Raw genomic sequence first — 121,896 nt, forward strand, 5'->3', positions numbered from 1 at the left:
ATTGGCTCATTGAGTCAGGTAGTTAAGGGAAATTATATAACCTGTTTGAATTGAAACTAAAAATAGTGTGGAACGCCTTGAAAGCCAAATGGTTGCAGCACATGTGACACGTACCCATAGACGGATTATCATGACCACGGGCCCTGGACACAAACTCGCCACGGGCCCCTGCCTACACACGCAAACAGTGTGCGCGCAAAGGCACTCTTCCCATTACGCACATAACAATACCGGGCAACACACAACCACACAAAATAACTGTCATTTTAGGTCTGTTTTGTTTGGCACCTGCCACGTACAGGACGATATACACATCGACGGATTATCATGACCACGAGCCCCTGTCTACACACGCATTATGTGCGCGTGCAACGGCGCTCATTATGCACGTAACAACGCCGGCACACACAACCACACAACATTACTGTCAGTTTAGGTCTGTTTTGTTTGGCACCTGCCATGTACAGGATGATATATATATTATTGGAGAGACAGAAAGCTCAAATAGCCAGCCCTTGCAGTATTAATTAAAATATAGGTAACCACCTATTTTTAAAAATGAAACTATCAACCTTCGCACCCAGAGTGTCCCATTAGTACTCTCTCTCCCTCGCGCTGGCCGGTGCACACAGACGCACTTACACACACAAATACAGGTACATGCCATGAAGGAGTCATGTTGTAATGGTAATAACCAAATGCACTAAATAGCGCTAATGTGTTCAGACCGACCGTCCGACCGAACACGGCACTCAGATGCCGAGTACTCAGATACCGGCTACATTCCTAGAAACCACTTACCTAAACCACCGGCCTTTCCCTGGCCTTCGAGGAAAAGTCCTTGATAAAGTAATCACAGTCCAACTCTCTGACCAGTTTGGCCTCTACGGCCAGTTAGTTAGTACGTAGTGTGGTTTCAGCCGTTTCACCTTTTTCTTTCCACTGTTTTCGTTTAGCTGATCCACTGAGCGCCCACGTCTCCATTTTAAAAACGCATTTTTTTCAACTCTGACCCTAGCGACCAGCGTATTGTGTCATCACACATTACTGATTTAATATTATAATTTCTAAAGCATTTAATTGATTTTATTATCATACTACATTTTCAAAGCCACATTCATTCCAATATATTTTTAAATTGTACCAAAAAAAAATTATTTTAAAAATCTGAAGGCCAAGGGCCCCTATTGGCTCTAGGGACCTGGGCACACGCCCACTTTGCCCATCCGGAAATCCGTCTATGCACGTACGCAATTTTTCCAGTTTGGTTGTGGCTGGAGATCTTTGTCCCCACTCCAGTGAGCCTCTTTACTGTCCAACACAAGTGAAAATGCCCCAAAATAATGTTTAAAGGCAATTCAAATCGTGTAGAGATGGTCATCTGCATACCTTGTTGTAACAAGTGGTTATTTGAGTGACTGTTGCAACCAGTCTGGCCATTCTCCTCTGACCTCTGACATCAACAAGGCATTTTGGCCCAGAGAACTGCCGCTCACTGGATATTTTCTCTTTTTCAGAGCATTCTCTGTAAACCCTGGAGATGGTTGTTGCATGCTGCCAGTAGATCATCAGTTTGTGAAATACTCAGACCAGCCCGTCAACAACCATGCTATGTTCAAAGTCACTTAAATCACCTTTCTTCCTCATTCTGATGCTCGCTTTGAACTTCAGCAGGTCGTCTTCACCATGCAAAGGAGCATCCACTGTGTTGCAACCACGCAGAAAGTGGCACATGTCCAAAATCGCACCGCTTCTCTTGTGGTTATGTGGACGCTTCGGTAACCTATAATCAGCTGCCAGTTTACAGGAAAAGGTTCTCATGCTGTCCCGTAATAAATCACTCCAAAGGTTTTGATTTATTAATCAGCTGTTTCGTAACAGAAGATTTGATCTCTTTAAGATTTTATCCAACGATCACACCCAATGAGAAATTATATAAGTATATAACCTGTTTGAATTTAAACTAAAAATAGCAACACAGGTGAAAATGCCCCAAAATAATGTTTAAAGTCAATTCAAGTCATTCAGAGATGGTCATCTGCATACCTTGTTGTAACAAGTGGTTATTTGAGTGACTGTTGCAACCAGTCTGGCCATTCTCCTCTGACCTCTGACATCAACAAGGCATTTTGGCCCAGAGAACTGCAGCTCACTGGATATTTTCTCTTTTTCAGAGCATTCTCTGTAAACCCTGGAGATGGTTGCTGCATGCTGCCAGTAGATCATCAGTTTGTGAAATACTCAGACCAGCCCGTCAACAACCATGCTATGTTCAAAGTCACTTAAATCACCTTTCTTCCTCATTCTGATGCTCGCTGTGAACTTCAGCAGCTGGTCTTCACCATGTCTACATGCCTAAATGCATTGGGTTGCTGCCATGTGATTGGCTATTAAGATATATGCATTATCGAGCAGTTGAACGGGTGTACCTAATAAAGTGGCGGGTGCATATATATTTTCTGATAAGTTACACATTGAAATGGTGAAAGGCTACTGTCCTAAAAATATTATGCAAACCAGCATGCTTTTCTGGCTATTTTTACCCACAATCCTCTTCTTAGCATATATATGAGCCAGAGGGTCAAAGTTCAAGGTGCAACTTTAAGATGAAGTACAACCCCAATCCCAAAAAAGTTGTCAATGCCATAATTTGCTAATCCTTTGTGACATAACTGTAACGTATATTACATAATTATATTATAATTTATACATTAATATGCACATTACTTTACTGTTACAGCTGGTGCAGGTTGGGCTTTTTAAAGCTATATATAAGGCATGAATAAAGTCTTATCTTTATCTATAATTATACACCAAAATATATTTGTTGGTTTTATTTTGTATTAATAATGATATTCTGCAATTTAGTAACTAAAGCTGTCAAATAAATCTAGTGAAGTAGAATTATTAAGCAGCAGAAAATGGAAAAACTCAAGTGACATAAAGTACTTGTACTGCAGATAGTAATTTGCAGCTTTTGACAGACAGTGCGGTTACTGTCCATCAGCCAACTGTGTCACTGTGTTATATAACGCTGTTATATTCTCTTCATAGCTGTCTATTGTTGGTGACTGTCCTGAGGAGGAAGTGGCTGTGTCTGTGCCAAAAGTGACATTATGGAATAAAGTTGGTTTAGCAGTAGGCAGGATTGTGGTTGTGCCGGATCCAAAGACATTTTTCAAGATTGCATCAGAGGAAGAAAAGGAGCATCCACTGTGCTGCAACCACGCAGAAAGTGGCACATGTCCAAAATCTCACCGCTTCGCTTGTGGTTATGTGGACGCTTCGGTAACCTATAATCAGGTGCCAGTTTACAGGAAAAGGTTCTCATGCTGTCCCGTAATAAATCACTCCAAAGGTTTTGATTTATTAATCAGCTGTTTCGTAACAAAATATTTGATCTCTTTAAGATTTCATCAGACGATCACACCCAATGAGAAAGTATATAAGTATATAACCTGTTTGAATTTAAACTAAAATAGCAACACAGGTGAAAATGCCCCAAAATAATGTTTAAAGTCAATTCAAGTCATTCAGAGATGGTCATCTGCATACCTTGTTGTAACAAGTGGTTATTTGAGTGACTGTTGCAACCAGTCTGGCCATTCTCCTCTGACCTCTGACATCAACAAGGCATTTTGGCCCAGAGAACTGCAGCTCACTGGATATTTTCTCTTTTTCAGAGCATTCTCTGTAAACCCTGGAGATGGTTGTTGCATGCTGCCAGTAGATCATCAGTTTGTGAAATACTCAGACCAGCCCGTCAACAACCATGCTATGTTCAAAGTCACTTAAATCACCTTTCTTCTTCATTCTGATGCTCGCTGTGAACTTCAGCAGCTGGTCTTCACCATGTCTACATGCCTAAATGCATTGGGTTGCTGCCATGTGATTGGCTATTAAGATATATGCATTATTGAGCAGTTGAACGGGTGTACCTAATAAAGTGGCAGGTGCAGAGTATATATATTTTCTGATAAGTTACACATTGAAATGGTGAAAGGCTACTGTCCTTAAAATATTATGCAAACCAGCATGCTTTTCTGGCTATTTTTACCCACAATCCTCTTCTTAGCATATATATGAGCCAGAGGGTCAAAGTTCATGGTGCAACTTTAAGATGAAGTACAACCCCAATCCCAAAAAAGTTGTCAATGCCATAATTCCCTACTCATCACTAATCCCTTGTGACATAACTGTAACGTATATTACATAATTATATTATAATTTATACATTAATATGCACATTACTTTACTGTTACAGCTGGTGCAGGTTGGGCTTTTTAAAGCTATATATAAGGGATGAATAAAGTCTTATCTTTATCTATAATTATACACCAAAATATATTTGTTGGTTTTATTTTGTATTAATAATGATATTCTGCAATTTAGTAACTAAAGCTGTCAAATAAATCTAGTGAAGTAGAATTATTAAGCAGCAGAAAATGGAAAAACTCAAGTGACATAAAGTACTTGTACTGCAGATAGTAATTTGCAGCTTTTGACAGACAGTGCGGTTACTGTCCATCAGCCAACTGTGTCACTGTGTTATATAACGCTGTTATATTCTCTTCATAGCTGTCTATTGTTGGTGACTGTCCTGAGGAGGAAGTGGCTGTGTCTGTGCCAAAAGTGACATTATGGAATAAAGTTGGTTTAGCAGTAGGCAGGATTGTGGTTGTGCCGGATCCAAAGACATTTTTCAAGATTGCATCAGAGGAAGAAAAGGAGCATCCACTGTGCTGCAACCACGCAGAAAGTGGCACATGTCCAAAATCTCACCGCTTCGCTTGTGGTTATGTGGACGCTTCGGTAACCTATAATCAGGTGTCAGTTTACAGGAAAAGGTTCTCATGCTGTCCCGTAATAAATCACTCCAAAGGTTTTGATTTATTAATCAGCTGTTTCGTAACAAAATATTTGATCTCTTTAAGATTTCATCAGACGATCACACCCAATGAGAAAGTATATAAGTATATAACCTGTTTGAATTTAAACTAAAATAGCAACACAGGTGAAAATGCCCCAAAATAATGTTTAAAGTCAATTCAAGTCATTCAGAGATGGTCATCTGCATACCTTGTTGTAACAAGTGGTTATTTGAGTGACTGTTGCAACCAGTCTGGCCATTCTCCTCTGACCTCTGACATCAACAAGGCATTTTGGCCCAGAGAACTGCAGCTCACTGGATATTTTCTCTTTTTCAGAGCATTCTCTGTAAACCCTGGAGATGGTTGTTGCATGCTGCCAGTAGATCATCAGTTTGTGAAATACTCAGACCAGCCCGTCAACAACCATGCTATGTTCAAAGTCACTTAAATCACCTTTCTTCTTCATTCTGATGCTCGCTGTGAACTTCAGCAGCTGGTCTTCACCATGTCTACATGCCTAAATGCATTGGGTTGCTGCCATGTGATTGACTATTAAGATATATGCATTATTGAGCAGTTGAACGGGTGTACCTAATAAAGTGGCGGGTGCATATATATTTTCTGATAAGTTAGACATTGAAATGGTGAAAGGCTACTGTCCTAAAAATATTATGCAAACCAGCATGCTTTTCTGGCTATTTTTACCCACAATCCTCTTCTTAGCATATATATGAGCCAGAGGGTCAAAGTTCAAGGTGCAACTTTAAGATGAAGTACAACCCCAATCCCAAAAAAGTTGTCAATGCCATAATTTGCTAATCCTTTGTGACATAACTGTAACGTATATTACATAATTATATTATAATTTATACATTAATATGCACATTACTTTACTGTTACAGCTGGTGCAGGTTGGGCTTTTTAAAGCTATATATAAGGCATGAATAAAGTCTTATCTTTATCTATAATTATACACCAAATATATATTTCTTGGTTTTATTTTGTATTAATAATGATATTCTGCAATTTAGTAACTAAAGCTGTCAAATAAATCTAGTGAAGTAGAATTATTAAGCAGCAGAAAATGGAAAAACTCAAGTGACATAAAGTACTTGTACTGCAGATAGTAATTTGCAGCTTTTGACAGACAGTGCGGTTACTGTCCATCAGCCAACTGTGTCACTGTGTTATATAACGCTGTTATATTCTCTTCATAGCTGTCTATTGTTGGTGACTGTCCTGAGGAGGAAGTGGCTGTGTCTGTGCCAAAAGTGACATTATGGAATAAAGTTGGTGTATCAGTAGGCAGGATTGTGGTTGTGCCGGATTCAAAGACATTTTTCAAGATTGCATCAGAGGAAGAAAAGGAGCATCCACTGTGCTGCAACCACGCAGAAAGTGGCACATGTCCAAAATCTCACCGCTTCGCTTGTGGTTATGTGGACGCTTCGGTAACCTATAATCAGCTGCCAGTTTACAGGAAAAGGTTCTCATGCTGTCCCGTAATAAATCACTCCAAAGGTTTTGATTTATTAATCAGCTGTTTCGTAACAAAATATTTGATCTCTTTAAGATTTCATCCGACGATCACACCCAATGAGAAAGTATATAAGTATATAACCTGTTTGAATTTAAACTAAAATAGCAACACAGGTGAAAATGCCCCAAAATAATGTTTAAAGTCAATTCAAGTCATTCAGAGATGGTCATCTGCATACCTTGTTGTAACAAGTGGTTATTTGAGTGACTGTTGCAACCAGTCTGGCCATTCTCCTCTGACCTCTGACATCAACAAGGCATTTTGGCCCAGAGAACTGCAGCTCACTGGATATTTTCTCTTTTTCAGAGCATTCTCTGTAAACCCTGGAGATGGTTGTTGCATGCTGCCAGTAGATCATCAGTTTGTGAAATACTCAGACCAGCCCGTCAACAACCATGCTATGTTCAAAGTCACTTAAATCACCTTTCTTCTTCATTCTGATGCTCGCTGTGAACTTCAGCAGCTGGTCTTCACCATGTCTACATGCCTAAATGCATTGGGTTGCTGCCATGTGATTGGCTATTAAGATATATGCATTATCGAGCAGTTGAACGGGTGTACCTAATAAAGTGGCAGGTGCAGAGTATATATATTTTCTGATAAGTTACACATTGAAATGGTGAAAGGCTACTGTCCTTAAAATATTATGCAAACCAGCATGCTTTTCTGGCTATTTTTACCCACAATCCTCTTCTTAGCATATATATGAGCCAGAGGGTCAAAGTTCATGGTGCAACTTTAAGATGAAGTACAACCCCAATCCCAAAAAAGTTGTCAATGCCATAATTCCCTACTAATCACTAATCCCTTGTGACATAACTGTAACGTATATTACATAATTATATTATAATTTATACATTAATATGCACATTACTTTACTGTTACAGCTGGTGCAGGTTGGGCTTTTTAAAGCTATATATAAGGCATGAATAAAGTCTTATCTTTATCTATAATTATACACCAAAATATATTTGTTGGTTTTATTTTGTATTAATAATGATATTCTGCAATTTAGTAACTAAAGCTGTCAAATAAATCTAGTGAAGTAGAATTATTAAGCAGCAGAAGATGGAAAAACTCAAGTGACATAAAGTACTTGTACTGCAGATAGTAATCTGCAGCTTTTGACAGACAGTGCGGTTACTGTCCATCAGCCAACTGTGTCACTGTGTTATATAACGCTGTTATATTCTCTTCATAGCTGTCTATTGTTGGTGACTGTCCTGAGGAGGAAGTGGCTGTGTCTGTGCCAAAAGTGACGTTATGGAATAAAGTTGGTTTAGCAGTAGGCAGGATTGTGGTTGTGCCGGATCCAAAGACATTTTTCAAGATTGCATCAGAGGAAGAAAAGGAGCATCCACTGTGCTGCAACCACGCAGAAAGTGGCACTTGTCCAAAATCGCAACACTTCTCTTGTGGTTATGTGGACGGTTCGGTAACATAATCAGGTGTCAGTTTACAGGAAAAGGTTCTCATGCTGTTCCGTAATAATTCACTTGACAGGTTTTGATTTATGCACTCACACCCAATGAGTATATTCAAGGTTATTTTGAAAAAGCAAATAATGGGAGCACAAGCCAAAGCCACAACAATTGTTTTTTGTTTTAATACTGATTGCAAACACTGATACCGTACCAAAATGTTTGTATTGTATTTTCGGCTGCAGCCAGGCCAGCGTGTATCTGCAACCCCAGGTGCAGTCCAGTCTGACTGAGCCTTTAACAGTCAAGCCAAGTCACTGGAAACTCCACATTCCCAAGTAGACCATCAACAGTTGATGATGACAGTAAGTTACTTAATTGTAACTGATCCACATTCATGGGCGGATTATGAGACAATGGGCCTCCAGCATGCCGGTGGGGACTTTTGCCCACCATGTTTCCCACATTAGAGCAAGACAGAAAGACTTAATAGTTGTTTAGCGTCACTTTTTAATTGTTTTAATCTTTCTGTACTTATTTTTATTTTGTCTGTTTTTTTGCCCTCTCATATAGTTGTTTTGTGGTCACTTTGTGTCTCTTAGAAGTAATTTTGCATTTTCTTTGTGGTTGTTTTGTTTCTCCTTGTAGTCATTTTGAGTCTCTTTGTAGTTGTTGTGTGTCTCTTTGAAGTGATTGTGAGTTTCTTTGTGGTTGTTTTGTGTCTCTTTGAAGTCATTTTGAGTCGGTTTGTGGTTGTTGTGTGTCTCTTTGAAGTGATTGTGAGTTTCTTTGTGGTTGTTTTGTGTCTCTTTGAAGTCATTTTGAGTCTCTTTGTAGTTGTTTTGTGTCTCTTTGAAGTGATTGTGAGTCTCTTTGTGGTTGTTTTGTGTCTCTTTGAAGTGATTGTGAGTCTCTTTGTGGTTGTTTTGTGTCTCCTTGTAGTCAGTTTGAGTCTCTTTGCAGCTGTTGTGGTCTCTTTGTAGTCTATCTCTATATCTGTGTAGTTGTTTTATGCTTCTTTGTGGTCATTTTCAGTCTCTTCCTGATTGGTATGTGTCTCATGTGAAATTGTGTAGGTAGATAAGGCAATTACCTTCAACCAGTAGCCTACTGTTTTCCTGTTGTTGTTTTTCCCCCTTCCTTTACATATATCTTTATTCCTGCACATCACTTTGGTAAAACAGACATGTAGTAATGTGCAACTCCTTTCCGTGGCACTGTCTAAAGCTTTACTTGTTTTACATGTGCAGATGCCACTAACATTGAGAGTTACAATCTCTGCTGCATGGAGACTATTCTGGTGTCTAGCATTTTAATTTAAGCCATGTTTTTAGCCATGGCTCAATGGGTAGAAATCCCTCAGGTCCAGACTAAAATAAATCTTCTATCATTATATGGATTGCCATTATATTTAGTTCATGTATCCAGGGTGGCTTTGGTGATCCCTTGACTTTTCCTCTTATCTTCTGGCGCCACCATGTGGTTGGCATTTGTAGTTTTGAGTGAAATATCTCAACATTTGATGGATTGCTATGAAATCTATTACACCGTACATTCATGCACTCCTCATGTAAAACACTAACTTAACCCCAGACTTTTCATGTAGCTCAATCATCAGGTCAAAATTTCAAATTGTCCAATACTTAGGTTTTGGACGAAATGGCTAGAAGCCCAGGGCTATAAAATTCATACTATGCACTTAGTTTAAAGTCTATTGAAATGTGACTTATGTTAAAATTCTAGAAAATCAGTTTTCACTTAAGCCCTATTTCACACGGGAAGTTTTAAGCATTGTGTTGAGTTGATTTTCAAGCAATAACCCCACAAAGTTGGTTACTCTATTTGGAATTGGCCAAGATGTGTCAATGTAAAAGCTTTCTAAGCTACACAGCAAAAAAAGAAAAGTTGGGTGAACTCAAAATTTCAAGGCAACAAACTTAAATAAAATGTTAAGTTGGATCAATTAAACTAAATATTTTAAGTTTTGTTTTTGAGTTTGCTCAACTCTGAATTTCTCTGGCACGATTGTAACGCCGATATGAAATGTCAGCTAATGTTGTAACCACAAATTTGAGTTCGCATTGATACGCTAATGGCTACTCTTGTAGCCGCAACAAGCAGCACCGCTAGCATCAGTTAGCCGCTAGCTTTTGCTAATGACCGAATTTCACAACAAAGAAATAAGAACTATTGTCCCTTGTTGTGAACCCCAACTTAAAGATATAAGTAACAACAATTCACAAACTTGTTTTTGAGCAGACAACTGGCTTCCTTTGTTGTGCTAACTTACATTATTGCCCTAAATTTCAGTAATTTATATTTCCAAGTTTTACCAACTTAAATCACTGTTTTAGGCCAAAAAATACAAGTTGGCTTTTTTGCAGTGTAACAGCTCAGTGTGAAAAGCCCTGATAGCCCTGCACAATGAATGTCTTCCCCATCAGCCTCTGCTGTACTTTATGCTTAGAGGGCTTATTATCAAAAGTTAGCATGTTAGCACGGAGATGGTGAACATGATAACCATTACACCTGTTTAACATGATAGATGTTAGCATTGTCTGTGTCCTATTCTTATTTTGTTGATTCTCCATGCTATGACACCAGAGGGCAGTGCAGACTCAAAAGTGACCATTTTTTCCCTTAAAAATGTTCAATCATCAAACCATCAGGTTTATTATTTGAGGAATTCATTTCTGACATATTTAAACTTGGATTTAACTGTATGTGTTGCACTGTTTGTTTAAGTAATTGGATAGATAATGTGAGGTGTGGTATGAATACATTACTCAAAAACACAATATTGGTCAAACAAGCAGGACACAGCAGTGAAAGGTGTTTTGATATGATTTTTTAAAATCCATAATCCATTCTTTACAGTCACACAGTCAATCAAATCCAGGCTTATTCTCAAACAAACACTCTGTTATAATACAACTCTGATAAGCTTTAGAAAGATGGCACCATCACATAGGAAGGGAACATGATAAGGGAGTGTTTCCATAGGCAATTTAACAAAAATATTTCCTTTAATGAAGATAGATTCTTTTTTTTATCATATACTATGAGGATAGAATAAAATTTTGTCTCTGAAAACTGAAGGTTTTATGTTTGGAGAGTGCGTTGTTGAAAGTGTTGCATAGTCGAGGGGACAGAAATTAAGGGGTAGTGGGGGGTCTTAATTTAAAATGACACATGAGGGAGTAAAAAGCTCTTTGTTTGATGCAGAGTGCAGGGTAAAAATACTCTTTTTCAATACTTTTATGTGATTGTTTTGGCTCTGAACTCCCCCACACACAATCACACCCTTAAAAACAAGTCAAAAAGCTTGACCTTGTGTATTGGGCATGTGAGTGTAAAATCCTGACTGCAAGCATTAGTAACATATAGTCCATCTTTGTGCAAATGTAACTCAACAGAACAAGATCCACAGCAATCACATGTGATAATAATCTCCCAAGCGGTTGTATGAACACGGGGGGAAAGCTCGTTTTGTGTGTCGCTCACTTTGCAGCCTTTAAAAGTGCCACTCTGCGTCCATCATTTAGAGTAAAATAACAAAATATCTTCTTGGCAGGCAAACAAAGAACCAACTTAGCTTAAAAAATAAGAAAAAAATACTGTCGTTCTAGCTTATGGGCTGATTAAAGCTCCAATCAATCATAAACCCAAACTTTTCTTCCACACAGACTTCTTCAGAGATGGTGTTTATGAGAGCAGACTCCTCAGAGGAATCCTTGTCCGACGGTAGTCCAATGTGTTTATGTCGCGCACTCCGCATCGGCTGGATGAAAGCTGGTTTGTAGTGGCGAAACAAGAAAGGGGGAATTCCCAACTCAGCTATAAACTGTCTTGAGATAACTGCGCCAAGCGTTTTTAAAAACCAGACGTTAAAACGAATAAAGAAGGGGTACACTATTTGAGCCACACCCAGTCTCTGCTGCTGGTTCTAACTTTATAAGCTCCAGCCAGGGAGCAGAACTGCCCTTTCTTCCTTCCCTCCTTTCCTTCTCAACTCGTTCGTACATTCATTTGTCCGATATCCCAGTCCACTTGTCAATCAACAGTCCACAGTCCACCTATTGGGAGCATGTAAGAGTTTGCACTTCTCCAAAAGCCCAAATTCTTGTCCTCCTTTTCATCCTCAGTAGCATCCGCAGACCTCCGCTTTGCCTTAAAGTCTCTGTCCATCAGAAATAAAGATCCACGATGCCGGCCGGGGTCACCGGAACTCATAGATGGCTGCACTGTGCTCGGGAACATGGGTGAGGTTTAGAGACTGGTACCTGCAGCGTAACAACACAGTTTAAGTTAGAATGTGTTTGTGTCAGATGGCATACACTACAGGTCAAAAGTTTTAGAACACCCCAACTTTTCCAGAATTTTATTGCAAATGATGCAGTTTAATGTCTCAGTGTACTCTGAAATTAATGCATATAACAAATAAACAATTGAAGTTAAAAAAGAAATCAGAGAATCAATTTAGAAAGGAAAATGTATTCTAAACTTTTGACTCATTGAAGTAGCACCTTAACAGATAGAACAGCTCAACACACTCAAGGGAAATCAAATATTCTTCAGAAAGTTCTTCCCAACTCTGTTGCAGAAGTTCCCTTAAATGTGGAGCAACTTGTAGGTTGTAAGTGATCAAGAAAAGTTGTGACACCTGTAGGAATTGGTAGCAACTTAGCAACTTTCAAGGCTTGATCAACCTCCGTTGCTGCAGAACTGCTTTAAGTTTTTAACCCATTTCTTGTTCCCTGAAAAAGGCCTTTTTGTATATTCTGAAATGTACATTATATTTCAGTTTTGGTTAACCCTACCTTTTTTATTTACCTCTGGCAGTTCACCACTTACCTTCGTACCCTTTCAAGCTGTTCATTGGACTTGAAATTGTGGTGTTCTAAAACTTTTGACTGGTAGTGTATGTTTGAAACAAAAACCGAGGGTTTACAGGGCATCTTCATCACACGCTCCCTATTGAATTAAATATCAATGTGATATTAAAAGCATGTACATGATGTAAAGTAGAGCCAGACCAATATATGGGATTTTTAAGACCATTGCTGATACTGACTCTAGAGGGGGAAAAGGAATCAATAACTGGATATTTATTCATTTTTTTGAGCTGGAATGAAAATATTAAATTGTGCACCGATTTTACTCCACTCTGGGAAAGTATCTCTCTGGGTACATTTGCAAACAAAAAACTTTTGAAAATAATATTTAACATTCTTATACATTATTATGCAAACACTGTACTACATTGTCAGACAAGTCTATAAATGGTAACTGAGAATGAAAATGAAATGAAAATGAGAAATGAAATGAGAATGAAAAAATAAATAGGAATAAATCGCTAAATAAACGTCATTACTGTGCCATTTTATGGCACAAATCAGACAGCATATAAACCTTTGATAGGCCAATATCGGCCGATAGTATCTGTCAACAGATATATCTGTCCGGCTCCAATGTTTGCTTATTCATCAGGGCTTTTGTATTCTCTTAACATTCGTGTACCTTTTCATTTATAATGAAGATAGTAGGGCTGGGCAATATGGCCCTAAAAGAATATCACGATATTGCAGGCTATTTTTGCGATAACGATATTCTTGACGATATTAGGAAATTCTTAAAAAGATGAAAATATGATTTTCTTTTTAGTCTGTATAAATAATTAAAAATCTAACATGTAGTTTGAACAGTTGCCAAATACAAAAAAATGTAGTCTTGACTCTTGAGTATGAGAAAATAATAAAAAATAACCATTTAGGGGTTCCGGGGGCATATTTTAATGAAATTTTGTAAAGGAGAATAAAGGTTCTTGTATGTTTTATTTAAGGCATCTTATTTTGACAGTCTTCTTGGAAATTCTGTGGTGGACTCTCTTAACACACTTTGCTCTTATTTTGAAAGCTGCATGTGTTTAGCGACAGGGAGTAAGCCACTACATCAAGAAGTAAGAACGTTGCCAATATCACGATATGCATTTTTTTGAACCATAAAAAAAATATACCGATATTATTGTGAACGATACGATATGGCACACCCCTAGAAGATAGGATTTTCTAATTCAAAATATTGCTTCAAAGTAATGAAATACACAAGCCATTAGTGAAAAACTGCACAACTCCTACAGCAGCTCTGGACCACTCATAAACTGTGTTTTTGTCAGAGAGAAAATTCAAAATACGTATTTGTGAATGTGGCACGTTCTCTTATCTCTTATAATCGCTAATTTCAAGCCTTTTAAGAACAAATCTGTTTGTATGAGTTGCTCCTACATGAGGACCGATGCTTTTGTAACGGGGTTAACAATGACTGCGATTGTTCATCAATTTTTTTTTCATTTTCAGCATTTTATTTTTTCCAGAATAACGAAAAGAGGACAAGAGGGAGGGGAACAGCTGTGAGATAAAGAGCTGCACACCTCCAGCTCCTCAATAAGCTAACAAACTGAGCCCAGCTGTTGTGTGGAAAACAATTTACTGTGCAGCATGAGATCAGATCACTGCATCACAGCATGATGGAAAAAGGCAGATTATTGACTGACATATTTAATAAAACTATGAAAGTACCAGTTGCACTTTGGTTGTATTTGTGTGTCTGGAGGAGCGTTTGCTGCCGAATTAAACTGCAAATGCTGTTAGAACTCTATCAAAATCAACCAGTGCTGATATCTTAAGAAGTACTACTTACAGTATTTATTTTTTTTAATCAATACAAAAGGAACATTTTAGAAACTGATTAACAAAAATGTAATATACATGTTTTTCATTAATAGAGGAAGAGTGTATTTATTACTAAAAGGTTGAAATATTTACTCCCAAATATAAATATAATAATGACTATATCAGACAGAACATGTGTTGCTTTAAAATGTGAAAACACAACTGCAGTCCATCTGGACAAAAACAACCCCCAAAAAGGCTTTACTAGACTAAAAAGTTGGATGTTGACATCTAAAGCCAATAGATAATTATGCTTGAGGAACAAAATGAATTGAGGGCAAACCACAGTCTGGTCTGATGCTCATATTCAGCTTTTTCTTCATGTGTGGTTTGCAGAGTTCACACCAGATGCAGTAAAAGAGTCAATCCTATAAACAAGCTATTTTTAAATCCACTAAAAACATCCACATTGTAGTTAATACTGTTTTCAGTCCTCACAGTTACACTAAACGTCACACCGCTGGCTGTTAATCATTTTCCACTTTTGAAAAACAACATCAAATAGAAGTATTCTGTGATCGGAGTGGGAAACTTAACTGCTTCCAAGTTTTTGGTTAAAAAGGGGAATAAAAAAACCTGAATGGAATGAAATCAGAGGGGTTTTGTAACAATAGCCAAACCATTACGTGCAGAGGGAGTTGAAAGAAAAGCCAAAGAATGTCAAATGAAAACGAAAAGAGTAAAGAGAGAGTACAAGCAGGCCTCAGTTTGCTAAGAACCAGGCAGTACGACCAGATAAATCAAATGCAACAAACTAAGGGTTAGATTGTTCTGCCTCGTCCATATAAGGTTACACACAATCTTACTTGGCTGTTCGAAAAGCCACATTTATCATTTACTAATCATCTGAGCAAGGGGAAATTTAGAATCGAGGGCACCTTCACAGAAGCTGCAGAAAGCTGAAAATTTTGTCTGCAAAGGACTTTCCCCGTCCAGATTTTTTCCATCTGGACCACAGTTTGATCCAGCTTTCTTTCTGCTAATTTGTCAAAGTATTCCACTCCACCTCACGGTAACGAGTGTTAAGTTGCGTTTACCATTCAGAGCTCCTGTGGTAGTAGTAGCCCTCGATCGTTGCTGTGGATTTCTGGAAGCATATGTAGTAAAATCCAGCAAAGGAAGCCCCGCTGATGTCTTTTATCGTGTGGTCAGGGACCAGAAACTGCTCCTGCGGGGACGGACAGAGGAAGAAATGTCAACAGCTGCAGGTCGGAGTTGATAACATACGATCAGGGTCAATATAGGCAGTGTCATACCTTCCACCTCATGAAAATGTAGTCAGAGTTCTTTAGATCCTCGTAGTCAAAATCATCAGAGTTGAATGTCTTTGCGTACTGGTAGAAAGCCTGGAACTTGCCCTTGACATAAAAAATAAAAGGATTATGTCACCAGCCTGCTGTAGGGCACTTGTGTAGATTATGGCTGAACTAATCTCTACTAACAGATATTTCCATATGAATGCAAATATCTGCAAGGGGAAAGGATTTTGGTATCACTTAAAGCCAGACTGATTTATCCTTTAGCCAACATTAATAGCTGATATTAGCGTATCAAAGGCATATCAGCATCTGTAGTTATCGGTGTATATATTGTCCGATATGCGACAATATTAAATTTACTTTTTTTTTTTACAGAGCAAAAAATGCATTGGCTATATTTCTTTTTTTTAATTCTTTAATTTCTTTATTGATATGGTCAATTGACTGATACAGAAAATATCTATTAAGCTATTTCTTTTCTTTTCTTCTTAATTTCTCAGGTTTAATTTCTAGAATTGGTTGTCATTGTAATACATTGTGTGCGTGTATTGTATAATACCATATGCTGTTAAATATTCTTCAATATAGTTTTTATTTAGAAAGCAGACTTTTCAGCACCTGCATGGTCATTTTTTTTATATAGTCCACATAGAAAAAATTTCTATTTTCATTTCATCTCAAAAATTGACTATATCAGCTGACATATGGGTAATCAGAATTTTTCCAGAATTTTCAAAAACACCATATTGGTCAGGCTCTATATTTCGTTTGTAGTCCAACCAGTATTGACTGATCATGTTTGAACAAGCTTTGGTTGCAACCAGGTAAACGATCTGTGTGGAGAGCAAATAAAGGCAGAACACATTAGCCGTAAAGCAATCACAGTAGGTCTTTTGTATGATGTTTGACAAATAAGAAATTGAATAAATAACAAAAAAAACGTATGAGCACATCTCTGTAAACACAATATTTTAAGCTGTGCTTTTGCATGATTCTTTGTGTAGAAACTCTTATGGCTGTCAGTCGAGTAAAGCGCTAAATGTCGGAACCCATCTGCTAATGTTTGACGGCGATTTAGATTTTATTAGCTGTTTTTAATGAATTTATCTAAATTTAAATGCAGACAAGTGTTGACGGACCTTAAACAGTTGTCAGCAAACATAAAAAAAGTCTTCTTGGCCAATGGGAACCCAAGAAATATTGGCCGTTTAACCCGGTGGCTGAACCGTTGTCACATTTATTGACGATAGATTCAGAGATATTGACTGAATAATCTTTCACCTTACCCAGTGCTTACGATCTACATCCTCATCTGCATCCCATTTCCGGGTGAGAAACGGCCGCTTCCTGCTGATGATCTCTCCAGCGAAGAACGTGGTCAGAGTTGGGTATTCCTGTGAAAGGAACACAACAGAACAGGAGTGATGTGTCTGCTCAGATGCAGCCAATCTGATTTATGCTGTCTTGTTTCTTCTCTTTGTCAGTGAAATAGGGTCACAACCCTTTATATGATACTGTAAATTATGTTATACAGTTTTGTATAGTAAGACCGTTGAATCTGTAGTACCCTAACATTACACAATCAATGACATATACATAAAGGAGCTGGACTTCACTGTCTCTTGAAAAGGACATAAACACAATGAGCTGTGGCGGACTTAGCTTAAACTATTCATGTTTTTGGCTTAATAAAGAGAATTACTCCTCTCACCTCAGTTAGTCCTTTAATTTTCAGGTAGCCACACAAGTAGGAATCCTCCATGGTGACATGCTTAAAAAGAAAACACAATAAATGTCAGAAAATGTGGACGTTTACTTCATATCTGTGCATTATGTAGGCTAGTTATTCTGCATTCAAATGACAAAAAGTGTCAATAACAACAACACACCCATAAGCGTGTAGGTTTGACAGAGACTTCATACAAATGCAGAAGTAAATATGACACAACCTCTATTGAACAGTATTTTTGATAATATTTTAAATAAAATGCCTCCCTGTTGTTGAAAATGCTGCTAGCACTGCTACATCCACAGCTAGCTGGGGGAGTCACTCAACGACAGGCCAGGCTCATTGATTCTCCAGCTGTCAATCATCACACCGCCCGTTTGACAGATCACCCAAAGCCCCTGACAGCTGGCCTGGATAGTAAAACACCCGCTTCACAGCCTCACCTGCAAAACAACCTCCACGTCGTACGAGTTCCCTTTGCTCTTCTGGTGGCCCCTGAACTTGGAGCCGCTGTACAGCAGCGATGTGACAACACCGGGCTGCTGGGTGTTTATCGGCGGCGGCGGGATAAGCGAGGCCGAGGATGCGAAGGCCGCGGCGGAGGAGTCGCTGAGGTATCCAGCGGGGACAGGCATGGCTCCCGCTTCGCTGGCTGGGCACCGACCGCGGTCAACTGCCGTCTGGGCGATGGACTCTGTCGGTGTCTACGGAGAGGTGGGAGAGGGCTGAGGCGGTCCACCAACATTCAAATCCTCCAGTTTAGTTTACTAGGCGTCAAGCTTCCAGAAAGTAAGTGGACTTCGACGCGGCGCCGTAGGCAGCAGAATCCGCCCTTCCCATTGGCTGACTGAGTTCACCGTGCTAATATCCTCAACGCTCATTGGCTCGTCTTCCGGAAGGCTTTGTGGGGATATTTGGGTGTAGTTTGTTCCTGTCGTGTGACTGTACGTAGAAGCACTTCTAAAACTACATTTCCCAACTGTAAAAAGTATTTGCGACGCTATCTTTTTAAGCACAGAAGGTCACACGCGTGCTTTTGAATGAAGAAGCTAAGTGAAGGCTGAGGAAGAGATGTGCGGCAGTAAACAGTGACTTTATACAGTTAGCTAGTCCAGCGTAAACAAGAATTGATGCTAATACGGAAATCATTTACTCGCATACAAATGTGGCATTTAAATTAGTGACGAACTGCGGACAGAAACAGGTAGCCTAGCCTGTCAGCTAGCTTTTCTTAAAAACATTAAATCTTCGCATACCTTCACTATGTTGAGGAGCCTTGTTAGACTCCAGAGTCAGTTTGGACATATCCTTTCTCCTACTAAAGTGTGCCCAAGAGGTCTGCACTTTGGGTTTGCTTCAAAGTACTCCACAGCCACAGCAGGTAAGATACATCATGTGGATAAGACAACTCTTATGCTACAGTGTATACTTTGCATTACTTGAACTTGTTGTGCTAGTTTTGACTGATGTGATGTTTTCTGCTGTTTCTAGAAAGAAAAAGATTTTATCAAGATGTCAGTATATCCCAAGGTGAAGGTAAGTGTCATTTGTAGTCAATGGCAGTTCTGTGATGAGGCACAGTGGAGGAGAGCATTTTTTTTATTTATTTTTTTTATTTAACCTTTATTTAACCAGGAAAGTCTTATTGAGATTAACAATCTCTTTTACAAAAGAGTCCTGGCCAAGACAGGCAGCAGCACAGTTTAGTTACAGACAATCATTTAAAAAACAACAGAGAACATAAAAATAGAGTCACAGTCAGAACATCATCAAACAAAGCATGTACAGACAGAAGAGCCAGCTTCAACATCATGAAGTAAGGACTTAAACATGTTTAGAGAAACCATATCTAAAGCATATCTAATGGTTTTTGATATGAAGAAAATTTTAAGTGGTTGTATGATCTCTATGTGTATCATTATCTTGCTTAATTAATATTTACATTTTTTAAATTTGACGTAGGTGGTGTTTATGAAATAAACCTGGATAGACGGAAACTGAAAACTCCTGGAGGGAAGTTGTTTACGGTGCCAAATGAAGCCCTGGCCATCGCCGTGGCCACTGAGTGGGATGCTCAAAGGGACACACTCAAGTTCTACACTATGCATGTGGTACGACCTTTGATTTGGCATTAGAGGGGCAGGAGTTAACTTTTAAAAAGTGGCATCAGGTTTTGGTTGCTGAAACTGAATATATGGTTTACATTTTTAGTCACGTTATATTTTGAGTAATTAAGATTTTAAGCAATTAGATGTCAGCTTAGTATTGAAAATGTGACATAAAAAGCTTCATGCCAATAAGTATTTCTAAGCATTACCGTGTGGTACAATGAACTAGTGAACTTGATCTGTCACTTATTGAAGTTTACGTGGTTTGCAGTATAATTTTGGACACTTAGCCCTCCAATAACTTCAAAATTGTACTTGTTTTCTGTCCGTTTCATCAGGTTCTTTGTCCTTTTTTTAAAATTACAATTCAGCATCTTCTCTTAAAAGCAAGTCTTTGTGTACGCCAGTAAATGCACCAATGCATGTGCAGTGTTGTCTGCTTCTAGTTCTGACTCTAAGGGCAATATTTAAACTTTTTCACTAATGCAACAAGTATAGAACAAATAATTTAGTGTTGAAATGCTTTTGCTATTTGCTGTTCCTATCTTGCTGTTTCTCTGTGGGGCTGTCACTGTTACAACTAGAAGCCGAGAAATGGTCACTGTCACTGTCAAGCCCTGTCTTACGGCTATATCGATATGTTTTATTGTGTTTTCAATTACATACACAATACATTTTTAGCTCTCTCTGTGCCATCCAAAAATGTGTCATATGCTGATTGACATGTCATGACAACCTGACAGTTCTGCATGTGGTAAAGTGGTGAGAGTTTAGGACTGGGAAACTAGGTCATGGTTTCCAAGAAGTAAGTCCTTATTTGTTGTATTCTATGAGCTGCTGTTACCCAGAGCAACACAGACACAAAGACTTACTCCAGAACTAACTGTGAACTGATTCTCTGAAAGAATATGTGTAACTAAAAATATAACTGACAGAAACATTGCTACACTCTTCCTACAGACGACGCTGTGCAACACAGCCCTGGACAATCCCACCCAACGAGACAAGCACCAAATGATCACCGCTGCCCTGAAATTCCTGGAGACTGACACTGTCTGGTATATGACTTGGTTTTTTTTTATTATTGACTTAACATTTTAATAATTTATAAAAACAGAGCTTTATTGTTGCTTTGGATAAGAACACTATCTTATTCATGTTCTGTATATCCTTATATAGCCAGAGCTAATTTCTAACAACACTGCCCTTATTAGAGAAAGGTCCATACAACTATTGTTTACAATCCATTTAATGACAGCAAAAGACACAGACAACAACAATAGGAAGAAATTAACTCATAATCATTTCATTATAATTTTGTATATAATGAATATATAATTTAAGATACTGTCCAGCTTTTGGGGGAGCTTGTTAATTAGAATGTACATGTTATTGGTTATTTGCAGATATGTAAAGGTTGTTTTTGTTTTTTACATGGTTAAAAGTGATTGCAGTTGTAGCTTTAAATGGTGTTTATGTTTTGTGCAGTTTCAGAGTAGATGATCCCCCCGCTTTGGTTGAGCTACAGAAGAATGAGTGGGACCCTGTGCTGCACTGGATTGAAAACAGGTAACAGCAGTGTTGGCTTTTCTGTAGTCAAGGCACATGTGTAAATATAGCTACTAAATAAACTAAAATCATTCTAAATGTCTTTATCTCCCACAACTCAATTGCAGATATGATGTCACTATTGGCTCTTCGTCCAGTATTTTGGGTCCTGAGATCCCACACGCAACCAAAGACACATTCCGGCAACACCTGAATTCTTACAACTTCTGGTCGCTAACAGGTAAAACATCTCCAAAGTGATCCAAGGAAAGCATTTTCAATAACAGTGTGCTCTTTTTAAACAGGCCACAATTTAGATGAATTGCCTGTCGTGCTTTATTTGTACCATACATATTCTAATGACAAGATTATAAATGTAGAATTGTTTTTGTTTAGGTTGTGGGTTCATTTTAAATAATTTAAATAGTTAATCACTTTGCTTGGGCAAACAGTATTGTAATACGTTTTAATAGTCTCATTGTAAAAACTGATGTTTCCATGTTTGTTTATGATAAAGCAGATCTTGGTGCTACATAAATATTTACATATGAAAGTATCAAAAAGCTAAACCCATGGAGAAATCATGGGAGACGGCCCATATTCAGAATCAGAATCTGAAAGATCTTTATTGTCATTACACTCAAGTACAATGAAATTGTGAAAGTCTTCCCTCCATGCATTTAGAAAAATATATAAATTCACAACTATACTATATATAGGTAGGAAGTGCTATATAGATGTTACATTCGTTCCCCGGCTGCAATGAGCCAAAGGGCAGACGTGGAAGACCAGCAACACTGCCCAATCAGAGCAGACTGGGCTTTATCCGAAGGGGGGCTTAAAGAGACAGGCTCTAAAACGGAGTGTTTCCGACAGAGGGTGAATAAAGGTATATTCAAACAGGCAGTGTGAGAAAAATAACGTGTTTGTTTGTTTTTTACTTTAAACCATATAAAGATGTTTTAGAAGAAACCTCAAATATTACAAACCTGAAAATGAGCATAATATGTCTCCTTTTAAAATAAATGGTAAAGAGCTTTACAGTAATATGGTTTCTCCTGTGCAGGGCTTGAGTATGTGATCACCCAGCTGAAGTCCGTTGTACTGTCGATGGGGTTGATCGACAGACATCTGAGTGTGGAGCAGGCTGTGCTGCTCTCCAGACTGGAGGAGGAATACCAGGTATGGGAAGAGCAAAAACTTTTTTCCATCTGTTCTGTTTAGTTGAGACTTCTGTGACCTCTATCTTGTGACACACTGTACTTCTCTTACAAAGAGACTCTTTGCTTTTTCATTCAATGTTTTAATTGGCTTTTTTGAAGAGCAAGAACAAGTTGGATGTGTTGTTTTTGGCCGTCGCATCCTCTGTGTAATTGGAAGAAAGGTTTGCTTAATTTACTCTGGAAAACAGCGCCCTCCTCTGTTTTCATCAAATTTCCCATTAAACCTAGACGCTGATGTTGCTGTTTTGAGTCTTGGTTGAACTGGTTTACAGAAGTTCTATAATTGTCTTTGCTTTTCTATCTTGCACTGCTGCATATTTGCCTTCAGTGTTATATTTAAGGAACACAATGGTCGAGCTGTGCTCTTTCTCATTATTTTCCAACATTCCTATTTTTGCTCTTGCACAGATTCAGCGCTGGGGAAACGTGGAGTGGGCCCATGACTACGACATGTACGAGCTGAGGGCACGGACTGCTGCTGGAGCTCTTTTTGTTCACCTCTCATCTGAGAGTTCAACTGTCAAACGCAAACTAATGCAGGACTGAGAAGAATATGCCCAAACATAAAAACTTTCAGTGAGCACACATCAAATATGCCCTCCAACTGAAAGCACCTCACGTTATCCATGCTTCTATATCCATGCAGACAACACATCCTGTTTGTTCTATTGAGCAGTGACAGCTGCTTTGTCTGCAGTCTGTTGTCGAGTCATCTCACTCCAGACAAAAACATTGGCTGTCTTTTTTGCAGTGTTTATATGTGGCAGCTGCCAAGTGTGCTACCCCTCCGAGTTTCCAAGCGGTTCTCAGTCATCTGTAACATTTTGGACACTGTGCAAGGTTGTGACTAATGTTGTTGTTTGATTGGTGTTGGAATGTGAACTCCATGTCTGCTTTTTCTGTGGGCCACATTTGAATACTGCAAAGTGTGTATACATAATATGCTAAGCTAACAGCACACTACCCATACCAAATGTGATGTGTGTAGTGCTTTGTAATGCTACACTGTATGTAAAATAAACTGCATTCAGATTATTTTCTGTAATTAAGATCATTATCCATGTATGTATTTTGGCCTTTTTAGTGTGGTAATGAGTTGAAATTTAAATGCTGTACACCGAAAGCCTGCTCAGTAGTACCTTCTACTTCTCTTTCTACAAAAAGTTTAACTTGAGTCAAAAAGTAAACTGCTTCCTCATACTGTAGACATTTTCATGTCCAGAGCTGAAGGTAAATAAAAGGATGACTCATGTTTTTCCTGCCCTTACTGTCTATTTTAAGCAAAATGTGAGTACTGTAAATTAAAACCCAAATAAGACAAAAAAAACGTTTACACATGTCTGTCGTAATTATTAACCATATATGCATATTCTAAATCTGCATAATCTCCTCACAATCAATGCTACAGTCATAAAAAAGCCATCTCAGTGTTATTGATGCAACCTTTGGTGCCTTTTATTTACAATCGCCCAACTCTCATTATGGATGTTCTAGCTGTCCAATCACCGTAAAGGTCGGGTTTTCTTGACCAATTACGTTACTGTGGGGGCGGGACTTAATGGACGTTTCCTCATGTATCATCATCATCCCATGGACTGACTTGTTTGTTGTCGAGCAAGATGGAGTTCCTTTTGGGAAATCCTTACAGTACCCCAGTGGGACACTGCATTGGTATGTACGAAGACATTTTTAAAGCGACACAGCTTGGCGATAAATGTTTATGTTCTAGAAATGTGTCTAAGCTGTGTGAAAGTCATTAACGGGCTCGCTAGCTTTAGCATGCTAACGTCTCTGAATGAGTTCTCTACAGCTGGACCGTTAGCCGCCTAGCTAACTAATGTTAGTTGTTACGGTAACATCTGTTGTCAATACCGTTATTAGACTAAATGTCTCTTTTTTTGTTGTTGTCAGTCCTTAGATTGGTGCTAAAAACGTAAATTAATACAAGTACCTATATCTTGAAGAATGACTAACAGCTAAGTTAGCTAACAGATAGCTAGCCACACCAGTCATCGTCTTAAAATGAGTCTGCTGTGTTTTACTGAGACGTCTTTATAATCTTAACGAGCTACTTGTGTCTTTCCAGAGAGAGCCACTGATGGCTCTCTGCAAAGCGAAGACTGGACCCTCAATATGGAAATATGTGACATCATCAATGAAACAGAGGATGGGTGAGTGGCAAGTTAAAATCAATAAATATCCATATCTGTTATTGATTAACCCTCATGCAAGCACTTGCTTAATAATGTGTTCCTTGTTCCTGTGCTGTTTACATTATGCATTGCTACACTACCATATACAAAAAGAGTCAGCCATTTATCTGTGTCATACTAAGGGAGGAAGCCTAGCTCTGGCTGTATTTTATGTAAGGCCTCATTGCTTATCTCATTTACCCATTAACCTTGTACTGTATGTTCAAGCTGCTGTGTTGCATTCAGGTTTGTTTGAATAGTGGGTTGTAAACTGCCTTCAGTGGATCTAGCCTAGTGCAGTGCACTGCATAATATCAGCAGTTTTAAAAAAAGGTTGATTCTACTTTTTTCTTGTCTTTGGGGAATGCAGTGGGCGTGAAACTGCTCTAAGGCTGATTTGATCCGATAGTAGTGGTCAAAGAATTCAAAAGTTAATTATTACTGCCTTGAAGTTGAACAACCACATTGTCAATGAACACATTGTGCAAATTCAAAGAATCATTGACATGTGACAGCTTTTTGCAGTTGTGTCAGGGCTTTTCAAAATGGCCCTCAGTCATTAGGTTCTTGTGTTTGTAAATTTGTTATAAAGATGCAGGCATAATGTGCTATGCTATACTTGCATGTTTTAATGTGTTCTTATGTTTGTGTGTGCAGGCCAAAGGATGCCATTAGAGCAGTAAAGAAGAGGCTGAATGGCAACAAGAACTATAGGGAAGTGATGTTGACTTTAACGGTGAGTGGACTAGAGGGGGATAGCTACACTGTATTTACATTTTACCGTAATAAAAACATTAATTATGTAGTGTAGTTCCCCTAATGGGATGACATGCAGTAGTAACTGTTTTTTCCTCACATATAATGGTAGCATTATGTAGAATCTGCATTTGAATAGAATTTGCAATCCAAATATGATGTCAATTCAGTGTCTGGGCTGCAAAACTTAAAACATCTATAACAGTTTTGATTCAAAGTATATTCTGACAACAGTTTCTTCTCTGCATCCATCAGGTCCTGGAGACCGGTGTGAAGAACTGCGGACATCGGTTTCATGCTTTGGTCACTAGCAGGGACTTTGTTGATGGTGTGCTAGTTAAAATTATCTCCCCTAAAAACAACCCGCCTACAATCGTTCAAGATAAAGTACTCGCCCTGATTCAGGTAAGATAACAGTGTAGTCTGTGCATGTCATAAAGTTTCATAGGCTATTCCCATGACATATATTGAGTCTTTAAATTTCATTTTTTTTAATGCTGTACATCAATGTGTGAGGTGTTTCTGATTGACTCGGTTAGGAAGAGGTGAAGCAGGGTTTGCAGCGTAGGTGTTTAGTAAAGTATGTGTGGGCGTGTAACCGTTCGAAAGGTGTCCTGTCATACCCAGGCAGAGCCTCAGGTAGAGTACAGTGTCTCCAGGGGTTTCAGCCAGGAGCAGCTCTAGTTACCTGTCACAGCTCGGATAACGCCGCTAGGCTCATGTGAGCTGCTCTTATTTCCACCAGGGAAACCATGTGACCTCAGCTAACAGCATGGACCTGCTCTGTTTGTCCTGTCTTTAGGAGGGTCAGCTGGGAAAAAAAATGGTGTGGGAAAATGCTTTGAATGGCACTCCCTTTACACAACAGCAAGAGTATTGTTGACATTTCTTTTAGTGAGTTAAATAGCCAGTTGATAAGCAGACTGTGGTTTAATTGTGCAGTTCCCTAACCACCTGTGTTATTGTGCGTGCCTTGGAATTGATCAAAGTGAGCATGTGTGCGCACACTGTTAATAGCCCTTACATAATTTAAGTTTAAAGTAATTCTAAGTTGATATATTTGAGACTTACCAGCCTCGCTCAGAATATTGTTTTTTCAACCAGCTTCATGTTGTGTCCAGGCACACTTCAACCAAAGTAAGATGGCTGTTGTGGAAATTAGAATTTTGGATCAAACTGACTCGCAGTTTGAATTTACTTTATAGAAGATTTTTTGATAAATAGCATCTTCAAAGTCATTTCGCTCAGGTTTTTTAAAAGCGTGTCATGTGTTTACGCTTTGTAATAGCCCAGTTTAGCTTCAACCTGCCCACTGGTGACAGAGAAAAGCCAAGAGCTTTGTGGTTTGCGGACTGAATGTATTCAAGGCAGACAAACAGAAATGATCACAGAACAGGCCTCTTTCACCATTCTAGCATCCCTTGCTTTGTTCGCTGTGTCAGCCCTCCCTCTACTCTTGTTTTTTTTTCTCTCTCTCTCTCTTTCTGTTTAACTCTTTTCTTCCTCTGCCTCCTCCAGGCATGGGCTGATGCGTTCAGAAGCAGTCCAGACCTCACAGGCGTGGTCCAAATATATGAGGAGCTAAAGAGGAAAGGCATTGAGTTCCCCATGTCAGAACTGGAGACCCTGTCTCCTATACACACACCTCAGCGGGTAGGAGGCATCACACTGACCATTAAATGTGTGCAGAAGTTTCTGTACCATGACCATGCATGCTGTTATTTTCTCCCCTGCTAATAAACTTTTCTGTAAATTCTCTATTTCTCTGTTGCCTTTAGTTGGCATCTGCTCCGGAGGGTGACTCCACCCTACATAAGTTCAGCAGCACTCCTCAGCCCACACCACCGGCTGTCCCACCAGCCTACACCGCCCCTCAGGTCCCCAACATTCATGCTTCTGGATCCATAAATCCTACACCTGAACAGGTACAATGTTACTCCCATAAACACACTGAAACTAGACTGTTCAAATAGGTACTCGCCCTGTAGCAACCTGCTGTTCCTATACAAGAGGACAAACTGTCACATGGATTGACAATACCCAAAGCCAGGGGTTCTCAAACCTTTCTTACTTTTGTTTATTTTTAATATTTTGGGGTTATAGACACTCATTTGAGAGGCTTTCAATTTTAGTTAAGTCAAAGTTATGTGTTGAGCTCTTCATGTACCCCATAGGGTACAAGCACTCCTGGTTGGGATTCATTGTCCTAAGCAATACTATTTACAATTACAAATGCGATAGTCAGTTTGCCACAGAATAGACTAACTGTAACTAACTAACTGATAAATTTAATTCTATGACCCCCAGATTTGCCGGCTGCGCAGTGAGTTGGACATTGTTCGTGGAAACACTAAGGTGATGTCTGAGATGTTGACCGAGATGGTCCCTGGACAGGAGGATGCTTCAGACTATGAGTTACTTCAGGCAAGTAACCACTTATATACATATATATGTGTGTGTGTGTGTGTGTGTGTGTGTGTGTGTGCGTGTGTGTGTGTTTTGGCTGTGCACTTTCTGAAGTATGTATGAACATGTAAAATGTATTTTGTAGTTAAAAAACATGTAGAAAGCATTAAAAAAACAGTCACCTGTGACGTGTGTGTGTGTACATATGTTCTGTTTGTGTGTTTAGGAGCTGAACAGGACTTGTAGAGCCATGCAGCAGAGGATAATGGAGCTCATCTCCTGTGTTTCCAATGAGTCAGTGACCGAGGAGCTGCTGCATGTCAACGATGACCTCAATAACATTTTCCTACGCTATGAAAGGTTAGAACAAACATACAAATGCGGGTGCATACTCATCCTTTGGAGTAAAAACAGTATGCACATCGAAATGTGTCTTTTCAGCGACAGCATTGTATGTTTGTTCAAATGTGGTTAAGTAAACTAGATTTTACGCTGTTGTTTCTTTGCCTCAGGTATGAGAGGTTTAGGTCTGGGAGGTCCACAGCTCAGAGTGTCAACAATGGGGTAAGTCAGCAGTTTAGGTGCTTAAACACCCAATATTTACAGCACATTTGAATGTCCGGGATTACCTGTTTTCTTTTCTCTTTTCTTCTGAAACTAGTTCTTCCATGTCATGGTGCTTATTTTCTGCTCATGTTTTCTCACCCTCTGGTGTCGCCACCTTTTAGTGTCAGTTATGTGCACTTGCATGTTCCATTACTAGCCAATCTTGATAATGTCTTTCAAGTGCTGTTATATGTCAATTTATTATCGGTGTACATGCCTGATTAAATGGAAACCCAACAAAGACATAAGTGCCAGAGATGGATATGAGTCATTGGGACTTGACAGAAAATAACTTTCGACTTGACTTCAAAGTTAAAGACTGATGATTTGACTTAAATAACTTGTTAATTTAATTTAATTGTCAATGTTGGCATTACAATTGTTAAGACATTGGGGTGTATTTGAAGCATTTTTTTATAATTCAAAGTTTTTATTATCTTTTCATTTTTACAACATACAAACGAACATCAAACAAACCAGACATGATAGAGGTCATGAAAAAAATAAAATAAAAATAATAATAATAATAAAAATAATAATAAATAAAAATAGAAAAAATGCAGTAATAATAATAGTAAATAAATAAAATACAAAATCTGAAAATAAATTAACTAAAAACAAGACAGGCAAGTGAGCAGGCAGGGCAGGCAAAGTGTATTTGAAACTTGGACCAAATGACTTGAGTCACACATCTTCACATTGCAGTTCTTTATTTAAAAAAAAAAAAGCAAAGCAAATATATGATATTTACACATATTTTAATGTTGAATATTCAGTGATCCATTGTTTCCCATAACACAGTCAGAGCACATGTTTAAGACCTGTCCAGTAGGGGGAAACATTGATTGTGACAATACAATGAATGCTGTACAAAAAGTCGTTGCATTTTGGGAAGTACTGAAATGAGCTGATTGCATTTAGAGATTCACTTATGTTGTCCATGCCAGAATGAAATACAATCAGCAGTCCAGTCACAGCTTTGGGCAGTGGATTACACCAAAAGGCTGCTTCAGGATTCAACACTATTGTTAAAAGCCTAGTTTCAGCAACACATTGAAGGAATTGTTTTATGTTACTTCTTTATGACTGTTTTTACATTTATCTAACACGTGAGCCTCACTGTTTCCTGATCAGCTTCGATTTGTTTGTTTAAAGCTGACTGAAATACACTCCTGTCTTGAAATGTTTGTCAGTATAACACCTTAAAAATATCCAAATGCTTCATAAAATGTGAAGCATCTAGCTTCACATTTTATGGAAGCAACACATTAGAGTAGAATAGCCTTTTTTATTTTAGTTTCCTATTGTTTCCATCTCATCTCTGTATGCTATTTTCTTAGTCATAAACCAAAGTAGACTGAAAACATTGCCAGGAATGTGATGAATATCAGGAACATACTTAGCTCTTCATTGGGTTTCCAGCATAGTCTGTAGATGGATGATGAGTGTCCATTTCCTCCCGCTGTTCAAAAATGAAGCCAAAATATTCCTGATACGAGTGCTGCCATGGGCTAGTGACATCATTCGCAAATGTAGACCGCACTGTTTTGATTGCAAAAAAAGAGTTATTTTTAAAGCATATGTTGGTGTTTTTTTGGGGGGGGGGGATTTATGACATATACTGCAGCCAGCCACCAGGGGTCAATCAAGATGTTTGGGCTTCACTTTTCGGGAGCTGTCATTTCGTCCATCTTTATGTAGTCTATGATTCCCAGTTAATCAGGCATGCTATATCTTCCACTGTTATCATGCCATTACATTGTGTCCCTGCACAGGCATGTAAATGGTATTCACTGTCTCTTCCTTTCTGTTCTTTTCTGTTCTTCTGTTTCTGTGGCTAGCTGAGACAGGCAAGTATGAAAATATTGTCAACCTCCCTAAATGAGCAGCGTCACCCCACAGCAACTGTTAAAACATGGCTAAATAATATATGGGCCCTGCCTCCACCTGTATCCGTCACCCCCATATGGCATGTTTTGACTCTGCAGCCCCCCAACAGCCAATGATATGATTAATCTGGAGGTAGACTGACACACTAGCTTTAAGACGGCACTAAACTGAATGTGTCCCTAGAATCACTATCATGTTGTATTTGATGAGTCAGGGTTTGGTAATTGGAAAATAGATTAATTCCTCCTCCAGAGCCCAAATATTCAGTCTTCCCTTCTCCTTCCTTGCTGTATTTCTACCTTCTTAAGGGGATTGTTTTGTTTTTATGGACACTTTTAAAGTCAACACTATTACCAATTGGTAAACAATACTAAAATGTACTTCTAAAGACGAGCATTATCAGTGGACCCCCTTAAGAAGTTTTTTCAGAAAGTTACTTAATTTCCTGCTATCCTCAGTTACAGACATTTTCATGCTCTCCTGAAGCTAACCACCATGTTTTTCAACCTACTCTTTTCATGCACCATGCCCTCATTTTTCATTTCTTTTCTTTCATTTTTTCCAGACAGTCAAGGAACCCTGCCTTTCTTTAGCCTTCCACAAAAGGATTTGTTTAGCTGCCAGACACCCTAAATTGAAGCGATAGTGAGTCTCGTCAATTCTTTCTCACCAGGTCCTGAGTGAGGCCACAGAGGACAACCTCATAGACCTCGGCCCAGGCTCCCCAGCTGTGGTCAGCCAAATGCCCAACGCAGCCCCAACCAGCTTGCCTCCCGCCCTCACAGCCCCAACAGCAAGGCCCTCCTCCCCGGCCACCTTAGCCTCCCGCCTGGCCGGCCTCGGTACGTACACCTCATCTCTGACATTAGCCAAGCGCTCCTTCATAACAGAATGACGCTCTTCTACAATTATAATAGTCTATAATTATATTACTGCACAGATATTGGAGTGGCATTGAACATAATTAAAGTTATACATTTGTAAAGTTAAACTATTCCTCCTGCGGCAGTTTATTGCAGAGTTCATTTAGCCCCCAGATGATTAGATTTGTATTTGTCATTGCACAGAAATACAACGAAATTCAAAAGCATAATAAATAGTAAATAACAAGATACATTCTTATCATCTCATCTCAATAAATAGTAAATAGAAAAGATACATTCTCATTCTCTCAGCACTTAGTATATTCATGTCATTCATTCACTGTACCATCAATTTAGTGCCATTGTATGCATTAAAACAATACTGTAATTATATAAATATATATATATAAACAATACTGTAATTATATAAATATATAAAGTGCAGAGCATTGGATGTCCTTGATTAGTGCTGTCGGACCAGAGAGTTTGTTTTCAGGTCTGAGTTGAGTATGGTGATAGCTGCGGGATAGAAACTGTTTCTGATTCTGCATTTGACCTCTATTTCACATAGAGAGGAGAGAGGATTTTTGACACATTTGCAAAGCCTCTGTAAAACATATGAAAGAACAAACATTATTCCATTAGCTTTGAAGTTAATGCAGAGGAGTTTAGTTTAATGCTGTTGACACTCAAGTGTATTTTTTTCCCTGCAGACATGGGCGCCGACAGTGTGAGCAGCACCTTGAGCTCTTTGCCGAACTGTAAGCCTCCTTCTGGCCAGGATGACTTTGATGTGTTTGCTCAGACCAGGACCGGAGCTCTGCCAGAACCACGCAAGATGTATGGATGCATAAGATATCTATCGATTGTTGAACTCTAGATTCATTTTTTTTAAGGCGTCAGAATTTACAGTTTGTGCTATTTCAGATACAGATTGTAAAATGAGATTGTCTCCGGCAATTTTTTTTTAAATTCAAAGCTATTTCTACCTCTTTGTCTCAGCACCACAGAAGAAGACAGGAAAGCCTCCGACAGCCTTCCTCCCACTCTGGATGTTCAACAGCCGACTGCAGGAGCGGTGAGTCTCAGTGACAAAACCTTTAATGTCCAGTGTGGGCTATCATTTTTAGTCCGTGTCTTCATAACCACTCAAAGAACACTTGGAGTGTGTGTTTGTATGCGCACCATGCAGCTGTACTGGAGATGTTCCCTCATGCTTTAACTTGTGCTGCTCGATGTGACTAATTGCTCATTTAGCTTAGCCTTTTGTTTTGGCTTTTCTTAGGATATTTGTTTCTTACTGAACCTACAGTTCTAATAACTACGCTTTTATTTTTTAATTATATCATTGTGGCTTGCAACAGTTCAACACTACATTAAATCTTTAAGCATCCTAAGTGCTACCTGCGCCCAACTGTTTTTAGTGCATTATTAACAAGACTGACGTAGATTTAGTCTTGTTAGTTGTGTCTGCAGTGTTGTCCTAAGCCTGCTTTCACACTTGACACTACTGAATATAAACAGGACAAGGCAGTCAAATGTTGTTTTATGTTCTCTGTGGGTTGTTGACTGTAAAATGGTTAAATGAAATGATAAACATGGTGGTTTTATTGGCTGAGCCGACCTGCTGGGCTGTCAGATCGCTATATACTCATCTTCACCAGCTTTACACTGCATTCCCATGTTGTGCTTGGTATTTTTTCTCCTGCATCATATCGACATCACTCCATGACATTTTATGTGTATTGTCATCGCATGTGATTTGCCGCGACATTCACAAACATTGACCTCCATTCAATATCTTCATTTTTTTCCTCACAAAATACTTTACGTTGCATTTGAGTTAACTGAAGTTCATTTAAGTCATATTTTCTGTTGGGTTTGGGGTGGGATTTTTTTTTTTTTTTCTGTTGTGGCATTGCTGCGGTCTTGACGCTGCCCCGTAGGGTGCTGGAGGCCAGTCCTCTGTCATGGATGACATAGAGGAGTGGCTGTGTACTGATGTGGTGAGCCCATCATGATTTTTATTTCTGCCTGCAGTTTTCTCTCCCTTTCTCTTTCCTTTTTCACTCTTATTTTTAAAGACTTCTTAAAGCCAAAAAAAATAACCCATTTCTCTTACATTACATTTCCTCACTTTTTGACCAATCACACATTAATATCATAGTTCACTTTAGGTTACTAACGGTGTGTTGTTGGGACAAACTGATGTGACAAAATTGTGTAAAATGAGCATGAGGTTATGAATGCAGATATGTGTTGCTGCACTATCAAGTGTCGATAATCTGGTTAGGGTGCGTCACTGAAATTTTGCAACAAACAATCTAAATTGTGAATTACCATAAACGTTAGAAAAGGAGTAGATGGTGCCTCCAGGTCTGAAAGGTGAAACCAGTGTGGAAGTTCCTTAAACTTGCATTATTTCTAATGACCAGCAGGGGGCGACTCCACTGGTTGCAAAAAGGAGGCTGATTGTTTAAAAGCCTATGAAAAAAATTACCATACTTTTCACTTGGTTTATTACCTTAGTAAACAACTAGATGTTTATTTTGTAAATTATGCTCCTATTTAGACAAAACTAAACAATAAAGGTGCATGCTTTAGGGCGGGGCTACCTTGTGACAAGTCGAGAGCCACAGCAAACTGTCAGGATAGAGTTGCAACAATCACTCTATATTTAAATAACCATGAACTTGTTTTTGGTTCAATTCACTGGGATGCTATAATTTTATAGCGCTATTATGTTATAGCGCTATGATATGTTTATCCTTTGTGACATGTGCTCATTTTACACAAACTGATGAGACTGTGTTGCATTATTTAATATGATATCTGGCTGCTTTGGTTGGGAAACAACTGGTGGAATTCTGTTGGTATTCATAGCATTTCTATGAATGGAAATAAATTATTATTATTTCCAAAATTATTTGGAAGACTTTGGGTGAGTGGTATAACGGGTAAGTGGCTCCATGTTTTATAATAAAACCAGTGTGTAAGTGTGTATAATGTGTGGTAGTTTGGGCATGTGCGAGAGGAAACAGAGTCAACTCCCAGGTGTGACATTGTTGTCTTTCTTTTTCACCAGAAAGGAGATGAGGGGGAAGAAGGCGTGACAAGTGAAGGTAGGACATCATTAAACTAAATTTCCTCCTGAGGCCCCGTTTACACGAGGACGCTCGCGGGTAAAAACGACAAAATATTTTTTCGGAAGTGCCTTTCGTTTAGACGGTGACGGCGTTTTGGGGGCTTAAAGACGCAAAAATCTGAAACCACCTTCCAAAGTGGAAAAGTTAAATACGCTCCGCCGTAGCGTGTCCGTCTACACTGCCAAGACGCAAAACTCTGCTCAGATCTGCTCACATCACGTACGTGTTTACGTCACATACATGCTCCAGTACAGGAAAATAAACAAACGTGGGATTATTTCCATGCGTCGGACCTTCAAGCTGCTCTGGCAGCTCTAATAAACTTACAGGAGTCTTTCCACCAAATGTTCAGGATATGTAGAGATAGTATTACTGAACAGAGAAGGATCTGTAATTACCTCTCTCACATTTTGGATGCACCAATTCGTTGGAGGCGAGCCAGACGGCTGTGAACGAGACCTGGGAGATCTAGTGATGGTGGAGAACTTTGTGGAAGGAGTAGCTGATGAAAATGTGTGGCGTGAAAACTTCTGCATGCCCAAAGATGCTCTTATCGCTTTAAGTGATGCCGCCTGGCTGCATACAATCGAATTTCACACACTTTTTGCGTCACCGTATGCACGCAGATTTCCTCCCGAAAATGCTCGTCTAAACGAGGAATAAAAAGTGAAGACGCGACGCCACTTTTGCGTCTTCTGTTCAGACCGTCCTCGTGTAAATGTAGCCTGAGTTTCCAGCTATATTTTAGCTACATTCCCTCTTAAATTCACCTCCTCTAACTCCTTTTTCTCCTCCTCTGATTATCCAGAGTTCGACAAGTTCCTAGAGGAGAGAGCCAAAGCTGCAGAGATGGTCCCCAGCCTACCGTCGCCCCCTAGTGGCGAGCCGGGCGCCGCGCAGGAAACCCCAGGCCGCAAAAAGCCGGACAGGCCGGAGGACGCTTTGTTCGCCATGTAGAACCTTCCACCTCCTGACCTCTGATCCCCGACCAGCTGAGCAGCATCAGACTGAGGACAGACCGACCTGACACTAAAACACATCCACCTCCATTCTGATTCAACACTATTCAGTAACACTACAGAGATTCTCTCCTTCTAAAAAAGGGAATTATTCATGTTCTACATTAATTTCTCACAAGAAAGGGAAAAACCAAATGATATTTTGATATGCCACCCGATCAGACGATGAATCTCACCCACGTGATGGCGGGTGTCGGAGACCATGAGGCAGCCTCCCTCCGCCTGTTGTGGACTGCAGAGCTTCATGTTGCAGCTAATCCTAAAATAGTTTTATAAAAGAGCGTCTGCTGCCCTTGTCATTAGTAGCAAATACATTTCCTACCCCCAAAGCATGCATTAAAACCCCCCAAACCTGATTTTTATTTAAAGAAACCCCAACAGAAACGTTACGGTTGCAGGAATCACCTTTTACATGCAGCAGCACTGAGCATACCTACGAGGATATTGTTTTGGTGTTTGTATCAGTCCCTTTGCAAGTTGAACTGTAAATCTGTAAATGACAAATGTCAAGTTTATTAGTCGTGTGTATATTTAAGCTACAGATGTATGAAAGAGATGTTGATTTAATGTAGATTTTTTTGAAAAGGGTTTATCTTCCAGCTGCTCTGACAACAGGGATGTACCTCAAGTAAAGGGAATAATTTACACCTGATAATCTACAAAAACTAATTAAAAAGGAAGAAGAAGAAGGGAGTGTAGTTTTTGTGACTGGCATAATTGCGCACCACTTCAACAAATGACCCTCTAAATAACGTTGTAGATTTCTCTTTGACAAATCACAGTTGTTATTGAGATTATTTAGCTGAGATTTTAAGATGCTGTCTGAAATTTTCGCAGGTAGTTACTTCCATCAGCTGGAAAAATACTAATTATTCTCGTTTATGTAATCATTTTTTCTGTTTCATGAATTTACATGGGTTGAGTTCACAGGGAGTGGTTGTTATTTTGAACAGAAGCCCAGTCAGAGTTGGTCATTGGTGAGTTTTTACTCACTGACTGTAACTTCTTTTGGGTAGATTATGCTGTATGATTTCTCTGAAATTGAGTTAAGAGGACCAAAACTGTGCTTTCTTCTGGATGTTAGAGGAAAATTCTCAGATAATTGGCTTGTCTACACATAACCCGGTCCTTTTTTGACTCACAATTCACAGTTTAATATCCAGCGATGTAATGAGGAGTCAATATCACACTACAAAAGCTGTTTGCACATTATATTTGTGCATTTTCTCCTTTGTTTCTTTATGCTGACATCTTAAAAGGCCTGACCTTTCAACATGACATTTGTTTTCAGAAATGAGCCAGCTGCAGACACAGTGCTACAAATGAGATATTTGACTCTTTTGACAATAATAAATGCGACATGTTACACAATCACGACAAGCTTAAAACAAGCGTGCACTTTGACAGGCACATTACCTTTCAACCTGTACTGTAAATCAACGAACACTTAACCAGATGTAATTAATGAGAACTGTTTGGAAATATTCGAGCAGAAGTGTAGAAATAATTTATTCAGCACTATTTTTTTTGTTGACTTCAGATCAGTATTTTAAATCATTTTATTGTACGGAAGAGAAATAGGAAATGTTAAGGGACAGAATGAGAGATTGTGATTATGGTGTGTGTTTTAGTGTTTTTGTTAATGGAGTTCAGATTTTCCTTTTTATACATTTCTGCTGGCTAATGTATCTTATGTTTCATGGTTATGTGGATATTTTTGTTTATGGAAGCCCTGAGAGGAAAATGAAGAAAAAAATTGACCTAAAAGGTGATTTTTTCTTTTCTTTTTTTTGGTATTGTTGTAAGGTTTTTTCTGTTTGTGTGGGGTTTTTTGCCCCGATATTTTTTTAAGGTAACTTCTGAAAAAGCTTTTGCTTGGTGATTTCTTTTTTTCCATTCATGAAAACTGTTGAAAAAAGTTTTGTCTGGATCATTTTTTTTTTCTCATCTTTGAAAAGAGGTTTCTGTTTTTTATATTTTGGCTTGGCATCTTTCTTTCTTTTTTTCCTCTTTTGCACAGATAATCGTTGAAAACCATTTTAAAAATTACGTTTTTGTCATTTTGTTAATTTTTCAAAAACAAAATTCCTCCGAAAACAGGTGCAAAAAAGTTTGCACTTGTGAAAAATAAGAACATATTTGTCAGGATCACAGACGAGGAAAAAATGCTGTCGATCACTTTCAATAATTGAAAATTTGAATATTCCATTTTTTTTTCTCACTTGCCTCTCAGGGCTTCCGTACATGTTGCTTGTAAGTGTCCATAGAGTTAACATATTGATATATAATAAGGGCAATCCATTCATAGCTGTAAGAGAATCACATTAATATCATGAAGGACACATATTTTAATCGCTTCACTCTCACTGACTAGCACATGACAAAACCGACATGATAATCTTACTTTGGACACTTCTGACAAAGCATCAACATTGTACATCTTCTGTTTCGTTGTTTTAGTGTTCAGCGTGTGTTCTATAACGCAGAATTGTTTTATCTCAGTTGATTGAAAAAAAAAAAAAAGAACAAGCCTCTAAATGTGTGTTTTAAACAATACATGTTGTTACTATCCTGTTTGATACCGCCCAGGATCAACCTGGTTTATATCAGTGTGAGCTCTGTCAGTGATTTGTAACTGAATCTCAGCATACCCAAGACTTTGCCATGTCAGACCTGTTCTGCAGAGGAACAATATGTTTCTTTGTATGTCGCTGGATAATATGAAGAGATGCTGATAAAGGAGGCTGTGCTGTGTGACTGCTACTTTCCTGAGTTGCCTCATCTCTCATTTCTCTTTGTGTTGTTTGACTTATGCATGAACTCTAATAAAACATTAGCAGTGTGTCTGCATCCTTCGTCGTCGTCTTTATTTTTCTCATCTTATATTTCCTGCAGTATTACTTGCTGCAGCCCTCTCCTTGGCATTGCCCTCCTCCGCCTGACTCTCCCTCTTCAGATGGTAATAGCTGAAGCTGACCTGCAGTAAACCCTCTCTGGAGGCCCATGGGCCCCACACCAGGGGCTTCCCCCATTGGTCGTCTGGAATCGCCTCATCCCACAACATGGCCCCTCACATTGAGCCTCGGTCACTGGAGCGTTTTCCCGGTCAAAAAGAAAAAGAGGGGTGTGTCTGTCGGACAGTAGTCTGGAACACACAAGTGCACAGGATCCCTGTTAGATTCAACATGTGCTGCTTTTAAATGAGACCTCGTCATCTTTTCTGCAAGAGGTAATATGATGCTTTTATTCTTTTAAGTTGAAGGAAAATCATTGCTATTTATACAGTAAATCTGTTTTTTAGGATGTATTTCAGGTTCTTAGACGAACAAAATATTCAAATATGGTGATAATTAAGAAACCATGTTGTACCAGTAGCTAAGGCTCCATGTGCTGCTTTCTGGTTTAAGATTGTTTAATGTTACTGTGTTTGGAGTGTGCTCTTCTGTACTTCTGTTGTAGTAATCTGGACAAAGTTAAACTTGAATTTAGACACATTTGTTATATTTTGTGAAGCATCATATTAACCATGACATCATAATATCTGTTGCAGAGGCCTGAGCAAGTGTGTGGAGCTGTTCGACTTTCATAGAGCAGGAATACAGTGGATCCACTTAAAGGCTTTATTTGCAACAAAAAAAAAAAAAATCTCTTTTTTCCTTTTTTCCCATGCAATCCAGAGACAATCAAGCAGCCGTAGGGTTGTTTTGATAAGATATCTCCTACATCGTGTAATTTTATTGTGCGCTCATGGAATGCCTTTAATCTGTTTTCACAAATGCACTCTTCACTGTTTCTCAGGCTCTGCCCTCGAAATTGATACCCCACCCTGGCGTTTGTAATTCTCCTCCCCACAAGCAGTCAGTTAGCACACTCTGGTGGTTAAACCAAGCAGCCTGTTCACACGTGTGTCAAAGGTCAAAAGGATCATCAAACAACTCCAACCATCACTCAAACTGACAGTAGACGTCAGGATCAGTCAAAGCCTGGAGCTGCTGGCCAGAGCTGTGGTGCATTGTAGTTGCATTGCATGTTAATACTAACATGGTGCAATGAATCTGCTTTGCAACACAGAACTTGGCCATTCAACATCTCAACCATGAGCATCAACAAGTAAGCATAATGCAGATCTGTGGTGCATTCAGGTGCACCTCATAAACTCTGAGAAACTCAAGCTGTCATTTTTAAGTAAAATTCTTGTTGTTTGTATGTTTTTTTTCCCAACTGACTGCTGAAATAAGTTATTCCTGTTACATTTTAAGTCTATTTTAATATGGTGGTTACATCACACTGGATCTTTTTTAAAGAAGAATTAAAAAATGTAAATGTCATTTGTCAGGGCCTCAAACCAACGAGCTCTCGAAAACTAAATCAAATCAGGACCTTAAAATTGATTGGATTCGGAGAATTGGGACATTATAATTATAATATTATTATACTTGTTTTCAGCGCTGGCATGTGTGTGTGCATGAATGTGCATGTACTAAGTATACAGGATTCAAACCTGGGATATACTTTTGACCAGACTACCTTGATGCTGATCTTGCAGAACTTTCATCTCTTCTTCACATGACTCCCAATAACGTGGGAAATATTTAGAAACTATAACATCATTTACAGTATATGTAATGTTTTGACAAAGTGTACCACAAAATCTCAAAAATAAGGCTTGTTAAAACATCACTCATTTCTCTCATATGATCACATTAAATGTCTAAAGTACACATATTGTTTTGTATATTTACTGCCTGTAAATATGTGATGTGTCAATATAAAGGATCTTATTTCATGCATAGCTTTACGATGGCTCCTAATATATCGTTTATACAAGTTACCTTGTTTATAGCCATTCCAACTCAAGTTACAACATTTCTTTTTTCAATTTATATAGATCTCAGATATATAGACATTCAAATCTATGTGTCTAATCTATCGCAACTATTAATTACATAATTTGTAAAAAAGTTATAAACATTTGTGAAATATAAATCCTATAAACAAATCTCAGCTTTTATAATTGGATCTAAGGTCAAATAAGAAATGAAACTAAATGTGATATCATAGACCAGCACAGGTCGACTTAAACATCCACCATGATTTCTGTGACATCTTTCCCACCAATGACTTGTGTGTTGATCAGCTGACGTATGATGTCTTCCCTGGTAGTAATTGGCATTTTAGGGAATGATCCTGGTAAATTATCCCATCACTCTGATTAAATCTCATGCTGATACAGAATTACTCCTGGTTACAATCATTAGCAATAATCTTTACACCACTTATCACTTTGGATAAGTGTTCTAAAATTGCCAAAGAGGTTGTTAAAGCTCTGAATTAATTTATGAACACATAGCGCTGCACGAATAAAATGTAAATATGCATTGGAGGAGCTGTTGGGAAGCTGAGGAAAGTGACTGATGTGTTCGTCCAAAATGCAGACCGTTGACCTCTGGATCAGCTGTGGACAGGAACAGGATACATGTTTAAAAATAAACTAGATAATTACAAACAAAAGGCATGGCTCAACAAGGCCATGGCCTGGTGGAAATGTTAGTGATGAATTGATCTGAAGCATTATTGAAGTAAAATTTTCTGTCGTCTCAATAAAACCCCCCACAAAATATTGTAAAAAAAGACCACAAGTACTGTGATGGATATGAATGGGAGGAAAACTATTCATCAGGAAAAATTCCTTTAAAAAACATTAAAGTACAGTATCACATCATATTATCTTAAAAAAAAACCTTCAGTATAGTTTATATAGTTATAACATGGGTCAATTATAGTCTGTTGATACATATTAGAGCATAATATGGCAAGAAATGACAGAAAAACACCATATTATGGGATGTCTAAAAATTTCGCCTTCACAAAAAGGGTCATCAAAATTTTACTTAAAAAAAGTTCATGGTATAGTATGTCGATTTTTGTCAGTAATGGTCAGATTTTCAAATGCTAGAATTGGCCCAATTATACTCTGTTAATACATGTGGTAGTATAGTTTGTCCAAAAATAACGAAATAACACCATATTATGGGATGTCCAAAAACGATCCCCTCACATAAAAGTCATACTATAGTATGTTTATTTTTGCCAAAAATCATATAATTTTAAAATGCCTAAAAATGCTTAACATGGGTCAATTATAGTCTGTTGATAAATATTAGAGCATTATATGGCCAAAAATGACAGAAAAACACCATATTATGGGATGTCCAAAAATGACCCCATCACAAAAAAGTCATACTATAGTATGTCAATTTTTGTAAAAAAGTGGTCAAATTTTAAAATGGCTAAAAATGCTAGAAATGGCCCAATTATACCCTGTTAGTACATATAGTAGTATAGTTTGTCCAAAAATAGCGAAAGAAGACCATATAATGTCCAAAAATGACCCCTCACAAAAAAGTCAGGATGTCGATTTTTTGTCAAAAAAGTCAGATTTTAAAATGCCTAAAAAAGCGTATAATGGGTCAATTACAGTCTGTTGATACATATTAGATCATTATATGGCCAGAAATGACAGAAAAACAACATATTTTGGGATGTCCAAAAGTAAACCCTTCACAAAAATGTCGATTTTTGTCAAAAATGGTCAAATTTTAAAAAGGCTAAAAGCTAGAAATTGCCCAATTATACTGTTAATACATATGGTAGTATATTTTGTCCAAAAGAGAAATAAAGAACACCATATTATGGGATATCCAAAAATGAAAAAGTCATAAGACATAGGAATGAAGGACATTTTTTTTTTTTTTCAAACCTGACGTCACAACAAGACCTCTTCTGTTTCCTTTTTGTTTTCATAGATCATCATTAATAGTAGTTATCTTGATGTTCAACCAGTCAAACTTTGGCCATTTAATGCTATTTTGGGTCCTTTACCAACATGACAGTGAATATGATTCAGGGAATCTCATTATAATAGTCATTTGTTTATAAACCAATAAAATAATCAGGAAAAACATCTAGACATCTAGACTATATTATGGTGTCACTTCCGAACACCAGTTAGGCTCCACCCACAAAATATGTCACCCTTGTTGGTAGTAACAGTAAATTGGTCTATACTATGTCATCAAAATTTCATTAAAAAAAGGTCATAATATAGTACGATGTCAAAATTTCATAAAAAATTCATAGTATAGCATTCTTACGGCATGTTTGATGGCAAAGTACATGTACCTCAAAACTGTACTTAAGTACAGTACTTAGGATGTACTTAGTTACATTCCACCACTGTGCAAAGTATGCATTATGCACAGTAAGCACTGGTGGCAAAAGGCATCATTCTCAATATAGCTCCTTACAATCAATCATGATCAATATGTTCCTTACACTCCGGGGATATACACAAGATAGGTTGAGACTACAGACTGTGACCGCAGACAGAGAGAGAGACAGCTGCATCAGAACCAAAGCAGCACACTTTTTAATTGATTTTTTTTACATGCAATTGGAACAGACACATGTAATTGCGAGTGAAACACTGGACTCATACAAAGCCTATGGTTGAGCAGGTGGTTGCAGTAGGTTATGCAACCTCAAAGTAGTTGTTGCAAACTGCCATAAAACAGAAAGAAGAATGGACCATTTATGACTATGAGGACCCCCCACTTCATATGTGTCCCTCAAAATATTGGACAAAACTTATGCACCTGCTACAACCTCGTTAATAAAAAATATACAGTTTAATTTGTCTAAATTAGAAATTTCAGCAGATGTGTTGTATTAGATTGCATTAAATTGTATACCAAAAGAGGCCAGGGAGTGTGTGTTAAAGGAGGTAAGAGTGTGTTTAAAATAAAAAAAGAGGATGAAGATGAATTGGTCTCCAATGATGCTAAAAATCGCCTGTGCACTCCCATATGACCCTCCCGCTCAAGCTAACATCAGCTACAGTTAGCTACTGTTTGCTACCTGCCAGTAGTAACTGCCACTAGCATCATTTAGCGTATACCACACTGACAGTTATGTCAAATATCTTATGAGTCTAAAACCTCACAATAGTGTGAAAGCCTTGGTTAACCTACCCCAAAACAACTTTTCAGTATTTTTCTGTTTCTCTTCCGATCAATCAGACAGTAACTAGCAAGCTAATCTGTGTCTTATCATTTACAGGAGGAAACCACAATATTCTACGCAGTTACACGTATATTCTTACTACTACTCCACATATATTTCATTATTTACTGGAGTGTTGGCAGAAAATGTGTGCCAACATAATTTAGGGGGCACTTGAAGCTATTAGATAGTTGATATATGTGTAAAAAGATCCTTATTATGAGCATTTTCGAAGCAAAAGATCTGAGGACCATCACTGCCATTTTGGAGCTTGAAACCATTTACCAGGATTTTGTAAGGCCAGTTTATTAAGTATGGCAGTGCTTGAGCCGGTTGTATTAGATCACATTATATGTATTGAAAGCTGTTATTTGTTTAGTATTTGGTTGATATCAAACAGTGGGTCAAAAGGTCAAATTGTGACCCTCTAGTGTAAGAACCTTTCTGCAACATACCACAGGTGAAGTGACAAATTTAAACAGATATCTGGCAGATTTCTGAGTTGTTTTTTCATTTGAATGTCAAGCCCTTTCTCTTTATTAAATTTCCTATTTTCCATTTTCATCTGGAGAAAAACCCTTTTGGTATTCCCAGCAGGGACGTCCCTCCAACAGGCCAAATGTAAACACGTCTCCCAACTGCCATTGATTGACATGCCGTGTTGATTTTCTCATTACTGACACACACACATGCACTTGAAGCCATTTAAAAATAATAGCATATTCCAGCCTTAAAGTGCATACTGGCTGTATACCTGCAGGTGTGTGTATGTCAAAGGCCTCAGGCTATTTCACTGCTCTTCATTAGCTGCTACTGTCCTTGTGTTGCGGATCATTCCTTCAACCACAGAGGAAGAAAACAACACATGAATATTTATCTTCATCCCCATAATCCTCACCACAGCCTCAGTGGAATCCTGTCGCTAAACAAGCACTCAAGATTAAATGACCTATTTGTGTTTATGATTTACTTTATATTAACGTTGCAGATCAATGATTTCCCAATTTCCTCTACCTGCAATTCTGCTGTTTCTCCCCCTGAGCTGCACATTTTACCTGGCAGCATAATGAAGTCTCAAACATTTCCACACTACTATAAATGAATATTATCATGCACATAATTATAAACAAGATGTTGGAAGCATTAAGTAGGAATGAAACCAAACAGATGAATTTAGAGGAGTTATTTAATAGAGGCCATTCATTGGGACACTGTGCCAGTAGCTACAGTCTCATATATTCACCCACAACATAATATGTGCATTGACTTTTCGGGCCTGACTGGTGCCTTGCTTTCTCTTTAGCTGCCTCAAAAGACCCCCGTAGCCTCGGAGCACTTTATGCTAAGTTAATTTACCCAAATATATCCGCGGCATCATGGCGGCGGCGGCAGCCCCCGCTATTCAACATCAACAACTTTGTTAATGGAAACTTGCTGATCCATAAACGTTTGTGCCGCAGCAGACGTTTGCTGGGGGGCAGTTCACATATGAATGTTAAAAACCCACAGATCGATGAGGGGCATTTGCAAAGGAGGCATAAGGTGTGTTTAATTATAATTGCGTCAAGGGGTTTGTGTGTGTTTGTTGGGGGGAGGTGTCGCTGTTAAGGCTCCGGCAGGGGCCTCTGTATTTAAATAGGGTCACATCTCGGCCTCACCTTGCAAGTGTTATGCTATATTAAATGCCACTCATGTTAAGTGCGTTGAAACCCTCCTCTGATGTAGTCAAGACATAATATAAAGGTTAAATTGAAAAATGTCCCTTCAACGGCACAGGAACACGCCATGATTGATCTCCCTTGTACAGGCAAGGAAATGTTAGCCAGACCTGTTTCGTTAGGCCTCTTTTAACTGTGTGAATACAGTGTGTTATAATAAGGAGTGACTGGATTAGAATTTAAGTGTCAGTCAATCAGGATTTCAAAAGGTCAATGGAAAAATTAACAAAATGTTTGGAGGAGGCGGGTCTGAAATGACTGAGCCCCATCAGAATACAGTAGGAGCTTATTTACGGCAGACTAGCACAGTTACTGGTAACATTAACCCATTGAAGCCTGGAAAGCGGATATGTCGTTTTGTAGTATTTGTATAAGCTCTCAAATACTTTTTGAATTTCATTTCTATCTGCTACAGAGGCTGAAAAATCTATTATTTAGTAGAAGCGTTGCCATTTCTGTTGAATTTCCAGAAAAACTTCAGGTTTTAGGGGCTTATTTTAAAATTGCCCAGAGGTTTTACAGGCGTTTTAGGCTTCAATGGGTTAAAGGAGAGTTTGGATTTATGAAGTGGGGTTGTATGGGGTACCTATATTTTTACCGCTTGTTGTAAGACATCCCTGTTTAAGTTAATGCCCGGTGAACTGAAGCTGTAATATCCAACTATTCTCTCATTGAAGCAACCGGACTCTCCTGACAAAAACAATGATTTTACCTCACAGCACACAGCAGTTTCTGCTCTACTGCTGCCTCAATTTCTTCAGTTTGTTTGTGTTATTTTGTGACTTTGGTTTTAGTTCAGACTCAGCAAAGTCACACAATAACACAAAGTTACTTGTGGCAAAGGATAACCAGTAAGCAGCGAATAAGATTTACATTTACATTTACATTTAGTCATTTAGCAGACGCTTTTATCCAAAGCGACTTACAGGAAGAGTAAAAGCAAACAATCAAGGTATACTGCAATAAGAGCTAATAGTGCATCAATAAGTGCTAGTGACAATTCTTTGAGGAGTAGAATTATCGATCAATATTAAGGTTTAGTTTTTCCATGTTAACTTAAACAGCAAGGTGAAGTGGGGGGAAAAATCTAAATATAGCCAATATTATTTTTTTTAGGTGAATAAATTATGCTTTGCTGCTGCCCCTGTCCAAAGCAGCACATTGCTTAGCTTCCATGCCAATACTCCTGCCTGCTTCTCCAAACTGGAGAAAAGCTCGGCCAAATTTCATATTATGTAGTGCAATCACAACTAAACAATATTTATACTAAATATGGTGGAATTTTGATTTGTTGATGTTGAGAAACACCGTTCTCCTATAATGTAATGCACAAAGTAACTCATCTGGATAAAAGTAAAATAAAGTGTTAGATGTGGTGGGATTATAGTGCTATATCTGAAATATCCTATACCTTACTTCACCTTTGCTTTCTTATTATGTCATGTCAAAATGTCTTCTGTAAAAAAAAGGGAAAAAATGATATGATTGATAACTTTTGCATGCTTCTGCTGAATGTAATCATTTACAATTTGCATTTTGAATTTGTTTAAACTGAAAAATAGAATGATGTTTTTCAAGTTAAAACAAAGCAAATATTTAGGTTTTTTTTTTTCTGTTGGCAGTGTATCCAACTTTTAGAAAATATTAAAGTCTCCCTCCACTAAGAAAAGTGATTTATTAATTCCTGCTTTACTTGGATGTTTGAGCTTTACGGAGCAAAATTACGTATGTGATGTGAAGTCTGAAACTAGAAAGTTGTTGTCACGTCAACCCTGTGTTTAAAAAATAAGGTTCAAATGAAAATGCAGTCTAGATTATGTTTTGATCAAAAAATATTTTCTCCCGTATTTTGTCTGTTTTTGATGTCCCACAACAAATATGTTTCTAATCAAAGTCTGTGTACAGAGGAAGTCAGAGTGGATGAACTAGTCCAGGAGACTCTCTACGCGTCCCATGTGAAGACAAAAGTCAACTTATTTTAAATTATGTAACGTACCTGACTTGGTTTCGATTCTCAAACTTAACCATGTGTTTAAAACTGCGATCATGACCATGTTTCCTTTTAAAACATAATTGAGGATGCGGTTTTGTTGAATGGGAACTTAATTTTTGGAAGCCAAACACGGTCCAAATCATAACTTACACACTTCTGATACACATAAAACCTCCAGCAGACACACAGCACTTACACTGGAGAATAGACTTCACAGTGAAATATGACACATATTGTTTATCTGCATATTCAGAGTTTCTGGATTTTCCAATGAAGGAGAGGGAATGGATGTAATTTTTTAGAATTTAATAATATTCCTTTTCCAACTTGTTTTGTTTGTATCAGACAAGCAGAATAGCTGTATAGCTGGGGCATCTATGAAATTAAAGATTTGTACTGCCTAACTCATAAATAAAATGACAAAAATCTGCTGTTAATCAGCAATAAGTCTGAAAAAATTACAATCAAATTTAGCTTTAACAGGCCGCATTGTCCGACCAAAAAAATGAAAGAAAATAAAATAGATAGCCCAAAGGAGTTTGTTTTGCTCAATCTGATTTTTAAAGTATTTTTTTAAAACAGCTGCACTCACAGCTGCTGTGTATATACATATAGAGAATGCTGTAAACTAGTCTATGTCAGCACTATAGACACTGCACATACAGTATAATGACAATATGAAAGCTTTACTGTATGGTTCACATTTTATCTTTTGGATGAATTCTTAGTCAGCACGATGTTTCTTTAAGTGACTTCTTTTTCCATCTAGAATCCATCACACATACTGTACCTCATTTATATTTTCAAGTCAGTAAAATTCCTCCTGTGGAGTTTCTCCTCTGTCTTTGGATGTCCTTTTACAGTACTTCCCAGTTTTGGACACAGACGGTGCCTGCTTTGCTCTCCTCTTACAGAGTCCAGAAGTGCAGGTTCAGATGTTGGGGCTCCAGGACATGTATGGGAGGCCCCGTGGGCCCTATGTGAACAGGGCCGTGGGAGGATCTAAACCCAGACAGGGGTGGATCCGGAGTGGACAGGATGTAGTCAATGCTAAACTTGATCTCTGACTCTGGTTTGCCCTGCTGGGCGGGGTTTGGGATGAGGTGGTTCTGCTGCGGGCCCTGCCTCGGCCTGTCAGGGTTCAAGGGGCAGAGGGTGGAGTCGGGTTCGGGGCGCCGAGCGGCCGGTAGGTGCTGATTGCTGTGGCTCTCCAGAGGGTGGAAAGGGGTTTCTCCTGAATCACGGAAGCCGATTTTCATGTTCCTCCTGCGGCGACGGCGGCGGAAGTTGCCGTTTTCAAACAGGTCGAGCATGGACTCACAGCCGGTGGCAAACGTCCAGTAGTTTCCCTTTCCCTTCTCATTGCCCTCTGTCCGAGGAACCTGCAGGAAACATGGAAAAAATATTGAAAATATTGCAGGAAAATGAAAATTCTAGCATGAAATATACATCAATAACTACTTAACTATCACACAACCAATAATAATAATAATAATAATAATAATAATAATAGATAGATAGATAGATAGATAGATAGATAGATAGATAGATAGATAGATAGATAGATAGATACATAGATAGATAGATAGATAGATAGATAGATAGATAGATAGATAGATAGATAGATAGATAGATAGATAGATAGATAGATAGATAGATAGATAGATAGATAGATAGATAGATAGACTTTATTTATCCCAAGCTGGGAAATTACAGTGTAGCAGCAGCATTACACACAGAGACAATGACAACACAATTAAATAAAAAGAACAACCTAGGCATACTTCAAGCAACAAAATATAAAAATACAATAGAAATACAATAAAAAATAAAGTGTCTAAAGAACATAAATACATTTAAAAAACCATAACAAAAAGACTAAAATAGTGCAAAATCCTTCCTCATGTCAATTCTCTTTAACAGGCACAAAAATACTTTAATATCTTTTTAAAGTGATATCTTTTCCCAGTGTCCCTTGCACACAACGTGGTGTGTTGGTGTGCACCTTGATGAAGCAGCTGTTGAGAGACAGGTTGTGTCTGATGGAGTTCTGCCAGGCTCTCTGGTTGGAGCGGTAATAAGGAAATCTCTTCATGATGAACTCGTAGATGCCCGACAGAGTGACGCGCTGCTCCGGACTCTGCTGGATGGCCATGGCTATCAGAGCTATGTAGCTGACACACACACACACACACACACACACACATACACACAAACACTTAAATCAGCCAACACTGTGTGTGACAAGTTGGAAAGATATAATAAAGACTCTTGACCTTTGTGTTTTCTTAACATTCATGTGTAAAAATTCCCAAATGTATCAATCATTTTCTTGAATATTTTTTCTTTACTTGTTACCTTATTAAAGCAAGATATATCGAAAAAAACAATAAAATTGATTTAATAATTTGATGTTGACATTTTTAAATGTACCATAATGCACACTGTTATTATAGAAAATAAAATACAGATGTGTTATAATGTTATATATGTTGAAGAAAAAATATTCCTAATGTTTACCATAAAATGTATAGTCTGATTTTTTTTTTTTTTACAGTATAAACAAATTGTTAGAAAACTCTTATAATGGAAATCTAAACAGGGTTTTGACAGACTATCATACATATAGAGTGTAGAGGTACTTATAATCCTGAAATTATATTATTGAAAAATGAAAAAAATAGTATATTACTGAAAATGATGCATAGTGCATCACTGAAGGAAAAAGCAACCAACAAATAAAAACAATATTTAAAAGATAATAATAGATATCTATAATATACCTACAGTCATGGAAAAAAATATTAGACCACTGTTTTCTTTAATTTCTTGTTCATTTTAATGCCTGGTACAACTAAAGATACATTTGTTTGTAGAAATATAATAACATAAAAGACAACAAAAATAGGTCATAAGAGTTTTGAGAATGTATTTGAGAGCTGATATCTAGACATTTTCCATGGTTTTCTTGATAATAACCAAAAAACCATGGAAAATGGGTTGTCTAATATTTTTTTGCCATGACTGCTTTAAAGCATGGTATTTTTCATGATTATTTAAATGTTTAAAAGCTACTTTTCTAAAATACAGAATGTGCATTTTGTCTACACGATGGAAAAATTGAAGGTTGCACTCAATAAATGATTTTGTTTTCTTTTGTCCAAACTGTCAAACTTGAGGAAAAATTACTGAAATCACACTAAAAGCATATATATATATATATATATATATATATATATATATATATATATATATATATATATATATATATATATATATATACATATATATATTCAATTAAATTCAATTCAATTCAATTGGCTTTATTGGCATGACGTAACAATGTATATATTGCCAAAGCAAGCATCAGAAAAAAAGATAACAAGATAAGGAAAGCAATATTTACAATAAATTATTATAATTCTGTTATTCATTTTAAAAGAAAAGAAAAACTAATAACAATAAAAGAAAGCAATATTTACAATCATTGAATTACAATCAACATATAGTTTATACAATCTAACTGTCCCAGCAAAAAAAAAAGAAAAAATAAGATAAAAAATAATTATATATTATATATAATTGAAAATGTGTAACTAAATGTATATGCTGGCAGACAAAGCGATGTAGAACCAGTTTGCCTAAGTTGCATTAAAGATTAAATGTTTCATACCTGTACGCGGGTCTACACATCTTCTTCTCTTCGTCCGTGCTGGAGGAAGGGTATCCGTCCCCATCGTAGTTAAAACAGTTGAAGGGGTAGTTGGAGTTATCAAACATATCTACACTTTGAGGAGTCAGACTTGTGATCCGAACTGTTTGGCTCCTCTGACTCTCCTGGCCAAAGCCCAGCAGCTGCACCCTGTCCTGCTGCTCGGCTGCGCTCTGCTCTGCCACCATGCTCTGCTCAGCCAGCTGACTCTGAGCTCTGCTGATGACGGCTGCCTCTGGCCCCCCTCTCCCCTCCTCGTCCCAGCTGCTCTCAAGGAATGGCTGCAGGTCTCGGGACTCAGGACCACCTCTCTGAGCTATTTGAACTCTTTGTTCATCTCTTGTTTTCAGATTTCAGGCCACAAATGGAGATTTTTGTGTTTGTGCCTGGTCCATACTTATTTTTCCAACAGCAACTTAAATAGACTTTCACCTAAAGTCACACTGCTTTTATATTTTGACGTAAAAGAGTACAATATAGCCTAAAAAATTATATTATAAAAAGTTAAAATCATGAATGTAGCTGTTAGATACATTTGATTGAAGATGAAGGATGTTTTCCCTCTCAAGTGTCAAATAAAAATAAAGTCCAAGTAACAGGAAATGCTTAAATAAAGAGCCAGTGGGCTTCAGAGCATCAAAATTGCCCTCGGCGATGTACATAGCTCCTGGGCTGGGCAGGCTGAGCAGGATATTTTGTTTCCTTTCATATTTGTATTTTCAGCAGCATACAATGACCCAGGGCTGTGGGCTCTGTTGAGCAATGAATAGAGGCTGTCTTTGGTCAGCTTCCAGATTTCAGTCCAAATAAGACAAACTTTAAAAAACACTTCACAGATTTAGATTTTAACTGCAGCTATCCCATGAAATGTGTCTGTTTATGTTGCATAAAGACCACAAAGGCAACAAGGGCTGCCAGGAGGGGAAGGGGATGGCATAAATCCAGGGCTTTGACCCAGGAGACCGGCAATTTTAATCCCAATCGTGTCCAGCTGAAATCTTCTTCACTTGCTGTTCTTCCGTGCTAAAACTGTTATTTTAAACTCTAACATTAGACATGATTTTGTTGCCTCAGGAGTTTTGTATCACGTTACCAACACTTTTGAAACAGGGACCAAAATTTTGAAGGATATGATATGAATGGCAAAAGTTTTTTTTTTAAATCATATAAAAACGTTCATAAGAATTTAACTTTATAGTTTACTGGCGACCTCTAGTGGCCATAGTAAACATGACAGGAGCAAAGGAGGAACTAAAGTGAGGTAGTAAAAGGAGCGACAAAGTCTGCACAGGGAAAAGGTTGAGACAGACGTAAAGAAAAACACATGACTTTGGTTTAAGATATCTTTGTGGGTGTCCCTTAATCAAACGTCGACAGGTTATAAGGTAAGGTATGTTAACGTATATAACATAACTAACTTATATCACGTGTGTATTGTATATGTTATGTTACTTATAGTCAGGCGGCTTAGCGAAAAAAAGGAGACACGCCAGACAAAAGCACCAAATTTTTTCCACATGCTCTCTATCACCATAGGTTTCAATTTTTGGTAGGAGCCACTTCATCAAGATTCCGGAACGGATATGGCACCCATATAAAGTCTATGAGAACCAGTATATCTTCCAAGCCACTTAAAAGGTCAATGTTGGTGTCAAAAAATACATTTTCTGGGTCAAGGAATCATTTAAAGCTCTTGAGAATATCCCTAGATGATTATTTGATCAAATAGATATGTTCATTTTGGCCATGTATTTATGTAATTTCCAACTCAGTTCCTAAGCAGTCGAAAATATATGAGTATAGGTCATATACAGTGCATGTATTCTGAAAAATGGATAACATTCATACATTTAACCGATGAAGCTTAGCTTTAATTATCTACCTACGTAACTTATAATAAACATACTTATTTTAACCCAAACCATCCTCCTTTCCTAAACTTAACCAAGTACTTTTGTTGCCTAAACCCAAACAACCTGTGACTGTTTTACAACATAAATTAAGTGTTAAAAAAACTGCAAATATAACTTTAAGGTACGATGACGTGCTGATTTCCTTTGTGTTGTGTTAGAAGGTAGAAACAAACAATCTATGTGGCCTTTTTGTGGCATTTTTTCCACACATGCAGTAGTCTCCCTCACCATTATAAATACACTTTAATTTGTAAAATCAGTAGAGTGCCCTTTAACTTGGACCCGACCACTCTGATCAAGGCAGTCTCACAGTAGCAGCCGGGTCATCAGCGATCTGGACCAGTGGCTCCGCTCCCCCCTCCACCAGCAGGATTCTGGGTGGTCCGCTGGGCTCGTAGACCGCCTTCATGTTTTATTTTGCCTCTTTTATAGCCTAATCTCTCTAACTGTACTTAAAACAGCTAACCCCAAACCAACAAACAAGATCCTTTGCATCTTTGTTTTCTTTTTCTCTCCGTTAACTCTTTGGGGTGTGTGTGTGTGTCCACTCTGGCAGACGTTTAGTCAACAACGGGAAGTTTTGTAGATGCTATCTATAATGCTCTGTAATGGCCATAAATTGTTTCCGTGTCTATAAAACAGGGGGATGTGTATTTTGAAGGGATCTAAACGGGGCAATTGGAGGTCTCCCGTGAGGCGACAGAGGCCGGGAAAACAGCCTGAGGTCTGCAGGGCCTCTGTGTGTGGCCCCGCTGCTGCAGGAGGAGCCTACAGGCGCTACATTGAGACATTTAAGCAATTCTCTTTATTTCTGACAGGCTAATGAAGCAGCCGAAAGGTCAATGTTGTACTCAATTTAAGGTGCAGGCCTAGAGTTTTTAAGTGGCGTCTTAAAAAACCTGCAGTGCATCTTGAAGCATGAAAAGGAATCTGGATTTGCATGCAGGGGATTTTAAATGTAGTTCCTGTTGGGAAATAAACAGGCATTATAATTGAACCATTAAAGGAGCATTCCACTGCTTTTACACATCAAGGTCAGATTACTGTTACCAGTACGACTCGGCCTGTGAAAACAGTTGTATGATGTGTTTTGTGGAACATGGTCTCACAGGAATCCATGAAATAGCCACGGATTCGCTTAACTCAAAATCCGTGGAATAGCCACGGAATCACTCAAATTTCTGGGAAACTGACACAGATTTCACTACAATGCAAGTTAATGACAGTCATATCCCGTGGCTATTGGTTTGTTCCAAGTCACGTGACTTTCAAGGTCCCGGCGGTCAGAAAAAAAAAACATGGCGGACAGTGCTCTCATTTTTAGTGAAAAAATCAATAATTTGACTTAGTTTCTGCATAAAAATGGGTTTTGATCACATTTCTAGCGAGAAATATATGTTTTATTTTCTAAATATTCACTCAGTGAATGTACATAATCACTTTGTATGTTGGAATAGCCACGGGATGTGACTGTCATTAACTTGTATTGTAGGGAAATCCGAGTCAGTTTCACAGAAATTTGAGTGATTCCGTGGCTATTCCACGGATTTTGAGTTAAGCGAATCTGTGACTATTTCACGGATTCCTGTGAGACCATGTTGTTTTGTGGCTCTGGAGGGAATTTTCAAGAGAAAAATCCTCCGAGTGATGTCATCACGATTATCAGATCTTAAACAGCAGAAAACAAACATTATAGGAAGTGTAGCAGTCTGTGTTTTTTGTTTTATGTATACAACATATGGATTTTTTTTCATAGCTAATACCAATAAATAATAATATCACTTTTCGCATTCTAAAAATTAGTTCATAAATAATATCTGCCCAAGAATGGCTAAAATATAATGTAAAAAGATTTAATTATTAATATTCAATAGCTAAAACCTAATGATATCTCTGTAAGAAAAAATATTATACAATAATAAATATCTAACTTTTCCAGTAAAGTACAGCAAATGTTCTTTGTATCATAAGATGATAATTTATCAGCTTTAATTTAATTATCATAATAATACATAATAATTAAAATTTCCCATTAGTGGGCGATAATTTAATCAGCCCAATACATATTCTGCATCCCTAGTGTTTTCGAAACCTGACCCCTCTAACACTGTAATCCAAATTATTATTTTTTCTATGTCCGGTAAAGAAATCGTCCTTTGAAAGAGACTTTCAATTAGAATTATAAATTGCTTTGCAAATTTGTTTTAGTGGCAGCATGTAATTATGTGTTTCGTCAATTTTTTTTCTTGATTTGTTTTGTTAACACATGCTTTTATAATTTTTCTGTCTTTTCTGTCAAATTATGAAGAAATTGCATTTTGCTTTTCACAGCTGCTGCAAATTTGTGTTTATTTTTGCTTGATCAGATTTTGATCAGTTTTCTTTTTGCAGGAGTTAAGCTCCAGCAGCATGAAGCAGGCTTTTAATTTGGAAAATATTTTGCAAGCTTCTCATTATTAAACAAAACAAACATGAATTAAGAAATGTTTTTAAATGATTTATATTTTCTTTATATTGCTTTTTGCTCAGCCTGTATAACTACATAAACTCCAGAACAAGCAGTGGTGGGATGTAAGTTTACTCCTGTATTTAAGCACTAATTTGAGGAACATTTACAAAGTAATACTATTTCACTGTAATATTCAATTATTTTATATGAAAAAATGTGTTAAGTTTATAAAATATGATTCGATAATATCAATTTAACTACATTACAGTATTGAAAATATTTAAAATGAGTGCTACTTGACCAAATACAACAGCAAATTCTACCTACACATTGATGGATAATTAAACATCTAATATAATGTAAAAAATAATAATAATTTTTCTGCATTGAGTGTTTATCTTTTATACTTTCAAGCACATTTATCTAATCTTACTTACATACTTTTCCTCAAGTTAAAAATAATCTATTACCTTTTCAGCTTCATGCACTTAACCATACACTGTAAAAAAAGATAAACAATAGCTACTCAATAAAATTGAGGCAAGAGATTGCACGCAATATTATTTATTAAATCGAACTATGTTACAAGATGAGTTAATAACAACTTAACAGGAAGTGCCTGTCAATTAAAAACAGACTAATCTTACTGTGTTGGATTCATTCAAAATTCTCTTGATTTAGAATTACATACACAAAAAGATTATATTTAATATGGTCAAAATAAGTAGATTCTTTCTCAAACATTTTTATATTAAAGTTACTTAAACAACTGCCTCAAAATCAAGGACGCATTTATATTTTATACATTTTATCAAATATATTAAGTAAAATGAAATGACTACAGAATAATTTATTATAGTGTAAAGAAAAACCACTGACTTCATTAAAGGAATAGCTACCAAAGAGCTAAAAAGACTGAGCTTATTTTATAGCTTTTTTTAATTTTAATTGTTTTTGTTATTGTCATTATAACTTGATGTTATACATTTGTTTTTTCTATTATCAGTTATTACTTTCTAATGAAATTTTAGAAGGAGGCTTTAAATAAGCCCATCTGGGTTTTCTGCCTCTCTCTGCACTTTGCATTATATGTTATCTTGGTCATAATATGTAATTCTAACTGTGCAAATAAAATAAAACCTAAACCTAAACCTAGCTCATGCAACATTCCGGCCATGTTTACTCCTGACAGCAAAAACACACTGATTTTAAAAAAAAAAATTATTTATTTTTTTATTGGTGAAATGACGTAACAAACAAGGTGACATGAGAGACAAATACACTACACCATGTGGACCACAAGTAGAGACAGTAGACATACAGCGCAAACAACAACAAAGAAAAACATAAATGATAAACGATTTGCACAGAGGCATCACAAGTGTATGTGTGCGTGTGTGTGTGTGTGTGTGTGTGTGTGTGTGTGTATGTGGATGAGGGGCAGATGCTACGACATATATATAAAAATATTTAACATGGCTCATTTATATGTATCACACAATGAAAATAAATAGGCAAACAAAGCAAGAAGCGCTAACGAGAGAAAACAAATAAACAAGAATAAATAAAATAACTAATTAAATGAATTTAAAAAATAATAATAATAATAATAATAACAATAATAATAATATTAAAAATAATAATAATTATATATATACCACATACATACATACATACATACATAAAAAAAACAACACACTGATTCATACAAAGCTGTGAGTAGAGCAGCAGAGAGCAGCAGTGTGGAGGAGAAGACGAGGTCACAGTATCAGGCCGGTCTGAGCCCAGATCAGATAAGCACCTCATGCCTCGCTCCCATGACGAGGCTTCCTCTGGCGTCCTGTCTGCGGCCGGCCGCGGTCATTACAGCCCTTAGTTCTCTCTGGTCCCTACTCTCTGTCCCTCTGATGGTTGTCTCAGACTTCCTCCATTCATAGCTGTCTCTGTGTGTGTGTTTGTGTGTGTGTATGCATTTATGTAAACCAACCGAGTAGCTTTTCCGGGGGCTGTTCTGTGAGGAAAGGTTATCAAAACACAACAGTGCAGTGGGAACTGTAAACATGCTTGTGCACAGAGCTGCGGCTGAAGGCCATTTTCCTCTGCACTGTACTGTGCAGCCATCCTCACTGCCACCATTCACTGTCAAATTACACCGAGCACAGATAAGAAGCACAGAACGGGCCTCTGTTCACCTGAGAGTTCAGTTAGTACAAAGCAGCTAAAGCAAACAGTTCAGCTTTATAAGCTGAGCTAATACATTCTGTCGTTTTTACAACAGAAAGACTTTTGCTAATTAAATCTGATTTCACATCATTGTTGGATGACTCAGAGTCTGATTTCCAGTTTCAATCTTTATTGACATTTCATCACCAGTTCGTCAGATAATTCCTTCAAATTAAAAGCACCACTCCAATCAAAAATGTGTCTTGCTTATTGTGACCTTGTTTAATGTTTGAGCTTCATTGTGCAGAATGACAAGAAGACTGTTTTACATTCATCTGTTAAAAGGGGGGAATTTTTTAATATAAGGGGTGTATGTACGAGATTATTTAGTGACATCACAACCGATCTGAAGCCAGTTGTGGTCCTTTTTGTGACGTAAGGGAAAATCTTGTGTATTGTACAGCAGTTAAACTTTTTAGTGGAAAAGCATATCAGACACAAATGTTTTTGTTCACGGGAAATGATTTCTACATGTTTTAAAACATGTTTAGAGGGGATATCTGTCAACATTAGCTGCTGCTTTACATTAAATGACCTCACTGCAAAGTTTTTGTCTTCCACTTATGTGGTGAGATAAATAACATTAACACTGTTGATATTCTTTAAGTCTTCTCCTGCATGTTTTGAACTGGCACTGCACTAAAATTTGACTAATAATCAAAGTCAAGTCAATTCTATTCATACAGCCCAATACCATTTGATAGTGCTGGTGTTTATGAAAGGTTCCAGTCCAGATTTGCATGCCGAGGTACGATAGTTGTAGCTTGTGTTTATTCAATCGGACATTTGAAACATTAAGTAATGTGAGTCAGCTGCTGCAATGCTTTATTTGGTTCGACGCATCACTTATGATGGTGATACATCAGGCAACATTTTAGTCAGCAGGACAGGGAATATGCTTCTCAAGAGAAATCAATGCACACTGAATGCCTTTGTTAATTTTGCTCAAATATATAACTAAAGGGACAGCTGAAACAAGCCTTACCTGGTCTGTTGCAGGTCACATGTTGACTTTTGTTGTGGCTCAAAAATGGATATCTTTGGAAAAGTTTTGTCTCTTTTTGAACCGGATTAATTCAGACTGATTCCATACCTGATACATTATGTTGCACTGTTGGCACAATATAAGATGACTTAATCACCACTTTTGTTATCTTTGAGGGACATCTGAGTGAGATTCAACTCCTCTTTATTTGGGAGGGAAAAGGATATCACACCTGGTGATCTGCACCAATGAGTGACCTGCAATCACAGGAAGCTTATTGTTAGACTGGATTCTTTCTGGACACCAGAGGTCAAAGGTTATTACTTACTGTAGTGGCCCTTTAAAGGGTGGAGGTCTCATGTCAACTCATGTCAAGGACCACTGTGAAAACATTCAAGGGAAGTTTTTATAGATGCTCACAACCACAAACTAGAGAGCTAGGATTCCAATTTCAGAGGTATGTTACCAATACGGGGGTTTCTCAGCAGTTTAGAAGTGCTCGCCATTCATATGTGGAAAATGTAATTATTTCATAAATGTAAAAAATGTCAAGTTGTTTTAACCAAATTACAGCATGGAGTTTTGCATGGTGTTCATCAAGGTCTTGATGAGGTATTTAGAGGCATTTTTGACAATTTTTTAAATCAATTTTCCAGTGGTAAAAATTTTAAAATTTAGCATCAAATCTGTGCAAGAAATGGTATCAACCCAAAATTGCTGCGACAACATGGGAAAGTATGTATGTATGTAAAAAGTATGTATCATATAGTTCTAAAGCCTTTTACCCTTTCTTAACCCTATTACAACCACCCAAAAACACACATTTTGTACATATTTAAGACTAGAAAACCTTGACACACAGATAATCTTTGGGTTCCAGCTTTCAGATGGGTCTACTGTTGACCTGCTATCTCCCCTTAAATACCCCCCAAAAAGATAATAATGGCATACATTAAAGATGTATATTAAACAAATATAAACTGATAAAAAACAGACGCACTAACATTCTGCTTATTTTGTTTTATTGCACTTTTACCATGATGCAAAGAAATGAAAAAGAAAATCCACAGAAACAATGAGTTGAATAAAAAAAGAAGCATTTTCACGTTAAGAACACGTCATCTTAAGGTTCTCCATGGATCCACCCACACGTCCATACACACCGTACTGACCTGACACAGGACTATGGAAACTGTAGAATAAAACCGTATGGAACAGATGGAGCCAGCACACACACATATATGTAGACCTCCGTAACTTACCTAGAGCTCGTACCCGGGAGGAGTTGAAACCTTTCTGCTATGAAACCAGACATTCAAGTATTTCTATCATTGCACAGGCACTAGAATTTCCTACTGTATATATTAACTTTCAGCCAGCGACTGAATCGTCGACACCAAAAGCTATCAGCTGTTGGTAATGAATGAAATATACATCCTGAAAAATAATCTCTCCACAACAGCAACATCTGGACATCAAATATATTACAAAGAAACAATAATATAAAACTATAAGTGTCACATTTGGCTTTTGGTACCATAACTCTAACCTCTGAAAGAATAAAACAGAAACAGTAGTTGTAAACGCATTAAAATGTAACCAATACTTGTGGTGGCTTCAAACCAACGTCATACTATGAATGGGTGAAACGTGGAGAGGGTTACTGAGAGGCACGGACCTGGCAGCTACTTTTTGCACATGCTCAGTTTGCCCTCTTTTGGACAAATGAGGAAGTACACCACTGTGATGGAAATTAGTGTTCATTTCAAATAATAAATATGATTTTTAATAAATACTCTCTCAAGTACAAGTAACATTTATGGGCAAAATTAAAAGGACAAATCCAGGAGTAAACCTGCACTCCAATCAAATATTTCCATCTTGAATACCAATGATAGAAGCTGAAACAGTTCAGCAGGAATCAATTAAAAAAAGACACTTTGCAATAAAACATTTTTACGGAAGCCCTGAAAGGCAAGAGAGAAAAAAAATATGCTGATCCATTTTTTTCTGAAACAGATCTAAATTGTTTTTTGTCCTATGTTAATTAATTAAGAACAGGTGGAAAAAAGTTTTTACCAGAATACATTTTCTAAGTTTTATTTTCAATCTTGAAAAAAAAACTTTGCCTGAATCAGTTTTGGGAAATCTGTGAAAACAGGTGTGAATTTATTTTCGCTAGGAACATTTTCAGTTACTATTTTCAGGTGTGACAATGGGTGAATAAAAGTTTTGGCAGATTTTTTTTTTTTTTTGTCAGGTTTTTTTTCCCAGGTTACTTCATCTGTGGAAACAGCTATAACATTTTTTTACTTGTCATTTTGCAGACACCCCTGACAAAGCAAGAATAAAAAGTTTTACATATCTATTTGTTATGTTGGCATCCTTTCGATATTGTTATTGCAATAAAAATCCAGCAAAATCTGTTTAGTTTGGGTTCATAACAGAATTTTTTGTTTTTGTTTTTCTGAACTCACCTCACTTTCACCTGTTCTTAGGTCATAAACAGAAAAAAACTATTAAGAACAGACTTAGAAAATGGATCACCAGATTTTTTTTTCTCACTTGCCTCCCAGGGCTTCCATACATTTTTCATCAAATTAATACAACATCATTTTGATCATTAAGACAACAGGAAGTCAATCTCCACTTCCTCCTCCACCATGAAAGTTCAACCGAAACACTTGCAATACCAACAATACGTATAAACACAGAATTCAGCTTGTGAAGAGAGGGGAGGGGGGCGTCAGGAGGTTCTTTACAAGTCCCTCAGAATTCACTGAATTCAAAAGAAGGGTCCTGAACAAGACAGAGAAGGCGTCTCTTGCAAGACTTTCATGGTTTGGTAGTGCTGTGGTGGGTCGGTGCGGTGTCACTATCCTACACTACAGTCAAGGTTGGATATTTTAAGGAGTCTAGGTGATGTGGGGGTGGTTCGGTTTAGTTTGTGACCCGGCTCCAGATCCATCCACAAGTCTTTGACGTCACCTGCAGTTCAAATCATCGCGCTTGTTAAAGTCCAGTCCTATCCAGCAGGCTTCCACTTCCACACAGCTTATATTCACCTCAGGCTGATGAGCTTCCCTGGAAGTTTTCAGCAAAAAAAATCGAGCCCTCTGAGAAATTCAGTACAGATGGAGCTCATCTGCGTTACAGGAGTTCAGTTTGAAGAGAAAGACTCGATCTCCTATCTCCAGAGGTCAGTCTAATCCAGCTGGCCGCGCCCCCGGACAGCTACCTCCGTCGTGGGCCAGTGTGGGCGTGGTCTGTCCCTTGGTGGCCCTGGAGGTCTTCCTCTACAACGTAACTGTAGCCCTCCTTTTCAATGCACTCTGACAGCACATTCAGCACCTAGTGACAATTAAATACCGCAAGGTAAAAAAAGGGTAAAATACAGTAATATCACCATAAATCATAAAAGGGAAAAATATGCAGGTCGAATTTCTTTTATTATTATTTTTTTTACAATAATTGGAAAAATTTTGAATAAATGTAAATCAATTAAATAAATAAATATTCCAAATGCCAACAAGTATGACCAATATTGACTTCACATGCTAAACATATTGAAATATTTACATGTTCACAACCTCTCTTGTCCTCTCCTCTCTGATCTGTGTAAACAGCCTGCAGTCCAGCCAAAGTTTCACAATTTTTTGTCATGTGTCTGTTAGTCTGAGTCAAGTCATCCATGCCTTCTTAATTGCTCTAACGAGCGCAGAATTTAAAGTTTTTTACATGATCTGCGGGATCTTTTGGCAACATGTTAAATGATACATGTAGAATAAAATTATTTGCATGAAATATCACTATTTTAAGATCAGACTTGGTTGTTTTTCCTGACAGAAGCATTCATCACACATCTGTGACTGTCAGAAATGTGATGATATTTTCTGTTTTTACAGTTTTGGTTATGATAAATAGAATAATTTTGGTGATTTTTTTTCACTCTGTATAAAATGTGTATGTAACACTGACCTGGCGTAGTCGCCGGTCCATGGCGTCCAGGTGTGGCTGGATGAGGATGGGACTGAGGCGGTCCCTCACCAGGGATTCTGCCATGAGCATGGACAGCTTGTATTCTTCCTTAGCCAGCAGCTGCAGGCGCAAGTGGGTCGACTTCCTTATCCTGCAGAAAGAGAGCAGCCCGGGGGGAAGAGTCAGTGTGGCTTCATGCACAGTTAACACATATAACCCATATGCTCCGCAGGACTGCTAATGTGTATAGAAAACTAATGACATGTGAAAATCCTGCTAATATTTTGCTCTGCAACTAGTGAAGCTAACACACCTTTCATATCAAGCTACATAAAAAACACCAGAGAGGAAGAGCTCACCTGCAGCACTGAGTCAGCGGAACCAGGATAGATATCTCATCATGGGAGTGCTTTCCAAAGCTAGGGTGGAAAAAAAAGACAGAAGCAGGAATGATTCTGAAATCTGTCTCCTGTGCTGGAAATTCTCTGTTTGTATGCAACTTTTATTTTGTCAAGTTTTTGATTAGTGTGATTTCTGTGCAGGAGCTTAACACTTCTGTTGTTCTGAATACTTTTCTTCCTCTTCTTTTTTCCCTTTGGAAACATTTTGTTTTCAGACACAATCCTGTTTATTACTATTTAAATGCATCAGTAATCACTTTAGAAGCGACTGATTAATAAAGTTATCAGAAGATATACACTTTATCTGTCAAGTATGAATCACAACGTCAAAATCATTTAATAGAAAGAGGTAATACATAAATATATATATATATATATATATATATATATATATATATTTTTTAATACAGCAACAGTTTATTTATATGTGCGTTACTGTATGTCGTTACATTGTGGTTTTATAAAAATGTGCATATTTGATGAGCTATTCCAGAAAAGCTGAATTTTAAAATTATTTCCATTTCCATTCAGTATTCTACACTGATCTCATTATGATGACATATTTAATGTTTATGAATTATAAACTGTAATGCATTAAAGCCTAATGATGATAAGACTAAAAAAACATATATATGCACATAAATAACCACAAAAAGATCCCCAAAAAAAACTACAAATCAATGCAAAACGACTACAAATAAGTGCAAAATAACCAGACAAGTGACACAAAACAAATACAAAGAAACACACAATAACCCCAAAGAGTCACAGAACCACAGAGACGCATGCCGACTACAAAGAGACACAAAACAACAACAAAAAGACCAAAAGTTCCAAAGTTCTGAACATTATGCACGTTATGTATTTGTTTTGTAATCATCTGTTGTTATTATTCATGTGGATGCACTAACACACTACAGCAGAACCAACAGGTAGAATAATAAGCAGCACAGTTCTGAATGATAAACAGTTTCTGCATTGTGAGTTACAGTGCAGTGACTCACCCTCTGCCGTTGTCCAGATGGATGATAAAAGTCTCATTTCCAAACTTCTCGAACGTCTCATAATGGTGGCGATCCATGTTTCCTGTGTAGAAAAACAACAGAGAGCGCATAAGAGTGTGTAGTACACCTAATGTGTGCTATAGAATATTTACACTACACATGTGTTACATGTGCACATACGACAATATATGACTCATTATCAGTATTTAGACGACCACAGGAGAGTAAAACTCACCCATGAGGAAGTCAAAGACAGTCATGTCCATGATGTCCAGCAGTCGTGTCCCACTGTCGTAGGGGGGAGTCTGTTTGACTTCCTCGCAGTAGTCTGGGTCCACCTCCCATCTGAACAGTTTGAAATATCTCATAAACATCTTGTTCGCATTCTTAATTTATTAGAATTCATGCATCTGTTTGCAGACACATCACCAAAATCCAATTTGTTTCGCCTTTAAACATGTTTGTTCCAATTGATTCTCCAGATGATTCTGTGAAACTAAGATTTTTTTTTTGGTATCATAAGAAGATTGCAATTAAGAATCTTCTTCCGTGGCGTAATCTGTACAGTTTGTTTTATTCTGGTTGGATGTCAGTCAGCTTCAACTTGTTTTCCTGACATCTCACACACCACAGATCTCTTTCACCCCCGGTGACTGACAGTGAGTGTAATAAAAATCCTCGATCGATCTCTTACTCTGCCTTCTTGCGTTTGTGGTACGAGCGCCTCCACGGGTTCCTCCAGGTCTTGCGTTTTGCGAGCGCCAGGTCTGGCAGGAAGGCGGCCAGGGATCCTTCTATCTGGTCCGGTTTGCCGCACAGAGCGTGCTCCGTGGAGCAGTAGTAGGAACACTCTCCGTAGAAACACACGTTGTTGGCTGATATTTGGAAAGAGAACACACACAGTTGTGTCTGATATTCCTCTCTACCACTCAGTGTTCTGTCTGCCCTTTCGAAATGCACGCCACACATATTTAAAGGCCAATTTTCACAAGATTTAAATTACCTAGAGACTCTCAGTGATTCGTATTAATTGCTCAGATTGTCAGTAATTTTAATCCTGTGAAAGTTTTCCATGTGTATAATATGTACTGTAAAAGTTGCATCGCTAATTAACAGTCGTGCTTTGGCACAAGCTAAAGTCCCCTGATAATGCTAATCCCATGCAAATTAATATCCCAGTAATTCAGGGCACAGAGCGAGCTTTGCTCTACATTATGAGGAAGGAAACTGTTCATTTTTGCTTGGCTTCAACTTTTACATGACTAAAAACACAGATGGCATTTAATTATTTTTGTTTTCTTCGGAGATCAACACATAATCCCAAATGATGGTTGTAAAACAGTAAAGTTTTGGGGTACACAAAGCATGGACTAAACAGAGAACTGAACTGAAATTTGAGCAGCATTTTTATTAATTCTGTTGATGCAGAATAATCAGTCTCTTCTCTTCTAGATGTGATTCTCAAATAATTTTTCAGTTTGTACCTGGTGAAATGAAGAACGTCCTCCAGAGCTTTTTGTCTCGTGTGACATCCCGGATCTCTTTCGTCATGTTGACAAGTCTGCCAGCCACAGGAGGGACACGACGGAAGTCCAGGATCCTACAGGACAGACACACAAACTGATGACTTAGTCTACATTCTGCATTTATGATACAGCTTTCAGACAGTGGCTGTGACACACAGCTCACGGAGGCATCTAACAAAATCTTTGTCAAAAATCACATCAGAACTCTGAACACACATATTCTTAGATGAGTGGGACTTAAATCCTCTTTGGATGCTTATATATAGATTCTTTTCAAATAATTTACCATAAATCTGCTTAGAAACCATAGAAAAAAGTGTGTCTTACAACTCCCAAACGTGCTTGAGAAATAATACATCTTTAAGCGTTCTTCTGTCAAAGTAATCCAGTGATAGAGTAAATCCATGGATACACTGCAAAGAGGAGAAGCTAAGAGATAATTCGGCAAACTTTAATGATGCTAATTGGATTTTTGTTTACATTAACCCTGAAAATGATGCTTTATCTTACATCTGAAAAATGTTGGAGGGTTTTAAAAGATCACCCAAAGAGCTATTTCAGTTCCAAAAAACTGGTCATCTCACAGACGTCGTTATCTGTAATTGTATTCGTTCAACAAACACAATTATTGTATGTATATGCAGATGCAAGGGGGTGTGGTTTGTGTTTGACACCTACTTAAAAGTATATCATCTAACTTAATATTGGTTGACATTCCCAATTTTGTGCCTCGAAAGCATGAAATTTATTTTATATAGGCTTATAATTAATTATGAAATATATTCCCACACCCAGAAACATGATGGCTGATGCAAAGACTTTTTTAACATGTTTTATTCTAACCAAATAATAAGGAGCAACTTTGGCTCAATGAAAAATCTGTTTGCATGATATTATTTGTGCTTTCTTAAACACCTGATAGATAGATAGATAGATAGATAGATAGATAGATAGATAGATAGATAGATAGATAGATAGATAGATAAAATATAAAAATACAATAAATATACAATAAAAAATAAAGTGTCTAAAGAAGGAGTATGTATTAAGGAGTAGAATAGAATTCCAGTGCAGAATAAATATGAATATACAGTATAAAAATGTTGGTGCTATGAAACAAATAAGGTGCAATAGATAGATATTAAGGTAGAAAAAATACAGCCACCCCAGATGGGACTCGAACCCACAATCCCTGGCTTAGGAGGCCAGTGCCTTATCCATTAGGCCACTGGGGCACACAGTGTAAACCTTGGATATTATATACTGCTGCAATTCCCCACCACTGCCAACAGGGGGCACTGTGACATAAGTCCTGACAGTGACACCACATGGTGGTAAACCTCCGTGTGGGTTTTATGTGGCTATCATTCTACATCAAACACATTTTTAACTTCCACACAGCTTCCTGCTTTAATATATTTGGAGATATAGGTTTTTCTCAGCGATGGCGTGACCGTCTTCCTGTGTGCGTGCCACATGCCTCTTTTATGCATGTGTGGCCCCAGTCGTCAATATACCACCCAGCCACAGCATCGGCACGGCCTCTTTAAAAATTGATACCGCTGACAACACCTAATGGCCTCAGCCCGGGGGCAGGGAGACACAGAAAGGGAGACTGAGATTAAAGATGGAGCCAGGGGAGTAAGAGGAGAGACATAGCAGAACCTGATGGAGAAGCTGTTAACCGATAGCTTGTCGTGTAAATGATGCCATCAAGTAGTGGCGGTGGGTGGAGTGAGACACGCAGTCATGTCTCTTTCCTTGGACACAGGATGAAGCACCGCGCAGCACAGTCTGGCCTGCTGGGCCCGGGCCTGCTGCCATGCTAAAGGGAACAGCTAGGACTGGCTTCAATACTGTTGATCACTCTTTTTATTCCATCCCTTCCCTTTAGATAAACCTTATTCCAATGGTGGCCTTTTTAACCCTCTGGACCCCAAGCAGCTTCACGGTTCCTTTAGTTCCTGTCTCCTTATATAAGTTCCGCACCTCTATGGAAACAACATAATTATGGCTACAAGAAGAGAGCACTCATAAATCTCTTTTGTGTAGTATAACATAATTATAATGCCATAAATCACAACAGAAATTGCTGAATTCTTTATTGTTTTTCTCTATTTATGTCACAAACATTGGGAAACAAAAAATGAAATGTATATATGCAACATTTTTCTAAGAGCCCACAAGTGTTACCAAAGTTGTCCTGTTCTCTCTGATCCGTGTAAACAGCCTGCCGTTAAACAGTTTTTTGACTGATTTTTTGTCACGTGACTGTTGGTCTCAGTCATGTCATTCATGGCTTCACAGTTTTCAAAATGTTATGTTTTCTACAGCATCTGTTTCGTGCAAATTATTCTACACGTCTCATTTAAAAATTTGCCAAAAATGAACTAAGTTTTAATTTTAAGCTTCGATTTGGTTACTTTTACTCACGAAAGCGTCAGACAGGTGAAAATCCAGCAATAATATCCATTACTACAATTTTCTATATTATATGATAAATGGTGTTATTTAAAAAAAAAAGAGGTTTGGTATTGAGAGGGTTAAACTTGTGTTATATTTAGGGTGGGTCCGTGAAGAGCTCTGTATGAACAACAGTGGAAACCATCATTTCGTATACTCGCAGCTAAAAACAGCCTACGACGCCAGTGGGTATCTGGAGCTGTATAGTTTAATATTTTAAGATCATATTAGTCCTTGTACGTCTTTATATCTGCTGACTGCTTGCTCTCGTTTTCCCACCTAATGCAGCAACACCAACTGCACTTCCCATTTAAATCCAATCACATAATTAATGATGCTTACAGCAGTGTAGCCTATATAAGAAAAGACAGTGGCTCTGTGTGTGTCTGTGTGCACACACTGATGCGAATGCTGCTTTTAAAAGTGTGTATGTGTGTGTGTGTGTGTGTGTCTGCGGGCCCCCTGGGAGGCAGTGTAGCCTAAGCCTCTGCACCACCAGCAGCAGCAGCAGCAGCAGCAGCAGCTCTGTAGCCAGGCTCTAATTTAGAACAGACAAAATAAGGAAAAAAAATAAAGCGCTGCTTTTGGCAAACCCTGCCTAGCTTATATTTAGAATGGGCACAGGGCCTTTCATGCCTTTGGTTTCCTCCTCTTCCCCTTAACCCACACATATGCAGGGAGTGTGTGAGCGTGTGTGTGTGTGTAGAAGAGGACCAGATGTGTTGCAGACTGGTGAAGAAAGCTGCTCCTAATGCAATTGCTGCTGAACTGTGTTATTGTGCCTGAAGGAAAAGCAGATTCAACATCGCCACCCGCCGTGGCCCCATTGTGTGTGTGTGTGTGAAGGGACATGTGTGTGTGACCCGGGTATCATCTTGTATCACTCTACAACACAAGCTGCTCATTATAACATACAGCCACAGTGACGTCAGCTGGACTTTAATAGGAACGCCGCCGCTAAAACTCTTTTCTCCGGCCGATCAGAGAGCCTCATGAGGTTTTCTCTTTTCATTAAAGTCTCGAGGGCAGGCAGACGTGCGGGCCATAAAGTGTTAGCCTTGTAAAGGCAGTGAAGTTAGAGAGCGTGGTGGTTAGCTAAGCAAGGAGGCTGCAGTCATTGTTCAGTCAGATGCTAGCTGCGGGAGGGCGGCATTCATTCTCTATGACTCATGGCCTCTCGCAGCCTCGACTGTACGCGGCCCGGCTCACACTGCCCGCTGTGTTTGAAAAAGAAGAGTTTCTGAGGGACAGAAACTGTGAAAGGGAGAAGCAAATGTACAAATAAGTAAAGAGAAAAGGTGGGGGGGGGGGGTGTTTAAGCACAAAGGAGAAATGGGTCTGCCTGCAGTCCTGCCTGCGTTCACACACACGGATCGTAGTGCCACACTTGCATCACATATCTTAAAGCAAATGGTACCCAGTTCTGGCTTGGTGTTGTGCAGGTTTTTGTTCCTCCCGGGTGGTTAATGAGCTGACAAGAGGAGAAGCAAATTAGCAATCAGGGAGGAACACGAACCCGCAGGACGGTGGCCCTGCAGGATTGAAAGAAGCACTTGGGCTTGAAGGAGTTGGAGTTCATTCAAGGAAATCTGATTTTGTCCTTGTTTAGTTGAAAATGTTTAGAGGCCGGACTGTCACTGCTGCTCCTGAGGGTAATGTAGCCCCGAGGCTTTGACAAAGAAGAATGCATGGAATAAAAAAGATGATATCTGTTTTTCTACAGCCTCAATTTTGATGTTTTTTTTAAAAAACAGTCCACTGTGAGTCTGAGAGCAATACTAAATCAGTGCTAAAATAGAACAAACGGCAACACTGTAGAGCCGTGCTCACCTGCAAAATGTTGCTAAAATAGATGTAAAACAACCATTTTTGTAACCAGCTCACACTGTTACAAGATATTACTAAAATAATGTACAGCTGGGGGCATCCTTGTCTACCAGAGAAGACAGACAGATGTCACACACAGCCCTGAGTGATCAGGCTAATGTTGACTCACTTGTCAAGATGAAAGGCAGCGATCTCTGCGTTGTGTCTTTCAAAGTCAGAGAAATAGAAGAAGTCTGGAGGGGTCTCCTGCTCTCTGGTCTGCCTGCAGAAACACAAGGGGAAAAAAGCATAGAGGTCAGGTATAACTGTCATGAAAAGCCGAGGATCTGAGAGTCAGCAATATGCAAAAGGCTCTGTGTTAACCCTTTAATGATCTGACACGCCTGGCTGGCTGGCCCTGCCTACTTTCTGTCTTTTAGAGGCTGTAGTGGGCTCACTAGAAGAGTGTTCCCATTACATGCATGTCCACTTTATGCAAAAAAAATCATGCATTTTTTCTCAAAAATGGTTAAATGTAGCACAAATGGTATCATAAATTATATGCAGTTTAATTTACTGTTAGAAAAGTCTAAGAAAATCCAAAAATGGTTACACTTGAGAAGCTGGTTGCTATTTTCACATGCCAAAATTACATCATTGATTAAATGCTACTCTTTTCATCATAAACTAGTCTAAATAATACATTTTTGGCTCACAGAACAATGCAGGCAGCAGATAGATGACATACTAACAGGAATTCCATATTACAGTATTCGTTGGGCACACATTGGTACTGGTGCATTGGATTAAAGTCATCTCATGTCTTCAACACAACTTCATGTCTCAGTGCAGAGGAGCCCAGTCAGTGATAAAACACTTGGCTTTACACCTGTGCACCTAACACCGGGAACAGCGTTTGTGAGCAATAACCAAGCCACAATAAACACGTGTCCTTGCCTCACAAAAAGGCCCTCTACACAGTTACTGTGGGTGTTTTGTGGGGTAACAAGAAGCAGGGACAATCGAAGGTCAGACACTTCCTCCTGAAGCGCCCACTCCTGTTCTCCATCTGTACCTATTTCTGTCCAGCTCTGATCCTTCCCCAAAAAACTGCTTTCCACACACATTCTGCCTTAAAGCTCTTACTGGAGGGAAAAGAGGCTCTTAAAGGCTTAAATCCCCGAGCTGATGGAGGATGGCCAGGATGGGGCAGGACAGACAGGACAGCCGGGGTGAAAAGGCAAAGGAAGTAGAGGTGAAAAGAGTCCCGGAGAAGGTGCGAGGCATTCAAAATATGTTAGAAAGCAGTGCAGTCCATCATCAAATTGCTATATTTCTACAGGAAAGCTGCATAGTTATTTTTCCTTTTATACACGCTGCCTTTCTTTTTGCTTTTTTTTAAATTGACAACAGTAAATACTTTCCAGGAAGGCAGCTGAGTGTAATGATTTGGACTGCAGCCTCTGCCATTTCTGCTTCAGCTAGTTGAGGGAGGATGAGAAGAATGGAAACTATCTTGGCAACTTCTCTTTTCTCCTTCTCTCTCTTTATTCCCTCCGGATGCCTCTCTCTGTTTATTTCTCTCAAAATCCTCTATCTCACCTCCTCTGCTTCTCCGCTCTCCCTCACGCAGAACTGTTTTCTCTGCTTTCTTCTGAATACTTTATATCTATGTGCCTCTCCCTTTTCTCTCCCTGTTCCATCCGTCGCTCCCTTCCTCAGCTGGCTGGCTGATTGTAACTCCACAGCTGCGTGGCTGACATATGCACCAGTCATTAACTAACCCAACATGGAGCCCAGAAACACACTCATCCGCTAAAAATTCCCCGATTTCCTCCTCTATTTATCTGTCTTTCTCTCATCTTTCTCCATCCTCGATCTCCCTTCAAGTCTTTGACAGACAGCCACATGCAGATGGAAGTTTGACCAAAGTAAACAGAAAATCAGAATGTGCCTCGGTACATTTCCTTTTCGAGCTTATCAGAAAAGTATTTAGCTTCCATTTTCACAGTAGAGTGCTTGAACTTATTTCTCCTTTAACATTTCTCAATCTCAGTTTCCTTCCATCCCTCACTTCCACACGGCCGTTGCTGGTAAAGGCCGAGCACCGTCTGTTGATTGTATCGCTGTCTTCTCCTGGACAGCCTTGCTTCAGGGACACGGCTCTCACTGAAAAATGATACTGACTTTGAAAGCAGAGAGAAGGGTCTATTTACACCGGTGTAGCTCGGCCAATGCATCCGGACAGTTTCATTCACTTCTGAGCATGAAGTGACTACAGTTGTTTTATTGATGGGGGCGGTTGTGTTAACTAAGTCTGGTCCTGAAGTTATTTCCCAAAAGATATAAGGAAATTAGTCTTGGATAATAATAAAAAACAGTGATGCTTTTTGGTGACTACAATATAAAAGCTTATATAAAGAGAAGTGAGTGTGAGAATAAAAATAATATCCAGTGAAATCACAGAAACACTATGTTTAGGAAGCTCTTCACTCTCCATTGAGACATTTTGGGACTTCCACTTATTAGCTTTCTTGCTGTGAGTTAAGAGGAGTATATTAAAACCATTACCATGTTTATGCGCTAAATGTGAAACAACTGCCAGTAGCTGGTTAGCCTAGCATAAAGACTGGAAACTAGTTTAAACAGCTAGCCTGGCTGCTTCCAAAGGTAAGAAACAAGCAAATTAGCATGTTTGGGTTGGGTTCCACACTTGATATTGTCGAGCAGCAGCTTCATATTTAACCTGGCTGCAACTTTTCGGCTGGAAACGAGAAGTCAATGCAGCAGTGCTTTCTAATGGCCAGATTATATAGAAGTCTAGGAGAAATGACCCTACTTCTTACTGGTTTTACTACCTCAGTAAACATTTTCCTAATGAGTTAATGGTCTCAATCGGTAGTTCCAAGGCTTCCTTAACACAGACGATGTTAAATTTGTAGATTAATATTATTATTAGAGTAAAAAAAAATGCTTTAAGATGTAGCTACCTTATGGTTGACAAGTCGCAATCAGGTTTTGGTCCGGTGAGAACTTTTCACAGTGTGTTGTCAGTTAATGAAATTTAATTTGAACATTTTGTCGTCTCTAATGTCTTGTTCAATTACTAAAAGACTCTCTATGGAGCTGGCTGTTCATTTTGGCAACCAAGCCGACTATATGACTCTCTCATCCAAATACGATCACTTATAGCTAAAAAAGACCCCAATATGATATAGGACCTAAATGCCAAACTCCCTCACCAATGGGTGACATCACAGTGGCTACGTTCACTTCTTTTGTACAGTCTCTGTATTTAAATTAAATTTTAAATTTAAATTAAAAAATTCCAACCACTACTTTGAATTAAGGCCTAATACCATGACTGCATGTAAATCATGCAAAATCAAACCCACAGCATGATATAACAGATGTGTCACAATAAGACATACCTGTAATATCAGAAATAAGTACGGCATTATAATGTAAAGCAGCCCTTCACATGTGAGCAGGACAGATGGTTTCCAGTGCTGCCTGAATCTTTTAAAATAAAGATTATAATCAGTTTTAAATAGAAAGATAAAGGCTGGCAGTTATATTTAAATACCACAGACAAAACGTCTAATGGTGGAGCTCGCTAACTTGCCAGAATTTCATGACCGTGTCGACCGTACAGGAGCGTCGTCATGGAGATTTCTTGGGGGATAAGCATGAGCAAACATTCTCCTGCAATGATTCATGGTCATCCAGCCTTAAATAAATCCACAAGCATACTTTACAAAGGCCTACTACATTGCTGTCTCTATAGGGGAGGACACCACATTAAGCTGCATTCATGCTTCTATTCTTAAGCTCCAATACGCACCAAAACACAACTTGATGAGGCATAGATGTTATGTGTCACTGCTTTTCTATGAGTCACTGGATGCGACTATGACTGAAGAGCATGTGAATACAAGCATGTGTTTGCGTTCGAGACAAATTTCTCTGCCTGTGGCCCGGCTGCACTGATGCTCTCCTCTCACTGAATGCCAGCCAGGAAGCAGGAAGGCTGGATAATTACCGTGATCCACATCCAATTCAAACGTCAATAAAGTTATTTAGAGCATGGCATGACACCCCCCACTGACCGGGAACTGAAAAAAAAAAAGAGGAGAAGAGATAAAGTGTGACAAAGGCGCTGGAGGACAAACTACAGAAGATGCCTCTTAGTGTTGTTTGAACGAACAAACATGCAGCTGTTGGGTCACATTACGTCTGATCCAACAGCAGCACCTGTGTTCAGCCAAATCTGAGCCTGTTCTGATCAAGCAAACCATTAGGGGCATGTTGTTTCAAGGAAGCTGTGCCGTCAACGTAAGGCAGGGGAAACATACATAAATGCATGACCACATTATAAAGTCTATAAATGTTTGAGTACACAGTATGCACTAAGCTCAGAGAAAACAGAGAGGAGGGCAGAGATGTTGGTTGCTCAAGAGTTTCTCGTCCCTTTCACTTTGGACTGCCTGGTTGAGCTTAACCTTTGAAATATTTACAAATCCACCGCGGATTTATGCTGAATGATAAGTAGATATCTTGCACCAAGCTGCCAGAAGAAGCATGCATTTCTTTTCCTCAAGCAAGGCATAGTAGAGCTGCCAAATGCTGTTATGTAAGGAGAAAAGAAATAGTGTATTTTTCACATAGGGTTTGGTGGCGCCACTACAGCTGGCTGTCTACGCCAACATCACATCCTTTATCATCAGCAGCAGGTGAGACGTACTGAGCCGAGCATGCCCAGTGTGACCCTAGCCGTGCTGTAAACACATAGTTTACACTGGGTGGCCAGACAGCTTCTTGGCTCCTCTCTCCGAGGGGCCCCGGCAGCCAGTGGGGCAGGCAGAGGTCTAGCAGCGAACACACAGCAGTGTGAGAATATAAAGGTGAAAGAGAGCGCTGCATCTGGAAAATCTACCTGTGCATACAGTGCATAGCTGACCTCTGTAACACCACAGGAGACAGAGAGAGAGAGAGGAAGGAGGGAAAATAAGGAACAGGCATTTCCTTTTGCCCCGTTATTGACATCAAATCAGAAAAAAGGTATGTTGCTTCAGGCTCCAAATAGAAATACACAACTGTTGGTCACTTCCCTGCCAGCAGTAATGAGTTGAAACTAGAAGGCTCAGGCTTACTTATGAACACTACATCTGTGTGTGTGTGTGTGTGTGTGTGTTGTCCCTATGTGGGTCAATAATGGCACTCTCGGATTCATCGTGGCAATCGTTTTGTTAGAGGAAATGTGTTTTGTAAGTCTTGGAGCTTCCTATTACCCGAGAGGTTAGAGCAACTCAGATGCACCTCCCTGCTCAGCTGTTGCGTCTGAAGGGTGCAATTCATTTATAAATATATATAAATATCTGTGTTTACATTTTGGATCGTGAAGTTTGCATGTATGAAGAGCCTGAGGGATACAACAACTGTCTAAAGGCTTTTGACAGATGCAGAAAAACACGGAAAATCGAGGCTGTTCCTAAAACTTCAATTACAGACGAAAGTTTCAGAGTCAACAACTAAAAACACTCGCCATTTTGTTCTCCTTCTATTTCTAAGGGCAAACCTGTAGTTTGAGTCTGCTGTAAGCAGTTTGCTGTTATACTGTTGCAGGATTTCTGGGTATTGAAGTTACTTCAGCATTTCAGTATTACTCTTCCACAAATCTGGAAGGTCAGATCAAAAACAAAAAGGAAAAAGAAGAGTAGAGACTCTTTGTACATCCCAAATCCTACATTTCCCACAATTCAACATTATAGATTTGGTTGACCTGCATTGTAAATACCCACATCTTTCAAACTCCTTGCCCCTGCTTGTTGGGCAGGCTTTCTGTTAAAGATACCTACGGTAGTCTCCAAACCTAAACTGAGATTACCCTGATTATGTCATCAGAATAATATTCACAGATTCTCAGATCCCACAGAGCCACAGAGGAAATGATTTAACTTTTGGTTACAGTAATTGCAGCCACCAACATGTTATATTATGCAGCGCAGCAACTTGTTCACCTTGCTAGCTGTCACATGTCGTATTACATATTCAACCAAACTCTAAATATGTACAAGATGTTCTTTTAGTTGAGCCCTCCTGGGTGCTCGCATCCCAAATTCATGTCTCCCTTTCCCAGCGTTGCATCCCAGTGGCTACAAGTTATCCATTATGAAGGATCCAAAAGTTTTGACAGCTCAGCATTATGTATGAAGCATTTCACTGTGAATTCCTTCCACACAACTGAATATACAGTGGGCTTTATTTTCTTTCTCTTTTCATCTTTTTCATGGTCCACCCTGCTCACGCTCCAGTATCTTTCTCCAGCATTCTGTTTCATCTGAGCTTTGAAGTCATCAAGTCCTTGTTTCTTCTGACTTTACAATTTCTTATCCAAGGTGAAGTATAAGAGCCAAAGTATCAGCATGTCAACAGTGCATTTGGGCGTAGCACGGGGAGAGTTTTATCTAGTTTCAAAGTCAAACTGCCAATCGATCACCATAAGCCTGTAGCGATGGTCGTAGGCCACAGTGTGCACAGTGGAGGAGTAAAAAGATATGCTGTAAAATACAAAAGGACAAGGGCATCTTCCAGCCCCAGCGGGTTCCCACCAAAGGGCTGACTCCACACACTTGTCACACATCATCCGTCAAACCCACGGGCATGGCAAAGTGAGAGCATGCACGCACACACACACAGCTCACTATATACCCATACACAAATATAGGATCATACTGTACTGTACATGCACATACACAATAGGGGATTTTTAAACCTCAAGAGGGGGGTGTTGAGCTGCGAGGAGGCAGGTAAGCTGTAAATGCATGAAGGGTAAGATAGCGAATCCCATCTATGGGTCAACAAAGAGAAGGAAAAAAAGCACCACGGGGAGAGTGGAGATGAGAGGGGGCGGTACATTGTTTTATCTCAAGCATAACGCATGTGAAGGTTGACCTTTAGAGCAATGACATTTGATAAATTGAGAAAAAAGCCTTTCACCAGGGTTTGAGACAGGCAGGCGCACCTGTTTGCATCTGAAGATACGCGTTACCGTTTACTGATGTAAAGCTCTGCTGTAATCTGATGTCTGCAACACGGATTTGGAGCACAAATGGGGAAGTGTGACAGGTTGTTTGTATGTGATGACATTTGGCGTTTGACTGTGAATGGACGGACAGAAAGGGAGAGACAGAAAGAAGGAAGGAAAGGAAGAAAGATGGAGAGAAGGAAAGAAAAATCCAGGAAAAAACAAAATAAAGCCTATGTCTGTAAATCAGTGGATATTTTTGAATGTCAAAACCCTGCAAAATGACTTGTTACACTATCAGAATTTGTTTAATTTGGTCCAATCACATTTGGAGCTTTACAGGACTCATAGTGCAGAAGAAAGCTATAGAAGATCTTTTTTGGCTCCATGCGTCATAGAGCAACTTTCATAGGAATCAATGAGTCCCCACCTTCAATGCTGTATCCAGTTCTCTTTAACACATCCATGGCATGCATGTGTATCCTCTCATCCCCTACCTCTGAAAAATAGGACTACTAGTATCTGAAGTCACGGAATACGGAAAGAAGAAAGAAAGATGAATGAAGGATGGAAAGAAAGAAGAAAATAAAGAAAGGCATTCTGACCTTTCATATCATATGATGTTGTTATCTGCTGCTGACATAATGAAGGTTCCTCCCTGACCACAGCATCACAATACAATACAATACAATACAATACAATACAATACTAAAAATGATCTTCCCATACAACATAACGGCATTGTCACTTGACTTGAGGGAAACATATTTTTTTCCTTAATTTCGGTCCCAGTTGTAAAAACAAATGCATCGCAGTTTGGTTAGATTTAGGCAACAGGAATACTCAGGTTCAGGAAAAGATCTTGGTTTGGGTTAAAAATTCAATGTTGGCTTTTGGTTTCACAGGAGACATGAACAGCTGTCTCCACACCGTGTTCTCCTCATTGTACAGACTGATTAAAAACGTATTTGTCATAGATCAAACAATACAATTCCCTGAAAATGTAACTGAGAATTAAGTTTTGTTGAATGGGAACATAAGTTAAGGAGACTTTCCTGACATTAAAACCTGTTACATTGTAAGGTACCTCTTCATTAGAAATATGTCCTCAAGCAATGAACACAACCGAGAGGTCATAGTGAACTATTCCACACTGACTATTTGAAAAACTACAAAAAAAACCCCTCAAAACCTGAAGTCTGCAGCTGATTTCAATTTTAAAAAATATGACCTCAAGTGTGTGCGGCTATAATGAAAAATAAAAAAAATCACTCAGGATTTTTAACTAGCACACGACTAACATCCAAGGGCTCTCTAAATAACCTTCACACACTGATCCAGGTGTGTGTGTGTGTGGTTCTGGCTATGTGTGTTGCACCTTCTAAGTGTGATGGCTGTCATAGCTCCCCAGGCACTGCAGTGCTCTTCATCCTCCTCCTCCTCCTCTACTCCCTTACCCCTTCAGATCCAAGGCCTGACATACAGAGAGACAGCTGTTTCCTTCCAGCAAAGCCCTCTCTCTCTCTCTCTCTCTCTCTTTGACACATTGACACACACACACACACACACACACACAGGTAGGCGCATGCACACACATTTAGGAGACAGATACGCATAGACACTAGAGAGCCACAAATAGGCATATATAGGCTACACACACACACACACACACACACACACACACAAACACACACTGGCAAGTGATGAAAGTATAGAGAGCTAGCGTGCTGACAAGTAGGATAACGCACACACATATGCACACATTGTAAAAACCACCGTTACGGCCTCCTATCTAGAAATTCTCCACGGAAAAAACAGCTATGTATTCATGTTAAATGCACCCTCCTTCTGAGACCAATTCATAGACATAACCATGATTCACATACATCACAGTGTGTATGAATAGAGATAATGTCAATATAATGAATTATGTAATGGTGATGATTTTAAAAGAAACTACATCCTGTTTCAAGTTTAGCCTCTGAGTCCTTGGGGGCAGCGGCATGTAAATGAAGGCTTCCTGAATAAATAGCCAACGCCTTCACAACACTACTGTTTGGTTGTTTTTTTTTCAAATCTGGAGGCACTTCAAAGAGGCATGTGCTTTAGCAAAGAATAGTCCTAAATGCAAATCATTGAGCAAAACACAGCTATTAGAGGTTTAGCGCGTGGCAAGACAGCATGGAGGAGGAGGAGGAGGAGGAAGGAGACGCCGGAAAAAGGATGTTCAGCCAGAATGTTATGGAGAGGCTTTTTATATGATAGAAAGCGACAAGGGACAGAGAGGTGAAATGTGTGTGCCATTAGAGTCTGCAAGGATTTGCACTGTCATTATCTTTGTATTAATCCGTTATGGAGAGGCACGCAGACAAACACACACAGTAATATCCAGGAGCTACAATGCTCCATCCGGCCTCTTCCTCTCCTGCCTGCCTGAGCTGTTGTCATGTCATCCTGTAAATATCCGGGGTAGATAAACAGGCCGTAAAGATGAAGCCATCATCTCAACATAATCTGAGACAGATATACCGCTGCTTCTGACAGCAGGATGCCTCCTCCCAACAGTACACGTCCTAATACTAGCACCACCTCTCATCTCTGCACCTCTATCTTCCGTTACGATCTCTGTAAGTCTTTCTTTACTCAAAGAAAAACAACACATCAACCCTGCTACCTCTCGCTGTCTGTTTTTCTCCATCTGAGGAGACAGCATCACAGGCCTGAAGCTTTTCCTTTTTTTGGGAATGTTTTTGTGGTTTAACTGGGCGGACTGAGCACAGCAGCCCTTCTACATGAGCGAGGCACTTCCACAAGTCGTCCTTCCAGTGATGGAATATTCCTATGAAATGTCCAATCATTTTTTTCTTTCAAATGCATCAAAGTCAGCAGGAATCCAAGAAGTTAATTAAATTGTCTTGGATTAAAAAGTGGGCTTGGAAATGCAATTACAGTAAGCATTGCAAGTTGTCTAATGCATTCCTTCCACCTTCCAAGTTGGAGTGGAAAGGATGGACAGAATGAGACATAGGGAGATGCATGGATGGAGGGAACACGTAGGTAGAGGGATGGATGGATGGATGGATGGATGGATGGATGGATGGAGAGATGCATGGATGGAGGAATGTATGGATGGAAGGATGCATGTTAGGATGGATGCATACTTGAATGGCTGCATGGATGGATAGATGGAGGCATGGAGTGCTGGATGGATGGATGGATGGATGCATGAATGCATGGATGGAAAGATGCAAGGTAGGTAGATAGGTAGATAGGTAGATAGATAGATAGATGGATAGATAGATAGATAGATAGATAGATAGATAGATAGATAGATAGATAGATAGATAGATAGATAGATAGATAGATGGATGTTTGCCAGGGGGACAAGAAATCCCATTTTCCATACACCAAACCAAGAAATAAAACATGAAGGCACAATAAAACGTGCAGAAGATTTAAACTGAAGCTCTTAACCAAAATGTAAACATGCATCATTGGATTCCCATATAAGCTATATAAGTGCACAACTGAACTGATTTCTAATCTCCATTTCCAAAGCAGAGGTGGATTACATATGCGTGTGTCTCGGGAGTGGGAAGGGGAGATGATGAATTTCCCCGTATGGCATACAAGATGATCCTTAATCTGCACCATTCATTCAGTTTTCAAACGAACAGCATCAATGAAGCGGTGCCACCATCAGAGCTGCTCAGGAGTGCAGCGTGTGGCGCTGCACATTCACCAGATAATCACATTATGCTACACAATTGCGTGGACTGTGAATGCACCTATAGTGAGCTGGATTGTGCATTTGAAATATGTATTGTGATACACTGGTAAACCTCGATTACTTAAAATGTGTCGAGGGGAGAAAATGAGATAAAACAGTGCTTATGGTTTGCACAGTTTGAGTGAATCAACAATGTTTTATTGTAATTCATTTTGTAAAGTGCAGTCAAAAGATTTGAACCCACAGAAAACAGCTACTTCTATACTTTTTCTAAATCAGAATTTAAAAGAAAAATGCTATTTCAGTATTCTCATTGAAGGTTTTGTTAGCCCGAGCTTGTATTTTAAGCAAGGGACTACCTATGGCTCTGAAAAGTAAAGCAGAAGTGCCTTTAACCTGCAGTCTCCTTCATGGCCAGCAGGGGGAGACTCCACTGGTTGCAAATCGAAAGTTAATTGTTGCATTTTTGGTCGCTCAAAATGAATTGTCTAGCACTAGCATTAGCTGGCAACTTAATGTTCTCCTTCCCAGTTCCACCCTCTCGTCAAAATATGGTTACTTCTGACTCCAAAAAAAGAAGATGGCGACCGCTAAAATTCCCAAAATATCTTGAAAGCCATAAGCAACAAACCAATGGGTGACATACTGTTGACTACGGACACTTCTTTTATTCAGTCCATGATCTAAAGTTGATTTAAACAAGCTAGCAGCGAGGCAACACTTAAGCACACTTTGAGCTAACAGCAGCCTGCTAACATGTTCAGAATGATAATGCTAACATGTTAATATGTTCACCATGTTATTTTAGTGTGTTCGCATGCTCACATTTTAGTTAATTGGCACTAATTAGAGATATTTGATCCCAGCAATATTGGACAAGTCACTGCTCTAGTAGATAATACTGTAATCGAACTGAACTGAAACAAAGTAAGCTTGATGTGATACATTTTTCCCCCCGCAATTTGTAACAGTAACCACAAACCAAATGTTCCGAAATTAAATCATACTACAGTTACAGCCACAAAAATATAAATTACAGATGTCTGATGTTGCAGTTGAAAAGGAAAGTACAGTGAGTAAGACTTTTCTATAATGCAGACTTTGGTTAAACAAGCTTTTCTTTGAGGCAGAAACAATTTGGTTGCTTGAGGTTAACCTCAATGGTGGAGAGAAAGCAGTTACAGTATTATAATGAAGCTCCACTTTCCTGATGAATGCCATTTTCATCAGGGTAATTTATTTACAATTCAAGCTTGCCGGCTAGAATGGTTTTAGTTGTGCTCATTTAGGTTTAACTCAAGCACTGGGATTGCATCTGCTGCCCTCTGTCCCTGAGTGGTGTTCCAATAACTTTTAGTGACCTGTTGCCATTACATTCAGACTTTCTAGTGGAAAATAGCAAAAGAATATCAAAACAACAGCAATCAACAATTTATGATAGGCAGTGAATGTGCCATCAGTTTCAATTATCCGCATCTGTAATTGCTGCATATTTGACTTCATTGGAAGTGCTTCAAGTGCCAGTTTGTAAAAATAGCCTCCGTTCAGAATGAGAATCTCCACTGGATGATTAGGGGACAGGCTGGGCTAAGACTGATTGCTGTGGCCTTTCCAGGGCTATTCTGGCTCTGCTGAGTGTATGCCTTCCACTCAACATTGATCTATCGACCCACAGTCCAGTAAAACCTCGCTCGGACCAAAAGGTGAATCTCATTTCTAAACACACACACACACACACACACACACTGGCTGAACCAAGCCCATGCATACACACACAAACACAGAGACTAACAAGCGTGTTGATTTTTGATGACAAGATTGATGTAGCCTATCTGAATTCTCCTTGCGTCAACAATAGCCAGACACTCTTGCTCTCCATTGTGTTTGTGTGTGTTTGTGTGTGTGTGGTCGTGCGCCATTGAACAGGCTTTGTAGGCTTTGTGGCGACGGTGCAATCACCGCAGTGTAATTGGAATTGAGCAGCTCATCCATGTAACGGTGCGGCTCAGTAGGTAGGGTTAGGAGAACGATTGCCATTGTCTGCTATAATGAGATGCACGTTGACACCTCGGGGTTAAAGGTCAGATATAGAAGCCATCAAAATCTTCATAGAAAATTGTCTGCAGGATCAAAACAAAAAAACACTAGGCTATCTCAAGATGTATTTCTAAATAATTCCTTTTTACATACAGTTATGACATTTTAAGATGAAGAATAAAAGAGGGATTCTTTTTAAGAAGCGCAATCCTAAAAAAAAGAGGAAACCATCTGGAGTCTTTTCCAGCTTTTCTCAGTGTCTAATCGGCCTTCTCTGTTCAACACTACACTGCAATTTCCTCTATCATTTGCGAGCTCACTCACCTACACTGAGCTTTCCTCTCCAGTGTGCAGCAACAAAAGCTTATAGCCCCGGCCTCTATGTAACTACATACAGGGCTGCTCCTTTACAGCTCTGTCGTGGCCGTCCTTTCTTTTGCTTTATGTCTGCACTTCACCTCCTGTTTTTCTCTTTCTCTCTCTTTCCCCTGCAGGGCAGTCCACAGTGCTTTTACAACTCTGTATTTACAGAGCACACGTGTCAGGACTACAGCTCTTTTAGGCAAATGTGTTTTCACTGTGTCCATCCAACCTGTTATTAAAATGCAAATGAATACATATAAGCAAGATCCTAATCCTTACCTGTGCAAAAATGTCAAAGGTTATTGTAGACTGTTTGGCTATCAGGTTGTACTTTGCACTATTTCACAACAGACTATCAAGCTGCCTCCAACTCACTGTAAAATGCAATATCTTAGACTGTCTCACCACACTGTTGTGATTTAAAAAGCAGCATTTTTTAACATGTTAAATTCAAAGAAAATCACATTCAAGTTTTGTTTAAGTCATTGTCTTAGTTGTTATCAGGTGTAATTTGCCAAATATATATAAAAATCCACCTTCTCTTGTTAAAAGAGAGAAGAGAGAAATCAACATATCCAACATATTTTGGACTGCTCTTCTTCAAACTCGGGGGCGTTTACATAGCTTTATCTAATTAAATGTGTTTTTGGCAACTAACAGAAGAATGTGTTGGAGCTTTTAGAAACATTTTTTATTACCAAAGAACGTGGCTGAAGTAATAATTTAATTGATTTCTCCCCATCTACTAACACAAATGAGGAAACTGTAGGTGAAATAGCAGTTTTTCATAGCCTTGTATCTTTTTATAGCTCTATGTAGCTACGTAGTTGCTAAGCAAGCAACACTTTCTGGTGGTGAAGCCGATGCAGAACCTGCATCCTTTCTAATGGCCAGGACGGGGCAAATCAATGGGACTTTGTACCATTGCTTGGACAAAACTATATTAAATTATATCACATAGGCTTCTATGAACTATTTTTTTGATGTATGATTCTGATATTTTATATTAATCAATAAAGCAAGGAAATAATCCAGATTTTTTTTCTCCATATAAGGTAATAATGAAAATAAATATGTTGTCCAAAAAGAATAAAAATCTTTAATAACATCACATAGGCTTTCAGAAAAATTTTTTTGATGTCTGATTCTTGGTATTTTATATTTATTTATTATCTAGATAGTCCAGATCATTTTCACCATATTAGGCAATAATGAAAAAAAAATGTCCAAAAAGAATAAAGTTTTTGAACTACTTTTTGATTCTTGGTATTTTATCTTATTTTATTTAACGAGAAAATAATCCAGATTTTTTTTTTCCAGTTTAGGCAATAATGAAAATGAATATGTATATAAACCCTTACTAACATCACATAGGCTTTTAGGAACTACTTTTTGATGTTTGGTTCTTGGTATTATATATTAATTTATTAATCCAGATTATTTTCTCCAGATTAGGCAATAATGAGAATAAAATTGTTGTCCAAAAAGAATAAAAATCTGTTCTTGCACAGACTTTTCCTACGGTGCTAGGGTCGCATGAAATATAATGTAAAATCATTTAAAGCAAACACAGCAGAGAATAGGAGAAACTCTCCGACATAAACAGAGAAGCTCCTGAGATGAAACCCAAACCAATTGCCTTTTTTTCTCCCTCCCTGAACAACAATTACTGCTAATTATCAGCTGCTCTGCCCTCCTCAGCTCCTGCCCTTAGCACTCGAGGCACGTAGCACACATCCATCCGCTCACTTCTCAGGCCATTCTTCTCCGCTTCTATCTCCCTCTCCCTCTGCACACGCAGCCCTCATCTGCCTGTAACCAAAACAGCACAGGAGGATGCCGGGGTGTCGCTGTGCCTGATGGGACAGCGTGAGTTCTGGCGCTTTTCATTATTCATGCCCGCCCTCCTCCTCTCCTCGTCGCAGTTTCTCTTCTTCCTTTCCTCAATCCCCTCATCCGCCCTTTTGCTCTCACAGCGTGCAATGGATTTATTAGGAGGTATTACCAAGAAGGCCTGGCGTTACCACGCTTACATCCTGATAGACACAATGCAGGAAGGAGAGGAGAGGACGGAGAAACACAAGAGGTAACACAACAGCAACACTCATGAGAGCAGACAGGAAAGAGGAGGAGTGGAATGTGTTCTTTTAAATACATTCTTTATAATGTGTGTGTGTGTGTGCAACAAAACACGCAATTATGTATTAATGAAGCTGTTTTCTCTCTGTGTTCTCATGACTTTCTCTTTCCACTGAACCTCTTCTCCTTCCCCTCTGACATTTAATCCGTCGTTCCATCAGACTTCTAATGCATGTTTGTGTCTCTTACTGTTAGCATTAAGTGAACCAGCCTGCCTTGGAACAACCAGTGAAGACTCACGGGAGCAGTTGCTTAACAGGCTGCGTTCCTCATCACATTGCAACATCATAGCAAAGGTTCGAGACAAACCGTGTACAAACACACACACACACTAACAAACTTTCATGACACACATGAGATAACTTGAGATAACTTTTCTCAAATGTGACATTTTCCATATGTCCATTAAGACTGGTGTTGTTTAGAGAACTGCAGTTAGCATCCTAATGCATGTAAGCAAGCAGAAACCTCCAGGCCTGAGAAGTGACGCCAATACGGAAGCGTCCTAAAACTGCATTCTTTCTAATGGCCACCAGGGGGCGACTCTACTGGTTGCAAAAAGAAGTCCTGTTTGTATGAAAGTCAAAAACAAAATGATCCAACTTTTCACTTGCTTATTTCCTCAGTAAATATTGAGTAAGTATGAGTTTATGTTCTCAATCACTAGTTTAAATTCTTCCTCAATAAAGCATGATGTTCATTTAGTAAATTTTGCTCCCATTTAGTGTAAAATAGACAAGAAAGGACAATCTGTTCTGTACATGTGCTGGTTACCAAAAAGAACAAAATGCTACAGCCATGAACCAATATGGTGCCGGCCAAACGCAGAACTCCACAAACCAATGGGTGACGTCAGGGTTACAACGTGACATCATTTTTATACAGTTTATGCTCATGGGCCAGTTTCCTGGGCATCAGCAGAAACGCACACACCCAAGACTCAACATGAATGACTGACGGGATTATGTTGATATGGAAAAAAAATAATACAATCATATTAAGCCAACAAGCAGGTAAGCAAGTTAGTTGCACAATGTTGGCACATAAATGTCACATACTTTGGATTTTTCTGGCAAAAATGACAGAAATGTGAGAAAAACAAAGAAATCAGTCCACGTCCGGTTATAGGCATCTGAGAAAGTCGGGGAATGTCTCAGATTTGAAGTTACGCTACAATCCATATACACATTGGCAAAACAAAGCAATTATTACATGTCAATGCTTTCACATAGCACCTGTAATCTAAGCAGAACATTAGTGATGACCAAACAGGATATCTCCATGAGACTGTTCATTGCAGATTACAGCTCTCTGTCTGTCACAGCCTAATGGCACAAGCACACACTGCAGATGAACACAGGCAATGTTAATGAGTGTGTGTGTGAGAGTGGCCCAGTCACACAAAAAAGCACATGCATACACATATTCCCTGTAGTAGCAGAGACATGTAAGTGTGATTAAATGTGTCACGAAGCGTGTGCAGATAAGAATGTGCTATTGCATTGCCATATATGTTTCGAGGTTACGTGTGTGCAAGTGCATTTTGGGTGAAAGACACACACGAGATGTTATATCGTGCCATCAGAAATACCCAGCAAAGGCACGAATCTTTCCTAAGCTCATCAAGCATCTCTCTGAGCTGATAGGCTGCAGCTTGCTGTACCAGCCGCAGTGTCTGCTCCAGGCTACACTGCTGAGAACAAAGCAGTGGCTCTCTGAAACATCACAGAGGCCAGCGCCATCGCCATCCAAACCCCAGAAGAACCTCTCGAATCGTGCCGCTCATTGTGCGGCGACTTATCAGGCAGCTCTTGAATAGGACGCGCTAATAGAATTATGAGGGGGGAATGAAAGGGGGGAGAGAATGGCAGCGATGTTTCTGTTGAGAGCCGATTCATTTCCAGAGGAGACGGCGGCCTCGTGGACATATGTTGCAGCCATTGTGCAGACTCCAGTCAATAAGGCCATGGCTGACACTAAATGAACTCCCAGGCACAGAGTTAGAGCACCCAGGTGGGTCACATCCACATCTGTTGACTGAAGGAGCAGGCAAGAGAAGAAGAGAGGGAGACTGCAGGAAATGCTGAGGTTTGACTCTGGGTGAGCAGGTGGAAAATTTTAAATCATACACAGAGACACACACACACATGCTACCAGCTGTCTTTCACACACATCCGCATGATGTTGTGAAGAGTGTGCATGTGTTTCCCCAGGAGAGAAGCCGAGGCCAGAGCAGTCTGACTGTCTGGAAACAGCTGGACATGGCCGATCACAGCACAGAACCTCACAGCGGGGTCAATCAGCTCAGCAGCGTGACACAATGTGGCTTAACAGTTTATAATGCACCAGGGTCTTGTCTCACGTTATTAACTTTGTCATAAAGTGCTTAAGGTCATTTGAATTGCATTTAAAAGCTGTATATGGGTTTAAATATCTGTTTCTTAAATGTGCATCTTAAAAGCTAAAATTAAGAAACATAAGTGGAAAAAAAAAAATCAATTTTGTGTTATTATCATCTCAGTTTTCATATATAATGGGTGCCATGAAAATTAGACTCTAGCTCCACTCTCTTCACTGCAGGTTCGGACATCTTTGCTGAGTCCAGCTTCCTCTCTTCAAACTGCTATTTAGGGTTTTGTGTTTGGCTCTTGAGTTTTCATCCATCAATCCAGCGTTCTGAGAAGATTTCCAGCCAGCATCAATAATTTGGGCAAATAAGGCAAATTACAGCAACTCAATTAGAGGGAACAGAGTGTTCTTCTCCTCTGCAGCAATAATTTTCCACCGATCAGATGGGTATATTTTCACACAAATATGAAGTCTAGTGCAGCTTCAAAATATTCTGTTATATTTTTTTTTTAACGTAAATGGGTTGAGTGAAACCATTTGAATTTAAATGTAGTAATTTTCTTTAACTCTACAGTTTTTTCTGCTAAAAGCACCTCCGTTTTTTATATGCACCTCTATGTGTTTATGTGCATGCAGGGACAGTGCAGGCTGCCATGCTGTGCTCGTATATTTTGTAGGTTGACACACAAATGGCTCCACTGGGCACATACTCACATTGTGAACTAGGAGGGGAAACAACATGTTTTCAGGTTTTATATGACACACCAATGCCCTTGGGGACATGCATATGGCAAATTGGAAATTTGGTTATCCAAACATTTAGGAGCCAGATTTTCTCTGGAAGCAGAGTTAACCTCATTGAGACGAGCAGAGCCAAAGTGCCACAGTTGTTGAGTTGATAAATTACATTGCAGATTGAAGCAAAGAAAGAATTCCAACCCATAACACTTTTTCTTTTCATTCATTTATGACAAGGTATTCATGGCTGCAACTTATGATTACTCTCTGAATTACTGAGAGTACATCAGTATAGTATAGTATCAGAATTAGGGTTGTCAAAAGTATCGATACTCAAAAAAGTATCGATACTAAAACGTTGTATCCGGATACAATACTCATTTTCAAAAGTATAGAGTATCTGAAGCTTGTTATCATAGTTGCAGTTTCTTTTTGCACAACTGTTTTTTTTAAATAAATATTTAACCTGTGGTTCTGTTAATTTTTACATGTTGTGTTTTTCTTGTTAATAAAAATATTTCTGTTAAATTTTGGGGTCTTTGGTTTTATCTTTGAGTCGAGTATCGAATATTTTCCTGAGTATCGGTATCGAGTTGAAAATTTTAGTATCGTGACAACCCTAATCAGAATAGTTTGGTCTATAAAACATCGGACAGAAAAAATCTTATTGCAATATCTCAGCGCTTAAGGTGATGTCATGAAATGTCCTGTTTTGTGCAAACTGTCCAAAATGCAAATATATTATGTTAACTACAATGTGAGACAAAGAAAAGTAATACAATCTCACAACTGAGAACAATAGACTATATATAAAGATAGACGACATGTCAGCTGCCCAAAAGTGAAGCTTAAACATCTTGATCGCCCCCTGGTGGCTGGCTGCAGTAAAGGTCAAAAGACCCGCCCCCTCCATTACCTTAGATTAGATGGGACATGAGCCAAACTACAAAAGTGCATGTCAAATTATGAACCTGGTCTCACAGGAATCCATGAAATAGCCACAGATTTGCTTAACTCAAAATTCGTTGAATAGCCACGGAATCACTCAAGTTTCCGTGAAACTGACACAGATTTTGCTACAATTCAAGTTAATGACAGTCATATCCCGTGGCTATTCCATGGATATTTTTTCCTATTGGTTTGTGTCCAAGTCACGTGAAGGTTCCGGCGGTCAGAACAAATAACATGGCGGACAGTTCTCTCATTTTTTGTGAAAAAAATCAATATTTTGAGTTAAGCAAATCCGTGGCTATTTCACGGATTTCTGGGAGACCATGTTGCAAATTATGGTTTCTTTCAATTTTTATGGTTCTTATCGACTCTGGCTCCAAATGATGGCACCAATTCAAGATGGCAGACAGTGCAAGTATCCAGGTTATTTTGGTTTCATTTTGTACAGCAGATTGAGATGGAGATGTGTCATCCCTTTTTTTCCCTACAGTATATGTTGAAAACTTGGAACTATCAAATGTTTGTTCAACTAATCATTCAAAGAATTTGGAATAATTAAGTTAGCTTTTGATTTGAGACCTTCGCGGGTCAATGGATGAGTACATTGGATGAGTTGTCTAATAGGCCAGTGTACTTTGATTCACCTATGCTACTAATAAGATACCCTTGGGGAACAAATTTAGCATGACCAAATTGCATTATTGGTGCATATCAGCCAAGCTGGCATGAGCCCAGCCAAGAGCAAAAGATTTTATGAGTCATGGCCACTTTATGCTCTATCAGGAAAAAAAAGGAGCTCATATTTCATACAGATCCAATCAAAAAGCACCAACTCATCTCCCCAAATACACTCTAATATTCTATTTCTATGAGGCATTGTGGTCTCAATAGATACCATGTGTTCTTTCTTGTTTAGATTATGAACACATGTGCAGAGTAAAGCTCTTTCAAACGTGAACAAACATAATCACAAAAGCAAACAAACCCCGACTCTTAACACAATATCTTAGAGCAGGTTGTATGGCTAACGACCACATCCATTGTGTCTACAACCATGTGTAGCTTCAGGCCATGCATCTCTGCTGCTCAAACTGCAGCCACTAACACTAACAACCTACAGCAATCAGCAGCACAGCAACCCTTATGACTTTAGAGAGTGGAGGAAGGACAAAGATGAGAGCAAAGATCCTAGTAACTCACCATTATCCAGATATAGGATGAGAGGTGTGTGCTGGGAGGTATGTGGTGATGGGTTAATGTGCATGTACCCCCCAGAGCCCTTCTGTGTGCTCTAAATGGCCCGGCTGCATGTAGATGCCATCAGATTGCCTCTGATTGGGGCTGAAGTCATCGCTCTCCTCTTCTTGTCTTTCATGTTGGCTACATTAGTGACAGGAGAGTAATCAAAGCTGCCATTAATGCCTGGCCATTTCCTCTGCCCTTGTCATGCAGGCCCACGGGGCAGGACTACGCTTCCACTCCACTGAAATACAGCGTTGGGAGGGCAAGATGGCTAAAACCACCCAGCTAATGGATTCTCCTCATTTCCTGTGGTTTGGGACTTGAAAGAAAGAAAAAAGCCCCACAAAGATGCTGGTGATGGTGAGAGTAGTGATTTGTTAAGAGTGCTTAGAGACAAAAGGGGCTATCTTTTAATCACCAAAACCATTTTAGACCACAGCTAATATGGAAATATAATATAGAAAGGGCTGCAGCATAACTAAGTCTTTGTTTCAAATTGGACATTTCAACTGAAATGCCCCTTAAAGTCATATTTTCAACTTGGAAGTTGGAAGAACTTCACCAATCCTAACCTCTAAATCAAAGATGACTACTGTAGCTTTAGTAATATACTATTTAACAGCACTTCTGTCTTATTTGTATCTCATTGAATTAGTTACAAACAGTACTTTCCAACCTCTATCTATGGACATGCTTGCTACGGTTTGCCCATCCATTTCCATCCGCTTGTCCGGGGCTGGGTCGCGGGGGCAGCAGGCTAAGTAGGGCATTCAAGACGTCACTCTCCCAAGCTACAACATCCAGCTCCTCCTGGGGGACCCCGAGGCGTTCCCAGGCCAGTTGAGAGATATAATCCCTCCACCGTGTTCTGGGTCTTGCCCGAGGCCTTCTTTTAGGTGGACGTACCCGGGACACCTCTAACGGGAGGCGCCCGGGAGGCATCCTCACCAGATGCCTGAACCACCTCAGCTGGCTCCTTTCAAGTCGAAGGAGCACAAAATGCCATACAATGTATTGTTAAGAACTAGTATTGCCAAAAATGACTAACATGACTTGACCAAACCCGACTCACCCATCTTGGTTTCCTGTTTGACATATTCACCTCTCCACGCTTGCTAATTTGTTAGCTTTAGAGTTTCTTTTGGACAGAACTGGCTAGCTGTTTCCCCCGCTTCCAGTCCTTAAGCCAAGCTAACATAATGACCTTCATGCTCTAGCTTCATAGTTAGTGCACAGACATGAGAGTGGAGTCCATGTTCTCATTCTGCATCTTGGCAAGAAACCGAATCATCATATCTCACAAACTGTTCCTTTAAAATGTTTGGTTTAACATCAGCAGCATTAGTATTCATTAATATTTTTTGACAAATATGCACGTATTGTGCAAGAACTTTATTAATTTCAAGTGAGAAATTCATTAACCTGATTATGGGATGTATAATATGTCGTCTTTAACCTATATATAAATGTCATTAGGGTTAGGATGAAAGGTTTTTTTCCTGTATTCACCTGTAGTGCCTCGCTTCATTCAGAATGGCTGACAATGAGGACAGAGTGGAGCTGAATTAGACATGAGAAGATAAACCATTCATACATCCGTTAGCAACGTCCCATTAAATCCAGTTGAAGAGGCTTCATTCTGCCAGGCAGCGCTTCATCCTGTCTGCCTCCCACGTTGTCTCTATCTCTCTCGCCCTCTCTCTCTCTCTCTATCTCTGAGTCACACTACAAACTACCAAGGTGCTTTTTTTTCTTTTTAATCGGGTAGCTGCTGTGCACAATTTCATTTAACTGCGCCTCAACTTGTGAGTTTCACTTTAATCAACCCTGGCTTAAAATTACCCACCAGCCACCACTGCGCCAGTCTCTGGCATGAAACATATGTCTTGTTACGGTGCTCTGAACATGGACTGCAAACTATGAGAGTAATTAGCAATGCAAACCCCCCAAATTCTTTCATGTCTGGATTGAAATTTATTGCTGAGACAATTAGTCTAATTATACAGTTTGCCGGCTGGCTAAGAAGGCGGTGGCATACCACTGTAACATGATCCAACTTGTGTGCTTCTGTGTGTCTCCACTTTTGACTCACATGCTATTGCAAAAGCAGAAACACCGACGTGATTTGGCAACATGCTCCGGTAGGCGACTCGCACATCTGATTTATGACACACAAATCTCTGTGTATCACAGTTCTCGCCTCATAGCTAAAGTAATACACACATGACAAGAACAGAGGAGAGGAGTGTTTAAGTATTCTTCTGTCACTTCTGGAGAGAGCCACTGAGGGGCAGCCAGGGCCTTAGAGTCTCAAAGCAACCAAGAGAAACCCCAAAAAGTGGGTTAGTGGAGAGAGAGAGAAAGATGGTAAAAGCAAGAAATAATGAAAACTGGGTGGTGAAAAAAAAAAGCATGACTCAACGGGACACAAATCAAGGGATTTTGGAACACTTTAGTAAAAAGCAGCGAATAAGAGAGGGGAGGAATGGCATCAAGGCCTGGAGCGCTGTGAGTGACTGCAGCCAGGGCCTGTGGTGTCCTCAAATCCAAGGGCTGTGTCTGGTAAATTGGTGGGTGGGGTACACAGTGGCTGTTGATAAGCAGATAGAAAACAGAGCTAAGCGCCTATAAATACACTATAAATACACATAGGGAAACCCTGGAGGCATGGCTATATGGCAGAGAGAGGGAGGGGAGGCTCCAAACCGGAGAGTGCTGCTGCAAAAATAGTTAGAGAAAAACAGAGAGAGATGGAGATGGATAGAGATAGAAATAAGAGGGGTGAATGGAGATACCAATACCAATGGTTAACTAAAACGTTTTTGCACGACATACAAAGTCAATGCAAACTTTCAAGAGTGAGAAAGTTGTGTTGTAAAAGCAGTGGTGGAAAGTAACTAAGTACTTTTACTCAAGTACTGTACTTAAGTACAATTTTGAGGTACTTGTACTTTACTTGAGTAATTCCATTTTATGTCACTTTATACTTCTACTTCACTACATTTTGAGGCAAATATTGTACTTTTTACTCCACTACATTTAGCTGACAGCTTTAGTTACTTTACAGGTTGAGGTTTAACGTAAAAAACCCACTAAATTTAGGTGATTAGACAATTTTTAAAATAAACCTCATAATAGAATATTAAGTAGTCAATATGAGCCCTACCTTGAGAAAATTAAAACGCTGTATACATAAATGCATCATTAAAAATAATCTAATATAATATTTGGAATATATAAAATACGTAATCTGAGCGGCTCCATTCTGCATAATGAGTACTTTTACTTTGATACTTTAAGTACATTTTGATGCTGATACTTTTGTACTTTCACTTAAGTACATTTTGAATGCAGGACTTTTACTTGTAGTGGAGTAATTTCACAGTGTGGTAATAGTACTTTTACCTAAGTAAGAGATCTGAATACTTTTTCCACCTCTGTGTAAAAGCCACCAGCGGTAACAGTTACCTGCATAGCCCTGATCGATCCAAACTCTAATCAGAAAACAAACTTTTTAAAAGTTGTTTGCTTGTCTTCATATTGGCAGACCTGACAAAGCATGAATTTAGACTTTTTACACATTAGCATCATGATGTATTTATTTCTGCATATTTTAGATTAGGGCTGGGCGATATATCAATATAAATAATATATTGATATATGTTTAAATGTGATATGGAAAGAGATCATATCGCATATATCAATATAGTTCAATTTTTTTCCTTCTTTATACATAAATGCTGCCCTTACTAGGGTTTGTCATATTTAGTTCTTTGATAATATTCATTATTCTTTTCTCATATAAATATATTTATTTCAGAAAAAGATTGGCCTATTTTATTTCATAGGCTATTTTTATTTAAGATATTTTTTTATTTAAATTTGCAATTTATGGAGCTTTGATTTGAAAAAATGTACTCCTGATGTTATACAGTATTTATGTTCACTTAAATAAACAGTTTCAATAAAACTACTTTTGACATGTCATATTTGTCTTTGACTTTGACTGAATATTTTGCTCTCATTTTGCGATTAAAATATCAGGATATATATCGTATATCGATATTCAACCTAAATATATCGGGATATGACTTTTGGTCCATATTGCCCAGCCCTATTTTAGATCTGACTTTATTGCATTAAATCATCTTTTTCCACTTTTTGGGGGGGTAGTATTGTTGTGTTAGTGGCAGTCATCCAGATGCGGGAGAAGGCAGTGGCAATTCAGCATGCTGATAATGTGATGAATCCAGACATGACATGACACGCTTGGTGTTCCCACTTATTCAACAGCTACAAAGCAGCAATAGTGGTTATTTCTGTCCCGGTCGGTGACAAAATTAGCTTCATGTTTGGTGTAAACACACCAAAAGTGTATAAATCAGATGGAATGAGAGGGAAATCCAGGAGATTTAACCATAAAGCATTCAAGCAACAACTTCACTAGACCTCACTAACACCACGAGTCAGTTCTTCTGTTTCATAAGAGCAGTAAATGAAGGGAAAGGCTGCATCTTACTCCTTCAGCCTCAGAGGAACCAACCCCTTTTTTATTGCACCACCATTATAACCTCACAAATACAAGAGGAAGCCGAATGGATGGATGCTGCTGGAAAGTACAATACAAAACTGACCTTGTTAAGCATTTATAAGGACTGTCTGGGAGGCTTTATGAGCAGGGAAAAACAAGTTTTGCGAGAGGAGGAACGATAAACGGCAGATTCAGATTTTCCAGGGAGGGTTGGGAGAGTGAGTAGAGGAAAGAAACTCACAGGAGAGGACTAAAGGGACAGCGTAAAGTGAGCCTGTTTCTCCCAGCTGAATCACTCATATCATATCAGGAGAAAATGAGAGGATGAAGGTGTTGTCGGAGGGAGCGAGAGTAGCGCTCTCCTCTCGCTTTCTATTCTCCCAAGGCCCTAGATTGAGAGGTGTGGCTGGAGGAAGAAGGAGTGATGGTGAAGAGGAGTGACGGGGAGAGAAAAGGGACGGAGAAAAACAGGAAATGGCCTAAGGAGGGTTAGAAGAGAAGCAGAGAGGCGTATGAGAAATTAAAAAAAGAAAAGCCAGAAAAAGAATGGGATGAGAAGCAAAGGAAGATAAAATGATTAAATGAGCCGGTGGCAGTGTGATCATGCAGAAAGCTTTAACACACCAGAGATACTGAAAGATAGGTTCACTTTTTTTAAAAGTCTGTTTTTAAGACATTTGAAAAATTAACACCCCGAACAGAAAGTTCAGTGAAACAGATCACTGGGAAGCAGTTTCATGTATCTTCTGCGCATCATCATGCCTGAACAGGAGAACAACTTATTTGCCAATTATGCCAAAATGACAAATGATTGTTCTATTAATCGTGTCAGTTTTAAACAGTGGTTAATGATGTGAAACTGAACTACATGGTTAGGTTTAGGAGAATATGATGGTTTGGGCGAAAATAAGTGGTCTGTTAAGTAGGCTAAACCAGTATGTTGCATAGTTATGTACGTGCTAATGAGGTTACATACAGAAGTTAAAACAACTAAGCGTTGACTTTCTCTTTCATACAGGACAAAAACAGCAGTCACCTGGGTCAAAGTCCCATGTTGGTTGAACGTTGAACGTGCATTACTCCTGTAAATAACGTCCGTTACCTAAAATAACTCAACATTGACGTTTGGTTCCAAACAGCGGTCTCCTTGGTGAAAGTCCTGTGTTTCTTTGAGCCATCAAATCCCCCCGGACCTACTCGCTACACAGACTTTGTCGCTCTTTATACATTGACTGACTTCCACCTTTGCTACCATCATTGTTACTGAAGCTAGTTTGAGGTTGCAGCCTAATAACAAAAGCAATTATGTAACATAATTAGCTGCTTGCAGAGATGATCTAAGCAGCCAATTTTCAAATGAGGACAGTTTTCCGTTTTCAATGTCTTTAAATACAGAGGTTCTGAGAAACAAATCAGCAGCACATCATTTTGTGTATTTTCTACATTAGCAAAGAAAAAAGTAAAAAAGAAGAAAAATGCAGCAGCCAAGCAGCCTTCAACACACAAACTGCTAGCAACAGATACTAATAACACACACCATGGCAGGTGCATGCACATTTAATTCAAGAAATGAAAAAAACATGGTAAAAAAAAAAGAAGAAAAAAACGGATATAAGTTTGCATATTTAATATTTCTTATGTCTGTTGCACTTAACTGCAGCTCTTCATTTCTGCACTGCAGAATAAAAGAGTGAATATTGGCTGAGAGCTCAAACAAACTGCTTTTAATGTTTCCTTACACGCTATGACAGATGTGAAAGCCCCTCTTCAGGCTGACTAATAAATTATGAGTTGTACTCTTATATTTAGGAGAGGGAGTGTTTTGGAAAGTGCATGCTGCATGTTTAAGTGGTCTGCCTGCTTGAGTTGTTCATGAACAGTGAATTAGGGGAGGACATGTGGAATTAAAGGTGAAAGCTGTGCCCTGTTCCAGACGCTGGGCTATGATTTTCCCGGATCATTACTTTGAATGATGAGACAGCCACGCCCCCTCTGAAGTTAGCTCGTGCTTGGACAAGAACTGAGACTCCAAAGCTCATATTTGAATAAGCGCTGGACAAACACCATAGATGTCCCCCTCTTCCCCCCTCCCTCCCCGACACTGCACAGAGTTAACTGAACACACAGCAAAGCATCACAGTTGGTAGGAAAGCTCTCGCAGCACACTAATCCGTGCCATTTTGCCAAGCTGCTTTCTCCTCGCTGGGCCTAACAATGCTGAAGTCACTTTTCCTCTCTCTCTCTCTCTTTTTTGCGAACAACAACAAATCATAATCCTTTGGTGAGCCCGACCATATGGTCTTTTCTTTATCCTTTCTTTATCCACACCCCACTGACATTAATAATCTGTAGGACTGGGGGAATGGTATAGGGCCAAAACACTCCCAACATTCACCTAATCCCACTGTCGTTTTTTGTACTTCCTTTCACTGAAACTGACATTCTCATTGAAAGGGGTTGAAAATCATTGATATGCCAATATTTTACTGTCAGTCATGAGAAAATGATTGACGGTCCCACAGAGAAGCATCACCTGAAATGCAGTTTTAGCATCTTTCAGTAAAAAAGCTCTAGGAGACTCTGCTTCCTGCAGACAACAAGCTAGTGGACGCAGTGGAGCATTTAGTAGCTAAAGAGCCAGATATTCCCCTCAGGAGCTGGTTGAAACTAAAACAGAGCTAAAAGGATGGTGAATGTTGTACTGATCAGTTAGCGAGAACAGCCTGGTCTCACTCCCAACTCGTCAGATACCAACGCTTAGTCACAGCTCTTGGTGTCTGATATCAACGCACAAGGCAGCCTTTATCTTGTGTATGAGATGCTCTTGGCTTTCCAGTAACACCAATGTAAACCCATCCATTGACTGTGAACACGGAGGTTTATTATGAAAAGCCACTATGCATGTAACTAACAGGAAGTCGCACACTGTACCTGACACATTCAGAACTGAAGCAAAAGGTGCCTTGTGCGTGTCGGTATCACATGCACTAGCCAGAAACACGACTCCAACTTAATGCAGAATATTCTGCGTCTGCCGTATCTTAGGGTGACCATATTTTGATTTCCAAAAAAGAGGACAATCGGCACGGCCTCGAGACACAAATTCAGACAGGCTTCTCGGAGGTTGATGAAAATGCTTTATTACGCTTCAATGGTGCAAAATTAACTTCTGTAATAAAATAAAATGAAATCTGTAAAAACTTGTAACAAAATAATAGCTCTTGTAGACTCTTTTCAAATAAATTAATAAATAATATGAAATAATGTTCTAAATATGAACTCTTCTGTTAGAAAATCTAGCTTCAACAATATATCTCTTAATAACTGCAATAAGATAAATAATAGAAGAGTCTCACAAAGATACTAACTTAACAAACAAAAAGGATCTATACTTTTCATCTTTAGTTGTCTTTGAGCTTTGAGCTTTGAGATCTCCAGCACCTTTATTAGACACTGAGACATATGTGCCAGCATTGCACACGGTGCACTCCGCCTCCCACCTGTGACGGTACGTCGGAAATTTTTTTTGCAGTTCATCTGTGAAGCTGCACTTACGCTTCGGCATTTCCCGTGCAATGCTGCTCCGCTGTTCGATCTGCCCTCTGTCTGCTCTGCCCTCTGTCTCTCTCTGTGTGTGTGCGCGGCGCTGACCCGCCCACAAGGCAACCTCTTGGTAATTACGTCTCGCAAAATTGTGTGCAAAGCGCCGGTCAATTTACGTGCACGTGTACTGGTCCTATGAAAAACAGTGAACACCGGACATTTTCGTGAATTTATAAAACCCGGCCGGACGCCCCGGACAGGACGTAAAAAGTGGACATGTCCGGGCAAAAGAGGACGCTTGGTCACCCGACTGTATCTGTGTAAATATGCAGCTGTTTGCTAACAGGTCAACTTAAAGGATAGGTATTGTGTTAACAGATTGTTCATGCTGCCCCTCCAGCAGCCAAACATACAAGTATTGCAGGTTTGAGATGGTTCCAGTTAGATTCAGCTGCTGGCCATGCTGGTTACTATTTAGCTGCAGGCTTGTCATATTACGTGATAGGCTAGCTAGGGTGTAGGGTGGCAAGAAATGAATGCTAATGAATGCTAATGATGCTAATGACGCAAGACACTGTTAGCGAACATGTTAGACCCCAATAACAGCAAAAGGCTTTGACGTCAATTAGACATAGTGGTCAAACTGTGTAATTACATGACCTGGGTGTAATACCATGAGGACCGAAATAGACTTTTCCCTATTGGATTACAATTGAAAAAAGGTGATTGTAAATCAGCAGATAATCTTTTTGAGGTATATTAACTTCGAAGGACAAACACTTAAATACCCATTTTTTAAATTATCATGACCTTAAAGTTGTAAATTCTTATTTATTTAAATCCAGAGATATTTTCCTTCCTCCGTTCTGTAAATCTGTACACTTTCTCTCTACAAGAAAGTCAAACTTTTTTGGCTTCATGTGCCACTGAGCAACTTCATAGGAATTAACAGGACTCTGTATCTAGTTCTTGTTATACATCCATGCTGTTTGTGCCAATATTGTTAATAACTTGTCGCACTGCCTCACTGTGGCCAATAACATCAATGAAAACTGCTTTCAGTCTGCACACATAAATTATCATTGCAATAATCTCTCCTCGAACCTGTTTAGACAAATATTCTTAATGAAAAAGATCCCACACTTTATGTTCTTCAGTCGTCAATTCAGTTTGTAACTGATGAGAAGATTATGCTATATTACTGTATATTTTGTCATATCTGTCACATTACATAATGTTTGCTATATGAGTAAATGCACAATCTGTTATTGGATGTGTTTGTTTCAGCAATGGGCCCATCTGCATCCCATGCCAATAAAGCACCTATAAACTGTAATGAAACTGAATTGTTATACACAATTAAAATTAAAGTGTGCCAATAAAAATAGGCAACACAGTCTGAGTATAGTATTGTGCCACTTAAGCAGCACATCCAAAGTGAAACAAATCACATGCTGTCACCATTTTTTATTTATGCTCAATCTCTGACACAACCAGAGGTGTTTGAGCGTAGAGACCGACTAGTACTGTACATCCTGTTTCATTTCAGGCAGCCATTCATGTTGGGACTTGGGCGTCATGGATGGCTTTTTAATCTTCCCATCTGAGGTTGGTTGCATCACTTGTTTTGACTACCCAACCTCCTTATTTTCCTGTGTAGAGGACGTCAGTGGTGAAGCTTGAGGGGGGATATGCAGATATTGAATTGTAAGAGCAGAGCTTTCTACTCTAATCAAGCTCATACAGTATGCAGCAGAGTGGAACAGATGTTGTTTAATCCACATCTATACCATAGCCAGAGCGCTGACAGCTGTGGTTCACACAACCTTTTTTCCCGCCGTAACCTGAGTCGCCGCTCTGCTGTTTGCTAATTATGTATCACAACATGCTTTCATAATGCCACGTTCCTGAATGCACCCCTCAGAGGGTAATTCTTTGGAGGGGAAGAGAAAGCCTAATTAGACCAAGTGTCCATCTGCTGAAAGGGAGAGGTGGAGGGTGAGTTAAGAATGAGATAAACGCAGTAAAAAAAAAAAAAAAACGTGACGCCCCAAAGACCTTGCGGTGCTATAATTAAACCTGACAATCAGGAATGTTGGAAAGCGACGGGTGAACATGGTATTTTTCCTCCTGCTTCATTACAGTCTAATGATCCCCCCTAAGGTGTTTTCCCTGACACTAACTACAGCTTATAAAAGGGATCAGTTTCTGCCGCTGGGACAGTCTGAAGAAGCTTTAAATGGCTAGTGAAGGTGAAGACAGAAAGTAAGGAGGAAGATCACAAGCTCTGCAGACCAGACTGTAGCTCCGCCACACTATAAAACGCTGGATACTTCTGTAAAACTGGAGCTGTCTCGCCCCGTGGCAGGATAACAGATACTGTGTGTTTTATATGAACCACAGAGCACGGCTGTTTCTGCAGGCTATCGCAGCTCTCAGATCAAGAAAAGAGAAAGCACCGGTTCACTTTTTTTTGAAGGTATGTTCGCCCCATTCAGAACATCTCTTTATAACTGCTAAATCAAAGCACTTTCTCCCTCCATAATTAATGAGACTAACGGCACTTTCACCCTGAACACATGGAGCAGTTTCATCACACTCTGGCAGCGATTACAAGTTTATTTGGCCGCAGCATTCCAGCTCAAAGAACTGACCCAAGACAGGTGGAAATACTTCTTCCAAGACAAGTGCGGTGCTGAAAATGTGTCTCGGCCAACTACAGGAAACAACCTGAAACAAGGAAAGATTTGAATGATACACGAAGATGGATGTTGATAGTCAGGACTGAAGCTCATCAGTTATTCCTTCACATGCTCTTAAGCACAGAAAGTAAAAGGAGTGCATGATTTTTGGCTAAAGTTAAAGGGATTCCAGCTTAATCTATTTACATTCACCCTGCTGCCAAAATCTCTAACCTCAGGAGATGACAGGTTTCCAAAATTCTGTCCAGTGAGTTGTGAGTCAGTGTGACTTTTGTTCACAAGACCTGTTTTTTTTTTTGTAATCTGAACTAGCCTGAAATAAAAAAAAAGTAATACAGTTAGATTGACCCCAAAAGAAAGCAGCTTTTGGTGTGTTCAGACCTTTAAAGGGACCGTTGGGATTTATCAGAGTGGGGCTGTAAAAGGTGCTATTACCTACAGTAGATGGGGATCTGCACACCAGCAGTTGGAGAAGCAGGCAGGAGTACCGACACCGACACTAAGCAATGTACTGCTGTGGACAGGGGCAGCATCAAAACCTATTTTAGTCTCCATAAAAAAAATTTTTTTTTTTTTTTTTCAAACTTCTCTTTATTGGGTTTTTTTTCTTTCGTTCACATACAAAAATAAAGAATGTACATGTTCATTTATGCTTAAAACCAACACGAAAGAACAGAATTATAGTAGAAAAATAAAAGCAATAAAAAAAAAACACAAAAAAAAAAAAACCTAGGTGGAGTCAAATCAAATATCAAAACAAAAATAAGGTTTACAAATAAAAAAGATTTAAATATTAATAATACAACTAATATCGGAGGATGTCATGTTTTCCAAAATTTACATTTGTTAATTTTTCATGGGGACAGACAGATAGATACTTTAGAGGGAAATTCAAGCATCCAGTAGCAGCATTCAAACATACATTGAACATACAACAAACACACATACATTAAAATTACACTTAACATATAAATAATTAACCTATGATAAATCTGAATTTAAATTTAAATCTTGGCTAAAATATTAAACATTTGCAGATAAATTGGATTTTAACTGAGAAATTAGACATTGCAGAAAACTTAATAATGTGCAGATAAATTAAACATTCTGTCTCTCTTGACTCTATTGACAAAAGCATCATTTTACCTGGCAGAACAGTGGAGTTGGTGGTATACCGCTGCCCCGAATGGTTAGTGTGTTTGTGTCATGTGTTTTAAAGGGTTAGTTCCAATTCACCAAAGTCACACAATAACAGGAAGAAACCCAACTATTGGGGCAGCGGTAGACCAGCAACTCCTGTGTTCTGCAAAGTAAAATTACAGTTTTTGTCAATGGAGTCTGGTGGCTTTGAAAAGAGCATAGAGCGGCTTCAGTTCCCCTAGCATAAACTTAAACAAAGCTGTCTGACAGCAGAGTAAAGTGGTGAAGATATATATATTTAAAATAAAGGGTACGCTTAAACTGATATTGATTTTTTTTTAAGGTTGGTAAAATATGTTTGCTGCTGCCCTCATTCACAGCAGTACATTACTTAGCTTTGTGCTGGTACTCCTGTCTGCTTCTCCAAACGTGTATGTAATACCCTGACTATGGATGAGTTCTTTATAGATCCCCACTTGGAAAAATTTGAACTATCCCTCTAATCTTGTTAGGCGTTTTATCCATCAAGGGAACATTTAACAGGACACATGGTTGTCACGAGGTTCAAAGCTGTAAAACTCTTATTTATGGTGTGTGCCGACCACAATCTATTGTGGCTAAAACACTGACTCCTGATTAGTATCTCATACAACCCACTCCAATAAATCTGTCTCTGTAAGGGTGTCAAGAACAATGATGAGGTTCATTTTTAGCTTCATGAATATTCAGTTTGTAACCAGACCTAAAAAAAAAAGAAAACAAGCTGGTGTTTCCACTTAACTCAAGTATGCGACACTAAACACAGGACACATGACACTGTCCTACTCGCATTTTGTTCATTGACTCGGGGAAGACATATAAGGCTCATTTCCAGTCATGAAACACCCTCTGTGCCTCTGATTTCAGCATCTGGTCCTCAATAAGAAAGAGGGCCGGACCCAGGCCAGATGAATCAATGTCTGCTGCGATTGTCACATCAGCTGTTGAGGTGTACTGTGTCCAGACAGAGAGTAAAGCCTGCCTTTTGAGTGACAGCTCCTTCAAAGCAAAGAGACAAGATGACAGATGGTATCGAGGCCCGCGTTCCCACAGAAACACAGTGCCGGATCAGGTTTTTTGAGATGTTCATAGGCGGGTAATTAAGCTTCCTTGTAAAAAAAAATGATTTCTAAGAAACAATGAATGAGTTTATCAGGGATGAACCGGGATTGTGACGGGCCAACTTGCCTCTGAGCTTGCAGAGAAACGGCAGCGCAGCATTTTAAAAAATGCATGTGTGGAACGTGCACGAACGCGCGAGCACACAGATGGCAGAGGAATTTAGCCGAGGCTTTGATATGCAGATTGGATGCTGGCTTGTCATTTCTGCTGGCTGCAACACTGTGTTATCGTTCCTTCAGCACAGCATTAGTGCTGATAACATTTACCTGAAGGGGGGCAGCTGACTGATAATATCGTCAGGACATTTCTGCTCCTGGAAGGCCTGGGCGAGGGGCCGCGTGGAATTTGCCATAACAGTATCACTGCCGAGTGGAGCTCATACACACATGCAAACACACCCACACACACACACACACACACACACACGTGTACACACAGACAAAGAAATATGACCATTCACTCCTGCAACTACAGTACAAATACTGAGACAGTTTGGAACGCTGCATGTCCAAAGTCATCACAAGTGGAAGCAAAACAGTGACACACACACACACACACACACACACACACACACACTGGGATCTCGATTGCAACGACAGCTTTGCAGACTGGATGCTGATGTTGAGTTTTTAGAAAATAAACCAAAAGGAGTGGGTGTTAGCATCAAACACATGTCAAACAATTTTGCTAATCAGCTACACTGATTAAAACTGGCAATGCGTGTTACTTAATAATATCTACATTCTACATAAATCACGACGGCTGATTACTGTAGATGGCAGAACGCCAACAGTACATTAACAGATTACAGTTTTTTTCCCCCATCCCCACTAGACCGTAGATTATTTGCATAAGCTTCTGTGATTGCGTGCTCATAGCATGTTTTTCTATAGTACGCTGAAGCGGCTGCTTATTGTCCATTACCAACTTCAGCCCCATATTAAGAGATTATTATCAGTTTACCCTATATTTTTAATTACAGGGTATTTCACAGTTGCTTGGCAAACAGGTCCTCAAATACTTTCACATCAGAACATAAATTAATTTAATACAGGGAGTTATTTTGTACTGAAAATGTTATGTTATGTGGTTCCTGTGCTAGTCTTTTAGCAACCATTGATGTAAGCCATTCAAAGCAGGCTATTATTTAACCGATGTGCACAGCAATGTACCCACAAACACCTCTCTGTCTTTATATAAAACATACAGAAACCTGTTTTTCGGCCTTGGTTAAATAAAAAGCAATAATTTATGGGAACCAGGCCACTGAATAACACAGTTTGCCCTTTGGCAATACATTGTCCAATATTGATCATTTCAGCTTTGCTACTTTCTACCAGAATTTAAGGAATAAAAATGAGCGGGTTAATTTTTTAGCACATTTCAAACAATGCTAAGGGGCAGAAACTCTATATTGTCAAATTACATCTGTTGTTCTGCCATTTCTGTGACACAGAAGTCTATGCATCCTCTAGAAAAAAGAGGTGAAGTCGATGGCCTACAGCAGGGCCTTGAACCCTGCTGTTTTTATTCTTCTTGATGCCAATGCATCTGAAAATGATGATAATAATAATAATAATTGTGTAATACCATCGCAGGTTTCATCACAACACAATATTAAATCGATTCATTGGAAAACAATACGATATTTGGCAATATATCACAAACAAGTCTGCGATTAAGTAGCCATCGATCGATACGAGACGATATCTTATGGCCATTTAACACAACCCATTACATTTATATCAACTCACAAAAACAACTAAAATATAATTTCACTATTTTATTTATGACCTCTTCCAGATATTTAAATGAAAAACAATCCATTATTTTTTAATACAAAGAATATAAATAGACCTTCTGTTCACTATAAAGTGCTACATTGAATTGAAGTGCATATGTTTTTTTATGGGTTAAATTAAAGAGGCTGTGATGATCTTTCAATTATGAATATAGATCATTGCCAATTGTCAATAGAAGTGACTATTAAAGGTGGTGATATGCAGCGATTTTTGGGCATTGTAGGATCGTTCACCGATTGATCGATGTATCGATCCATATCAATGTATCGTTACAACCCTAATTAGTATTGCATATCTGAGGCCCTGTAGACGTTCTGTTCCACTTTTCTTCCATTTGGTGATCCTGGTGGCCTGCAGTGTGTTTTAGTCTCTGCAGGGAAGACAGTAAACGGGTCAGATAACAGAGCCTCGGGGCTTCATTTGATCATATGTATCACTCGGCTGCACTCTAAAAAAATATGCTGTAAATCTCATCTTCAGCATGTGATGACTGGTGAGTGTGTGTGTGTGTGTGTGCGTGTACTGTTCTCCATGTACTTGTGTGAGTATGTCTTTTAAACAGAGCACTTGCACGTTCATTTTTTTTCTCTGTTCCTCCAACAATTTTGCTTCAGCACAAGTAATAATACCCTAGTGAAACAATTATAACAGTGGAAACAGTCAAAACATTAAGCAGAGAGCAGTGTAAAGCCTTAAGTGCTGCTAAATAACACGTCTCACAGTGGTTGTAATTTTAGATTAATTATTCAACTGTTTTCTCTACCAACAGAACCGGTGGTACAGCAGAAATTAATTGAACGGAGATATATCCTGAGGTCAGCCGGGGCGTTTACAAGCCATTATAATATTCTGCTATTATTCATGATCCCAGAGTGCTCTGTTTAAAATGGGAAGAGTGTGCGTGCTGTACTGCAGTTACAGTCCAGGTGGACTCATATTCTGGGCGGGGGAAGATAATATGTTTATTTGTACATACTGTACAGGAATAATTGTGATTGTACTGCTCATTTGAGATATAACCTCTACTTGAAATAAAGTCATGTTATGCATGCAAAATGCATTCACAGTGGATTTCATGCATGTGCTACTAATTGATTGCCACAAGCTTGTGCAGTATAGGGTTTATATACTACATGTACAATATTGCTTGTGATAGTGTTTAAATGTCTTGATGTCGTGGTTTAATGCAGTTGCAAAAGTGTGTGTTGCACTCATTATCTGTATATAAAGATGGACTACACATTCCCTCCAATGGTACAACAATTAGGCCAAAATATTCTGGAATGAGGCTCTGCAATGTTGCACTGGTGACATCGTTCAGCCGCAGTATTGCAAAGGGGTGGAAAATTTCTGGCTAATTTCCAGAAACTTTCCATGGGAAGTTAATCCTCGGAATTTTGGAAATACTCAAAATCCAGAAAACATGACATTTCAACAGATTTATTTGTAAGTAGAACTTTATCAAGTTTTAATTATTTTATTGAACAATTATTTTTTCCATTGAACAACAAAAACATGAATGTTGAGCTAAATATTACTCAACCCCCCCGACCCCTCCCATTCAAAATTCAAAATCCCATTTAAAATGTTAAATGAAAAGAGCCTCTCTTCCCTCCCTTAATATTTAATACACATTGAACATGTGATGGAGGAATGCACAGTGCATGTAGGGGGCGTGGCCTTAGCAGCCCTGCAGTAAACAGTGTGCTATGTGCATGTGATATGTACTGAAGTGTACTTGCAAGGAATCAGGTTGTTTTAATCCAGATTATGCTAAAATATATTTTCCCCAACTATATTTAAGTTCCATGTTAAGGGCCAACCTTCAATTTTGTAAATTCCCTGTTTATTCCTGTTTATTCCCATAAATTCCAGTTAATTCCCATTAATTCCCATTGATAATTCCTGATATTTTGCAACCCTAATCACAGCTTTCAATTTGACGTTACACCCCAATTTTACAGAATCAAAATAAAATCCAATTTTTATTTTAATCTCAAATATAAATAAAATTTGAGAATATAATAACATGTACCTAAAATGACGATGACGAAAAGAAGATTTTGGGAAAAATGTATTTGAGCCAGCCAGCCATTGGGGGGCAATCAAGATTTTTTGGCTTCACTTTTGGGGAACTATCATTAGGGTCTGAAACAAATTATTGAAGCTATTATTTTCATTATCCATTAATCTGTTGATTATTTTCTTGATTCATCAATTATTAATTAGATCTAGAGCCCAACTGATGCTGGATTTCTGTGAGATTGTAAGTTGAAGCACACCCTGCGGTAAGAACTATGTGCTGACACCACTTCTAAATTACCCTCAGCTCTTTTTCTGCATAATATTCTGTTAAGAAAAGTTTTCCTGTTTTCAGTCCAAGTCCAAGGAGATGATGGTAAATGTCGTTAGTCCAAAACCCCAAATATTCTGTTAATGTGACAAGAGAGAGAGAATGAAATCTCCACAGCATTTTATGCCATTTTTGCATTCAAAATTGCTTTAATCAGTTATCAAAATAGTCATGTCGTCTATCATCAGATACAGTCTATAGCTGCACCATTTGCAGATATGTAGGCCAGCAGTTTTAGGGTTAACATGCTACTTTCTGCCCCCCAGCTCTGGCGCTGCAACTATACTGCTGTGAATATCCTCTATTTCCAAACAGAGCTGCACTCATCATCTGTGCTCTGAGTGACTTGTCCTGAGGCGGTTCATCCCTTTATTTCCCGACTCAAAGTCAAAGCAAAGGCACAGAAGACCTTGTGAATACAATATCACACAGCAAACAGGCGCGTATGCACGCACGCAGACAAACAAACAACCAAGCTGACAAAAAGTGAGGTTAGTCCAGAGAGGAGTCAGTTTGTTTGACATCTCTTTGTTCGGCAGCACACAGGAACAATCGCCGAATTGTCCCGTCTTTCATCGGCCTCTCAGTCTTTGCCTTGTTCTGGGACAAATCTGGGCAGCTTTAAGCAAGGATAATAAGGGTTTTTGTTGAGACATGCCCTCCCCATCTTTAGACAAAGCTCCCTCAATCTTATTCTTTCACCTCCTACGGCTGATGCAGCTTGATGATACAACATCAAGTCTTCCACGCAGCCAATTTCCCACATATATATTTCACATTTAACACAGACGTTTCCTCCAGGCTGTTATTTGTGCTGCTGTCAATATGTTATTGACACAAACGAGGTGACATTATGTGGCTCCCGTCTCTTGTCTCCCCGACGTGTCAATCAAAAATTACTCATGGACCAACTCAGCACAGATATAGATCGCTCGGTGGGGAGGAGCTGCGGAAAGAGCAGATATCTCTTCTAGGAATACTCGGATTGATTTGGGTGTGACTGAGCCAACAGTCGGTTGATTGACAAGCGATACAATTAGGTGGAAGTGAGAAGGAACGGAAGACCATCATTATATCAATCATAAGTCCTCCCCCCGCCTTCCTTCGTCGATCATCTGCGCTCATCATATAATGGGCTTTGTGTGTTCCGAGACAATCTCGCTGTAAATATTACAATCATGTTTTCCCAGATCACACCAGCACAAAGTCATAATGACAGAAAGACAAATAAAAAGAGGGAAAAGACAAAGAAAGACTTTCCCTGGCAGTGTTCTCTACCTAGACAGCAAAGTTCAAAGTGTTGTGAAGTACAACGCTACAGCTGGGACTCAAAAAGGTTTACCTGGGAACGCAGAGGTATTTGTAACAGAGGTTCCTGGTGGTCCTTAAGGTATTACATGCATACCCTTTTATTGCACTAAAAAGTACTTGGACATGTCTGACAGCAAAAGGCACATAATGTGTATTAGTATTATTTGAACTTGAAGGTAAGCCTTTAAAGGTACAAAATGTTTTGTAGCTGGAGCAGTCCTCCCAAAGGGACTCTCCGTTTTCAAAGAGTAAAGTTTTTTTCTTTTCTTTTCCACAGCACTGCAGAGTGGCCTACCAGTCCAGTCTAAAGATGTAGTCATTTTCTCATAGCTGCTGCCCAGAATAGTTGCAGAATAGAATAGCAGCTTCCCTGACCCTGTGATAGGTGAAGGTTGCCAGGGGCATACACAGGCTGACAGTAAAAGCTGGGAACACTACTTGGCACAGAAGCACTCGGGACAAAGAATAAAGAAAATACATAATCAGTTTCTGAGTGGGGCTACATGGTGGTGTAGTGGTTGGCACTCTCGACTCACAACATGGTGTTTGCATGTTCTCCCCGTGTCAGCTTGGGTTCTCACCGGGTCCTCCGGCTTCCTCCCACAGTCCAAAAACATGCACTTAGGTTTATTTGGTGGCTCTAAATTGCCCGTAGGAGTGAATGAGATTGTCTAAATATATGTGAGCCCTGCGATAGTCTGGCGACCTGTCCAGGGTGTACCCCGCCTCTCGCCCAATGTCAGCCCCCCAGTGCGGATAAGTGGTGAAGGATAATGAATGTATGAATGAATGAATGAATGAATGAAGGGTTTCTGAGTGCTCTATTGGTATCCCTCAATATTGTATTTTAGATACATTATGTGTCGAAAACAACTTTAAAAATGATGGTTTTCTGAACGGAGTTTGGTTTGATCAAAATTATAAATCAATGGATATTATTTACTAGGGATTTTTTTGTGGATTGTCGAACAGTTTAAGGAGATTTTAAAAGACTGAAAAATAACACAAAAAGTTAACTGAAAAAACGTAGAACATTTGAGGTATAAGTTAAGGGATGCATTCATGTTATTTGGCCAATGTTATCAGTTTTTACACATTAATCAGTATGAAGCCAAAATATGAAATATGTGATTTAAGTTTGATTTAATGTCAATAAACGGATCAAAAGGATACTGAAATAACTACATGATGCTGATGTGGAAAAGGCCCTTTTATTTAAAATTTATATTAATGATCTACCATATCTTTCTGTCCAAAAATGAATATCAATATGTATGCAGACGACACAGTCTTTTATATACATGCTAATTCTCATTAACAAGCTGCATTATTACTAATTGACTGACTTGGACTGAAACAGGAGGGTGCAGGTAATAATGAACACATTTCCTGTTGCTGGAAGATCAAGACCATAGCTGCAGTTCCTCAAACGGCCACTTGAGGCTGGCTCAAACAGTGAGTCAATCAACTTTACAGCAGAAATAAACATATTTAGGTACAAAAAAATATGCTATGATCTCTCTAGCTTATAGAGTAGAATTTTTGTACAACTCAGCTGCTTAAAAGTTGAAATTTTTGTATTAAGTATATTTGTTTCAGCCAACCACTTGATTTAGCAGCAGTACTCGAGCATAATCAACTTGAAAAACACAATCTGAGGCTATAAGCTACAGCATACAGTAGCTACATTACACTATTCAGACCACATGGAATACTTTCTTCATCAATGAGGTTTTCGCCAGTACAGGTAGGCTTTCAACGGCATATATACTGTACATTTTGAGGACTTTTGAGGAAGCCACGTTTTTAACCTCACATGATGAGTAGATGCTCCCAACCTGACAGCGTGAAGTGTTTATTTTCTGGGAACAAAAGCAAGAATTATGGAAATGCCGCAATTCTGGGTTATTTCAGTCCTGGCCACAGGCATAACAGGATGCAGAGGATGACGAAGATGATAATTGAGCTTAGTCATCAAACTCATTCAGGTTACAATGCAGTTGTTGTGACAGAGAGTACAGCCCTGATGTTTTCATCTGTATGCCTAAGCAACACAGGGCTGGGCATCAGACGGGGTTTTAAGGTGCCATCCATCGTAGCCTCGCAGATTTCATAAGACCTGTGGTCTTCATTGCAAAACAGGCTTCAAGTTAGATTAGACTAGGTAAGAGTGGGTTTATTCCATGTCTGGAAAACAGCACCGCAGACAGCAGTTTACTGGCCTGATTCATCTATGTTACATCATAGTTGACAGGTACTGTAAAGACGTTTTGTGGTGTCTCAGAACAGTAGAGGCTGATTCAGTCTCTGTCATATAAACTGTGAAATCATGCTAAGATGTGTTTAACTTGACCTACACATAAAGAGGATCCCCGCCACTACAAAACGGAGGCACTGACCATAGTATCTGATCACTGTATCTCTCCCTTTGAAGAAAAGAAAAAGAAAAAAAGGATCGATACGGCAACCCTGTTAATGGATTTCTTCATCTGTGCCTTTCATTAAAGAACGTACGAGAGAGAAAAACAAACAGAGTTTCAGAGACGGGGGTGAAGAGTGATGGAGAATACTAAGAACGAGAAAGAAACAGAGGGGCCGATAAACAGAGAGAGCAGAGCAGAGCAGCGAGAGTGCAGGTTTCCACAGATATGGATGGTTTGAGGGTCGATCGTTACCCAGACACCGCGTGCATGCATGCCTGTCTGCCTGCCTGCCTTCGCTGCCTGATTGCTTGGCACACATTTGCATTAGAGCTGAGAGGAGCCGAGCAGAAGAGCACAGCCGGAGAAGTCTTTGATCTCTCAGCCTCTGTCTCTTTGATGCACCACGTGGAAACACACCAGCAGATTTGGGAACTAGGAGATGATGTTGGGTGTTAAGTGGATGGATGTGTGTGTGTGTGTGTGTGTGTGTGTGTGTGTGTGTGTGTGTGATCTCTGCGAGGGGAAATTATGTATGTGGCTGGGATGACACTGCAAATCTGTCAAGACCTTGATTGCAGTCCAAATGAGCACACACATGCCAGCATGGGTTGCCCTATTTTGTAAAAGTCAAGTGCATTGAAGCAGGAGGGAATGAAAAAGCCCCCCCACCCCCACCTCTTTCACTCCGTTTTTCAGGATTATCAAACATCACGGAGGCTCCGGCAACCACAACTGTCTAGCAACAGATTTACATCCAACCCCATCAGCCCGTGCTTTTCTGAGAAAATGTCATTTCACATTTCCGTCTGGGTTCAAATTCGAGGCAGTGCACCGAGATAATCTGTGGATTCTGACTCTGTGTGTATTGACAACACTCTCTGCCCACATCTCCTCGTCTGTCTCTTTCCTACCGTCTGTAGCCCCTGGCCCCCCCTCACCTCTCCTCCCTCCTCTCTTGCACTCAACACCTCTCCTCTCCCATCCCCTTGCCTCCTCTCACCTCATTCTCATCTCTCCTCTTCCTGGCCTGTCAGGATGATTTCAGGCTTGTTGCGTCTGGCCTGGCTTAGTGTGGTACGATTGAAGCAGTAATTACAACAGTCTCTGAATAGCTTTTCCTCCCACGGAAAAAAAAACCTTGCTACCTATCATCCACAGGCTTAACCCCGCTCTCCATGCTGACATGCAGGGGACAGACAACAGTCTTGTGTAGAAAACCATTAACCCACAATTAAATTACAATCACCATAACAAAAGACGGGTGACATTTAAATCCACCAATCGAGGAGGGATTAGGAGCAAAGAGCACTTCTCTTGGGATGCGTTATCAGTTAAATATGACAGCGTGGATAAAGAAAATTTGAATTAATCAAATATTACACAGTATCTACCAGTGGGGCAGTATTTACCACTGGGTGGACTTATCTGCTCTAAACCAAGGTGTATTACAGAGTGTACAGAGGTAAGCTTAGGTACAAAAGGAATAGAAAGTGTTGCTTCCGCTCTTCTTCACCCTGTTATGCGAGACATTAATGATAAAGTGTAGTTCACTGGTTGGATGTTCTCATATCACAAGTGGAATAAGATTCAGAAGGAGATGAGGTGAAGAACAGAGGCATTGGATCACAAAGCTCACAGCAATTATGTCTGGCACCAGTACAGAGAACTAGCTGCTGATAAATAATGACAAAATATGTAGCCCTCGGTTTAGCAAAAGTGATACCTGAGAGGCTGTTGCCTGTAGCTACAGCTGGGCACTAAGCCAAAAATACTTTAAACTAAGCTGTTAAATTAGACAAGATGACAACACAAACTGGTATTTTTTAAATTGATTCTGCTGCATTTTTGGTTATTTCAGGAACCACTATGGGACAACTGTAACATGATTTGGTTAAGATTAGGTTAAAAAAAATTCTGGACATTATTTCCATCAACGAAACACCAACATGTGACATCCACTTCCATCCCGTGTACCCAGTAGATCTGTGTGGCTTTCATCATTGCATTACTCTATCACCGTAATACATTTTGTGGGATAGCTACAAAATCCAGTGCAGTAATAATTACGAACCATTCATGAGACAAGCGAAGTGGTGCTTTGAGCTAAATGCTAACATGCACCCAATGACAATGCTAAAATGCTAATATGTAGCATGTATAATATTTGCTATGTTGGTCAACTTAACTTAGTATGTTAGCATGCTAACATCTGCCATGCTAGGTTTACATTACAGCTGAGGCTTGAAGATATTTGTATATAGGGTTGGTTGGAACATTCTGAAATATCACCCAACCCTATTTCGTTATCATCCAAATAACAACAAAAAACAGGTAGCTAACCAATTTATTACAGTGCATTCTGAAGGAGAGTACCAAATTTGATGCTAATCCAACTTTAAGATACTGTGGCACTTAAAACCACTCAATTTAAAACTGCAATACATGAAAGGGGATCAGAAAAGTCATTAGGGATCGTCCTAGCACCATAGATACACAGAATGTACTAAATTTCAAGGCAATCCATCTAGTAGTTGTTGAGATATTCAGTCCGTACCAAAGTAGTGGACTGACTGACTAACCAAATGTCCAACATCCACAAAACCACATCCAATAAGCATATGGTTTAAAAGGGTGACACAATGGTGAGACAAACAATTAATGTGATATTGAATATAGACTGAAAAAGTCATGTTTCCCTTGTTTAGACTACATTGGGTAATGACCACTTCAAGCTGTAGTACACCCACACACACACACACACACACACACACACACACACACACACAGACATAAACACAACAAAGACATTTAGCTGACGATGGTTTAACATGATCATAACACCGAAAATTGATCGGATGAATCTGTCACAAAATGACACAGGCAGCTTCGCCTGAGGGCAGAGGACCTCCAACATGGCCACTAAAGGATGTGCCGTGTCACCTGAAAGCCCTGTGAGGTGAAATGCCTACTCAACATTTGGCTCTGACACAGCAGAATGATGTCGGCCCCCAGTCGAATACCAAGGTTGTGCTGAAATGAAAGCAATTTGATATAGCCAGAGAGGAGAATGAGGAAATGAGATTGATGTTGTGAGGAGAATGAGTAGGTGGTTGGATGCGAAAAGGAAGTCATTGGAGGTAAAAAGCTGCATAGTTGGTGTTTTATGCTGAAATGGCACTCAAGCTTCAACATGATACAAAAGAGATTGCTTTTCTTAAAGAGAGTGGAATTGACAGTGAACACTGGTATAGAAAAAAGAGATGAGAGGGCAGTTTAACCTGAGAAACAACAGAGATAGCAGGAACAAATACAACACTTACTTCATGGGTTTAAAGAGAGCCTGGCCGTAGTTCTGGAAAGTCATGATGAGCTTGAGCTGAGTGCCCCCAGACTTCATTGCTGTTGAAGTGAAACAGACAACACTGCCATTAACAATACATTATCTGAAGAGTACTATGAATATTTGTTATATGGTATGGTATGAGTTAGAGCTAATAAATGAGCTTAAAGGCTTAAAGTTTGTGCTTTGACACAAATTGATCAACCACAATTTCAATTTAAATACACAAAGAAATGGCTAATTTGACAAACTAGCCATAGACTGTCTATCATAAATGGATGTAGCTACTGTGTCGTCAACCATTGGTTTGTGGTTTTGGAAGCCACATGTTTGGCATTTTGGCCGTCTTGGCTTTTTGGAACCAGAAGTTAAAAAATTTAAGTTAAGAACTTCTAAGCAAACGTAAGTGCTTGAAAATAAAATTCACTTTCATGAACGGATAAATGTCACAGTTCCAAGATGAAAACACACAGGTTGCCGTGGTAGCAGCTATGCTCTGAAAATAAACATCATGCTGTAGTAGCGATTGAGACTGTTAACCCATTAGGGAAATGTTTACTGAGGTAATAAATGTGAAGAAAAAGTGAGAAGTAGGGTCATTTCTCATAGACTTTAAAACAATTAGATTCCTTTTGCAACAAGTGAAGTCGCCCCCTGCTGCCTATTAGTATGAATGCAGGTTTAAGGCACTTCTGCATTGGCTTCACTTCTCAGACCCGAAGTTTGCAAGATTTAGGCATTTTGCATTTGACTATACTACAACTATTACCATTTTTAACCTCCAGAGCAGCTTTACAATATTAGAAAATAGTGAAAACTGAGCAGCACAAATTCCCAAAACCAAGTCAAACTTGTGAAACGTTTGTTTTGTCCAATCAGCAGTCCAAAGTAGAACACATCCTCCCATTTGACCAGCTAAAACTTGTTTAACAAGTCGGCCAACAGAATCACTTGCGTCAGGTGATTATTTGTTGTTGTGGCTCTGTGTACTATTTTAAAAGATCCTCTTAATCTGTAAAGTCCAAGCTTCAATAAAATCCTCCTTCCTCTCTATACTGAAATACCTGCTGCCTCAAAATTATAAATGAGCCATGGCAGGAAAATAATAAGAGAATAACCACAAATCCACATTTACATGATACAAAGGGACATAGTCTGTTCTGTTCATATTGACCGTAATGTAATATTGACTGACTCTGATTTGAATTCATTGTACACCTGAAACCTGAAACATTTCCTCTGCCATGTCGGTGAAGCATTCTGTTGTGTATGGGAGCTTGTGGGTAGATGTGTGTGTGTGTGTGTGTGTGTGTGTGTGTGTGTGTGTGTGTGTGTGTGTGTGTGTTGAGTCTTTGTGAGCCTGTGCTCAGAAAAGACTGAGTGCTGATGTCACACTGTTTGTTTGATGGGAAGGGAGAGTGAGGGGGTGAAGGACAGCCAGTGCTCGTCCGACGTTTTCTGTTCCTTCGCTGTTTACTCTCTCTGTGTATTCTCTGGAGGGTCTATCTCTATCTCTCTCTGCCTCTTTGTGTTCCTATTCATCCTTCTGTCCTTCATGTTTTCTCCCTTTTTGTACATGATAATGCAGTCGAAAGGCGCTCGTGGGACTGGGCTCAGCGCTGGGGCGAAGACTGTACAGGACTGAAATAGAGCAAATTTCAGTAAATAAAAAGCAGAGCAGCCACAGTGCCTGTTCCTTCTTCAGCTGATCGATTGAGAGCAGTGTTTTGGTGGCCTTTTGCCAAAGAACAACCTTCTCAATCAATGCTCTCATTTATTTTTACATATGGGAATCATGAGGACAAGAAAAATGTTTACAGAGAAAGAAATTACAAGTGAAAAGATCAATGTCCACCTCACCTCACCTGCTTCTGTTGCTGTGGATGTTTGGAGTCATTTTAAAGAAAGGCAAATCTAACTGTAACCGATAGGAACTATATACAGTCAAGGACCATGAGAAAAGCTTTCATTTCAACCTCCACTCACAGCAAGCAAACTGTATTTGTCGAGATGTCACGCTGTGAAAATGTTTACCTCTGTCTCCTTTTTGGTTTCGTCAAAGTTAGACTTTCACTATCATCTGTAATAACATTTATCATATCTGCTGCTTTTGCACGCTATGTCCTCATTGATGATGCTCAAAAGAGGTTATAGCGTATAATACATCCGAGTGCTCCTATCCTTGAGTTAAGATAATAACCGACTGCTATTGGCTTCTATTGGTATTCTGCCCCAGGCCTGTGTTAAGGCTCTGTAATTACTGAGCCACCATGTATTTAGCTGGCTAGAGACGCTGAGAACTGCTTCCTCTATCCACCCAGCCCAGAAGACAGAAAGCAAGAGGGAGAAAATCAGAGAACATCTTGACTAGAGAGACAGGAAAGAAAGATCTTTTAGTGACTAGGCAGGGAGGCTAGTATTAAAAACAGCTACTCCCAGATAAGTATTGCTTTTTTTTGGGGCTAAACAGCCAGTAACAGTTTTGTCATTGGCAGATGAACCTGAAATCTGCAATCACTTTTCACAGCGAGCGCAAGATGGGCGACCTTGAGTCGACAAGCACTCTTGGAATGTGGGAGCTGGACTGAGCCAGAAATGAAAGACAATCCCCTGAAAAAAAAGGAGGAAAAAAAAGCAGAAATTGATTCCATATAACTGCTCCAGTGTGGATTATCGCCTCTGTCAGGTATCTACTTGCACTTGCAGCGCAGGCTTTGCAGCTTTTCTGCAGAAAGTTGGACGAACCGTGCGACTGTCAATCAAAGAGAAAAAAAAGTGTCACAGTGTCTTTTATTTGAATCAAACCGTGATGTGCAGCCGTGTGATTTGCATGGAGAGCAGATGTTCTGATATATTCTAGTGTGACGCTTTGTGGGGGGATACATGAGAGGAGAGTTTCTGTATTCCTTCAGCCTCGTAAAGCAGGAAGAGCGACATTCAGCTCTGTCGTACAATAGCCTGCAGCTGACTTGTGTAACGAGCAGCACAGTAGTCCATCACTTAACAGATCCACCCCTCATTCTTGACCAGTAGATACAGTTTCAAGGGCGGCACACATTCCCCTCTGGCAGTGATGGAAAGTCACTGAACACATTTACTCAAGTACTTTACTAAGTAAGGTAAATATTTGAGTATTTCCATTTTAACTTACACAAAAGTCCGATTCTAGGAAAGACGTTAAATGTGATAATTTGCTAATCCTTGTAGACATATATCCAATTGAACCCTCTAATGAGACAATATATTTTACGTTCTAACTGTAAAAAAACTGAATTGTGAATTTGATTAATTCTGTAGTTATTGACAGTTTATACAACTTTTTTGGAGTTGCAGGAGTTTTTCTTACTCCATTTCATTAGTTACCCACAGATTTAGATTATAATTACCAAATATTATCAGCAAATAAAATATAAAACATATTTAGCTACACATCAGTATATAAAGTAATAAAAATTAGCCCCTTTACCAGCTGGCAACACTGCTGACACGGTTTCTTAAACTGAACTTTGACCTCTGCACGGCACACAGAGCCACTAGATAACAAAATAGCAGTTTTTATCCATGGCCCAGGCAATATCTGTGTGTCCATTAGTAGAAAAGTGGCCTGTCAAAGTTGCTTTCATCAAAACACTGGACTCCCTATTAGCTTGTTTATTATAGGTCACAAATGGTGTGGTGTCATGCTAGAATGGCGAGTAAAACCTACGTAACCTCAGAGACTGTCCTCCCTCAACAAGCCACTGATGACTCATTTGGACAAGCAGCTTAATATGACCCATATTTAGGAAAGTCAGTTGATGTTGTATAAAGGCCGACAAAGTCTGCGTAGGGAGGGAGTTCTGGGTGGCTCAAGCAAACAAAATATTCTCATGAACAAGTTAGTACAATTGCTTGTAAAAAAAAATGTTGCAACAAAGTTTATATGATGTATATGATGATGATGATGATGATGATGATGATGATGATGATGATGATGACATGTCACTCACGTTGTGATACGGAACTACTTAAGATTTGGCAACAAAACCACTTGTTTAATGAGAAGAAAAAAATAATAGGGTTAAGCTTAATATCACTGAATTACTGGAGGCAATTATAAAATAGTTAGCGTAGGAATATATGAGAACAGCCTGAATAAACACAGGACTTTGATCCAGGATTGTGCGGCTTACTTGATGTTAGTTACATAAGTATATCACATGCATAACCACATTGTGTAAATACATATGGAAGTTAAGTTAACGTACTCAGATGAACTCAAACCACAATCTTTTTCTAAAACTAACAAAGTAGTTTTGTTGCCTAAACCTAACCGAGTTGTGACCGTTTCAAAATAAGGACCTCGTTTGTTGATGTTCTGCCATTAGTGGGGATGCTAATTTATTTTGCACTCCTGTCGGGCGTATTAGAGGGAAGGAAAAACACCCAAATAGTCGCATGGGTTTGTGACATATATAGTGGGACTTAGGTAGACCTACGTATATATGAGCGCAACTTAGTTCTTCCTTACACCTTTAAACACCACAAATTGCATGTCATGACGGCTTTTGTTGCCCTAATAGAACAATTTTCTGTCATACTAGCTTGGCCTTTTGAATTGAAGTGAAATTTCGCCCCTCCCTCTGTGAACTGAAGCCTCTCTGCAGGCTGCTGTTGCCATCCAGTCACCTCCCTCTGTTTCTTATGACTCACCGACGCTGGTGATCCTCTGGGTGACCAGGTCCTTCAGGAGAGCGTCAATGACCGGGTTGTGTCTGGAGTACAGCTCGTATCGATTAATCCCAATGTGGAAGCGCAGCCAGTTGGGGTAGGAATCTGCTGTCAGCTCCCCTGTTGGGCTGAACTCTTCCATGTTGGCTTCAGTATTCCTGGATGAGGAGAGGAAGAGGGGAGAAAGGAGAAGGAGGACTGTTAGGTTTTTATCTAAACAGTGACAGGTGCTATGCAACAGCCCATCAGCACATGCAGAATTACAATAATGTGATCGCACTAAAGTATAAGCCTATGTGATTGAATAATAAAATATTGAAAACTTGTGTTGCATTAGAGTTGATTGAGCTTTCAAAAGTGACTTTAAATACTTTACCATGCCTGATCCTCTGCAGCTTTTGGGTCAAATCTGATGTCCGTGTTAACGTTGAACAGCGTGTCCTCATCTGTCAGAGGTGGCAGGATTCTTTTATATAACGGGTGGTCATACAGAGCTGACAACCTTGAACCCTTAGCCGGCATGTTTTTGGTCACTGTGGCGTCCTGGATGAATTGTCTCTTCCTGTCTCCACGCTGCCCGAGATGCTCCAGCCTCCTGAGAGCCTGTGTTTTGTCGCCTGTAACCGGGATCCTTTCCAGGGAGTGGGAGGAAACATTGGAGCTGGGCTCGTTGCTGAAGTCCTGGAGGATCCGCAGCGTGTGCTTGTTAGGCCAGCCCTGCTTCCCCCAGCTCTGAGGCTCCTCGCTCGGCGTGTGGGAGCACGAGCAGCCGCTGTTGCCGTGCCTCTCCAGCTTTGGTAACAAGTCTATCATTATGTGCATCGAGCATGCGATGAGGAACACCATGAGGATCAAAACCCGGAATTTGCGCAGGAGGATCATCTTCATGGTCTCCCTTTTGAGCAGATGTGAGTATTTACTGCAAATGATCAGCACGCAGATGAACAAGCTGACTACATCGCTGATGATGTTTATTAGACTGGAAGCCAATCTAATGAAATATACATTAAACACGTAGGACCCATCTTCACTTGCCGTCTTGAGTAAAGGATTCAGTGTTCAGCCTTTGTGTATTCAACATCAGAGTCCTGCTTTAGGCGCGCGGGGGTCCAGATTTCAGAAGCGCAAAATCATCCGCAAGCGTCCAGGTAAAACACGTTGAGTCGGTTCAGACCAACGGTCGATTTGCGCAAGCCACATCCTCTTCACGCTGCTCTCTCCCCGTTCCTGACGATCACCAAATAATTTCAGAAGAAATACCGAGTAGCGGATAAGTAGTGAGTAGGATCCAAAAGCAGCTGGGAGAAACGATCCGTGCGTGTCCAAGAAGAGGTTCGAGTGCGCGCATCGGTCCAACCTCGATCCTGTGCGGGGAAGATCAGCGGTGTGGGGGGAAATGTACGGGTAGTGCAAGCGCTTCACATTTTAAAAGCTTTTCGGGAAAGTCCCCGGAAAAAGTAGCGTGTGCTGTCATCCACCTCGTCGATCCAGGTAGTTTCTGTCACATCGATAATCACCCGAGGAGAGAATACGCTGCACAGGTAACAGGAGACAGAGGAGACCCTCCCGCAGGGCCAGCCAGGCAAACCTCTAGGAGTAAAGCGGGATAGGAGAATGCACCTCTTGTAGCATGTGTGAATCTGGGTGGGTGTGTTAAATATGATGATGAAGCCAAGGCTAGATCCAGCCTTTAGCGCAGCGTCACTGTGCGCAGATTGGCTGAGAGAGAGAGAGAGAGAGAGAGAGAGAGAGAGAGAGAGAGCGAGCATGTGAAGCATATAACTGCTGGTCTGTATTCCTCTTGGAATAAATCCTCCCTGCACATCCCGGCTGCGCAAGAAGAGGGCGTCTGTCCACAATATTCAGGCAGCAGCAAAGCTTTTTTTTCTTTTCTGAAATTCATCTCCTGGAATCCCTCTGAAATGTCTCCTCCGAGACGGCAGTCAATCCATCGATGATACATTAGACAGGCCTATTAGAGCGCTCATCAGTCTGAGGATCCAGTTCCATTCTGCACTGCTGCCACTCAGCAACAATCACATCTCCAATAATGTTTAAAGGCTGCATGGGATGAAAACCACAAAGCATCTTTCAGAAAAAAAGACCAGAGAAATGAATCCACAGCTTTTCTGCTGCCCCGACCTCTAACCTATATACCACATAACGCACATACAGCAACCTGCCTCTCTCCGATATCCACTCAGTGCACTAATGCTTCTTTTTTACGGCTAATTGGCACAGCATTATGGCTGCATCCATGCTTCCTGGTGGCTGTAAATAGGCAGGAGAGACAGGGTAATAAACTGCTTGCATTTCATAGTATGGCATATATGCATGAGTAAGTGATCATGCTGTCTGTGATTACCTCCTTAGATTAGTTTATAATTAAAAAGAGCCCAGAGAGAGGGAGCGAGAAGGAGGGAGGGAGATGGTGGCTCTTGTACTAACACAGAATAGATTTATAAGAGAGAAGAGTGGAGATGGCTTAAGATAGGCTCTATGGGGGGATTTACCCAGTGGAACAAAACATTAGTTGTGAATGTTAATGAAGCTGATATAGATGCAAAATTAAAACCGCAGTATAGAGGTCTTTGCTAATTTAAGGCTCTAAATCTGTGTGTGGTGTTGTTAGTGAGCGCAGGGGCGGATTATGAAACAACAGACTCCTGGGCACAAGCATTCAAAAGGCCCCACTACATATGAACAACACACGCTTTATAGTTGTTTTGCCGCTTTTTTTTGTTGCTTTGTCTCTTTGTAGTTG

General features: G+C 39.3%; 5 protein-coding genes and 1 non-coding gene across 7 annotated transcripts; 2 read left to right on the plus strand and 4 right to left on the minus strand.

Moving 5' to 3' along the window:
• Positions 1–10,658: 10,658 nt before the first annotated feature.
• LOC131959447 (glucose-induced degradation protein 4 homolog) lies at positions 10,659–18,341 on the minus strand. The gene is made up of 6 exons (XM_059324647.1): positions 17,995–18,341; positions 17,534–17,593; positions 17,109–17,216; positions 15,820–15,921; positions 15,601–15,731; positions 10,659–12,115 (listed from the first exon to the last, which is right to left on the minus strand). The coding sequence occupies exons 1-6, from the start codon at positions 18,184–18,186 to the stop codon at positions 12,052–12,054; spliced, it is 657 nt and encodes a 218-aa protein (XP_059180630.1). The 5' UTR covers positions 18,187–18,341; the 3' UTR covers positions 10,659–12,051.
• A 64-nt stretch (positions 18,342–18,405) lies between these two features.
• atpaf2 (ATP synthase mitochondrial F1 complex assembly factor 2) lies at positions 18,406–23,757 on the plus strand. Its single transcript, XM_059324646.1, has 8 exons — positions 18,406–18,932; positions 19,043–19,087; positions 19,514–19,662; positions 20,620–20,717; positions 21,148–21,228; positions 21,336–21,448; positions 22,274–22,389; positions 22,839–23,757. The coding sequence occupies exons 1-8, from the start codon at positions 18,815–18,817 to the stop codon at positions 22,974–22,976; spliced, it is 858 nt and encodes a 285-aa protein (XP_059180629.1). The 5' UTR covers positions 18,406–18,814; the 3' UTR covers positions 22,977–23,757.
• Positions 23,758–23,992: 235 nt separating this feature from the next.
• tom1l2 (target of myb1 like 2 membrane trafficking protein) lies at positions 23,993–38,158 on the plus strand. Of its 2 annotated transcripts, XM_059324498.1 has the most exons (15): positions 23,993–24,101; positions 24,517–24,601; positions 25,280–25,358; positions 25,634–25,783; positions 26,897–27,031; positions 27,157–27,303; positions 27,686–27,802; positions 28,011–28,144; positions 28,297–28,348; positions 30,954–31,122; positions 31,857–31,983; positions 32,146–32,221; positions 33,090–33,149; positions 34,229–34,265; positions 35,098–38,158. In XM_059324498.1, exons 1-15 carry the CDS (start codon positions 24,050–24,052, stop codon positions 35,244–35,246), a joined length of 1,569 nt encoding a protein of 522 aa, XP_059180481.1. In that variant the 5' UTR covers positions 23,993–24,049; the 3' UTR covers positions 35,247–38,158. The 2 variants fall into 2 exon arrangements, with proteins under 2 accessions (XP_059180481.1, XP_059180482.1); XM_059324499.1 differs by lacking the exon at positions 33,090–33,149.
• A 9,830-nt stretch (positions 38,159–47,988) lies between these two features.
• foxl3 (forkhead box L3) lies at positions 47,989–51,075 on the minus strand. The gene is made up of 3 exons (XM_059325324.1): positions 50,754–51,075; positions 49,086–49,254; positions 47,989–48,462 (listed from the first exon to the last, which is right to left on the minus strand). The coding sequence occupies exons 1-3, from the start codon at positions 50,978–50,980 to the stop codon at positions 47,989–47,991; spliced, it is 870 nt and encodes a 289-aa protein (XP_059181307.1). The 5' UTR covers positions 50,981–51,075.
• Positions 51,076–59,411: 8,336 nt separating this feature from the next.
• On the minus strand, positions 59,412–120,847 carry fam20cb (FAM20C golgi associated secretory pathway kinase b). Its single transcript, XM_059324680.1, has 11 exons — positions 119,509–120,847; positions 119,115–119,290; positions 114,403–114,481; positions 69,731–69,823; positions 65,230–65,345; positions 64,440–64,620; positions 63,981–64,090; positions 63,746–63,827; positions 62,700–62,759; positions 62,341–62,491; positions 59,412–61,713 (listed from the first exon to the last, which is right to left on the minus strand). The coding sequence occupies exons 1-11, from the start codon at positions 120,018–120,020 to the stop codon at positions 61,597–61,599; spliced, it is 1,677 nt and encodes a 558-aa protein (XP_059180663.1). The 5' UTR covers positions 120,021–120,847; the 3' UTR covers positions 59,412–61,596.
• trnar-ccu (transfer RNA arginine (anticodon CCU)) lies at positions 66,434–66,506 on the minus strand. The gene has a single exon. It is a non-coding gene; the product is annotated as a tRNA-Arg (tRNA).
• Positions 120,848–121,896: the final 1,049 nt, after the last annotated feature.

Source organism: Centropristis striata, chromosome 21, assembly GCF_030273125.1.
Source record: "Centropristis striata isolate RG_2023a ecotype Rhode Island chromosome 21, C.striata_1.0, whole genome shotgun sequence".
Taxonomy (NCBI): Eukaryota; Metazoa; Chordata; class Actinopteri; order Perciformes; family Serranidae; genus Centropristis; species Centropristis striata.

What these genes read in the sequence shown, in the direction of transcription:
- LOC131959447 (XM_059324647.1), bottom strand. Translation starts at nt 18,186, where the DNA reads ATGCCTGTCCCCGCTGGATACCTCAGCGACTCCTCCGCCGCGGCCTTC. An exon ending in ACGTGGAGGTTGTTTTGCAG is followed by an intron (nt 17,594 to 17,994) that starts GTGAGGCTGTGA and finishes TTTCTTTTTAAG; the next exon opens with CATGTCACCATGGAGGATTC. An exon ending in ATGTAGATCGTAAGCACTGG is followed by an intron (nt 15,922 to 17,108) that starts GTAAGGTGAAAG and finishes TTTTATGTCAAG; the next exon opens with GGCAAGTTCCAGGCTTTCTA.
- atpaf2 (XM_059324646.1), top strand. Translation starts at nt 18,815, where the DNA reads ATGTTGAGGAGCCTTGTTAGACTCCAGAGTCAGTTTGGACATATCCTT. An exon ending in CAGTATATCCCAAGGTGAAG is followed by an intron (nt 19,088 to 19,513) that starts GTAAGTGTCATT and finishes AATTTGACGTAG; the next exon opens with GTGGTGTTTATGAAATAAAC. An exon ending in CTGGAGACTGACACTGTCTG is followed by an intron (nt 20,718 to 21,147) that starts GTATATGACTTG and finishes TGTTTTGTGCAG; the next exon opens with TTTCAGAGTAGATGATCCCC.
- tom1l2 (XM_059324498.1), top strand. Translation starts at nt 24,050, where the DNA reads ATGGAGTTCCTTTTGGGAAATCCTTACAGTACCCCAGTGGGACACTGC. An exon ending in AACAGCCGACTGCAGGAGCG is followed by an intron (nt 32,222 to 33,089) that starts GTGAGTCTCAGT and finishes GCTGCCCCGTAG; the next exon opens with GGTGCTGGAGGCCAGTCCTC. An exon ending in AGTGGCTGTGTACTGATGTG is followed by an intron (nt 33,150 to 34,228) that starts GTGAGCCCATCA and finishes CTTTTTCACCAG; the next exon opens with AAAGGAGATGAGGGGGAAGA.
- foxl3 (XM_059325324.1), bottom strand. Translation starts at nt 50,980, where the DNA reads ATGGTGGCAGAGCAGAGCGCAGCCGAGCAGCAGGACAGGGTGCAGCTG. An exon ending in ATGTGTAGACCCGCGTACAG is followed by an intron (nt 49,255 to 50,753) that starts GTATGAAACATT and finishes TGTGTGTGTCAG; the next exon opens with CTACATAGCTCTGATAGCCA. An exon ending in TCAACAGCTGCTTCATCAAG is followed by an intron (nt 48,463 to 49,085) that starts GTGCACACCAAC and finishes TGTTTCCTGCAG; the next exon opens with GTTCCTCGGACAGAGGGCAA.
- fam20cb (XM_059324680.1), bottom strand. Translation starts at nt 120,020, where the DNA reads ATGAAGATGATCCTCCTGCGCAAATTCCGGGTTTTGATCCTCATGGTG. An exon ending in GCTGCAGAGGATCAGGCATG is followed by an intron (nt 119,291 to 119,508) that starts GTAAAGTATTTA and finishes CTCCTCATCCAG; the next exon opens with GAATACTGAAGCCAACATGG. An exon ending in CATCTGGACAACGGCAGAGG is followed by an intron (nt 62,760 to 63,745) that starts GTGAGTCACTGC and finishes TTTCCACCCTAG; the next exon opens with CTTTGGAAAGCACTCCCATG.